General features: G+C 34.5%; 2 protein-coding genes across 5 annotated transcripts in view; both read right to left on the minus strand.

Moving 5' to 3' along the window:
• Positions 1-51,300: 51,300 nt before the first annotated feature.
• On the minus strand, positions 51,301-97,051 carry LOC123555713 (uncharacterized). 3 transcript variants are annotated; one of them, XM_053547365.1, is made up of 2 exons: positions 96,971-97,051; positions 51,301-53,482 (listed from the first exon to the last, which is right to left on the minus strand). In XM_053547365.1, exon 2 carries the CDS (start codon positions 53,471-53,473, stop codon positions 51,386-51,388), a length of 2,088 nt encoding a protein of 695 aa, XP_053403340.1. In that variant the 5' UTR covers positions 53,474-53,482; positions 96,971-97,051; the 3' UTR covers positions 51,301-51,385. The 3 variants fall into 3 exon arrangements, 2 of the variants coding, with proteins under 2 accessions (XP_053403340.1, XP_053403339.1); XM_053547364.1 differs by lacking the exon at positions 96,971-97,051 and adding an exon at positions 73,094-73,211; XR_008371571.1 differs by lacking the exon at positions 51,301-53,482 and adding an exon at positions 85,492-91,229.
• Positions 97,052-135,790: 38,739 nt separating this feature from the next.
• The window catches only part of LOC123555183 (uncharacterized), a 14,576-nt gene continuing 6,187 nt past the window's right edge, over positions 135,791-144,179 (minus strand). The window contains exons 4-8 of one of the 2 annotated variants that reach the window (XM_045345852.2): positions 139,417-139,469; positions 138,996-139,079; positions 138,463-138,526; positions 138,071-138,161; positions 135,791-137,508 (exon numbers count right to left, since the gene is read on the minus strand). In XM_045345852.2, the coding sequence (XP_045201787.1) occupies positions 137,459-137,508; positions 138,071-138,161; positions 138,463-138,526; positions 138,996-139,079; positions 139,417-139,469 (342 nt within the window). In that variant the 3' untranslated portion in view covers positions 135,791-137,458. Of the gene's footprint in view, positions 137,509-138,070; positions 138,162-138,462; positions 138,527-138,995; positions 139,080-139,416; positions 139,470-140,380; positions 140,475-144,179 lie in introns of those variants that run through there. The other variant, XR_008371572.1, reaches the window with a different exon arrangement.

Here is a 144,179-nt window from a genome sequence, read left to right on the forward strand (position 1 = left end):
GGACGATAACTTGAGACATTTAGGTCCAGGATCATTTGTACATAGGTGCAACATGATAAAATACAAGTAAAGTTGGAGTTTGAGGTTAGTATGTCAAAGCAGTGATTTTTTTCTCAAAATTGTGAATGGGTCCGGTACCAGAAAAATTGTGAAAATTAGCGTTGTTTTGCTCAAAATTGTGTATTTTTGCCCCCTTATTGTGAATTTAATAATACTTCGTGAATCAAAATGTTCAATGATTGGATATGAATATATGGATGTAAAAATATGGGTATTTAAAACTTACATTCATATATTTATTCCAAAACAAAATAAATTTTCAAGGGTCAAAATCAGATTTTCAAGAGTCAAGATCAGCTTTTCAGAAGAAGTATAGTCTGCTCCAACCATTTTATGTCCAAAATCAACAAATTGATAATGATATACTGTTTTAAATGTAACTCCACAGACTTTATCTAAAACAAGTCCATTAGTCATAACAGATTTTTTTTTAAGCCATACATATTTTAGTTGTCTTATTTTGTACATTGCCTAAGTGGGTGGGATTTGGTGCATTTGCATGTTTTTATTCACAAAAAAATGCTTCAAAATAAGAGTTGCTTTTGCAAAAGTCATCATATTATTATTAAATGCATATTTTTGTTGGCTTTTTATTTCGATTGTACTAGAAACTCTTGTAAGAAATGATAAAAAAGTCCGAAAATCACGATCGCGAAAACGAGTGACAAATATGAAACAAGAGGACCATGATGGTCCTGAATCGTTCACCTATCCCCACATGACCCAGTGTTGAACTGAGTATGACGTCGTTATTTCTATTATTTGACATAGTGACCTAGTTTTTGAGCACATGTGACCTAGATATCAACAAGATAAAAAATTCTGACCAAATTTTTTCATGAAGATCCATTGAAAAATATGACCTCTAGAGAGGTCACAAGGTTTTTTTATTATTTGACCTAATGACCTAGTTTTAGAAGGCACTTGACCCACTTTTAAACATGACCTAGATATCATCAAGGTGAACATTCTCACCAATTTTCATGAAGATCTCGTGAAAAATATGGCCTCTAGAGAGGTCACAAGGTTTTTCTATTTTTAGACCTACTGACCTAGTTTTTGACCGCACGTGATTCAGTTTCGAACTTGACCTAGATATCATCAAGGTGAACATTCTGACCAATTTTCATGAAGATCCATTGAAAAATATGACCTCTAGAGAGGTCAAAATGTATTTTCTATTATTTGACCTAATGACCTAGTTTTAGAAGGCACATGACCCACTTTTAAACTTGACCTAGATATCATCAAGCTGAACATTCTCAAAAATTTTCATGAAGATCTCATGAAAAATATGGCCTCTAGAGAGGTCACAAGGTTTTTCTATTTTTAGACCTACTGACCTAGTTTTTCACCCCACGTGACCCAGTTTCAAACTTGACCTAGATGTCATCAAGATGAACATTCTGACCAATAATCATAAAGATCTCATGAAAAATATGGCCTCTAGGGAGGTCACAAGGTTTTTCTATTTTTAGATCTACTGACCTAGTTTTTGACCCACGTGATCCAGTTTCGAACTTGACCTAGATATCATCAAGGTGAACATTCTGACCAATATTCATGAAGATCTCATGAAAAAAATGGCCTCTAGAGAGGTCACAAGGTTTCTCTATTTTTAGATCTACTGACCTAGTTTTAAACCCACGTGACCCAGTTTCGAACTGGGCCTAGATATCATCAAGATGAACATTCTGACCAATTTTTATGAAGATCCATTGAGAAATATGGCCTCTAGAGATGTCACAAGGTGTTTCTATTTTTAGATCTACTGACCTAGATTTTAACCCCACGTGACCCAGTTTCAAACTTAACCGTCATATCATCAAGATAAACGTTCTGACCAATTTCCATGAAGATCCATTGAGAAATATGGCCTCTAGACAGGTCACAAGGTTTTTCTATTTTTAGACCTACTGACCTAGTTTTTGACCCCACGTGACCCAGTTTCAAACTTGACCTAGATATCATGAAGATAAGCATTCTCATCAATACTCATGAAGATCTCATGAAAAATATGGCCTCTAGAGAGGTCACAAGGTTTTTCTATTTTTAGATCTACTGACCTAGTTTTTAATCCCACGTGACCCAGTTTCGAACTTTATCTAGACACTGTCAAGGTAAACATTCTGACCAATCTTCATGAAGATCCATTGAGAAATATGGCCTCTAGGGAGGTCACAATGTTTTTCTATTTTTAGACCTACTGACCTAATTTTTCATCCCACGTGACCCAGCTTCAAACTTGACCTAGATATCATTAAGGTAAACATTCTCACCAATATTCATGAAGATCTCATGAAAAATTTGGCCTCTAGAGAGGTCACAAGGTTTTTCTATTTTTAGACCTACGACTTTTTTCACCCTCGTGACCCAGTTTTAAAATTTGACCTAGATATCATAAAAGGTGAACATTCTGACCAATTTTCATGAAGATTCATGAAAAATAGGCCTCTAGAGAGGTCACAAGGTTTTTCTATTTTTAGATCTACTGACCTAGTTTTTGACCGCACGTGACCCAGTTTCGAACTTGACCTAGATATCATCAAGATGAACATTCTGAATAACTTTCATAAAGATCCCATGAAAAATGTGACCTCTAGAGATGTCACAAGCAAAAGTTTACGCATGCACGGACGGACGCACGGACGCACGACGGACGACGGACACCGCGCGATCACAAATGCTCACCTTGTCACTTCGTGACAGGTGAGCTAAAAAAGAAAGCAAACATTTAAAATTCTTGATAAAATACCCGTTTTAAATTGCATCTTTTCACCAGAACTATTCAATACTTAATATCTGATTATTTAAAACATTTATATTTTATTTTGCCCTAGCAAAATACCTCAGCAAAGATTATAAATTTGCTTAACGGCCGACCGGCTTATTTAATCGAATCAAGCACACAAAATAATCACTTTAAATTGGCAACATATATTACACAATACAGCATAAACTGTTACCGCTAATTAACAAGAGGTACAAACACGATAACCTGATGGTGCATTGTTTATCAATCAACTATTACATACTGATGATAACCATGTGTTAGTCGGCGCGTGGCGTGATTGACATCTGTCAGTAGTTAATTAACATACGACGCTCCGCCTACTGCCATACTTCCGCTCGTGTCGACAAACAGTATTGAAGTTCATTGGGATTTTGATTGACAAGGGGCAGAACTTTCGAACTCGTTACGCATCAAAGAGAATTACCGCGACACAAGCAGACGCACAGGGCATATTATGTGCGGGTCAGATACGAGTTTTTCTCGATTTTCGCGGATCAAAACCGGAACCTCCGGTCCACTGAACGCTCTTCTAAAATTTTTCTACTATTTTTAAAGGTTTTCACACCCACTGTGAATGGGTCCAGCGGACCCAATTTGAAAATTGTGAAAGACCGTCTGCAATTGTGAACGGGTCCGATATTCGGTACTATTTATATAAGGAAAAAAATCGCTGCAAAGGTCAAGGTTACAATGACATGAAACAGTTAAATTGTTTCCAGATGATAACTTGAGAACACCTTTGGACTAGGATCATAAAAATTTATAGGGAGATTGGTCATGACCAGCCAAGACCCCTAATGTTTTTTGAGATCAGTAATTAGGTCACAGGTCAAGGTCACAGTGACCCAGAACATTTAAACAGCTTTTAGACAATAACAGTAAGTACAGAAGTGAACCTGTTCAGCTAACCCGTTATCCTAAATGCCTAGTACAGAGTGAACTGCTCTACTGACACATTGTCTTAAATGATTATTATAAAAGACAATCTGCTCAACTGCTACTTTATCCTAAATGATAAGTGCACAGGTCAATCTGTTCAACTGACACATTATCTTAAATGATTAGTACAAAAGTTAATTTGTTCAACTGATACACCTATCGTAAATGACTGGTACAGAAAATTAACCTGCACATCTGACACTTTATCCTAGATGATTAGTACATATCAAAAGAAGCCGAATATGCACAACTAAGGTAGGTACTGATCACCACTGTGATGTCTCGTCATAATCCAGCGAGCAGTTTGACATATGAAAGCAGGACAACATTTTTCTATTTTTAGCACAGATGACCATTTTGTGAAGCCAAACATGCCAGTGATATGCACAACTAGGCTTAGTACTGATCACTCCTGTGAAGTTTCTTCGAAATCCGACCAGCAGTTTGACCTGTGAAAGCCGAACAAGCTTAATGCAGACATTAGGACAGATGGATAAAAAGACAGCGAAAGCAATAATCACAACAATAATAAAACATGAAAGTTTTGTAAATATGTACATATCCACTTCACGCTGCCAAGCATTTTGACTGAAATCAACACCAAATATGTCTTCAAGTGTCTTTGTCACTGGGGTGTTGGCAGATGGGATAAGAATGAATGAACACACAAAAAGTATTCAACAAATACACTGAAAAAGGCTCTGTTTTTTCATATATTATCTAAATTTGATGAAACTACTACATGTACCTGGTATTAGACCTTTCTAACGTAAACGTAAATCGGAAACGGAATACTGAATTCGTAAATGTTATTTGCAAAAAATGGTCTAAGGGAGATACTACTGCATTACTATTGGATGAAATTGTCTCCCCTAGACCACAAATTAGCCTAAAATTTTACGAATTCAGTATTCCATTTCGTAATTACGTTTACGTTAGAAAGGTCTATTAGTACAATCCGTCATATTTTCAATTTTCAGCAAAGTAGGGCAAGAAATTAAGGAAAATTTAACATCACTTTTCTTTCTCGTTAACTGTCCCATTATTTTCTCTTTAGTCCGCTGGTGCCATGTGCCATGTGATTTTGTCTTTGTGACCAGTGCAGACCTAGATCAGTCTACACATCTGTGCACATCCGTGCAGTCTGATCATAGTCTGCACTATTCGCCTTTCAATCAGTATCTTTTTGAAGAGCACCACTCTTAACAGTTAATGGTACTGTCCGAATTGAAAGATGGACAAGTTCATTACAGAAATTTAGCAGCATAAGGGTTAAATATTATACTTACAGTTGTAAGAGGAATTGTTGAGATTTCACCATTCAAAGCTGCGCTGAAAATTAAAAACAAAAACTGAATCATAATTTTTAGACTTCCTTTTTATTATTGTTAAATATTTCTGACAGCATTGACATCCGGACTGCATGATAACAAAAAACGAAAGAAGTGAAATAAATGCTATATTTATTGAACACTTAAAAAGTAAATTACTCACATACTATATGTTATGGAAACACATGAGAATTAATATTTTTACTAACTTCTACACTGAAAATTTAATGAAATGCTTTACTGAAGGTACACTGTCTTAGTTATAAATATCTATGTTTATCCCTTTCCCAGCTAAATTTCTATAATGAACTTGTCCATCTTTCAATTTGGACAGCACCATTAATTGTTAAAAGGGATGTTTACAAAAAAGATGCTAGCTGAATTGCGAACAGTGAAGATCATGATCAGACTGGATGGATGTGCAGGCTGATCATAATCTACACTGGTCGCAAAGGCAGAACCAATCGTTTCCAGCATGGTACGGGTAAACGGTCTTTCTGTTCATATTCCTCCATGATGTATTGGTAAAGACAGGGTGAAAGCTAAATTTGCTAAAGCGGCCCGACCAGGGCATCTTTTTTCTTGATTGGGCATTTTTAAGAAATATAAACTAAAATTCTGATGTTCATTATATGACCAGACATCAAATTTACTAAAAGATCATTTTTAGCCGAGATTTGGAATGCAATGTTTCTGTACTGTATTTATAGGTTATAAAAAAGCCTTTAAAAAGGTAGTAAATTATTTTTAAAGACTGACTGCAGAACTTGTATTTGTCAAAAGCATGATTATCATGTAGTAGTACTACCTTAGAACATCTTTACTGATTAATAGCTTTATATGGAATACGGTGAAATCATTTAATTTCGTGGGCATGAAATTTCGTGGTTTTGGTCAAAACGACAATTTCGTGGGGATATGAATTAGTGAATTTCAACTTTTAAACATAAAATGAATTGGAATTTTACTTGTTTGTTGTAATTTAAGTTCGTGGATTGACTCAACCACGAACATTAACGATTTCACAGTAGTACGGACCTTTTCTATAATGGTCTCTTACATCTTTCCAAATTTATATATCACTTTGATAAACAGGAACAAACTTTCTAACAGCCTTGATAACATTTTTGTGTATGAAGCAGTTATTGCTTACCTTTATAAAGAAATATCAGTATGCCAGACATCTGTCTCAATGCCATGGTTGCACTTGTATGTCTGTAACTGGGGGTCCAGCACTGCCCAGCTCCTGCAAAATAACAACATTGGTATATCAAAATAATAAGGATTTCACCTTCCAATGTCAGCTAACATTTTATCAAACACTTTAAAAACACAGCTAATGTTATACCAGACACCTTAAAATTTCAGCAGATGTTATATCAAACACCTTAACATTTCAGCTAATGCCATATCAGGCACATTAACGTTTCAAGTGATGCTATATTAAGCACCTTAAAGTTTCAGTTAATGCTATATATCAAGCACCTTATCATTTCACCTGATGTTATATCAAACACCTTAACATGTAAGCTAATGCCATATCAGCACCTTATCATTTCACCTGATGTTATTTCAAGCACTTTAACATTTCCGGTAATGCCATATCAAACACATTAAAATTTCAGTGGATGCTACATAAAAGACCTTAAAATTTCAGCGGATGATATATCAAGGTACAAAATGGCAAATCCACAAAATGTTGTGACCACAAAATTAAATTTTTTACTAGTAACTGATGACAGTTAACAAAAACTTAATCTTTACCCTGTTAAAATTCTAAAATAACTGTCATTCAATATGGGCATGGGTGTGCAAATTGATCTTGGTCTGCCACCAAGCTAAAGGTTAAAGACAAATACCATTACAAGCTTCAGATGAGTACTGATTTTTCAACAGTACTAGACTCCAAAATAAAACATAGCAAAATGATTACATGTCAATGCATCAAATAATCGTTACATAACACCATGTCAAAGGGACATATCTCCTTACTTTTATAACTTGCTCCTTTAGCTAAATTCACATCAAAAAATATGGAGAAGTTTTAAATAATATGCAAAAGTATAATAATAGGCTAATAATCTCAAGTTGGTATTTTTACCAAAACCAAAGTTAAAAACCCTCATAGGATGCTGATAATACGTAATTACATACTACCTGATCTTTCCACTGAACTGTAGAAAAATGGTTGCGGCACTAATAGGCAAAGATCAAGTTAGGTCTGGCTTAATAACAGGACATTTGTTTATTTTGGGTTTAACACCGTTTTTCAACAGTATTTCAGTTATGTAATGGCTGGCAGTTAACCTTAGACCACTATTTCTGGATTAAGTCCCAGTGCAAACCCGTTCAACAAAAGTAGCTGCCAACTTCCCACCATAAATCAGAGGTGGGGGATAAAATGATTTCAAACAAAATGTCTTTTATCAAAGCGCAATTAGAACATACGCCCCACCCGGCGATCGAATCCCGAGATCCATAGGTCTGCGCTCTCCCAACTGAGCTAACCGGGAGGGTTTTAATTACATCAGAGCTTACATTTCAGAGAATATCATTATATTTACAGTCCGAAAGTTATTTTTTAAGTATAAGCTTAACTTTCAGAGAATATCATTTACAGTCCGAATGTTATTTTTAAGTATAAGCTTAAATTTCAAAGAATATCATTTACAGTCCGAATGTTATTTTTTAAGTATAAGCTTAAATTTCAGAGAATATCATTTACAGTCCGAATGTTATTTTTTAAAGATAATTTTATGATGTCACAAAAATCTAAGATTTTAATTAAGCTTCAGATCTTATCATATGTGGAACAAAAATAAACACTTATCATGCTGGACACAACTGATTCTGCATTTGCGGCCAGTGTAGATCATGATCAGCCTGCACATCTGTGCAATCTGACCAAGATCTGCAATGTTAGCCATTCAAACAGTATTTTTATGGTAAGCACCCTTTTTGGTACAATGATAATTACAACAGTTAATGGTACTGTCAAAGTTGAAAGATGGACAAGGTCATTAGGGTAAGGGTTAAGTATAATTATAAGTTCTCACAAAAATCGAAAAATTCTTATTAAGCCTCAGATCTTACTGTATATGGAACAACTTTATCCCTTATCATCCCGAACACAATTTATGCTGCCTTTGCGACAAGTGTAGATCATGATCAGTCTGCACATCCATGCAGTCTGATCAAGATCTGCGCTGTTCGACATTCAGTCAGTATCTTTCTGATAATCAACCCCTTTACCCTTGTAACAGTGTGTGGTACTGTCTAAATTGAAAGATGGACAAGTTCTCTATAAAAAATATCAGGGTAAGGTTTCATGTAAATTATACTGTAAAATAATCAATATTTATAAGGGGCTAATTTTCCTGGTCGAGTCAATCCACAAAAATAAATATAGACAAATAAACCTCTATTTCATTTAACGTTAAAAAAAGAGAAATCTACGAATTCTTATCCCCAGTTGATAGCTGTTCTTGCTAAAAACACGGAATTTAGTGGAAACTAATATAAAAGATTTTAAAGTAAATTCTGAACAAATAGACAATATTTTTAAATCAAAAGGTGATTTTTACAATAAATTCTGAAAAAAAAATATAAACAAGATTTTCCAAACAAAAATACAACAAAAATAAAACCGGTTTTATAGTTAATTCTGAAAAAAAGTAAAAAATTTTCTACAATGTAGAATTTGATTAAACTCTGATTTTACAAAACTTCAGAATATCCCTAGAAAATTCAGCAATTAAAAAGATAGCGTCGTCTGCTTGATTTTTCGCTAAATTGCTTTGAAAAATTTGGACCTCATGCAATATTTCTTAATAGGATAATTTTCAAACATTTTCGCGAAAAGAATCTTTTTTACAATCTAGATTTTGATGAAACTTTCCATGGTTGTTAATAAACATATAGACTATAATTTGGCGAAATAAAATGTATAGGTCTATACTACGTTTTCCGGATAAATAACGTTACGCAATCACTTCCGGTTTTTCAAACGTGCAGAACTACCTTAAGATTGTGTGGAATTTATGAATATGACTATCGAATAAAATCTGGAAAGTAGATCCCTCGGAAGCACCGAAAACAAGGCAAACAGTGAAAATTGCAGACTCGGTTTTATTGAGTCTGTTCATGGGCAGTAATGGAAAAAGCAACACTGCCCACGCCCCCTAGCACTGGCTTAAGCAGTATTCAATCTTCAAATCTAAATGAGTTGAAATCAATGATCCCGAAGGACCAGAAAATATAACAACATTGAGATGAAGTCGGGGCGACTTTTTACGGCCGCCACACAGCACCTAACACCCGCTGTTGTGAAGTAAATAAAATCTGGAAAGTAGATCCCTCGGAAGCACCGAAAACAAGGCAAACAGTGAAAATTGCAGACTCGGTTTTATTGAGTCTGCTCATGGGCAGTAATGGAAAAAGCAACACTGCCCACGGCCCCTAGCACCGGCTTAAGCAGTATTCAATCTTCAAATCTAAATGAGTTGAAATCAATGATCCCGAAGGACCAGAAAATATAACAACACTGAGATGAAGTCGGGGCGACTTTTTACGGCCGCCACACAGCACTTAACACCCGCTGTTGTGAAGTAAATAAAATCTGGAAAGTAGATCCCTCGGAAGCACCGAAAACAAGGCAAACAGTGAAATTTGCAGACTCGGTTTTATTGAGTCTGTTCATGGGCAGTAATGGAAAAAGCAACACTGCCCTCGCCCCCCTAGCACCGGCTTAAGCAGTATTCAATCTTCAAACCTAAATGAGTTGAAATCAATGATCCCGAAGGACCAGAAAATATAACAACACTGAGATGAAGTCGGGGCGACTTTTTACGGCCGCCACACAGCACTTAAAACCCGCTGTTGTAAAGTAAATAAAATTTGGAAAGTAGATCCCTCGGAAGCACCGAAAACAAGGCAAACAGTGAAAATTGCAAACTCGGTTTTATTGAGTCTGTTCATGGGCAGTAATGGAAAAAGCAACACTGCCCACGCCCCCTAGCACCGGCTTAAGCAGTATTCAATCTTCAAATCTAAATGAGTTGAAATCAATGATCTCGAAGGACCAGAAAATATAAGAACACTGAGATGAAGTCGGGGCGACTTTTTACGGCCTCCACACAGCACTTAACACCCGCTGTTGTGAAGTAAATAAAATCTGGAAAGTAGATCCCTCGGAAGCACCGAAAACAAGGCAAACAGTGAAAATTGCAGACTCGAACTCCACTCGCACTCCCGCAAGGTATACACGAGGTTCACTTGAGTGATGCTTACCCAAGTTTGAGTCAAGTGTGAGTTTGAGTGACGGCAATGAATATGGCACAAAAGTATTTAATCAATCGCAGGTTTAATCACCATTTAAATTGTACTGTGTATTAAATAATATTGCCTAGGGCTAGGCAATATCCAGTCAGTTTTTTTTTAAGTTGGGACATAAAAATTTATGTTACCCCGTTTCTACAAGTGATTGGGCTTACATGGTTTTGTGATTATTGCATTGTATTTTATTCGTCTGTCTTTTTTTTTCTCGCGAGGATTTAGTTTTTATGACATTTACACTTATTTCATTAATTTTGTTATACTGTAAAAAGTGAGTAAAACTTTTACCCAGCTTTAGAATAAACAGTGATAATAATAATATCTGTCATGTGTTTACTAAAAGGAACTGAGAGAAACTATCAAGGTACCTGCTTTTTTCGTATTTTACATAAGCAATACTAGTATATTATTTGTGCATGAATCACTAGTTGTCATTAACAGCACGAGAGTCATCTAGCATGGGGGGTGGGGGGGGTGGGGGGGTTAGATGGGTTTTGCTGACATGGGTAAAATCGCCGGAAACGCCAGTCCGGTGTGCAAGAAATTATTGAAATGAATGTGTCCATTTATGAATTAAGTTTAAACTTTAATTGGGTTGCTCTACCGAGGGCATAGCGAACACCAAAGAGCTATAAAATATTTTATACTTCTTTGCGTAAAGTAAAATAGTAAAGATCCTGGTCTGCATCGGTCAGTTACGAGTTGAAGACAGTGTTTACAATAAAGATTTTGTTGGGAATTAATTCATATCAACGCCTGAAAGTTGCTATAAATTTATAATAGTTATTTCAAGTATTTTAATTCACGACTGGTGATTTGTGTAGAGGTCATTATTTCAGTGGTGCTGAATAATATATGTAATTTCGGTTTATATAGTTTATTTACATGAGATGTTGTGTGTAAATTTTGCTTTTATATACGTAGATATTAATATGTTCCGGCCCCAGGTTCACTAAACAAGTTTGGTCACAGCTGAGTTTTAAGTTTGAAAAATATATGTCAATCTTACTAGAACTGCAAGGTAAAATTCCAGCTGAGACTGACAATCTGTTTTGAATATTAAAATATAGATATAAATTACATATTACATATAAAGTTTTATTACCAAACTCGCCTTAGACTCAAAGAGTTTTGGAACATGGGACCAGGATTATGTTAAATGCATTTATAAATGTTATTTATTTTATTTTTTGTTGTGTTGTACATCGCACCAACGCAATTATTTGTCCTATGGCGACTGACTAGCTTTGATGGTGGAGGAAGACCCAAAATTCCCCTCCGTACATTATTTCATCATTTGAAGTCAGCGACTTTAACCACTCGGCCACGGAGGACCCTATAAGTGTGAAATAATAGATCTGAATATATATAGATACCGCGCTTTGTGTGGGCTCAACAGAGAATTAACTTATTGTACTGGCCCCTAAAAATCAAAGTTTTCATACTTTATTTTCATTTGTAATGATAAAATATAGGTGCAGGATTTGAACCAGTTCACATTCGGCGAAGTTAGTATTCTCGGGATTTCTCGCCAAATCTCGACTTTTCAAAACGAGACGCAAGTTGCCATGATGGAATATGTGATAATGATAACAAAGCAATAGGATGTTCTTTGCCGAACTAATTCAACACTCTGCGATACATAGAAATTGTAATGTTTACTCACGTGCATGAAGTTATTTATTATAGGACAGAACAAAACAAAATGTTATAGTTTTTTCATAAGCCAAAAATCATGTTATGTAAATATTGGCAATAAAATGTGTTGTTGTTGTTGTTAATAAAAGTTCGTTAAGACGTCAACAAAATAATCATCTTTGGAATATAAGAAAGTAAGAAATATACGCACTAAAAAATAAATTATTCCATCTTTAATCGATTGACTTGACGGTCAATTGTTTCAAGATCTCAAATTTTTTTACAATAAATACACAAGTCCCGCAATATTGGTAAACATCAGAAGTATGATAAAATATGCTAGGCATGATAACATATACTAGTATACAAAATGCTTAATGGAAAACGTGTTCGAGGTCCGCACGACGGAAAATTGAACACCAACACAAGTTACTGATCAGTGAATTTTAGAAGGAATCATGTGATGCTATACATTTATTGAATGGCATGTCAGCCAACAGTCAAAACTATTGTCCGACGTCCAAAGAACAGAGTTCCAATAGTTGTGAGAAATAACATTCAGTATGCCTTCATTATAAATATATGGCAGCAACATTTCCCTTCAGGTATTAGCTTTACATTAGCAAAATATTTTGTTAAAATATACGCAAGTCGATAGCACAAGCTATCAACCAATGATACATAATATCTGATGTTGCGATAAGTTTCCAACTATATTCAACATTTTCTCAGTTTGCAAATACAACGTACAGCCACGTAAATATGAGTGCAACTCGACGAATAAAGATCTAGATCTCATGAAATACCTGATAACGTAACATTATTTTTTCAGCTATTTCAAGTAATAAAAATCGTACTTGGCCTATTTAAACCGTCTTATCTTTCAGACACTTTTTAACTCGGCGTCTTGAAGAACCGGATAGAAAAAAGATATCTCAAATTATGAATTTTGAGAGATTTCTTGTAACGCTGAATATTTAATTTCAAATGCTCCCATGTATATAATTGCCATTTACTAAAATTGACTCTGTGTAATATTTCGTTTATATTTGTATGCTCATATCAATGTCAATGTACATTTCTCATAGGGTCACTGGAAAAAAGTTGAAACGTTATACATCATTCTATGTATACTTTTAGCAATTAATTTTTTGAAAAAGAAATGTCCCACCAGCAAAAAAATGTCAGTGTTTCAAATTGATTGTAGTCAATGACCAAATGAGATATTATATTTCTTAACTTAACGTGCTCGTATATATATTTCAAAAATATGTATATTTTAAACGTGCTAGCCTAAAAAAATGTAAATGCAAGCTTATATGCACCTGAGCATGCATACATCTACATGCACTTGTCATAATGCATGCGCGTATAAATTTACGCGTGCACATCCATATTTGCATGTTATTCACGTATAAACGTACGTATGAATTTACGAGTGCACGTACATTACATACACGTGTAACTATATGTTTACAAGTGTACACGTAAATAATATATAAATAAAATAACACAGGCATGCGTAATTCTGCGTTTACTCGACGTATATATATGTTCGGGTGTACCTTTTTGCGTGCACACCTAAGTATTTCTATTTCTATATGTTTCATTTCTATGTAGAACCTAATAGGTAAGATTATTACATGATCTAAATTTGATTCATCCGACCGAAGTTGTAAGCTCAGTTTCTTTTGTGGCAGGTCGTTCTGATGATATAAAATAATTACTTGGTAGACTAAGGTTTCTTTGCAAAACTTATTAGATCTTTTTACATACCTTGTAGAACTTACATGTATTATACCTAAGCGATAATTAGATATTTACAAATATAACTAGTATGTCAGGATACGAGTTATATGACCCAGGGAAGTGCCTACGCCTTTAGTATCTTGAACAATGAAATGGGTCCTACCGCTAAGGTGACTATGTCTTAGACTAGCTGACAAACGAAATAGAATGTCCTTTGTTAAAACGTTAAGCTAGTGAGACCAAATATCTCATATATAGAATTTTCCTCTGGCTACCTTGCCTAAATGATTCGTGTAACAATGATTCGTAAATGATTTCTATTATGAGCTAGACAATTTCAGGGATCAGGCAAATCACTAAATGTTTCAAACTAATAATCTTCAAATAAGACTGATTAGCTCAAACTCCTATAGGCTGGAGACTCTATACTTGACTGGTCTTTTTGTTGAAGTTCCCGTCAGAGAATGTCTTTGAAGCAACAACATACGAGTCCTATCGCATAGATGCTCGGCCTCTGTCCTCTTAAACTCTATATGATTGCCCTGACTCCTGGATGCTCAGCGCATGCTAGGTAAAAATTGCAGCGTAAGAATTTAATGTCCCAAAAAGAGAAATTGAAAGAAGCGAAAAGTAGTAAATTCAGCGAGTTGTATTTAACTAACTGTAGTTTTCTTATATAAAAGTTAACATCCACTTTTCTTTTTGTTTTTTCTAAAGTAGCGATCTAGTTCTTTATGGGAATATAAGTCTCTGAAAATCTGATATGCTAGAAAATGTCGAAAAACCGTTATGTAGTAAGTGGATTTTATATGAAATAAAGAACAGCTGGACTTAGTGGTGTTCAGCCGATACCCAAGCAGACGTGCTATTTTTAGAACTTGTTTCTGACTGGTCCAAATTTAAACATAATGTTTTACAACGAGCATTCTATACATAGAGCATGACGTCACACATTCCGTCTAACCTCTATACTAGGAACTGATAACTAGCCGATTTTGGATAATTGTACATACACTAAAACATAGTCCCGCGGAGGAGGTGAAATTTTCAGAATTTACTTATTGTTTGCATGTTATTACAAGAAATATGCGTAATTGTGTTTACTTAAACTTTTTTAAACCGTTATCGTTCTCTGACTCGTGTCATAGAATTATTTTTTGACAAAAAGGAAAATCTACTTTCACTTTCCTATACCATAGTATTGCAACGCAATTATGGTATATTAAATATGGATCGGGAAACTTAGATATCATAAGATCAATGTCCTAAACGTCTAAATGATGCACAAATAGAGTGCTTAAGTCATGTCATCAAGAAGGAATATAATTTGCCATACTGTGTGGCCTGATATACCAGCTGGCACCCCATGTCAATGTACATGTATATCATATTCTGTTCAAAGTGTTAATAACCAAACACTTAGTCTAAGTTTACATATTGCAATTCTGATAGTCTAGTCCTTCCCTTGGTGCACCACTGACAGTTAGACCAAAGAGAGAAAAATTTCTCTGCTATTACTAACTGGAAATGCTAAAAAGTACTTCTTGTTTGTAGGAATCATGGACAATGTAATACTGACAGGATTTCAGTTTTCAACATCACTATCACGAGTGAAAAGCAACAACCTTTGTAAATTCCAGTTTTATTTGTACATATATTAAAGTTCATACAGACTATTTTGCAGTCTATTTTTATTAATTAACAGGTCTACTAAACATGAGAAACATATTAAACAAATACACTACAGGTAAACATATAAAATAATAAGCGCAGACAACTTCAATACAATATAATTATTAATGGAAGTATTTGCTGGTCAATAGTAAAAAATAATGAAAATAATAACTAGAATGTTAACAATTTGTGTGTATATATATATATATACAGTCAATAAAAGATGTTTAAAATGTTTCTAGATTCTTTTCAATGTTTTAATTTGATAGTATTTCACACAAAAATTCTATTTCCCAGGCTAGTTGTAAAATATTTGGTTCATTCTTCTCTCAGAAAGTAGGTTTAATTTCCAATATTTGACCAAAAATTCACTCCATCTTTTGTACATCTTCCAACCAAAACTTTTAGTAAATATTATGTCGACCATACAATTTAAAACAAAAGCAATATGTTTAAATCAAGTCCCTTTCTTCTGAAATGGATTTTATTCATAATTTATTTTGATACAAAAATAACAATGTCACTTAGTTTCAAAAGATTCCATTGTTTCTATCACTACAATTTTCTGACAGCTCATGCAGCAGATTGAGAAATATACAAGTAAGGATTATGTATAGTGACCTTTACAAATATGTAATGTAATATACTGTTACTAGTATCTTGGTCTGCAGTATTCATCTAAAGTCAACTTTTACTAAATAAAACAAAAATGTCCTAGTTTGTATTACCTATTGACCTGCAGTTAAAAAACATGGGGCATGCCTGTTTCTCATTTCAAAAAATCTAAATGTTACATTAGTATACCTACCGTTTCATGTATCTAAACTGTAACATTATATCAAAGTTAATAGGATAATTTGCTCAACAACAAAATTTATAACAATAAATTAAAACATCAATCTCATAAGTTTTCCATGGCAAAATGCTTGAAACGCTTTCTAAATGTGCTGTGTTGTGAAAAATATTATAACATCAAATGTACACACATGAAGAATTGAAGATTTATGTGTTAAAATTGACATAATTGGAGGTAATAAGGTGGACAAGTGCCAGGTCAGGATTCGAACCTGAGACCTCCCCATGACATTGTACTTCTATGTCTGGGGTGCTCTAACCAACTGAGCTACCTGTCACCGACTGTCCTCATCGAGAAATAAATTCTGAGATTTTTTAAATTTTGAAGCAAGCTGAGAAATCTTTATTGAATATTATTTTTACTATTCCGATGTCATAATAAACTCGTACTAATTATCAACTGTTTATTAAAATTTGTATAGAAAAAAATCAATTAACAAAACAAGAATACAGTACAAGAAAACAAAGTGTGCATCTGGTAATTAGCCTTTTAGGTCTGGACCATTTCTGACTAGACTGTACATTTAGCCTTACTGGACTACATCGAACTGATACTTTGGAAATAAGTCCTGCAAAACATAAAAAAATGTATGACTGACATTATTTCATTTTATAGTTATACTGAATTTGAAAATAGTGCGTTCAATACTTTTGTACATTCGGTTAATGAAATGATGTACATGTACAGCTCAGTAGGTAGCGCGTAGATCTACGGATCGAGAGTTCCATTCTCGTGCGGGGCTAATGTTCTTTGCGACTATTTGATAAACAATATTTGTGTCTGAAATAATTAGTCCTCCACCTCTGATTCATGAGGGGAAGTTTGCAGTTACTTGTGGAGAACAGGTTTATACTGGTACAGAAATCAGGAACATGCCCGCCGTAACATGACTGAAATACTGTTGAAAAGCGGCTTTAAACCCAAAGCAAACAAACAAAAAACTGTACAGAAATATACATGTACAATTTTGCAGGTAAACAAGCTTAACGATGCCGTTTTTCATGTATGAATCGTTCTGCACAACTGCAGATAACTTAAATTCATCATTTCAAATGATACCAGAATGGATACACTAGAATTAATCATACTCTGGAAACATTCAACTAAAAATACAAAGCATACTTTCACTTCCTTGTTTACGACTCCATGTTGAAAATAGTTCTTACCCATAATGCCCCGAGCGAAAGTACACAGGTCAGTGCGACAGTATGAAAGCGCTACCGTAGTGTACACAATGTTACAACGAGTACTTGCTCTATCAAATATCTGGTTCCCTTTAACTTTTGTATATGACATAATGTGCGAAGTTGGGACCCAGCCATCCACATAATGAACCCAAATCAGCTTCAAATGACCCAAATTCTATTAGAAACAGCAATTCAACAATAATTATAGCAATTAAATATTTTTAGGATTTATATCAATTACACGTTTGCTCAGAGGTAAGCATACTGTTTACTTCCAATATTCAGCATCCACATTTTCTATCGCACGACAGAAAAAAAGTCTGAAACCGGTATCACAGATGAAATGCTTAGTATCATACCAAAAACGTATTAGTTACTTTTTATTTTATTTTTTTTTTATTATTTTATTTTCAGTTATTTTAGAGTAATGCGTATAAGTCAATGCACATTTTCAGCTGAACATATCCACATGATCTACCTTTAGAATGATATGCATGTTATATTAATGAAATCACCTGTACTCTAAATTACTAAAAGATAATGAAACATTTATTACGCCTATACTTTTTAACCAAGTCTTAATTTACTTAACAATAGGCTTTTGAATGCACTGACCTCCAGATCTGGCAAAAATTTATTTTTCTTTCAAATTGAAGTTTGGTCGTATCGTGATCATTAGGATACGAGTTTTTGTTCCTAAAATATCTTAAAAGTTCCAAATCAAGGAAAAAAAAGATGACCGCGTCGGGAATCGAATCCCGGACCACCGCGACAATAAAGACATTTTCCCGTCGTCGTAATCAAAAGCGCTATAGTGGAAGTTGTGAATCATGACTTCAAAATATAGAATTTCATAATCAAGACAGTTTGTCTGAAGTAAAAGCGTTACAAACGCCTATCGAATGTTATGGTGAATAGTAGTAAAATAGCAAATTATCATAATATGTTTGTTTGTTTGTTTTTGGTTTAACGCCGTTTTTCAACAGTATTTCAGTCATGTAACGGCGGGCAGTTAACCTAACCAGTGTTCCTGGATTCTGTACCAGTACAGACCTGTTCTCCGCAAGTAACTGCCAACTTCACCACATGAATCAGTGGTGGAGGACTAATGATTTCAGACACAATGTCGTTAATCAAATAGTCACGGAGAACATACGCCCCGCCCAAGGATCGAACTCTCAACCCCGCGATCCGTAGACCAACGCTCTACCTACTGAGCTAAACGGGCGGGCTTCTCATAATATGTTTCCATAATATATAGTGTCATATAAGTTCTAAAGCCCTCTTAAGAAATATAGCATTTATTTCCAGATATCTGAAAAATCTTTTTTTTGTCGAAGGATCTGGAGGCCAGTCCCTTTAAGGTGGTAAATCTGATTTTAGTCAAGTGATAGATTTGTCCGTTTCTTTAAATTAAATATATTGTTGTGCACTGACAGAGCACCTTTAAAATACCTTATTTCCTTTCTCTGGTTACCCTACAAAGACAGACGTGTAAATCTAATAAACATTCTATATTCATGGAATCATTCAATGATATACTTTACCCGTTGATATCGGAAATTGTTGTTTATCGAAATTCAATGGCAATACAAACTTGTAAACTCATTTATTACTCTCCTTTGCCTACATCGTTAATGCGAATGTTTAAAAGTAATGGGTCAAGAGGTCACATACATTTGTATATTACAACTTGTTTTATTGCTCACATTGTTGTAACGTATTTTCATTAAACTGGTAATCATATTGAAATCCAGAGAAATTTTCCTCTTTTCAGATATTTTCACATTACAGAGGCTGAATTGTAAAATTAAGATAAAATAAATTATACATCTCTGATAAAGATCTAATTCTCTGAAATGAGTCAATTATTTAATTTTAATGATGTTTTGGCTATTTTTGTAAACGATTACTTCATGATTAGTGCAAATATTGTGAAAAATCAATTAACTATGATTGTACTCAATGCAAGTTTCCAATATTACTGAATGCTTTCGTTTGTAAGTGACAGGTTGATCACACAAATCTACGATATTTTATTTTATTTCAACAGTGAGTAAACGAATATTCAAATAATATTTCTTAATTTGAGATTAGTGTTGTTAAATAAGCAGAAATTAATGCTTTGTAATGTTTGCTATTGTGCGATCACAGTCCCAGCTTAAGGTTCATCATCACGGAATTCCAAATATTACTATTTTGTCAATAGAGGGAATAGGTAACAGGGACTAATTTCACATTGTACATTGTTTAAAAACACATGAAGAGAATTTTAAAGGCTAAAGTTATGTTAATAGTTTAAGCTGAAAACTGTCTGTTCAATAACATTATTGGTCCAGGTCGTCAAATACTTCCAATACAAAACAACTGCTTGTCACGATTAAGTGAATCATTTTCATAGGAAATATCTCTGTCACGACAACCTCTAATGTTGGAGCAAATCCCTCGACAAACCAGGCCGCTTATCAGTAATTAGAAATTTAATAAATTAACAGATGACCCCCGTGGTATCCTACAACTTATTGACGATTAGAGAAAGACAATTGAATATGCTTACTTGATGATTTATTGAAAAGAGTCCCATACTTTTATCTACAACCTAATCTCCGACGATGAAATGTTTCTTCTAAAACATACAATAGTCAAAGTAGGCAGTAACCCTACCCTTGCAAAGTTTTTAAATTAAGTAATTCAACATTCTTTTTATTCATTATTGACAGGGACCAGATTTTATACCACCATAACCGATGATCTTTGGCATACATGATATGATGAATTTAAATATAAGCACTTTATAATGTTTAATGAGACAATAATTGCTCGATGATATTATCTGTTTAATCTTTTAGCTTCTTAACAGTCACAATTAGTTTTTTCTTTCAACGTACTGAAACTCTAAACAAAATTATAAGAAACTTTTTACAGGTATTATACTTACAGGGAAACCTGTAATTTACATTTCAAAATCATTAAATATTATGTTAGTCCTCCCAATAAAATAACCGCGTGAATCGGGAAATTAACATTCGGGCCAAATTATGTCATCCGTTGTTTATTGCAACATGTGCATGCATCGGTAGTTTAGTGATAGAATGCTTACCATTTGGACGGCTAGGGTTTGATTACTTTTATCTTTTATATTATCAAAAAGTTTCAAGCGAGCTCTTACGGTGTCCTGCTATTGAAAATATGATTGATATTCAAATAATTTGTCAACTTAGTTCCCAAATTCATTACCAGCATTTTAATGCCCTTTTAAACTGCAGTTATGGGTACGTTATACAATATTTGTTTGTTGTTCTTTTACATGGTGTCATCTGTGTGCAAGTTAGTTTTGTTCTTCACTTGTTTTTATGATAGGTCATTTTATAGTGGCACAGCAACAAATGAAAGTCCCATATACTAATTATGCATCTACTCATAATGAGACATACATGTTCAAGATGCTTATATGCGCGCGTCAGACTGTAACGCTTACACGAGTTTTTATCCGGCAAAATAAGAAATTATACTTTAGTACATGGATTATTGTAAAAGGTTCCTGTTGTTTTACAATCGATGACGAGACAGTTGTAGTTTACATATCATGATAGCACTTTTTCTCGGACAATAGTACGATAACATTGTTTCAATTCCTTCCTTGTGACTACAAAATCGTTTTGAACGATATGATATTTTCGTGAAATATGCATAGTATTTTAAGTGTGACAAACAAACAATGAGTTGTCAATCTTACAAGTAGACAATTCTTAACGTCTTTACTTGCTTGAGGGTGATATTAATTAAGGCGATTAATCAAACTTTTTTATGTCTTGATTAAGGTTCCTGACACAATGCCACTTTCACCGTGTAAACGGTTTTTGCATGTAATCTGGTTTAATCGCTGTCACTTACTAAGTGTCAAATTTAACATTCCTCTCCAAAATTCTTGAAAAAGCTGCACTAAATCAAATCAACAAGCATATTGAAGCTAACAATCTCCTCCCAGCTTACCAAAGTGCCTATAGAAAATATCATGGGGTTGAAACAGCAATGGTCAAAATGTATAATGATCTTTTGGAAATCATAGATGAAAATCAAATAACAATCGTGGTCATGATCGACTTGAGTGCAGCGTTCGATACCATCGATATCCCGATACTAATTCAAATCCTTCAAGATGATTTTGGTATACATAGCACTCCCTTGAAATGGATAGAATCTTATCTCACAAACAGAACAATGAAAGTTTTAGTCGAACAGTCAGCATCTGACACGGAGCCACTAAGGTTTGGTGTCCCGCAGGGTTCTTGTGCCGGACCTGTGATCTTTACTCTGTATATATCGGCTCTTAACCGAGTGGTGCAGAAATATCAAGCTGATCTCTATGGATACGCGGACGACCACAAGATTGCGTTAAAAAATTCAAGCGGGAAATTCTCAAAATAAGACAACTGTTTTTCAACAACTCGACAGTTGTCTAAATGAAATCATAAAATGGATGACAACCTTCAAACTGAAAATGAATCAGTCTAAAACTGAAATTATTATGTATGGAACAAGACAACAGTTAGCGAAATTGAACATCACAAGTGTAAACGTTGGTGGGTGTGAAGTAAAATGCGTCGATCATGTCAGAGACCTAGGTGTAACTTTGACCATCACATTCAGAAAAAGTGTCAGATAGCTCAAGTACAGTTACGAAACCTTAGGGCTATACGGAAACATCTCACACAGAAGTCAACTGAATCATTAGTGCATGGATTGATTCATTCTCACATTGACTTCTGCAACAGTTTATTTACAGAAATTCCAGCCTACCAAATCAATAAACTACAGCGAGTCCAAAATCATGCCGCTAGAGTAGTCAAGAATGCTTCTTATGAAAAACCAAGTACCGAACTTCTGAAAGAATTACACTGGCTTCCAGTTAAGGCTAGAGTCATGTTCAAAGTTTTAGTAATAGTCTTCCGTGACATCAATGGTACAGCTCCAGTATATCTAAGGGAAATGTTTGTACCTACTCGACAACGATACAGACTTCGCTCACAAAGTGACACCAACTTTAACATCCCTAGACGGCGAACAAAACTAGCAGACAGATCTATGGCAGTCGTTGGTCCCAAATGGTGGAACGATCTGCCTAGCTATCTGAAAAACATTCAGTCTGAAGTGTCGGAAAAAGATTCGTTACCTCAAAAATCCAAACATTGTTGGCATAAAGTTTTATTGCAAATTTAGATGACCAGGTTATTAAAAATTGTAGTTACCATTAAAAAGTTCAAAGTTCAACGAAATAAAATGTTATATAGATTGCCTATATAAGTTAAGAAAAAGCTGATTTTAGCGATTCTTAAAATGTAACGTCACTCTTCCAAAATGTGCTATTTTTCAATCATGCGTAATTCAAATATATTTTTCTTAAAAATGTTCATATCAATTTTATATTAACATTTATAAGTTACTGTAATACAAATGTTTATTTATTTATCATCAAGCCTCTAGCTTGTAAGATATGTAACATTGAATTCTACATTACATTTTACGTTACCAAACAAACAAATTATAGTTTATGTCTTCAATTTCTTTTAAACATACTTTATCATTTGAAAAACCAAAAACAAAATTACAATACAGTTCTGTTCTTAACAGTATAGTTTTGCATTTCAGACTGTAGGTTTAACTTAAAACAAATGTATTTATATATCAAACCAAGCTAGAATTCACGTTATCGAACACACAATCTATATCTCTTGTGTTTACATGTATTTACTATTCAATCAAAATATGTTTATCATAGTTTGCATTTAAACTTTAAACACATGCATTTAAAAAAACAATATATGTTACAATTTACGTTACCTAAACTACACATTTTCATGTATTCTGTAATGTGAACACATACTTTATCTTTGAAAAGTAGCAAACTTACAATTATTTTTGTTTAAAAAAGTTTGCATTCAATTTTAAATACATACATTTAACAATCAAACTATGAAACTAGACTTTAATTGACATGGCCCATGATTACATTTTCATGAGAGCACTACGCTCACAAACTTTTTTAAACCATTAATATATATAAATTATGTCAGCTATTTTACCACATTGTAGTGACATACAATGTATACAAACATTGCCCGAAACAGTGCACTAATGATATTACATTTGAAACAGACAATTTACTGTATTTATAAATCTAGTTCATACATGTATTTATGCATACATACATTTTGTTTACTGCTGTATGGTGTAACTGTGATTGTTTTGAATGTGCAGTAGATTCAGTCATCAACATAGACTTCATCCAGCATGTTGTCAATATCGACTGTATCCTTATGTAGATAACCCATGTACATATAGCTTCTATGGAGCCGGTATCCAATAATTGTTATGATTGGAATACTGTGACTTTCTTTAATACTTTCTGTATATATTAATGATAGTTCAAGAAGACATGCAATTATAGGAACCGCTTCAGTATAAAATAAAAGTAACTCTTTTGATGGCAAATATTGGACTTCAAACTTAATGTGTAAATGTCATAACTTTTATGCAAAAACGAGTCCTAATTTGAAATCCATTCATTTGAACCTCAACTGGTTTCTAAGGAACCTAAGGTCGGATAAAATTAAAAATATTGGAATGTATTGTTGCTTAAAGTCCAGCCATTTGTGTGAAGTGCGTGCTGAGGCCCCTTCCTTCCAAAGACTTGTGTACCTCATACTAGCAACCCCATTCAACATCAAGAGCTCGCAAGAGTATTGCCCTTCAGGAGTTGCCTTTTAATCATGTTGGGAACCAACAGTTAATTTATCCTTGTTTTGTCTAGGTCATGAAGGCATACAGGTCTGGTGGTTGCCGCCACTAGAAACCGTGTCATTGTATTTGATACCATATTCTCTACCAAGGTTCCATCTTTCCGCATTTAACGTAAGTGTATGTATGTCTAGTCCTTCTCCGTGACAGCAATTATTGAACAAATATATGCTGAGCGAATCTTGTCCTGCGTCACAAACTGAAGTGTCCTTGTTTGGTGATCTAAGCACTTCGTCTCAGTTTTACTATTCCCTTCAATCAGAGGTTTTTGCACAATCCGAGGGAAAATGGTCGGGTTATGACAGCAACTTCAGTAAGGGCCTTGGTCCTGACACTATGGTTTTATACAATTATGGAAACGTTGACTGTTCAGGGTATTTGGGATGTGTTCAGGTCTCCTGTTCTGATGTATAGACCAGTAGGGGCACGTTGTGCCAGAGACTCAATTGTGGGCCTGGTTGTGACTTGCTCTTACTCAATGAGTGGACGTGTCGATTTGGTTAAGTGGCGGCAAGGTCTATTTATCTCCAATATGAAATTGCAGTCTCTAGAACTGATGGTAGATATATGGTTGTGCAGCCTTCTTTTTAACCATAACATCCTTTGTATTTGGGTTGAAACATGAGTACCTTCCAGATGGGAATTGGTATATCGGGACCAGTCTGGTTTAAACAATAGAGATTCTTGGGTTAGAGGTTTGGGGAAAGGGACTCCGGGTCAAGGATCACGTACTTTGGATCCTCTTTCAGATACGGGTCAGCATAGGCAAAGCCCAGTCTGGCAATAGAATTGGCATGTCTTTGATATTATATTACTGAATGGTGAATTAAATGAAAATTTGCATGATAACGTATTTTTAATCTCCGTACCTTGTTAAAGCCCCAACAGAAACTTGCAAACTTTTGTCTGTGAATGCCATCTACTAGAAGGTTTAAGAAAATCATAGTATTGAAAATTCCCCCTGGGGAGGGGGAGCAGGGTTAATTGTCAGCTCAAGGTCTATACCTTCTCCAAGATTTCACTTCCTGTAACTCAAGGCGCCGTGTAATTTGGTGTTACCAGAATAATGCGTCATCTCCAATTGAGATTTGTCTCGTTCCGAAACTTGGTGCCAAAGAACAATACAATGCGACATTTCAAGTTTAAAGGTGTGTCGTCTTGTAACTTGTCGTTGTTACGAGAATGATGCGATATATTCTATTGAAAGGTGTCTCTTCCTAAATCTTTGTGTTAAACAATAATTTCAAGTTTAAATGTGTCTCGTCGTATACCTTTGTGCTACAACAACAATGCGATATTTCAAGTTTAAATGTGCCTGGTAGTATAACTTGGTAGAATCAACAAAATCACACATAAGTATTATTCTTGCATATATAGAACTCGAGAATTGTGACTCCATCATCAAAGAATATAGGCTTGCTTACTTAATATTCCTAAACTGATCAACGACAAATGTAATATCATTTTAATTAGTCTATCTGGTATCGTTTTTAAAGCAGCATGCATCCAGATCGTTCGACAAGGAAAACAAATTATTTTTAGATACCTTGAAATAAATGCTATATTTCTTAAGAAACTTAATTACTGACAAACTTTATGTTACGGAAACACATGAGATTTTGCAGTTTTTACTACTTTTTTCGTGATTTGGAACTTTGAAATATTTTAGAAATAAAAATTCATATTCTAACGTTCATAATATGATCAAACTTCAATTTGAAAGACATTTTTTAGCTAAATCTGGAGGCATGCTGCTTTTATGAACAACTTGGTACTGTATTATAGATTTACTTATTATAATTGTTGTTATATTTTTTTATTCATTCGAGGTTATAGTTCATAAAGTGAAATTCAGTCAAATGGTTACATGAATTTATTATTCTAACAATGTCTAGTAAAGCTGTATAAGCAAATAAACTGTTTGTTTTGTTTGACATTCTATTTATGTCTGTAAAACTAATAAACAAAGGAATCTCCCCCCACCTTGCCATAATGTTAAGGATGGTTAGTTCCTTCAGTAGAAACATTCCCTTTATGAAAAGTCTGCTCCATGTCTTCCTGATATATGAAGAATTGTGTATCAAGGTTTCGAATATGCAGAAGTTTGGAAAAGGGATATCTAAAGTCATAGATCCTGAACGTTCCGGACACGGAGACTTTTATAGAAATATTAGTTATTTTAAATATATTAAGTTCCACTAGAATAGAAAGAATAGGCAATTCTCAGTCATGCTGCTGAGGAGAGACCGGATGCTCAGCCGCTAGCTATTTAAATAATTGTAACCGATCCGAAACTTTCAAAACGCTGCATCAAATTTTTAAGTAAATTGACCTTGTAAGATTTTCTTGTATTTGAATTTGCATACTTATCTAATCTTTTAAATGAACGCGAATATCAAACTTATTGTTTGCTACATAAAGTGTGACTACTACTCATTAAATTCTAATTAAGATTGTTTTCATTCAGGTACTCGTATACTGATATTCGACTGCCTGAAAGGAATATTAAACTTCAATAAAATTACGATATTGTTAAATGATAAGGATATTGTTCAGGAGTTCCAATGATAAACGTTAAAGTTGATTATTACGTTGCAAAATCAATTCCTACATGACATTAACGTAACTGAAAACGTTGGCATTGATTTCAGATGAGCATATGACTGGAATCTTTCAGCATCTCCGCTCTATTGTTATTACTGTATGGTAATTTATCTTGTGACATAATAATAATGCAACTAAATCTGCTGTTTTGCTGAAAGTCTTTGTCGAAAATAATGAAGAATAAAGATTATTCATGCCAAAAGTACTGATAATGATATTGATAAAAAATAAACACATTGTGATTAAAATAACGATTCAAATTAGCAGTATGCATGGCTTAATTTCTAAAATCTTCTGTTTAGATAGCACGCACCTTAACCTTAGCCAACCATGACGGCTACATACATAATATGATGCATCCACACCGCTCAAAATATATTTCAACACTGTATACTTAGAGGCTCTCACAAGGCTGACATTTCAACGGTCTAGAAATCTGCATCCACTACATTGCTAAGTAGCTATCAATGTTGAGAACCTTTGTCTCTATTACTTTTACTGGTTTTCCTGTAATAGCCACAAACGATGTGATGATGTAAAATTCAATATCACCTGACAATTCCCACATTCTATGTGGTACTTCCCGGACGAGTTACGGAATGCAGTGTATGCATATTCCCAGAAGCCTGAGAATACGGCACCTTCACATAAGCTGACCTTTAATCGAACTTTATAAACACTTTAAAAGATAACAGAACAAAATATATTTCTCGGAAGCACAGAGGATCACAAACACAGCTTCAGAGTCTTTGCAAAGCAGGCTTACAACAAAAGAAGCTGTCATGGAAAACTATACAGACGTGTCACTTCGAAAATCCAACAAGTACACTTTGACTTTTATAAATTTAAAAAAATAGATATAGGGAGAGAATGGATGGAGGAAGGGATTGAAGGGGAAAGAAGAACAAGGATAAATATACTATGAATGTATTAGGGTAATGCTACGTTCTACATTGATTTGATACCGTCCACGATAAACAGAAGCACAAGCACACAAAAGCACTCATATAAGCAGGAAAAAACAACAACCTGGCACCACCTTAGGATTTCCGGCAGTCAAAATTAAGGTGGACACGATTAACTTACTCACATTAAAATAGGAGGGGATGCTAAAACAAGGGAATGAAGATCAGAGGAGTGAGGAGAAAAATGAGGAAAGAAACTCTAATAGCAAACATAACAACATATGCAGCGTAAAATACAAGACAGAGAGGAAACAAGTTGAAAATAGGAGTAAGGCTTTAGAGCAGTTAGTAAGCTATAAAAAAGGAAACTGGGGGTAGGGCATGCTAACCTCGCTTTTACCCTGTTTTCAAAAATAAGACAACACAATATAAAAAGAAGTTTATTTATATGTAACAAAACGCTTTTGATCTCGGAGATCAGTTTTAACTAAAGACCTGAAAGCCATTAAATAACAGTTTACATATCATTTGATAGCGGATTGAGGATCGGGTTTAACTGGATATTTCAAGTGTCGGGTAAAAGGAAGTTTTTATTCATTCAAATACACCATACATTAAATTATAAAATTAGTTGGAATGTGATCATGTTGCAACCGTTTACTATTTTGTATACCCACTGTAATATTGATAAAAACTAGTTTAATAATTCGCGCATTTAGGAGGATAGAAAAAAAACAGGTAGATTATTACATTAATTATTACCTATAATTTACCTTAGCATTATGAATATTTCAAAACATACGTCTTAAACAATATAATAACTGAAAACTAGAATAGAATAATGGAAAAACACAGGTTGCCAAACACACAAAAGTGAAAATATTGTGGGCTCGTTCAATGCAGCCTGTTAATGAACGCTGGTTCTTATGCATGCTACCCATGTTACATGTACGTCCTACAGAAAAGAATTTACCACTATTTATTATTTTAAATTTTATATACAGTAGACAATGTGCAACTTTGTGTTTTGATATATTATAGATATAATGCAGGCGTGTATCTGTCTTTCCGCAGATACGTAGCTGCGTAGTTAAGATATGGCATGCATACACAAATAAATTGGCTCATTTATTTGGTTGCAACAAGAAGTCAAAATCATGCAAAGGAGATTGCTTCGTACGCAATCATTGCATTTTTTTTTTATATTTTATGTGAATTACAGTAAACACCTATTACAGCGAACTCATTTGAACAAACAAATGTGTTCGTTATAGTTTGTGTTTGTTAAAAACATATAACAAACACGTTCCTTTTTTAGACATTATGTACAAACTGATATTTATATGGATATAATGTACATTGAAATTGCCCAGTTGTATAACCATTTATGTTCTTTTTTTTCAAAAGGAAAATTTCTATCATGGAATTATAATATCATGTCAAAAATTGAAATGGTGGTTTAGAAATCCACAAAGAGACATTTTCAAGCCTAAAAGCCTTTGAAATGACATTTTGTATAAAACAGCTGACGTAATTTGTCACGCATAATAATGATTACACTATTTTCAGATATAATAATATAACCAATAAATTTTATATTTGTACTTAAGAATATGCAAATATAAATTATTCCTGGGCCTCAATGTTGAAGAAAATTAAATATAATAGAAATCAAATTATTACACCTAGTTAAATCCTACGCGTATTGCCAATGTCTGATTCCAATACAAGTTATACGATATTAAAGTATTTGGCAAACATTTCACAGTGAGATAAATACTATGTTCCTTCTTTATAGTTGGTTGGTTATTACAGTTATTTCACTGGCCTATTAGGTTGCCAAATTGTCTGTATTCCATTTTAAAATACATTAAACAACATTTTAAATAATTATCAAATGAAGATTTCAGTGTAATTATTGGTTTTAGATGTCGTTGAGATAAATCAACAATCACGCTATGTTATAATAATTTTATGAATCAATATTGCAGGTTCAATGTCTGCCTAATGCTAATGTTGATGCCTGACACTTTCGTACTTTTGCACTTCGTCACTGTAATCTCGCGGTTCGCCATCATGATTTTAAGTTTCTCTATCATGAGCAGGTGATGCGCCAAGCGAGGGATCACGATCGCAAAGCGCGAAATGACGATGGCGGGCGCGGGATCATGATCACGAAGTGTGAGATCGAGAATTTTTGCAATATTTCGCTTCTTTATCTTGATATTGAGCTTCGCCATTGTGATGTCGAGCTTTATGACTCGCACACATGCGCAGGTGATACGTGAAGTGATCTCAGCGCGAAATCACGATGACGAAGCCCGAAACTGCTAAAGTTTCGCGATCGATCTCACTCTTTCCATACCGCTAGAGAAAGAGATGCATGAAGTTTGATGAGCGAGATCGCGATTGCGAATTAATTATAAAGGTGTAAGAAAAAAAAATCAGACTGTTGTTTTAGTTAAAAAAGAAAAGGGAAATACCTATAACAAAGTTGGTATAATGTCGACATCGCTGACCTATGCCGGAATGCCTTCCCTGTGCAAGGTATCAGTTTCAGATTTGGTACATTTGTATCAGTATCATGACTAGTCTAGTATTCAGTTTGGAGTTGGCCAGTTTCTTGCAACAACTATCGTCTATATACTTACAGACATATGTCTTCAATGATATATCCGATCGTAATGATGTTCTGAAAGTGTGTCACGAATAACCGTTGTTTTGATTTAATACTTGGACATATATACTGATGAACAACAAAGGAAACTATCCAGATTGCTACTATATCATGAAATAAAAAAATCTAATTTGAATTGTTTCTTCATTCCAAAACTGCATTTAAAGAACTTCACGTGATAAATCTTTAAAAATCATTCAACCGTGAAGTCAGTAATTCCGCATTAGCCACTTGAAAGGCTATTTCTTCTGTGCGTCAATTGCATTGTAACACCCAATTTGGCGCTTGCGCTGAAATTGATTCAGTCTAGTGGTGCAACCAACAATATTTTTTAAATTTAATGCTGTTTTTCGAGTTAGTCAATTATCATTATTTCCAATGAAATAAAATTTCACAAAAAAAAAATAGTTAATTACATATGAATTTCGTTCAAAACGACTATTGCAGGACTACTGACTCCACGGTTGATCATTATTTTTGTTAGATCAAACACGTGAAGTTCTTCAAGAGTAATGTGTAATGAAAAGCACGAGTGATTTATAAATTTAAGATTTTAATTAAAAAATAACCCAGGTATAAATCTGGATGTTTTCTTTTGCTGTTCAGTCTATAAGTCAAGCATGGATAACCATTTCTCGTGCAATATTACGCACATACTTAGCGAAATAAAATGTTTTGAAGCACATAGAAATAATTAGGTTTTTGTGCAATGTTGTTGCTAAAAATACATGCTAAAATGCACCATTTGCCGTTCTCACATTAATAAATGATCAAAGGGATGATAGCTCGATATCCCTACCTCTGTCACATCTGCGTACTATGAAATATGTCTTAGCTATGCGTATATATAATTGAAACAGGGAACTGACACTTTGCAGCACACCACATAAGCGCAGTTGATAGGGTTTAATAATTCAAATAATAATTGACGGTACCAATGTTCTATGTGGAGAGCCGGGAAACAGTATGTATAATCTCTTCCGTATTTAACCCCCTTTTTAGTTATCTGAACTGCTGTACTCATTTGGATGTCGGCGTTCGTGTCAGCGTCACAAAAAGGTTAAGTTTTGCGTACAGACTCAATAACCATTGTATGTAATAAATTGAAATTCACTAATGTTTTCCTAATCACCAAACATTACATAAGTTAGCTGGTTAACTCTTGTGGAAATAAATTAAATATCCTGACAGGAAAAAAACTATTTATGCTTGACCTTCAATTGAGACCTTGACTTTCAAGCTAAGGTTACGGGTTTTGCGCATGACATGTTGGCTCATCACGAGGAATGTTTGTGCCAAATTGTATAAAAATCCCTTCATAGATTGCAGAGTTATTGATCGGACAGGAAAAAACCCTGTTGACATTTGACCCCGAATGTGTCCTTGAACTTTGATCCAAGGGTCCGGGTTTTGCGCGGGACAAATCATCTTATCATGGGCAACATTTGCGCTACGTGATATCAAAATCCCTTAATGAATGACAGAGTTATGGAACGGACACGAAACAGGCGCTCTTCATGTCATATTCACATTTAACTGTTAAGTGACATTGAGCTGGGGGTCTGAAAGTTGTGCATGTCACAACGTCTTATTTTGAGGTGCACTTGTGCTAATGTTAAAATCCCTTTATGGATGGAAGAGTTAGGGGCCGGACAGGAAAAATGTCCTGTTGACATTTGACCGCCATTTGTGACCTTGACCTTTGAGCTAGGGGTCTTGCGCATGACACGTTGTCTCATCATGGGAAACATTTGTGCCAAGTAATATCAAAATCCCTTCATGGATGACAGAGTTATGGACCGGACACAAAATTGCGGACTGATGGGCGGACGGAAGGACGGACGGAACGGTGGAATAAAAGAATGACGGAAAAGTGCATTCCTATAATCCCAAAAACTGTTTTTTTAACCAGTAGGGGACTAAAAAAGGCAAACATTCTGACCATATTTCACATACCAAGATTAGGTTTAAATGCTGGCCTCTGTAATTTTAAGAATAATATTTGACCCCGTGACATATTTACTCATTTTAGAATGAGAACTAAATTCTATGCAGACAGTCTAACTATGCTTTGTGAATATAAGGCAGAAAGTGTGACATAAAATAACAAAGACTTTCCATTTTCGACCAATGACCTTGTTGTTGACCACATAAAATATATTATTACTATATATGTTGACCACGTTTCATTAAGATCAGGTAATTCATATTGCGTCCGAAGAATGGTGATGATTTTATGCCCCCACTCCTTCAAAGAAAAGTTGTTCTATTATCTTTCTCGCCGTCAGTCTACCATTTTGAGTCTGATTAATAACAAGAGTAAACTTCGTCTAATGACAGTCAAACTTCATAGGATTGTTGAATGAGGTCAATAAATATATGCTGTTGTTTCTGGAGAAGTAGGACAAAAGTCAAGGTATCAGTAACATTGTAATAGAAAACGGCCTCCGTTCAACAACTAAAATTGGACAACAGACGTCAAATTTCAGACGATGATTGTTTGTTGTCAGTAGATAATGCAAAATTGTTTTTGGTGTCAGTATATAAAGGGTTGAGGTGGAAGTGATCTTAATACAGAAAACAGTAGTCGTTTCATGGTATGATGGTGTATTGTCTGTAGATGATGAATATTCCAAAATATAGAAAAAGTGGAAACTTCACAGGTCGTTCAAGGTCAAGATAATAGTGATATTTAGACTGAAGATTGAAAATAGGAGCGCTTTGATAGTCAAGTCTTCATGGACATTTAAAGTATGATTTTATTAAGCAATAAATCACTGCTTTTGATATATATATCTATCTAACTTTAGCTGTTGGCTGCCTTAAATGTAGTAATAATATGCATAAAAACAATACATACGTATTCTGTATAAGAAATATTGTCTCTCATGTTCTTTAGACATTGACTGACGAGCAATTTGCGGTGTGAAAGCCAGTTACCGACTTCGTATATCGCCCTTCCTTAAACAGAAATACCTCGTACAATATATTTTAGTCTGTCATGACTTATGCTTACCGGATAACATACGTGCTCTGCATAAAGTAATTTGGTCTCGGACTGACGAGTAGTCGGGCAATGTGTTAGTCGAATTCCAATTTCGTACATAGGCTTTTCTCACATGATAATGTGTCGTACGATGATTAATTTTCGTTGTTGTATGAGAAAATATGTAGCATGCTTGATGTTTAAAAGATGCTGCATTTTATAGAAATTAATTGATAAATGTCAGTCTTACAACTAGCTAATATTTTGAATAAAATTTAGGCCGGTAAAATTTCCACTTTTAATGCAAATTTAAGCTGGATTTTCCAACTAGATGACGGAATATCCGACTTTCATATGAAATATCGATCGTATTTAGCAAATTGTCTACATGTATTTAAATGCGTCGTTAGCTTCAATACAGATACCGATATTGATTTCTCCTTTAATCAGATAATATTTGAAACTTAAACCTTAACAAAAAGATGCATGGCGAAAAAGATAATATGTATAATATCATTTTTGTACCTCTTTTTCTGAAAACGAACTCTAGTTCATCAGTACTTGAAAAGAATCACAACGACTTTTCGACACTCATTTGATTAAAGTAAGGCAGTAGTCATAGTTGTTTTCTATTTAAAATCCTACCTGACCCTATGGACAGAGGATTAAAGCTATTTGGATATACTTGGATATTTATCCTTGACTTTAAGATATGTTAGACGAGCATGCATCTAACCAAGTTCATTGAAAATCATTCAAGCGGATTTTGAGAAAACCTCGTTCGACGATATTCCTTTTTAGCCATATCTGTATTATGTTTGGCGACTCTAACGTTCAGGGTTTACGAAGGGAGCACTACTTCTGACAGAATTTCGTGAATATTAGGATGTTGTCAACAAATGTTTTAGATTATAATTCCTTATTAAAGCTGATGAAACTCTATGCAGGGCACCTTTTAAATTACGCATACACATACGCTAATCAAAGAACAAGTTTTATATAGCACTAAGGATTCGCGCATATTATTGTCTTATTCTAACAAAAACTTTGCCAAATAAATCTACAATCACGTTTCAGTAAGTGTTTTCAGTTATTATTATAAAAAACAAACAACTGTTTGAATTGACAGTGAAAATTCAAAAGGCATGTATCCTGTCGTACTGACAGTACACTGTATGTTTGTCCCAAAGTTTTGCAAAGACCTCTCTGACGTTATAAATGGGTCCTGTAGGATGGGATACGTTAACTAATGTCTGGTTTGTACAATTCAGTTTTTGTTTGACAGGACATGGTGTTGTAAGTGTATCAGATAAATGTTTCAATCCAGACGTGGCATTGTCATGCAATTATAACTGGGACTTAGACGTTGAGCTGCTGATCCCATTTAAATAAACATGGATATGTGGCGACTCGTGAAACTTGAAATCTATAACCAAAAATTTTATAAAGCAAATAACAATAATTTAAGTAAAATGACAACAATTTCATTCTCTATTTATTGTTTTAGCTCTCTGTTTATTTTGACAAAAAGCACGCTTTTGTTGGTCGGTTAAGGTTGATTTAAGAATTTTATCACCTGCCCGCAACACAATTATCAACGTCTAAAATGATATATACTCCAAGTCATTCAGGAAAAGTAGAAACACTAGAATAGAGATTTATGTCATTCAAAATATACTTTTTGAATAGCGTGGCGTTTTTATATTTATGCAGTATTTCAGGAACCCAATTGCTCTTAAATTATAAATCTTTTCATTCTCCTCAACCTTAGAGTAAGTTTATAAAATATTTGTTTCATCCCTACGTTACATATAAATGACTCTTTTTTATTAATGATGTTAACACTAATGGACCTCTCCTTACATGAAGCGTTTATAAAGCAAATGTGTCAGACTCGGACTTATTCATGCCACAAACTTTGTAAATAGAAAAAGGTGGGTTTGATATGACTAAATTCTCTGTAAAGAAGTACAAGGTTTTTGGTACATGAAATGGATACTATTTTCAAACTGTAGATATCGGACAAAGGAATGCCTATAATTATAAAATTGAGAAGAGCTAGTATAAGAAAGTTATTGTTAGTACTTTTTTGTGAAAATGGTAGCACTATACCTTTGTAAAACTTTTATCAATATCTTTTGTGAAAATTATAGCACTGTACCTTGGAAAAACATTTATCAAGATTCTACAAACGCTTATTAAAATGAATTAAATTTACTTTCTTTATTTTCATATCGCATACTATAAGCTAAATCATAGTTTCTTTACGAAGTAGTGCGTATAAAAAGACTGGGTGGCCAACCAGAGCATGCCTGAATTTCACTAATTGCATTAAATGTATACAGAATTTGCTTGCAATAAGGGCATAGAAATAAATATATTTTCGATTTTCAACTTGACATTTATGAAAACTAATATTTTTAAATATCGAGATAGATAAAACAAACTTTAGAATATATATTTAATTTTAAAATATGGTATGGACGACTTAGAAAGGATAATTTAATAAGTGTTCGTGTGAAACGTACTACTACAATGTAAATACATAGCGGTGGAATATCAATGATCGAAACTCAAGACGAACACAATTATCCTCTTTTTATGCAATTCAAAATGCAGTTTCATTAATTTGTTTCAATGTGTTGCACGATACTGCAAGTTTTGGTTACACTAGTTGTAAATGCAATACTTTATTTGTAAAACTTTTTTCTGATAATGTAAAAAAGACATTTAAAATTTTGTATTACTAACTGCACGTGCTGTTATCTGTATAACAGCCACTCTATATTTGACTTTATTAATTCATTTTCTTATTTTATTATTGTACAAAAATATGACGTAAGTGCCAACAACTGAAAGTGGAAATGACTTTGATTCGGAAATGAGTCCGCTGTAAGTCAAATGTTTGTTAAAGGTCTATAGAAATTAATAATATTCAGCTAATAAAAACACTTTTAGAAATCACTTTTAGATAATAATTGCTAGAGGGCCCCATGGAAGATTAGCTTTGCTAAATGGGTTACCCTCTTTAAATAAAGAATTTACGTACTTACTTACTTACTTACTTACTGCTTATAAATGACATACAATTTACTTTAATATACACGCACTGCCACCAATATCACATCACGTTGTATGATTGGATTTATCGTTCGTTCAGCGCAGTAATTCTTTTCGTATCGAAAAGAAATTAAACAAATTGTAATGACAATAAATATTCATTTTTAAAAGATTAATTTAGATAATCGGCATAATGTATTTAATCCATCTGAGACCTGTACGTATTCATTTCGTGAAATATCATGTTATGCCTCCGTGTTGCTTATCCACACCGATATCTTGTTTAATTTTAATCAATGAGAAAAATGGCATTCATCCAAAGTTTAGATGACATGGCGTTAAATTTTCGACAGTTTTAGTAAAAAGAAAACCATGAATTTCGGAGTACAAAATTGCTACTATGCTGTTCTTGTACAAATCCAGTCATTTCTTTCTTTCTTTGAACAAAACGTTAATACTTTGCGTTGGTTGTATTTACATTGACATTTCTTTTTTTTATTATATTCATAGTACCGCATCCCTATCAACCCACTTCTGAAAATTACGAGTGTCCATGATTCTTTTTATTTAACTCACTTTAGGGTCATTTTATCTCCCCACCAATAATTTCTTTAAAATCAAGTCATTCCTCAATTCTGTATGAAGTAGGGAAAGCAACTTTCTTCAGCCTCTGGACACATAAAAATAATTAATAAATACGACTGCGTCTCTTCAAAGACGATGGTCTTACTTTCGTATTGATATATATTTTACCGTAAAATCCCTTTTAAAATGAGCAACTCATCAATGATAGGATTTCTGTTACCTTTTCATAAATTTATTATTACACGATTCATTACATAAATCGTCGGTCCGTAGTTTTTGTCACGTACTTACATGTCTACAGTTTAAAATTTAATTTTGATGAATCAAAAACGAGCTTCATGATCACAATGTCATGTTAAGAAAGTTAATATCTGATTTCCATGTTAAGAAAGTTAATATCTGATTTCATGTAATAAAACACTTCAGACCTCGGGGAACAGTTGTAATTATTGACCGGCAAGCCATTCAATAATTGCACTTTATTTAAATGCGTCGTTAGCCTGAAAAATATCTGTAGATAGTTCAGGTGTTTACTAAGCAAGAAGTTTTAAATCAAGTTACCTCATACATAAAATAAATTGGCATTTGTTCATGTAACCGGACACCATTTTGTATTCACACCGTAACTAACAACAAAAAGCAGTGGTGTAATCATTGATTAAATCTGATTAAATATTGTGCATTTTACGGAGGATATAAAAATACAGGTAAACATATATATTATTAATTATGTACATTATATCTTATAGCTATAAATGCTTAAAAACATTAATATTAAACATTAAGTTTACTAAAATCTAGAACAGAAAATTGGAAAAACACGCTAAAGTGAAAATGTTTTGGGCTCGTTTTCACTGTACATGTTAATGGACGGTTATTAAAGTGCACTCTGGCTTTAAGTTCCAAAATTTAGAGAAATGGAGTCTATACGTGTCACAAATAAACACGTTTTTCTTCAGATAATCTATAACTAGAACAGACGCCATTTTCTGATTTATAAGTTCAACCAAATTTATTGCAAGTTCAGACCCTCTACATATCCTACAGAAAAGAATTGACCACTATGTAGATAACACTTTAAAAACGATACAGATAATTTGCAATTTTATGCTTATAATATTATATGGACATATCGGAACAACGAACTTGCACTTAAAACACTCAACATTAGCGTAATAGGTAGGGTTTGATGTATCATTTGATGAGCAGCGAGTTCAGTCCTCAGCAGGTACCGTTGTTCGCTGTGAAGAGTACATTGAAAACAATATGTAACATGTAATGAAGTTGATATTTAATCAAATAATAGACGACAATGAGAGAAGAAACACTGACAGAGAACTATACCTCTGTCGAGCCAGTTTTTCAGTTATCTCTCTTTATTATTTTATTATGCTTGTCCAAAGCTGTATAAATTATCTAAGGGATTTTGTTGAAACTTCCAATAATGAAAGGGAACATTATAGCAATTAAAGTTTCCATGAATCATAAGGCTGCCCTGTTTACAGTTAACGGCCACGCGCCACACTTTAGCACACAAAAACACAGGTATTTTATATAGAATTATATATGAAATAGACTCTATTTTGACAGGCGTCACTGTTCATAGTCAGGATTTTTATGCCTTTTCAGTGACAATTTAAGGTTAAAAGGTAGGACTGGAGCAAGTCTTTAACAAGTGTTTTTGGACTCTGTACCAGTAAAGTCTGTTTTCCGCAAGAAACTGTCACCTTCCCTTATTGAAAAAGAGGTGGCGGACGAATTGTATCAGTTACAATGTCTTTTATCAAATCGTCACAGAGAACATACCGTAACCCCCGCTAGAGATTTGAAATCACAACCTCGCGATCTGTTGAGCTGCGCTCTTCCTATTGAGCTACGTGGGTAAACATTAGCATAAAAATATGTTGCTTTTTTATTTTCAAGAGTGTAGGAATTGGAAAGTAATGCTTGTTTTAGTGTCTGTTGGTTTCTCATAATCTCGTAAGCCTAGTACTATTTTCCCTTTCAGAAGGCTGAAGTTTTTATATTACAACAAACACTACTGATCCTTTTTATATTCATTTATGTTGCAAAACAGGTGCAAAACAATTAATGACAGAAGTGCCTGTACCATCGGTCCAAAACTATGGAGTGACTGCCGTTAGCATTACGGAAAAATAGATCACTTGATACATTAAAAATCTTAAGACACTTCAAAGACTTAACCGTATTGTTTTAATTTTTTGATAATCGTGTTATATTGCGATAACAGCAGGTGTTCTTTTTAAATTTATGTGATATTTTACCTGTCAACAATAAAATTTAAAGGTTTGTTAAATTAAACGTTTAATGTCATTCAGATTTAAGTTATTATAAGTTTTCATATTGTATGGCTATTTTCATAGTATGAAGACAGAGCAGAATAAAAACGAAAAAAAAAAAAAAAGAAATCGCATGGAAAGTACCTAGAAACCGAAACAAGAAAATATCGTAGCTTTTTGCATCGTTTGAGCGAGAGCTAATCTTGTTTCTGTCTTCTTGTTGTTAAGTTTAGTTTAATATAAGGTTTCACCATCGTGCCATCGCGTTTTCAGCATCGTACCATCGCGTTTACACCATCGTACCATCGCCTTCCGGTTAGAAATGCGTAGTCCCCTACACTTGTATTTTGTCAAAAATAGATAAATGTATTTCAATGTATACTGTGAGAAGAAATTCACCATTTAGATTATGCTGTTTTGCAAAATGTTTTACAAAATATTCAGTGCTCAGTTCATTAAAACTGTAAAATCTTCAAGGCCACGTCCTTTGTATTTTATGTATGCATAAAAGTAAATAAAAAGCTGGGTGTAATAGTCACATGGTATTATTCAAACTCAGCTTATTCTTGTTAGGACGTAGAAGGTAAAAATGAGATTGTATCAAGCCTGTATTTTACTAACACATATACTGTACCATTGCGCATGACCACCGGAAGGCGATGGTACGATGGTGAAAACGCGATGGTACGATGGTGAAAACGCGATGGTACGATGGTGAAAACGCGATGGTACGATGATGAAAACGCGATGGTACGATGATACGATGGTGAAAACGCGATGGTACGATGATGAAAACGCGATATTACATCGACATTTCACCATCGTACCATCGCACCATCGCGATTTAATCATCGTGCCATCGCGTTTTCACCATCGTACCATCGTTCTTTCATCATCGTGCCATCGCGCCATCGCGTTTTCGTCATCGTACCATCGTGCATCGCGGTTTAGTATTAAATAAAAGGTCACGATTGTCCAAACGGAACACCGTGCCAAACACACAAAAGGAAAATGAAAATGGCTCGTTTGATTGAGCTGGTTCAAATGTATACAGTCACGTTTTATGTAACGAAATTAAGAGGCATCCAAAGATAAGATCGCGGAGTCTTTCCCTTTCACAAAAAAGACACGAATGTCTTAGGATAAGTTTTCTTTAGAACAGACACGTTTTCTGATTGAAAAAAGAAGATTATGTTAATGTACACATTTGTTCAAGGGCGCTAAGATGCTATCACTCAGAAAAGAATTAAAAAATAAATACATTACACTTTACAATGAATGATGATTAACAATTTCATGTTTTTTATATCACTTGAATATAAAGGCATGGAATGTAGAACTGGCAATTTGTAGCACAACACGTTAGCGCAGTAAGTACAGTTAAACACATGAATGATGAAGGTTAGACGGGAAAGAATACTTATAATAACTTCAATACTTTATCTTTATTAGCCCTCTGAGCTGTTCTCCTCTATTATGTCTTTCCTTTTCAGTAGGGATTACACTATATAATAACAGACGCTTTACTGTACTTTTATATTATATGGCTACTTAAGTAGTATTACAAATAAAAAGCAAAAAAGAACGAAAAAACAAAACAAAAAAAAAAACCGTTAAAATAAGTCACAGGGAAATTACCGTGAAATCGAAACAAGAAATGTATTCCATTATCTTCTTTTGACACATTAAAGGAGAACATAGACTGGTTAGTTTCTTAAAATCTTCTTTAAAATCAATTAATTATTGTCGTAGCTTCTCCATCTTTTGAGCGAGAGCCAATCCTGTTTCTGTCTCTTTTGTTGTTGTTAGGTTTAGTTTCATATACGGTTTTGTTTACCCCCCCCCCCCCCGCCCCTCCTCCACACACACACCCCTCAAAGAACTTCATATTCCTTTTGTCTTTTGAGTATATATCTACCAAATAGAAATGGCTTATGTTACAATAAAATATATTTAGCTTATATGGTGTGCTGTTTCACTATTTAAGATGCTGTTTATTGTAAACCGTGTTTATTTAGGTCAACTACGAATTATTTATATAAATGCTTTTGTTTCATCGCTGCGTTGTAAATGGTGAATTTGTTAACACTGATATACAATACCACTTCTTTCCTGAACAATTTTAGTAAAAGGGTCGTAGGCCTTATTAAACATGTTTGCTGTTAAAGCGAAATGGGTAAATGAATAATTAATACTGCGTATCAAACACGTACGTCGGTCTGACATCGAATTTCGTATTGACATATTTTACTGTAAAATCCCTATTAAAATGAACAACTCCCACCAATGTAATAGGATTTCAGTTACATTTCCATACCTTTTTTATTACATTATATACAGTTTGTGTTACTGACCGGTATGCAGTTCAACATTGAAATACATTAGGTTAAAGTCAACGAACATTTAGAAAACAAAAAATAAAACGTTATGAAAATTTATTTCTGTTGTCATGTAATAAAACGGGATTCGGGTAACAGTTTTAACTATAGACCGGCAAGCCATTCAGTAAGGCTATATTCTCTGTATATCATACATAAGTCTGAACAAGGTTTAGGTTTAACTGTGGATAACTGAGTTAGTTTTTGATCCTGTCTGACTTACGCTTAGGATCTGAACACGAGCTATTGACAGCCTCGTTCTGACGACCCTTCCGCTGGCCAATCAAAAGCTAACTTACACTATTCTGCAAGCGTAGAAAAGCCTTTGTTTTTGATATCTACAATTCTTATGTAAATGACAGATGGCCGGCTAGCTCAGTCGAGTCGGTAGAACACTTGCTCTGTAAGCGAGAGGTCCCGGGTTCGAGCCCTGGACTGGACTGGACTGAATTTTTCTTACTCTTTGACATTCGAACAAGTCGTCCGACTGGTTAAAATAAAAAATTTAATAGAAATAATGGAAATACAAAATATACAGAACACGTATGTGAGTAGGTCGTTCTCAGACTTTCGTTTAGAAGATCAAGTACTTAAGTCAGATTGTTTTTGATCTAGCTACTCCATGTATAGAATTACATGTAGTTGGCATGTGTTCATGTTGTAAACTGATACTATTTTGTATAGACACTGTAACTAACAACAAATTGCAATGCTGTTTAAAATTGTTTTTTTTTAATAATTGTTCATTTTACGGAGGATATAAAAGTAACAGGTAAAAAACATATCAATATACCAGGGGCTATCAAATGTTCGCGGACAAGTTTAATATCTTAAGTTTATATCGCACACTCTTTTTAATTTGTTTTGCATTAATATATATATATTTGTTTTGATTTTATGAGAAAAAGTTTGCTGATGTAACTCACTACGTTCGTCTGATATAGTTACTGTGACAACATGAGTAAACGCCAACGTGAAGCAGTTTAAAATATAAAACTATTATTATGTTTCCATGTCAAAGTAATACTAGTATGCATTTCCATAGTGTTACGCGTGAAAATGTCATTTGCACAATTTGGCGTCATTTTAGCGTAATTACATCATTTCATTTCAAAACTTCATGCTCGCATTACGTACTTGCATCGCAAATTGAGCTAACACCAAATAAACGCTAGAGCGAAAAAGGACGCCTGAAGACACGGTAAAAATGCGGTCGAATTTACCGTTGTATGTAAATATCAAATGGAAGCGGCCAGACGGATCTTCCTTTAACACAGCATCCCTGCACATGCGTCAGTCGAAGTGCAGACGACACTGTTAATCCAAATCGAGGCTGAAATTTTTTCAGCTTGCGCCTTATTCACCTGAACTCGCACCATACGAGATCGTTATGTTCCAGAGTCTAAAGAAGGACCTAAAAGACTTGCGATTTGATAGGCTGAAAGACCTGCGATAGCATGCACAAATAATTCTAAATTCAGTTTCTAAGGAGTGGTATCAGGACATTTATCAACAGTGGGAAGGGCGACACCGCCGTTTTGTCGCTTCAGCCGGCGTCTACTTTGAAAAAGAATGACGTTTTTGTTGAATATTATCTTACAGTTATTTTCACATCAATATTGCCTCCAGTCTTGATTTTATGAAGTTTGTCCAGGAACTTTGGGATAGTCCCTCGTATATTTTATAGTTTTAGAAGTTTGTAACATGAAATTTGAACTTTTAGATTATTGAAAACTAGTACAGAGAAGTGAAATCCAACAGGTGGCCCCTGAAGCAAAATAAAAATGTTGCGAGCTCGGCTTGATTGTGTCTGTTAATGGACGGTTGTTCAAATCCATGAAATTCATTTTACAAAACCCATCCAAAAATGTGTATTTTGCTATCAGAAAATTGACCAGTATAACAGATAAAACTCTGCAAAGGATAGAAATAACCTGCAATTGTATGTGTTTTTTTATAATATGGGCATATCAGCTTGACGAACTGGCAATTTGTAGCACACCGTATTAGTGAAGTAGGTAGATTTTAATACATCCATTAATAGGTGGAAAGTTCAGTCCACAGGCGGTGCCAATGTCCCCTAAGAGGTTTAGACGGATAACAATAAGTATAATGTCTTCCGTACTTTATCTCTATTAGCTCTCTGGACTGTTCTGCTCAAGTGGGCGTCGGCGTCGGCGGGACGCATTGGTTACAGTTTTATGTGCATACTTATATTTCAATAACCATTGGATTTTCACGCAGCGTTAACCTGACATAATCTAGTTAGATAAAGTTGAAATTCGTTATAAATCATGGCCCTATTTAAAAAGAATATTGAGCTATTAAATCAAGCTCAGTAACTTCTTTTTTTATTATACTGAAACCCCTTCCAGTCGTTAGCTCTACTGAATGAACAAAGATAGACAACTCCTTATGATTATACCACAAAACGCCAAACATTTAGACATTATGAAAGGTGTATTTTTGCTACCAGATTTATTTACTATGATAAAATTATAAGATAGATTTCTATGGAATATTGTTAATACATCCACCTGTACCAATGCAGTGTGTGCTGGTACATTTGTATAACTAATTACTCAATTATGTGATATAAAATTCAAATACAAACGTATTTTTATCCTGTTTTAATCCCAATTTAGTTTGTGCTTGCATTTCTAGCAAAACAAAGGTATTACATTAATTGTACTGTAACATTTACTCACTTCTAATCAGTCAGAAAATCAAGAAGAAGAGGAAGAAAATAAATGATTTAACAATTGTATCCTTCATTGACGATTCCAGTCCAAGGATATCTAACATTGCCATCAATGATCCAGTACTTAGGATTTTATTGAAATCATGCTGGTATTGGTTATATCATCTGTTCATATTCAGTTAGTTTCAACTTTAGCAGCCACAATTTTGAAGCAGTCTTAATCAAACTTGGTCAAAATGTTTTGACCACAACACCTCTTATAAGTTTGATTGTGGATTAGATCACATCAGCATGTCAAGGTTATGTGCCTTTGATTAAAAAAATTGCGATATTTCACTTTGTTTATACCCTAGCATCTTCATTGACTTTTTCATCACCAAATCCTAGTAATATTTGTGTCTAATGTGTATGGCTTCAAGGTTATGGATTAGTTATCGAGATGGACAAGAGTTATATGCCCTTGATTGATAATTGTTTTCCATATTTTATCTTTTTACACACTATCACCTTCTTCACCAACCGTAATCATATCTATATAGAATATCTTAGATAGGATAGAATATGGGCAAAGATAGGACGTGAGTGACTTTAGTTTTGAACACAATGACACAAGTAGGACCAGAGTTATGGGCCTTTGACTATGCAAAATTCCTATCCCTAACCTATTACTTTAGACACAGTTGTGACTTAATCTTAAGAATTTTTGTCTTAATGATTTGTAGGTCAGATTCAAAACTGGGTCATGTGGGATTAAAAAATAAGTCAATAGAACACTCTAGTGGCAACAGGTGTTACTCTCAATATTTAGGAACTTTTTCAGAATGTTTGCCTAATAGTATGTGACCTCCAGGTCAAGTTTGAATCTTGATTGTTGGTTTAAAAACTATGTCATCCAGTCAAATCAAATGAAAATATCTCGAACACTATAGAGGCCACAGTTTTCATTCGGATCTTGGTCAGAATGATTTATTTCATGATCATAAGGACAAGTTCCAAACTGGGTCTCTGTTTGTGAATACTCTAGAAACTACAATTGTTTATAAAATCTTAGTCAGAATGTTTGTTTTGATGATTTTTAGGACAAGTTTGAAAATGGGTTATGTTGGTTTAAAAACTAGGTCACTAGTTAGATCAAAGGAAAAACTTTTTAACACTTTAGAATCCACAGCTTAAGTTTGAAACTCATTAGAATTGGTCCGAATATTTGTCTTGATGACATCTAGGTCAAATTCGAATCTGGATTTTTTAGGGTTAAAAGCTATGCCAACTAGTCAAATCAAAGGAAAATCTTGTAATTTAGAGGCCACATATATGACCTTCTCCTGATGAAAGTCAGAATGTTAATCTTGATGATCTTTATGCAAAGTTCAGCCCTTCAAACCTGGGTTATGTGGGGCCATTAACTAGGTCACTACGCTAGATTAAAGGAAAATCTTGTAATTACTCTTAACTAGAGACGAAACTTAAGTTTCAAGTATGAAACTCATGAGAATTAGTTACTGTCAGAATGTTTATTATGCCCCACTTCGAAGAAGGAGGGGTATATTGTTTTGCAGATGTCTGTCGGTCGGTCAGTCGGAATGTAGAGCAATCCGTTTCCGGATGATAACTCAAGAATGCTTGGGCCTAGGATCATGCAAGTTGATAGGGAAGTTAGTCATCACCAGAAAATGACCCCTACTGATTTTGAGGTCTGTATGTCAAAGGTCAAGGTCACAATGACCCTGAATAATAAAACGATTTCTGGATGATAACTCAAGAACACTTGGGCCTAGGATCATGAAACTTGATAGAGAGATTGGTAATGACCTGCAGATGACCCCTATTGATTTTGAGGTCAGTATGTCAAAGGTCAAGGTCAAAGTGACCCTGAACAGTAAAACGGTTTCCGGATGATAACTTTAGAATGCTTAGGTCTAGGGACATAAAAGTTGATAGGGAGGTTGGACTTGACCAGCAGATGACCCCTATTGATTTTGAGGTCAGTATGTCAAAGGTCAAGGTCGCAGTGACCAGGAACAGTAAAATGGTTTCCAGGCAATAACTCAAGGTCGCAGTGACTGGGGTCATATGGTTAATATAGACTTGTATAGGGAAAAACCTAGAATCTTCATGTCCATAACTTACATCATTCAAATTTGGACCACATGTATAGTTTTGAGTGGCAAGATGAACCTTGGCATGAGTTGACCTTGATCTTGACCTAGTGACCTCCTTTCACATTTCTGTAGCTACAGCCTTCAAGTTTGGACCACATGCACAGGTTTGTTTACCGAAAAAAAACTTTGACCTTGTTATTGACCTAGTGACCTACTTTCACATGGAATGTAGACCAATCCATTTCTGGATGATAACTCAAGAATGCTTAGGCCTAGGATTATGCAAGTTGATAAGGAAGTTTGTCATCACCAGCAGATGACCCCTATTGATTTTGAGGTCTGTATGTCAAAGGCCAAGGTCACAGTGACCCTGAATAGTAAAACGGTTTCCGGATGATAACTCAAGAACACTTGGGCCTAGGATCATGAACGTTGATAGGGATGTTGGTAATGACCAGCAGATGACCCCTATTGATTTTGAGGTCAGTATGTTAAAGTTCAAAGTGACCCTGAACAGTAAAACGGTTTCCGGATGATAACTTTAGAATGCTTAGGTCTAGGGACATAAAAGTTGATAGGGAGGTTGGACTTGACCAGCAGATGACCCCTATTGATTTTGAGGTCAGTATGTCAAAGGTCAAGGTCGCATTGACCAGGAACAGTAAAATGGTTTCCAGGCAATAACTCAAGAACTCTTGGGCCGAGTATCAAGAAAATTGAAAGTTAGGTTGGCCATGACCAGCAGATGACCCCTATTTATTTTGAGGTCATTAGATCAAAGGTTAAGTTCGTATTGGCCAGGAACGGTTAAACGGTTTCTGATCTTCTTATACAAAACTATAGGGCATTGGGCTTTGATATTTTGTATATGACATCATCTAGTGGTCCTCTACTAAGATTGTTCAAATTATTCCCCTAGGGTCAAATATGGCTCCGCCCTGGAGGTCACATGGTTAACATAGACTTATATAGGGAAAAACTTTGAAAATCTTCTTGTCCAAACCACAAGGATTATGGCTTTGATATTTTGTAATGTAGCATCATTTAGAGGTTCTCTACCAAGTTTGTTCAAGTTATCCCTCTAGCGTCAAATATGGCCCCGCCTCTGGGGTCATATGATTCATATAGACTTGTATAGGGAAAAACCTAGAATCTTCATGTCCATAACTTACATCATTCAAATTTGGACCACATGTATAGTTTTGAGTGGCAAGATGAACCTTGACATGAGTTGACCTTGATCTTGACCTAGTGACCTACTTTCACATTTCTGTAGTTGCAGCCTTCAAATTTGGACCACATGCACAGGTTTGTGAACCGAAAAAAACTTTGACCTTGTTATTGACCTAGTGACCTACTTTCACATTTTTGAAGGTACAGGCTTCAAATTTGGACCACATGCATAGTTTTTTGTTCCAAAATAAAATTTGGCCTTGATTTTGACCTAATGACCTACTTTCACATCTCTCAGCTACAGCCTTCAAATTTGAACCACAAGCATAGTCTTGTGTACTGAAATTTGAACTTTGATCTTGAGATTGACCTAGTGACCTACTTTCATGTGTGTGCATATTTTTGTGTTCTGAATTGAAATTTGACATTGATTTTTACCTGTTACCTACTTCCTCATTTCTCAAGCTACAGCCTTCAAAGTGGGGGTCCCAGTTAGGTGTCTGCGCAAAATGATTTTTGATTTTATTAATATTTTGTGGTAATATACCTACATGTATTAAGTTTCATTAACAAGTGTTACTGTTACCAGTTTTTACTTCTCAAGCTACAGCCTTCAAAGTGGGGGTCCCAGTTAGGTGTCTGCGCAAAATGTTTTTTGATTTTATTAATATTTTGTGGTAATATACCTACATGTATTAAGTTTCATTAACAAGTGTTACTGTTACCAGTTTTTACTTATATTTCTAGATGTTCGCTTTTAAAGTGGGTGGGATAATCTGACATGTGACCAGCCAGGAACACAATTTCTGTTATTCTTTTAAAAATAGTTATAACTTTTTACCTGAAACTTTTATGATAAAATAACTATGCAATGGACATTCACACAACATGTTGCATTTTAAATTGTACTGAATACTTTTTTAATCACAGAGCCACAAAGTGGTCTACTCAAATTTACTGATTTTCAATGGACGAACTTTACCAAAAAGCTAAAACATTTCTCATTAGTTGAGTTGTTAAGGTGTTATTTTCAGCAGATATTGTAAACTAAATAAACATTAAAATGACAGTATATTAGTATACTCTGATTAATATTGGTAGAGTAGTACACTCTAAAACTGGGAAAATGTGGGTGGGGTAAATAATATAAATTGATAAAACCTTGCATGAGTCTTTATCATGATATGAACTTGCGCACCTCCTATTTTTCGTCTGGCTCTGCCCACTATTGTTTTTAGAGTTATTGCCCCTGAAATAGTCAAAAATGCAGATTTTCACATTTTGACACGTCTAGCTCAGAAAGTACCGGTATTTGATATTGATTCATGAAACCTTGCATTAGTCTCAATCATGATATGACCTTGCACACATCCTATTTTTCATCTAGGTCCGCCCCCTATTTTCAGTGTTATGGCCCCTGGAATAGTCAAAAGTGCACATTTTTACCTTGTGACGCACCTAACTCAAAAGTATTTGATATAAATTGATTAAACCTTGACGAATCTTTATCATGATATCGACTTGCACACCTCCTACTTTTTATCTGCCTCCGCTTCCAATTTTCAGAGTTATGACCCCTGAAATAGTCAAAAATGCACATTGTCACATTATGACGCACCTAGCTCAAAAAGTAAATGATATAAATGAATGAAAACTTACATGAGTCTTTATCATGACATTAACTTGTATACCTCTTATTTATTTGCTGGTTCCTTACCTTATGTTTAAAGTTATTGCCCCTGAAATTGTCAAAAAAATGCTCATTTTTCACCTAATTATGTGCCTAACTCAAAAATATTTAATGTAAACTCATGAAACCTTGCTTGAGTCTATATCATAATGTGACCTTTCACACTTGGCATTCTTCTTGAGAATCTTAGCATTTGTTACGTACATTCGTTTCTCGGACATGTGTTTTAGTACAGCAGACTGGTATTTAAGTTTTCATAGTGTCTGTACACATGGCTAAAATATTTTTAAAAGATAGATGGACTATTATTTATGTATTGTGTTATACGTTACGGTTTAATCAACTACACTCCCACCTGTCTTATTTTCTACAGAAACTAAAAAATATAGATATTAATTTCAACTGTTATTACCCATAAAACTGGTAACTAAAATTAAATAATATCACAGTCTGCACTAAGATAAACTAAATTTTATAAAACAACACTCATCCAGTTTTATTGCACATACAACTGGGAACTAAAATTTAAGAACTGCACAGTCTGCACTTAAATGAAACTAAATTTTATAGACCAACACTCCCCACTGTTTTATTGTTAAGAGAAACTAAAAAATATAGATGATAATTTCAACTTTTATTGCCCATACAACTGGGAATTTAAATTAAAGATGAGCACATTCTTCACTCAAAACTAAACAATATAAATAGAATCTTTACTTTATTAAAATATTCCATTATACTTTGTTTGTGTCTTCTCCTTAGTCAGTGATGTCTGTTGTGCTGATTGCATTTTGAATGTGTGACATTAGAGTGCCGAGTGTTTCAGCTGAGTAAAACATGTTAAAGGCACCACTACATTTTCACAAGGAATGTATAATGTCATATATTCTTGTTTTTTTTTTCCAGCACAGGCTGAACCGAAAGATAGTGTCTGTAGTGCTGGCTAAGGATGCATGACACCTTATTTTGCTTTATTTTTGTTTCCTATTTAATTAATACTTTAAAAATATATGAAACTCACTGCCTTAGGACTGCTACTTTAAATATTAATTTCAATACTTTAAATATATGCAGATCGCTGTATGTAAACCCCCATCTTTATAATTTTATAAATTTTGAATATTATATTGAATACTGAATTGACAGAACTGTTAATTCTAAATTAATTACATATTGTAACATTATCGGATTGTGGTGGTATTTGATGCTTTAGAATGGTTGTGCTAAATTATTATATTTACTTCATCGGAACATTCGGAGGCGGTGACTTTGTGTTTACATTATATTTGGAATATTTGAATGGCACTTTTTTTGCATGCCAATTTATTCATTTCATTATTACGACTTGATGTTACAAGATTCATGAATACAGGGTGAGGGTCCCTGTCTATAAGGGCCACGCCAACCTAACAAACAAAAGCACACTTGGCATTCTTCTTGAGAATCTTAGCATTTATTACGTAAATTAAGTTAAAGCCCTTGAAATAGCCAAAATAGTGGATTATTTGTTTGTGATGCTTATAGCTCAAAAAGTATGTGGTATAGAATAATGAATTGTTTTCAAAATATTTTTGAGGCTATACCCCATTAAGACTGCAGATATTTGAATAAGTTTCCTCTTATTTGTGACAAATGTACCAGTGGGGTGGGGGAGGGGGAGGGGCACACCCTGTGTCCTACAAACACATTCTAGTTTATATACGGTCTACTTTATATTGCTGAGCTGACGTTTTTGCTATACAGGCTATGGTCCCGCGAATCTAGATAATATCTGAAAAAGCATAGACGTCAAATGATTGTTTTTTATTCCTTTAATCAAATAAATAAAATAATCCAAGATAATCTAAAATGTTTTGCTTCTATTCCTTTACAAAAACCTGTAAAGCAGATTTACAATATGCCATCTGGCGACATTATGGGTAGATTTCCAGTTCAGTGACCTTCTGTAACAAGTGAATGCGTCCATTAATCTATCCTCAATCTCCATACACTGACCGAGTAGATTCAGTGCTGTTTCTCTGTGATGGAGGTGGGGCTCAGTATCAATTGTATGAATCAGTCTGCCTAAAGCTCTCTGCTGACCAGCGCGATTGTCCAGTCTTCTATATGTCATATACTGTAGGTAGTATAAGTATGGAAGTGAATCAACGACTGCCCAGTCCATCCAGTAGTCATGGTTCTCATCTCTGTTCCGGTGTTCTTCTTCTGTACATCGGAACATTTCATACTTCAGACCATTGGGAACACAATGTTTCTCCTCTCTGGTAAATACAACCTCGAAGGCAACATTTATATTCAGTGTTGTTTTGTAATCATAACACAACAAACAGTTGTCTGAAAATCTTAAGCTGCTAATATTTACACGAAAGTCTTTACAACCACATAACGGTTCAGTAACTCTGGTGTCATACCTTTGTTCCACATCATGAAGAGTCACTGAAGACCTGTGTATATCTCCAGAACAGAATAGGACAGACGCTAGTTTCAGACGCCCGGATGCAACATCAGAGTCTATACCGAACGACAACCATTGTAATGATTCAGCAGAAATACACCAACCACGTGATATGTCAGCAGATGCTAACTTTGTACCTAATGTTGTACATAGTAAAGGTGCTAACATTTCGGCTGCAGCACGTTCAGAACAGCTACCGTTTTCGCGAAATTTCAACGTTCTCCTAATGCTATCTTTCATTTCATCACAATTCCTAATATGAGTATGATTATCTAAACCATTTACTATTTGAAGAAATGATATATGAATGTATTTATACAAGTCATGTTGTAGCCACCTGTATATATTCAGACAAACATCTTTTGGAGACATAAAATAAATACTATTCCTCCTAATGAACGGATTGCATATCGCATAAAGTCGGTCGCCTATATTATCCATTTCTATACCTAAAATTGCGATACATTTACTGTCAATTATATTTCCTATCATGAACACTATATTTTGTCTCGTTTCTAGATTCAATCGCCCATCTAGTAAGTTATTTTCTGGAATGAAATAATGCGGACAATTATTTATGAATACGCATAATTGCAGAAGTCGCAAACTCATTATAATACAAGAAATAAGATTTTCCTCTCTCCATAGTTCCGAGTTTGTTATTTCAACTAAATACATTAAAACAGTTTTACATTGATAGCTTGTCACAATTCCATTTAGAAATGTTTTCATTATCATTTTTAGTACAACGTAACATCTGATCTGTGTAATATTCATGTTGAACATCAGGCAGCGTTCTGCTATAGACGTAGATATTCTCCATTCTAGTCTTTCAGTTTCACTCAAGCAGTGTCCAGTAGGGACAACAAAACATCCACCGTTTACTGAAAAACACTTGAGATTCCTACCAGGCCATTGGTGTGCTGTAGTTCTTGTTACCCATGGTAAAGCTTCGGTTGGCCAGCTCCTACATGGGAGACCAAGCACATAATCACTGTTAAGATCTGCATCTGATGAAGCAGGACCATGTCGTATCTCTCCCGGTTGAAGATCATGGAATGTATTTTTCATCAGAACTCGTCCTTCATCATCATATTCATAGTCATCATCAGGTAAATCTTCCCTTGCTACAGGAATATCCGACCTTAACATCTGAAGTCTACAATAACCTGGTGCTACATTGTCTCGAAGCATCATTAAGTTTATCTTACCTTGCTCCCATTGACACAAGTCTTGTATAATATTCCACCTGTTGGAGTATATTAATGTATCCCGGTCAGAATTCAGTCCTAATGTAGTACTTCCTTCTGTTTGACTACCAAACATAAACATTGTTAAATCACCATTATTGGTGACATAACGTTCCAGTGTATTTAGACTTTCAAATATCAGTCCCGTTCTTCGCCTCATCATAACTGTCCTCTCATTCACTCCTATATCATCCAGGACACGTGACAGGCGGAGGGAAAAATCACGTAACTCGTCTGCTAGTCTATCCATGATTCTGTCCTGCAAATATAACAAAGGGTAAATTTATTCTTTTATAAAAAGAAGAAGGTTTGATCACAAGTATAGTATTAGAAAACATACTTTAACGTAATATGTATACATAATAAAACATTCAATTACAATAAAAAATGTCATATATTTATTATTCTTATACATGCTATAATTATAAGCACCCGTTAAAAAGTAAAAAAGGCGTTTTCTCATTATGAAAAAAATTGCTATCTAGGAATTATTCAGTGTGTTTTATAGCTTGTGAAAAAGAGCAATAATTAACATTATAATCATAAGGAGTTGTCTATCTTTGTTTATTCAGTAGAGCTAACGACTGGAAGGAGATTCAATTTAATACAAAGAGAAGTTACTGAGGTTGACTTAATAGCTCAATATTCTTTTTAAATAGGGTCATGATTTATAAGGAATTTAAACTTAATATAACTATATGTCAGGTTAAAGCTGCGTGAAAATCCAATGGTTATTGAAATATAAGTATGCGCATAAAACTGTAACCAATGCGTCCCGCCGACGCCGACGCCCACTTGAGCAGAACAGTCCAGAGAGCTAATAGAGATACAGTACGGAAGACATTATACTTATTGTTATCCGTCTAAACCTCTTAGGGGACATTGGCACCGCCTGTGGATTGAACTTGCTACCTATTAATGGATGTATTTAACTCTACCTACTTCACTAATACGGTGTGCTACAAAGTGCCAGTTCGTCAAGCTGATATGCCCATATTATATAAAAAAAACACATAAAATTGCAGGTTATTTCTATCCTTTGCAGAGTTTTATCTGTTATACTGGTCAATTTTATGATAGCAAAATACACATTTTTGGTTTTGTAACATGAATTTCATGGATTTGATATGCAGTATTAATTATTCATTACCCATTTCGCTTTAACAACAAACATGTTTAATTAGGCCTACGACCCTTTTACTAAAATTGTTCAGGACCATGTTGATGTAATATGGCGTTTACATCATCGTACCATCGCGTTTTTACCATCGTATCATCGTACCATCGCGTTTTCATCATCGTACCATCGCGTTTTCACCATCGTACCATCGCCTTCCGATGGTCATGCGCAATGGCACAGTATATGTGTCAGTAAAATACAGGCTTGATACAATCTCATTTTTACCTTCTTCATCCTAACAAGAATAAGCTGAGTTTGCATAATACCATGTGACTATTACACCCAGCTTTTTATTTATTTTTATGCATACATAAAATACAAAGGACGTGGCCTTGAAGATTTTACAGTTTTAATTAACTGGCCCCGTGTTCACAAAACATTTTTCGATCTCAGCTGAGTTTGAGTTTCAAATTCTAATATCTGTTTTACTAAAACTTCAAGCTTAAATCCCAAATGAGACTGACCATCAATACCGAATAATCACTTTAAGATACTTATTAACTTAAAATTTTGTGTTAAACTTGCTATTTTGATATAAATGAGAAATTAAGTTCTATTATCAAACTCAGCTGAGACTGAAAATGTTTTGTGAACACGGGGCCAGAGCACTGAATATTTTGTAAAACATTTTGCAAAACAGCATAATCTAAATGGTGAATTTCTTCACACAGTATACATTGAGATACATTTATCTATTGTTGACAAAATACAAGTGTACGGGACTACGCATTTCTAACAGGAAGGCGATGGTACAATGGTGAAAACGCGATGGTACGATGCTGAAAACGCGATGGCACGATGGTGAAACCACGATGGTACGATGACGATAACGCGATGGCACGATGATAAAAACGCGATGGTACGATGGTGAAAACGCGATGGTACGATGACGAAAATGCGATGGCACGATAGTGAAAACGCGATGGTACGATGGTGAAAACGCGATGGTACGATGGTGAAACCACAATGGTACGATGATGAAAACGCGATGGCATGATAGTGCGATGGTGAAAACGCGATGGTACGATGATGAAAACGCGATATTACATAGACATTTCACCATCGTACCATCGCGATTTCATCATCGTGTCATCGCGTTTTCACCATCGTACCATCGTTGTTTCATCATCGTGCCATCGCGCCATCGCGCTTTCGTCATCGTACCATCGTGCATCACGGTTTAGTATTAAATAAAAAGTCACGATTGTCCAAACGGAACACCGCAGTTTGGCAACCTGTGGGTTTCCACTATTCTGTTCTAGTTTTCAGTTTTTATCGTATCGTTCAAAATGTATGTTTTGAAAAATTCATAACTAAAATGTATATTTTACATAATTACTAGTATTACTGCTTCTTATATCCTCCTTAAGCAAGCAAATATTAAACCAACTTAACCAATATTTAGACCTATACCTTTTGTTACTAGTTACAGTGTGTATACAAAATAGTATCAGGTTACAACATGAGCACATTTAACTACTTTTATAATTTTGTATATGGGGTACTTGAATGATTAAAAAGTTCCTTTCAACAGAAACTTAACATATCCAGTTAAACCAGATCCGTGTTCAGATTTACGCCGCTATCAAACAATATACATTTATATAATGGCTTTCAGGTCTATAGTTAAAACTCCTCCCCGAGGTCCAAGGTGTTTTGTTACATGGCATCAAAAATAAACTTTTTAAAACATACATACATTTCGTTGACTTTAACCAATCCTTTGATTTTGAACTTTAGACCGGTCAATAGTACAGACTATTGACCGTCGATTCATTCATATGATGAGTCGTGTAATAACAAAGTAATGAAAATGTAATAGAAAACCTATTATACTGATAATTTGCCCATATTAAAATGGATTTTACAGAAAAAATATGTCAATACGAAAGTAGTGGTCCGACCGACGTACTTCATTAAAACGCAGGAGTATTAATTATTCATTACCATTTTCCTTTAACAGCAAACACGTTTTATTAGGCCTAGGACCCATTTACTAAAATTGTTAGGAAAGAAGTGGTATATCAGTGTAATAAATTACAAAATCATGAATCTATTAACTTATAAGAACCATTTGCATATAACGCAGTGACGAAACACAACTAGTGTAATAAAGCTTTGACGTCGACGTCATTTATAGTATTGGCGACGTCGGTCAAATTGTCTTGTTTATATAGTAAAAGAAAGTCGATTTTTTTTATGTTCCGACAAGAAAGGCTTACATGTGATAAAAAGAATATTACATTTGAGACTTTCCACATTGAATTATTAAACTCGTTAAATAAAATTGATAAAATGCTCGGCAGAGCCTCGCATTTTATCATTTTATTCAACTCGTTTAATAAATTCAATATCAAAAGACACTCATGTAATATCCTCTATTTATACAATTACTCCGAGGTTGTGATAAATGAACAGTTTTGTCAATTACATGTAACAGCAATTGGTTTAACGAAATAACAAAAAGTAGTGAAAACAGCACCCCACAGAAACTAAATATTTCTTGTTACAGAAACAGCTGTATGAAGTGTTTTCAACTTGGAATATATTTAAAAGGGAAATTATATGAAGTTCTTTGTGGGGAGGTAATCAAAACCTTATATTAAACTAAACTTAACAACAAAAAGACAGAAACAAGATTAGCTCTCGCTCAAACGATGCAAAAAGCTACGATATTTTCTTGTTTCGGTTTCTAGGTACTTTCCATGCGACTTATTTCCCTTTTTTTTTTTTTCGTTTTTATTCTGCTCTGTCTTCATACTATGAAAATAGCCATACAATATGAAAACTTATAATAACTTAATTCTGAATGACATTAAACGTTTAATTTAACAAACCTTTAAATTTTATTGTTAACAGGTAAAATATCACATAAATTTAATTAAAAAGAACACCTGCTGTTATCGCAATATAACACGATTATCAAAAAATTAAAACAATACGGTTAAGTCTTTGAAGTGTCTTAAGATTTTTAATGTATCAAGTGATCTATTTTTCCGTAATGCTAACGGCAGTCACTCCATAGTTTTGGACCGATGGTACAGGCACTGTCATTAATTGTTTTGCACCTGTTTTGCAACATAAATGAATATAAAAAGGAACAGTAGTGTTTGTTGTAATATAAAAACTTCAGCCTTCTGAAAGGGAAAATAGTACTAGGCTTACGAGATTATGAGAAACCAACAGACACTAAAACAAGCATTACTTTCCAATTCCTACACTCTTGAAAATAAAAAAGCAACATATTTTTATGCTAATGTTTACCCACGTAGCTCAATAGGAAGAGCGCAGCTCAACAGATCGCGAGGTTGTGATTTCAAATCTCTAGCGGGGGTTACGGTATGTTCTCTGTGACGATTTGATAAAAGACATTGTAACTGATACAATTCGTCCGCCACCTCTTTTTCAATAAGGGAAGGTGACAGTTTCTTGCGGAAAACAGACTTTACTGGTACAGAGTCCAAAAACACTTGTTAAAGACTTGCTCCAGTCCTACCTTTTAACCTTAAATTGTCACTGAAAAGGCATAAAAATCCTGACTATGAACAGTGACGCCTGTCAAAATAGAGTCTATTTCATATATAATTCTATATAAAATACCTGTGTTTTTGTGTGCTAAAGTGTGGCGCGTGGCCGTTAACTGTAAACAGGGCAGCCTTATGATTCATGGAAACTTTAATTGCTATAATGTTCCCTTTCATTATTGGAAGTTTCAACAAAATCCCTTAGATAATTTATACAGCTTTGGACAAGCATAATAAAATAATAAAGAGAGATAACTGAAAAACTGGCTCAACAGAGGTATAGTTCTCTGTCAGTGTTTCTTCTCTCATTGTCGTCTATTATTTGATTAAATATCAACTTCATTACATGTTACATATTGTTTTCAATGTACACTTCACAGCGAACAACGGTACCTGCTGAGGACTGAACTCGCTGCTCATCAAATGATACATCAAACCCTACCTATTACGCTAATGTTGAGTGTTTTAAGTGCAAGTTCGTTGTTCCGATATGTCCATATAATATTATAAGCATAAAATTGCAAATTATCTGTATCGTTTTTAAAGTGTTATCTACATAGTGGTCAATTCTTTTCTGTAGGATATGTAGAGGGTCTGAATTTGCAATAAATTTGGTTGAACTTATATATAACTTATTTTTAATCAGAAAATGGCGTCTGTTCTAGTTATAGATTATCTGAAGATAAACGTGTTTATTTGTGACACGTATAGACTCCACATCTACGAATTTCTCTAAATTTTGGAACCTAAAGCCAGAGTGCACTTTAATAACCGTCCATTAACATATACAGTGAAAACGAGCCCGAAACATTTTCACTTTTGCGTGTTTTTCCAATTTTCTGTTCTAGATTTCAGTAAACTTAAGGTTTAATATTAATGTTTTTAAGCATTCATAGATATAAGATATAATGTACATAATTATTAATATATTTGTTTACCTGTATTTTTTATATCCTCCGTAAAATGCGCAATATTTAATCAGATTTAATCAATGATTAGACCACTGCTTTTTGTTGTTAGTTACGATGTGAATACAAAATGGTGTCCGGTTACAACATGAACAAATGCCAACATATTTAATGTATGAGGTAACTTGATTTAAAACTTCCAGCTTAGTAAACACCTGAACTATCTACAGATATTTTTTAAGGTAACGACGCATTTAAATAAAGTGCAATTATTGAATGGCTTGCCGGTCAATAATTGCAACTGTTCCCCGAGGTCTGAAGTATTTTAATAATATTTTTATTACATGAAATCAAATATTAACTTCCTTAACATAGAAATCAGATATTAACTTTCTTAACATGTGATCATGAAGCTCGTTTTTGATTCATCAAAATTTAATTTTAAACTGTAGACATGTAAGTACATGACAAAAACTACGGCCGACGATTTATGTAATGAATCGTGTAATAATAAATTTATGAAAAGGTAACAGAAATCCTATCATTGATGAGTTGCTCATTTTAAAAGGGATTTTACGGTAAAATATATATCAATACGAAAGTAAGACCATCGTCTTTGAAGAGATGCAGTCGTATTTATTAATTATTTTTATGTGTCCAGAGGCTGAAGACTGTTGCTTTCCCTACTTCATACAGAATTGAGGAATGACTTGATTTTAAAGAAATTATTGGTGGGGAGATAAAATGACCCTAAAGTAAGTTAAATAAAAAGAATCATGGACACTCTTATTTTTCAGAAGTGGGTTGATAGGGATGCGGTACCATAAATATAATAAAAAAAGAAATGTCAATGTAAATACAACCAACGCAAAATATTAACGTTTTGTTCAAAGAAAGAAACAAATGACTGGATTTGTACAAGAACAGTATAGCAGCAATTTTGTACACCGAAATTCATGGTTTTCTTTTTACTTAAACTGTCGAAAATTTAACGCCATGCCATCTAAATTATGGATGAATGCCATTTTTCTCATTGATTAAAATTAAACAAGATAGCAACACGGGGGCATAGTACAGGTCTCAGATGGATTAAATACATCATGTCGATTATCTAAATTAATCTTTAAAAAATGAATATTTATTGTCATTACAATTTGTTTAATTTCTTTTCGATACGAAAAGAATTACTGCGCTGAACGAACGATAGATCCAATCATACAACGTGATGGGATATTGGTGGCAGCGCGTGTATATTAAAGTAAATTTTATGTTATTTATAAGCAGTAAGTAAGTAAGTAAATTCTTTATTTAAAGAGGGTAACCCATTTAGCAAAGCTAATCTTCCATGGGGCCCTCTAGCAATTATTATCTAAAAGTGATTTCTAAATGTGTCTTTATTAGCTGAATATTATTAACTTTTATAGACCTTTAACAAACATATCACTTACAGCGGACTTATTTCCGAATCAAAGTCATTTCCACTTTCAGTCGTTGGCACTTACGTCATAGTTCTGTACAACAATAAAATAAAAAAATGAATTAATAAAGTTAAATTTAGAGTGGCTGTTACACAGATAACAGCACATGCAGTTATTAATACAAAATTCTACATGTCTTTTTTTATATTATCAGAAAAAAAGTTTTACAAATAAAGTATTGCATTTACAACTAGTGTAACCAAGATTTGCAGTATCGTGCAACACATTGAAACAAATTAATGAAACTGCATTTTAAATTGCATAAAAAGAGGATAATTGTGTTCTTCTTGAGTTTCGCTATGTATTTATTAGTGAGTTTCACACGAACAATTATTAATTTATCCTTTCTAAGTCGTCCATACCATATTTTGAAATTAAATATATATTCTAAAGTTTGTTTTATCTATCTCGATATTTAAAAATATAAGTTTTCATAAATGTCAAGTTGAAAATCGAAAATATATTTATTTCTATGCCCTTATTGCAAGCAAATTCAGTATACATTTAATGCAATTAGTGAAATTGAGGCATGCTCTGGTTGACCACCCAATCTTTTTATACGCACTACTTCGTAAAGAAACTATGATTTAGCTTATAGTATGCGATATGAAAATAAAGAAAGTAAATTTAATTCATTTTAATAAGTATTTGTAGAATATTGATAAATGTTTTACCAAGGTATAGTGCTATCATTTTCACAAAAGATATTGATAAATGTTTTACCAAGGTATAGTGCTATCATTTTCACAAAAAAGTACTAACAATAACTTTATTAGCTCTTCTCAATTTTATAATTATAGGCATTCCTTTGTCCGATATCTACAGTTTGAAAATAGTATCCATTTCATGTACCAAAAACCTTGTACTTCTTTACAGAGAATTTAGTCATATCAAACCCACTTTTTCTATTTACAAAGTTTGTGGCTTGAATAAATCCGAGTCTGACACATTTGCTTTATAAACGCTTCATTTAAGAAGAGGTCCATTAGTGTTAACATCATTAATAAAAAAGAATCATTTACATGTAACGTAGGGATGAAACAAATATTTTATAAACTTACTCTAAGGTTGAGGAGAATGAAAAGATTTATAATTTAAGAGCAATTGGGTTCCTGAAATACTGCATAAATATAAAAACGACACGCTATTCAAAAAGTATATATTGAATGACATAAATCTCTATTCTAGTGTTTCTACTTTTCCTGAATGAATTGGAGTATATATCATTTTAGACGTTGATAATTGTGTTGCGGGCAGGTGATAAAATTCTTAAATCAACCTTAACCGACCAACAAAAACGTGAAAAATTGTTTTTCGTCAAAATAAACAGAGAGCTAAAACAATAAATAGAGAATGAAATTGTTGTCATTTTACTTAAATTAGTATTATTTGCTTTATAAAATTTTTGTTATAGATTTCAAGTTTCACGAGTCGCCACATATCCATGTTAATTTGAATTGGATCAGCAGCTCAACGTCTAAGTCCCAGTTATAACTGCATGACAATGCCACGTCTGGATAGAAACATTCATCTGATACACTTACAACACCATGTCCTGTCAAACAAAAACTGAATTGTACAAACCAGACATTAGTTAACGTATCCCATCCTACAGGACCCATTTATAACGTCAGAGAGGTCTTTGCCCAACTGTTGCAAAACTTTGTGACAAACATACATTGTACTGTCAGTAAGACAGGATATTTGCCCTTTTAATTTTCACTGTCAATTCAAACAGTTGTTTGATTTTTTATAATAACAACTGAAAACACATGCTGTAACGTGATTGTAGATTTATTTGGCAAAGTTTTTGTTAGAATAAGACAATAATATGCGCGAATCCTTAGTGCTATATAAAACTTGTTCTTTGATTAGCGTATGTGTATGCGTAATTTAAAAGGTGCCCTGCATAGAGTTTCATCAGCTTTAATAAGGAATTATAATCTAAAACATTTGTTGACAACATCTTAATATTCACGAAATTCTGTCAGAAGTAGTGCTCCCTTCGTAAACCCTGAACGTTAGAGTTGCCGAACATAATACAGATACGGCTAAAAAGGAATATCGTCGAACGAGGTTTTCTCAAAATCCGCTTGAATGATTTTCAATGAACTTGGTTAGATGCATGCTCGTCTAACATATCTTAAAGACAAGGATAAATATCCAAGTATATCCAACTAGTTATAATCCTCTGTCCATAGGGTCAGGTAGGATTTTAAATAGAAAACAACTATGACTACTGCCTTACTTTAATCAAATGAGTGTCGAAAAATCGTTGTGATTCTTTTCAAGTACTGATGAATTAGAGTTCGTTTTCAGAAAAAGAGGTACAAAAATGATATTATACTTATTATCGTTTTCGCCATGCATCTTTTTGTTAAGGTTTAAGTTTCAAATATTATCTGATTAAAGGAGAAATCAATATCGATATCTGTATTGAAGCTAACGACGCATTTAAATACATGTAGACAATTTGCTAAATACGATCGATATTTCATATGAAAGTCGGATATTCCGTCATCTAGTTGGAAAATCCAGCTTAAATTTGCATTATTTTAATTTTACCGGCCTAAATTTTATTCAAAATATTAGCTAGTTGTAAGACTGACATTTATCAATTAATTTCTATAAAATGCAGCATCTTTTAAACATCATGCATGCTACATATTTTCTCATACAACAACGAAAATTAATCATCGTACGACACATTATCATGTGAGAAAAGCCTATGTACGAAATTGGAATTCGACTAACACATTGCCCGACTACTCGTCAGTCCGAGACCAAATTACTTTATGCAGAGCACGTATGTTATCCGGTAAGCATAAGTCATGACAGACTAAAATATATTGTACGAGGTATTTCTGTTTAAGGAAGGGCGATATACGAAGTCGGTAACTGGCTTTCACACCGCCAATTGCTCGTCAGTCAATGTCTAAAGAACATGAGAGACAATATTTCTAATACAGAATACGTATGTATTGTTTTTATGCATATTATTACTACATTTAAGGCAGCCAACAGCTAAAGTTAGATAGATATATATATCAAAAGCAGTGATTTATTGCTTAATAAAATCATACTTTAAATGTCCATGAAGACTTGACTATCAAAGCGCTCCTATTTTCAATCTTCAGTCTAAATATCACTATTATCTTGACCTTGAACGACCTGTGAAGTTTCCACTTTTTCTATTTTTTGGAATATTCATCATCTACAGACAATACACCATCATACCATGAAACGACTACTGTTTTCTGTATTAAGATCACTTCCACCTCAACCCTTTATATACTGACACCAAAAACAATTTTGCATTATCTACTGACAACAAACAATCATCGTCTGAAATTTGACGTCTGTTGTCCAATTTTAGTTGTTGAACGGAGGCCGTTTTCTATTACAATGTTACTGCTACCTTGACTTTTGTCCTACTTCTCCAGAAACAACAGCATATATTTATTGACCTCATTCAACAATCCTATGAAGTTTGACTGTCATTAGACGAAGTTTACTCTTGTTATTAATCAGACTCAAAATGGTAAACTGACGGACAGACGATAGACTGACGGCGAGAAAGATAATAGAACAACTTTTCTTTGAAGGAGTGGGGGCATAAAATCATCACCATTCTTCGGACGCAATATGAATTACCTGATCTTAATGAAACGTGGTCAACATATATAGTATTAATATATTTTATGTGGTCAACAACAAGGTCATTGGTCGAAAATGGAAAGTCTTTGTTATTTTATGTCACACTTTCTGCCTTATATTCACAAAGCATAGTTAGACTGTCTGCATAGAATTTAGTTCTCATTCTAAAATGAGTAAATATGTCACGGGGTCAAATATTATTCTTAAAATTGTAGAGGCCAGCATTTAAACCTAATCTTGGTATGTGAAATATGGTCAGAATGTTTGCCTTTTGTAGTCCCCTACTGGTTAAAAAAACAGTTTTGGTTTACCAGTGAGCTAATTTGCAATCGGTACAAAATCTAGAAATATTTAGATTGTAACATGTTTGAAAAATATTGAATTCCCTATGCTCCATTTTAATCTACAAATTGAACTTATATATATATATATATATATATATATATATATATATATATATATATAAGCCATTTGTGTGAAATCAAATCATCTGTAAAAACTTACGACTGCAACCGTTTAGCATTTTTTTTCGATTATTCTTACAACAGTTTGAACAGCCCCCGGTACATTGTATAAAACTATTGATATTTTCATTATGTATCTCCTAATTTTGTTCATAAACAGTTCACAGCCGTTTGTTAATTACAGTGTGTATACAAAATAGCATCAGGTTACACTATAAAAACATGCCAACTAATTCTTTATATGGAGTAACTTGTTAAAAAAAACTTCCTGTTAGTCAAAACTTGACATATCCGCAGTTAAAACAGAACCTTGTTCAGACTTACGAATGCTTTACAAAGAATATATCAGTCCTGATTGGCTTACCGGTCTATAGTTAAAACTGTTACCTGAATTCCGAAGTGTTTTATTACACGACAACTGAAATAAACTTTTATATTTTTTTTAAAAATGTTCGTTGACTTTAACCTATCAAATCTTAGTGTTGAACTGCAGACCGGGGATTTATATAATGAGTAATGTAATAACAAAGTTGTAGAAATGTAACAGAAATCCTATTATATTGATTAGCTCACATCTTTAGGGATTTTATGGTAAAATATGTCAATACGAAATTTATTCACTGATAAGAGGCACTTACAACGCAGCTATAAAACACGAGCATTTATATAAATCTAATATAAAATATATAATGAAATCAGAGCAACCAACATATTGTCCATATATAGATAAAACAAATATGAAATCAAAATAAGAACAACGCACCATCTTGTCGATTTTTGCGTCCTTTCTGCGCCTAAGTATGCATTTATTGTTTAACCTAGTAATGTCCTTTTTGGGCAGGTTACTTTCAAATTGTGCACTTCACCCCGTTGACCTGTGTTATACGGACCGTCCTATTTTGATAAAAAGGAATTTTGGATATGTTGAACATTTTCAAACTATGATTACAGTTATTTTGAAAAGACGCGTTGATCAAAATTTCTTCATACTTGACGTATTAAAGTATAATTATGCTAAAATTCTCATCATTTTATGCTACTTAATTTCACGAAAAGCACGTGCATTAAAATTACCGTTAACAAATTACCTATCAATAGGTCTGAACTAATCAAATGAAAATTCAGGGTCAAAGGGGTGCGCAAGTTGAAAGCTATTGACCTATAATAATGTATTATGGAAAATCTCGTTGCTGATATGTGCTATACACCAGTGATTGCTTGACAAACGTAAGATATAATAGAAGTCATTATGTATGACTAATCTCATCATACAGGATGATTTTCACCTCTCATGTTTTTTTAACAGATCCTATTATATGTTGAGTTAAACTATAAGTAATTTTTTAAGAATGAACAAAATATCAATAAATGAATAAATTACATAAAACACATCAGTATTCAGATTTATTGTATGTGTATATTTGTGTTCATATTATTTCCATAAAAAATATATATTTTAACCTTCCGCTATAATCATGCATGTTTGTAATGTATATATATGACGATGAACGTTTAATGTTCAAGTCTTACTGTAAATAAACTTCTGTTCTGTTCTGTTCTGTTCTGTATAAATACTTCGAGGTTTACGTAAATAAAGAAGCAGTTTCACGAAATTGCAAACAATTTCTTACTATGTTAACCGCAGTGTTTTCCATTTGGTATATATGGAAGCCATGGAGGGACAATTGATTTCCATACTTCCCACTTCTGATTTCTAACTTTTGCAATTCTCACTTCCATCTTCTTGACTTCCTACTTCCTATTTCTAACTTCCACACTTCTGACTTCCAACTTCCTGACTTTCGATTTCTGACTTCCAACTTCAACACTTCTTACTTCCGACTTCTTGTCTTCTGATTTCTGACTTCCAACTTCCTGACTTCCGACTTTCAACTTCCGCACTTCTGACTTCCAACTTCCTGACTTTTTACTTCAGACTTCCAACTTCACACTTCTTACTTCCGATTCTAAGAAGGGAAAGTTTGAAGTCAAATGTGCGGAAGTTGGAAGTCGGAAGTCGGGAAGCTAGAAGTAAAACGTGTGGAAGCTAGAAGAGGGAAGTGAGAAGTCGGAAGTTGGAAATCAGAAGTCGAAAGACAGGAAATTGGAAGTAAGAAGTGTTGGGTCGAAAGTGCGGGAGTTAGAAGAAATAAGTAAGAAGTCAATAAGTCAGACGTACGAAGTATGGAAGTTTGAAATCAGAAGTCGAAAGTCCAAGGAGGGAAAGTTTGAAGTCAGATGTGCGGAAGTTGGAAGTCGGAAGTCAGGAAGTTGGAAGTCAGAAGTGTGGAAGTCAGAAGTGAGAAGTACGGAAGTTAGAAGTAGGAAGTCAAGAAGTTGGAAGCTAGAAGTGCAAACGTTCGAAGTCAGAAGTGGGAAGTACTGAAATCAATTGTCCCTCCAGGGCTTCCATACAATTAACATACCTTTAATTCTCTTAAGATCATATCGAGAAATATCCCGAAACCTCGAGGCAACCAAAGAAGATCTCGTTAATCAACAAAGGCGCTATTAAATCTTTCAAATTTTTATCAATGAAAGTGTGGAATTCTTTACAAGTTTTAATCTGAAATGCAGCGAATGTGAACTCTTTTAAAAACAGTTACAAAAGCTTTTATTTGATGAATTCTGCACTGCATATACTACTCGCCCCGGCGTCGGCGTGACAATTCTTGGTTAAAGTTTTTCGGCAACCTTTGTTTTTCTGTCATATCTTTGTTACCATTGCTTATATCTTACTGTAACTTCACATAAATATTGTCCAGCATACAAACATACTATATGCAGGGGCTGCACCCATTATACTGAAGGTCAAGGTCACCAAGCAGTTATACTTAGATTATTTTTAAGGTTAAAGTTTTTCGGCAACCTTTGTTTTTCGGTCATATCTTTGTTACTATTGTATATATCTTACTGAAACTTCAGAGAGACATTGTCCAGCATACAAACATAGTATATGCAGGGGCTGCGCCCATTATACTGAAAGTCAAGGTCACTAAGCTGTTATACATAGGTTATTTAAAGGTTAAAGTTTTTCGGCAACCTTTCTTTTTCTGTCATATCTTTGTAAATATTGCTTATATCTTACTGTATCTTCACATGAACATTGTCCAGTATGCAAACAAAGTATATAAAGGGGCTGAGCCCATTTTACCTAAGATCAAGATCACCAAGGTGTTATACTCGGGTTATTTTTAAGGTTAAAGTTTTTCGGCAACCTTTGTTTTTCTTGTCAAATCCATGTTACTTTGCTTATATCTTACTGTAAGTTCACATAAACATTGTCCGGCATACAAACCTAGTATATGCGGGGGCTGCGCCCATTATGCCCAAGGTCAAAGTCACCAAGGAGTTATACTTGGAATTATGTTCATGTTAATTTTTTTCGACATATCTTTGGTACATGTACTTTAAAAAAAATGAATTGAAATTAAAAATAAATGTTTATAAACATCATCTGCATGTGTGGTTACATATCCCATAACCCTAATTGTATTTTTGACAGAATTATGCCCCTTTTGTACTTAAACATTTTTTGGAATCTTTGCTTTCTGGATATATAAGATAAAGACTAAAAACTTAAAATGTATCGTTATCACCGTCATATGCATGTGTGGTAACAATCCCCATAACTCTGATTTGTATTTTTGACCAAATTATGACCCTTTTATACTTACTTTTTTTTAACAAACTTCTTTATCTGGACATAACTATGGTACTGTATAAGATAATGACTTGAAACTCAGAATATATCTTTACCTTCATCATCTGCATGTGTTGTATCAATCCTAATAACTCTAATTTGTGTATTTGATGGAATTATGCCCCTTGGTGTATCTTCCTTTTTTAAAGTAGAGGTCTTGTATTCAGACATATATTCATTGTACTGTCAAATAACCGAATAGCGGAGCGCGCTGTCTTACGGACAGCTCTTGTTATTATTATTATTATTATTATTTTATAATCATTATTGTCATTATTATTATTATCATTTATTTATTATCATTATCATTTTTGTTATTATTATAATCATCATTACTATGCTCAGGTTTACTTCAGGAAGTATACCATAACATTTCAATATGCGCATTCCTGACCGGAAGCTAAAGGTTACAACAAACTAAAGAGATGCTCTTGTTTATTCTACATAAAATTAACATTATATCCAATGGTTGCAGCACACATCAGGACCTATTTTAAATATCTATAACTTACATTTTCTTTAAGAAGATTGTCAATGCTGTATAAAAAGAAAAAGAAAAGTTGGGGGTAGGGGTTGGGGTCATTTTTGAAGAAAAATATTTTTATTCAGATATACAAACTGCAAATTCAGATTAAGAATGAGACCCTGAATTGTAGTATTGGTGTATGATCCAAGTATCCACGACAAATTCTGTCAAGGTTTTATCTCATAATTAACATCCCACCTACATGTAAAGCATATATGTATCGTGTAATGTCAGCAAACAAATGCAAAGGAATAAGAAAAATAGCTCTACAAAGCAATAATAAAAACTGAGTCTATCTGAATCCGCCATTACAATTTTGTATATACAGGATGATGGAAGTACACAAAAATGAAATATTTTTACCAAATAGATTTACAGTATTTACAGTGTTAAGTAATTTACAATCTAAGTATATCATCTAGAAATATACTTCAATGTCAGTTCAACAATTTCCTTAAAGACGCTAATTATTTTGTTTATATTATTGTGTAAAATGTCATTTAAAAATGATGACCACGGATACCCTTGCCGTTTCTGTCAGGATATTAAAATTTCAGCCTGTCTCAAATTCTATTAGACAAGCTGTCTGCAAGAACAGAGTCATTCACATGGATTTCTGAATACTGGCATCGTAATTAGCATTGCGTGCAACCAATACGCTTCTGCTAAATTGTTTTATTGTTGTTTTTTTTAAATAGTTTTAGAGCTAACTTAATGCATGAAGACTTCACTGCAATCAATTCATGGTACATTTTTAAGCCGTGGATCTCCAACGCAATGATCACAGTAATTCATTAAGGAATATATCCAGTCGGTGGTTGCTTGTAGACTTCACTATTATCATTTTAATTATGATACATTTGTGATCCATGATATGCAAAACTGTGAAAATACAAATCAACAGAACAATCTGACAAGGCGCTTTAAAACGCATAAATGTAATATCCCCATTTGATGCTTGTATATCGTAACTTCTGTTCACTTTGCGCTCAGTGTCACGGACATTCTTTATGCGATGTTGCTCATTGCAGTCTGTCATAGCTGGAGCGGTCTTCTGCGCATGCCCTGAACTGATTATCAATCGGAGCGCACGGCAAAAATAGGCAAATTATTATACGACAGCATGCATTTAGTGTATAATATGTATAATATACTGACAAAAGGTTAGGGTTAGTATTTCAATGGTCACAAAATATATACATTAAAGATAATTTTCATTCAAATTGCTTGAATCCGGTATATACCGGGGTCTGTAATTTATACAGGCGTTCCAGGTCTGCAGTGAGTTGCAGTCCTGAAATATCCGAATTTATTCGCATCTGCGTCAAAATGCACTTTTACACTAAATACCAGTCAAATATTTTGTATTCAGCATTCCGGCGAAAACACTTCAAAGTACATGTAAATGGTGGTTTTATTTATTTCTTAGTTTATCCGTCTTTTAAAATGTTTGAAACACCAAAAGAAATGCACGAGATGAAATCATAGTGGTTACTTTTTTATATTACATTCAGCACTGGAATACCATACTTCGATTTTGGAATAAAACCTTCATCAAATAAGAATGATCCCAATTTGCCGCCAAAATTCTATAATCGAAGTACAACAGTGAACCATGTCGAAAGTGCGTTTCCTTGAAAACATCTGACAGAAACAGCGGGTCTGAACAATGAACGCATGCCTCTAAACCTTTCGCAAGAGCAGCCTCAGTTAAACCACCCTTCTTCCATCTTTCCATCCTAAAATATCGTCTGCGTCGACTGTATCTGTTTTATATTATTTTCTGAATGTTTTGAAGCGAAATGAGTTAGAGTTTTATTTGTGTTCTGTCATTTTGAAGCAAGTTTTCCCTCAATATGGTTTGCATTGTGCATTCACGTTGACGTTATAAATTTAATGCACTAAGCGGCACAAAAATGAGCTTTATTCAAGTAACGGTTTCAAGTTCACAGACTGAAGTACATTTTTACCGTAAGAGGCATTATCTCATTTATCCATCATCTGCTTAAGATTCCATGATTTTATTTATTGAAAATATTCAATATAGGTTTAAAAAGCAATAGATATAATACACAATTAGAATTATAATGAAAATCAAAACCTCTAAATAAAGTTATATATCATAACAAAAAAGAAACATATTGATGTTTTAGCCACCCTTCAAAATGTTCTTTTTTGTTAAAAATGTATTTCATTTTTGTCTGGAAAACAGTTTCACCACATTTCGTATCTTGTATCTTCGTTGTTAGCTAGTCACTTGAAATATTGAAAAACAATAAGGCATGTCGTTTACTTAAACATTTCATACTAAAGGTAAAATGAGCCGCGCCATGAGAAAACCAACATAATGGTTTTGCATCCGCGCATTCTGGTCAGGATCCATGCTGTTCGCTAACAGTTTCCCTAATTGCAATAGGCTTTGAAAGCGAACAGCATGCGGATGCGCAGGCTCGTCTGGATCCATGCTGGTCGCAAAGCCACTATGTTGGTTTTCACATGGCGCGGCTCAATGTAAATTTGCAAATCACTCTTTTTTTTTCTATTTTCTTGTCGGGGAATAATTAAAGAAACCTATGTTTGAAAAGAAAGAATTTTGACAGCTCCGTTTTAATTCATAGCGGATAAACTGATAAGATTTTTTCTACACCCCCCCCCCCCCCCCCCCCCCCCCCCAACACTTTACTCACCCTTAAATACGGAGCCAGATACGCGAGTTATGCAAGATTAAACATTTTCATAAAAAATCCAACAACTTATACCATATTCAGTAGTTATAGTACATGTTTAAGTCGACATATTCACATTTTGTGCCAAACTTGGTGTACATGAACATGTTGAAAAATTTCACCGAAACTGTGGGCAAGTAGCTTTAACTGACTGATATATATTACTAGATAATATACTTTGACTGCAAAATACGCAACAATGTACATCATGTGAATAAATTCAAATAAAAAAGATTCTAAAGATTTTTGTGAACTCTGAAGGTCCTGTTTATATCAATGAAAGACATAATGAAATCAGCGTTTGCGCGACGTTTACGCCGTCATTGTGTAGCAACGTCACAAAATTTACATTACCAATACAAATAGAAAGTAAATTTGCAAAAAAATCTGCCGTGAAGACCCCATATTTTTATTTTATTTTATTTTCTTGTTCAGAAATGATTAAAGAAGAATATACAGTTTACATGTATTTAAAAATCAAGAACTTTGACCGTTCCGTTTTATTTTATTTCGGCTAAACGGCCATGAAATACATTGAATATTTTCGCCATTTTTCCCCACCCTTACTACGGATATCTCTTTATCTAAACAGTTTCCAAATGAAATAATTTACAAAACGCAACATGTAAACAATACCATTGAATTTAGCTATATTCCCGAGTTTGGAAAAATGTAATAACATTAATTTTAATTAGATTATTACAGTAAAACGGCGATTTCCCTTAAAAAATACATATGCCGCCAGGTGGCGCTCTTCAAAGGAAATGTGGACTCGGAACGATTTTCTTTTTTCTCCAAATGAAAGACAGGAGATGTTAGTACATACAGACCTTAAATCAGTCTTATATCTCATACTTCGAAATTTTCGTAGGAACCCCGCGAACCACCTTAAATGAAAGTTTACAACAATATTCACGACTATCTAAATGTGCTTGAAAATAAAACCAACCTGAATACAATCTAATGTTTTATGGTTTAATTATGCTGCAATAATATATGAATAAATTATTTAGCCTGAAAGAACAGTTCTGAGCATTTTAGAACAAGTTGCACAAATATTTTTATGACTAATTTGCTTTGAATAATTATCAATGTTAGCGACTTTTATGTTCTTAGATTGAAATAAAATGTAAGACAATTGGTGATAGTTACTTATGTTACTGTGAATATAGTTGGGTACAAGATTACTTATTTTGGCCATTTCCAACACCCTAACCCCCCCCCCCCCCCCCATAACCCACACCCCTCCCCCCTCCCACACCCCCCATGTTCCGTTTTCTTTGATAATTTGGTATTTATATACTAAAAGTATACTGACAATGTTCATTTCTCAGTAGATATTAGTCATATTTTGAATTAAAATAATGTTAACATGGAACAAATACCACCACTTACATATCTAAATTCAAAATTCAGTGGCTCACCATTTTAACAGTATTTAAATATGGTCCATTAAATTAATTATTACAAGCACACTGAGTTTTACATAATACAAGTCGGATGAGGATTACTGCAGCATTTCAAAAATTAAAAAAAAGGAAAATAAACTGAACAGCTCGTTATCATACATAGTTGCCTGAAACGTGAGAAAATTCAACTACTAGATATTTTCAGTTACATTATTATTTACACACATTAGAGAGCAACTTCATGAATACATCATTATAGTATTTTTCCACAAGATTTGTACTAAAACGTACATACCTCCGACGAGCAATACACAATCCTTTTTGTTATAATTTCAAATTGTCTTCTCCTATATAAAATTTCATTCTATGCAACGTTATCAGTAGGAGTACAAACAGATTTTTGAACGAGATATTGATCCAATTATTATTATCTATTGAAAATTCCCCGTGGTGTGATTATATTTGAGACTCGGTATCCAAGTGAAATAAAGCTATAAAAGTTTTATAAGGTCTGGTATAAGAGATTATCAACTAACGTCTACGTTGATTGCTGACACCGGACGTCGGACTAAATTAGGGGTGTTCTCAAATTACTTAAGGTAAATAAATTAGAAAATATCTGTTAACTGTGTTAATAGCTTTTACACAATCAATTTTATTTCCCTGCACAAGTATTTTACAAAACACAGAACAACCTCTCCAGAGCAGCTCTCTCTTAAGCAAAAACCTCCCTATAACAACATCATGAAAATTTCCCTAAGCTGAAATATACTATCAAATTAAACTTTCAAGAACAACAACCTCTACATAACAGTCAATATTTGTATCTCCCAAAGGGTGTTCACTACAGAGGTTGCACTGTAACTATTTTCAAACATTTAAAAGTATTAAACCTATTAGTTTTCTACTGGAAACCGGTCCTCAAATATTCAACTCCAGAATGCTTAATATTTTGTAATACTTTATTTCCCCTATATAGCGTGTTCAACATCTATTGAACTTGTGATTATTATAGAAGCATCAAGACGGAGATACCAGATACAAAAAGTATTTTGTATGCTAAAATTCGCAATTTCAATATCGTACTTCCGCGTTATCATCAATACGAATAGAAGAATGTCCACAACTATCCAAATATGAAGTATCTATGTGGATTTATTAGCGAGATGTGAGCAAAAACAGTGACTTTTTGACCCTAGTGACTCTTAAGTTATCCAGATTTAAAGAACTCAGTAACAGGTACACACTGACCAAATATAAAGTTTCGTTGTGCGGAGATATGAGCAACAACAAATAATTCTGTTTTTCACAGCCATATTTGTCCTACCAGGGGTCATAACTATGGAACCAATGGTGGATCTGGCAGGTTATTTAACTTGACGGAGATCTTATGTTGGCTGTTAAGAAGAAATATAAATGCGGTATCTATAATGTTCTCAATGACATAATCGACCTGTTGGGGGACCAATCTGTGGCCCTAACTCTCGAACTCATGACTAGATCAGACGAATTTTACACAAAATTTAAGAACTATTGCTGATACAAGTTATGTGCATATTTGGAGCAAATCAAACCTTTAATGAAAGTGCAGCAAAAGCTAAAATAGCCATTTTGGCACTATCAGGGACCATAAATCTGGAAACCATTTTGGGTGTGGCCGGTTGATAAACTCGACCGAGATCTTATAGTGGTATAAGTTTTGTGCATGTTTGGTAAATTTAAAAAATAAATAGATAAAACATAAATGCACTCTCTAGCGTGTCAACGAGGAAAAAACAGACTCGTGGTTACAAATTCAGCTTGACCGTCTGGATGAGCTTAAAAGCAGTAATGTTTCGAATGAACATAATGACGATAGTTGGATGACGATGACGCGAAATAACGATAGTGATAACACGATAGTCCGATGGGGAAAACGTGTTAGTATGATGATTGTAATGCGACAATACGATAACGAAAACGCTATATCATGATGGTGGAAACATGACAGTAAATATTATTATCGCGTTTCCGTTTTCGTTGTTTCGCATAATTCATCGTATTATCACGTCTTCGTTATCAAGCCAGCGATCTAATCTACGGATCGTGAGGTCGTGAGTTTGATCCTCGGGCGGGGCTTATTTTCTCCGTGACTATTTCATAAACGACATTGTGTCTGATATCATTAGTCCTCCTCGTCTGACTCATGTGGGGAAGTTGGCAGTTACTTGCGGAGAACAGGTTTGTACTAGTACAGAATCATAGAACACTGGTAAGATTACCCCCCACCCCCCGGTTCATGACTGTTGGAAAACGTTGTTAAACCCAAAACAAACACCTTCGTTATTGTAGTTCCGTGATTTTTCGTTTCATTATCATACCATCATTATCGCAAGACTTTTTATCGATGTTGATTCATATGCCTCCCATTGGAGTAAAAGTATACGGACAGATATGTCATAAAATCTGTTATTTAAGCAGAGTATAAGAACCTTTCACTGGTTGCGGAAAAAGATGGGAATATCAGGAACGAGGGTAACTGTGTAGGCGGTTACTTGGCAGTAACCTCGTTACCGGATATCCCCATCTTTATCCGCTGCCAGTTATTTTTTCTTTTCTTGCACGCTTTATTCTTAAATCTGTAGAAGATATAAAGAAAAACGAAGGTCATTTTTTAGGCGCTATTTTGTTATAATAGCTTATGAATTCACGCATGCATTCATAAAATATAGCACTTAATCGTCTTACAGCCCTGGGTGTAAAATCTGTTTTTCTAGCACCGGAAAAGCAACTGTCAGGCACGCAAGAATGCTAGAGAATCGAAAGTGGAAATTCTTATTTTAAGAGATTAGCAAGCACCTCCAAGAAAAATGGAGTAGCGTATTGTATGTCAAAGGGGGCCTCCGGCAATTTCCCCGAGAGGTTTACGAGACCGTAAGTTCTAAGCAGTTGAGAGACCGGTTTGGAAAACATTTGATCAGGCGGTATACAAAACAACGGTACTCCATTTCAAATAAACATTCCAAATACGTATTTGGGAATTGAAATGTTCACATCTATGGAATCCTATACTGACCAAAGTAGGGTCATGGTTTGACGTTACGACAATGATTTTATGTGTCTATGTATAGAACGTATTGTACTGAAAACATTTTACGTTTATGCATCGCATCTTAACTATACATGATTTGGTCGATTGTGGTGATTTATACATGTCGTGTCGTAAAGTTGCGTAGTACCATAGCACGTTGCAGCTGACAATACAACACGACAATGACCCTACTTAGTTTCAATAGATATCAAGACCACCAAATTTAGTAGTAACATGTAACACACACGTGCATGATCATTATTAAATGTTGTCGGAATCATCCTTGTTTACATTTCTCCCATAAATGCTAATTGGTAACTTTTCCTGAGTCTGAAAGATGTAAGAAAATCAGTAGAAATTAAAAAACAATAAAAAAAATAATTAATTAATAATAAATTTGATGTTTATAATAAGGGTCATTTCTCGTTTGTAATGCAAAAACATTCTGTCATTTCATAGGACTAAAGTAGACGCATTAAAACTGCAGAAAAGACATTTAGTTGAAACAGTAAATGCTTTTGTTCAACCAGACATCCCCGACAGACGCAATTAGGTAATTGCAGATTTATCTGACGACGACAGTAGTATAGGGGCCGGTTTAGGGGCAAACAAACGGGCGCCATCTTGGATGACCTAGTTACTATAAATAGTATCTCATTTGCATATAAGAATTCATAATAAGTGCGCATGTGCGGCGGTCATTTTGAATTCTAAGTTTAAAATGACGTATTTATGAAAATGCTTAGGAATGTCTTGTATACTTATCTAGGGCGTGTTCGCGCACATTGAGGGTCAGCCCTACAGGTCACAATAGCCTAAATAGTTTTCCCTATATATTCTATATAAAACTGACCTTTTTCAAAGAGCTACCAAACGTAGCTAGACCCATTTCAGAGAACAAATCCTTACCTCATTTTAAAGAGTTATAATAAAACTGATATAAAATGAAGAGAAAAGTAGGGGTCATATATCTTTATAAGAGAGATTTCTCTGGTCACATTTACTTACTGAAAACCGACATCAAAATCACACTTCTGTTACCTGGAAGTACTACTCATACTAAAATTGAGCTTGACTTCATCAAATACAACCTGCTCTCCCATTTTCCCTACCAAAATGTCAACAATACATCCACAATGAAATTTAAACAAAATCTAGCCTCAATTTAGATCTCTGTTGCCATGTCAAGTGAAAAATTAGTGTTCAAATACTTGACAGCCATTACGCGACTAGACCAGATGGCTCACACGCTGGTTCCTTTAACAATGTTCATGGAATTTAATAATTAAGTGTATTAGGTTTCGCTTTTGCTAAACTTTTTTTCCCAATTACATGTACAACAACATGTCCCAAGAGCGTTCTTTGTTTCGATATTGACACCTTTGAAAGTTTTATTCGATTGAAAGGGTTTTACGCATTTAGTTACCACTAACAAACAGACCTAATCAAACCAAGGCTGCTGTAATTTTACACTCGGTTCTAATTTATGTTTTATGATATATGTGATACGATAAACATCACTTTGCAACTTGTATGCAAGTTTCAATAATCCTTTCGACTTGCAATGATTGTATTTAGATATGGACGCACGACCTTCGTTTTAATAAGCAGGGCGATCAATCTATAAACAACATCGAACTTCGAGTCATATGTCACGTAAATGCACCATTACCTTGTATCTTTTTCATTTTACCTTTTAACGAGTTTTGCTGAGTGAAGAAACAATCTTTAATCTACACTAGGGAAAGTACAGTAAAATTTCCAGTTTTATCTAAAATGTACTCAGGGATTTCCAACCATCTGCCCGATTGTCCTACTTTCTTATCAATTTGGCAACATTTCTACCATGTGCAAAATTTGACAATGACGTATTGTCGAACAGATATCTATATGGACTTTTTTTACCTTAATCAGATAATTTATATAACTATTTACCATCGTTGAAATGCTAAGTGATTTTATAAAACAAAACAAACAAATTGATGTTATTGAAAAGAACGCATGTTAGAATTATATTCTCTTGTCACTTTAAACATTTAAAGATCTTTAAAAAATCCAGTGCACCTACGATATTCTCCCGATCGATTCAGTAAAGAGGGACAGTTCCTGAGAATTCTAGTATTAGACCTAGCAGTCTCGGTATACAACAGAGCTTCATCACATTTATACTTATCTTACTATAGGCTAACGCACATATTTGATGATAAAAATACATCATTCAAATGATCTATGCAGATGAATAAATTTACATAAAATACTAAATGAAATATCTATAACAAAGTCGATTTCTCCAACCTTTTGATCTAGTAACCACGCTGATAACTCCTACAGCTGAGCGACACAATTTTAAAGTGCATTTTGTATATGTACTTATTGCTATAAAGACCGCATCTTTTAAGGTTTGAACCCAATACCACAAAGTTGATCAACCAACACCTTAATAAAGAGCTCTCTTCAGTTCAACACAGAACTTTTAATTTGACTACTTAGAAAAGAGATTAATGAATGTTCTAATGTACTTAATATTTTACCCGATAGGTCTATAAATATATTCCAATAAGCAATCCAGCTGGCTTACGGAAGGTCGGTGGTTCTACCCAGGTGCCCGCTCGTGATGCAATAATGCACAGAGGGGTACCTGGGGTCTTCCTCCACCATTAAAAAAGCTGGAAAGCCGCCATATGACCTATCATGTGTCGGTGCGACGTTAAATCCAAAAAAAAAATCCAATAAGCGATTTCTTCGAATATTATGATTAAAAGATTGGAAATATTTCACGGGTTTGTAGTTATGGCGTATAACGCTTTATTCACTAAAATCTTCCAAAACGGAAGAAAAATGCAGAACACAAAAGCAATTATAAACATCTGTTCTTAGTTGTAATATACAGAAATAGTATAAACTTTTACATATTCGAAAGGTCTTTTCAAACTCTAAAACCTTTCACTGAATATTTGAGTAAAAGCATTTTTCATAGGTCTCTAAAGGGAATGAAATGTCCTACTTCTTCATGACTTATTAACAGAGCTTACGGATAGGTCCTATATCCTATATAAAAATAAAAAGCACAAAAAATGTATGATTCAATACCAGGACCTTTCTATATTGTAATGTTAAAATCATGTATCTACACTTGTAAAGATATAGATCTAAACAGGTATCAGTTTCGAAACAATACACAGTCCTTCCAAGCGGAAAATATTGCATGAAATAAGTCCCATGGTCAAATAAATATTGTTCTATAGAAAGTCTTTTTTTATTCAATAAGTGTGATTAGTTAATGATATATATCTGCTGAAACTGACGAATAAAAAAGAACTTGAGTGACTCAGTATAAATAACTGTACTTTTATAAACGTTTATTTCAGAACATAGTAAGAAGCGAAACATTCTAAAAAAGTACTAATAACAGAGGCGTTCTTGAACATGTATACATTAATAAAAATTTAAACTTAGGTTGAACGGTATTAGTATGACCTTTAGTGCTCTAAACCTCTTATGCCTTTTACCTCCCTTTTTTAAAGTCTGTGTCTCAGTTTTCAATCAAATCACAATGCGATAAACTGCCTTCAGCTACATGTATGTTTTAATTGCGTACTTTATATCAGTGTCGTCATGGAGGCTCTTGACAATATTTATGTTTTAGCAATTACTAAAAGTTAAACGAAAATACAAATAGAAAGACAAGCACTCTTCAGTTGCTTCAAATTAGGATCAAACTCGAATCTGACACTTTTATTATTTCACGTAATATATGCTCTGAACAGCTTTGTAAATATTACAGTTTGAAAGAGTGACACATGTTCACGTCTAAGATAATAAAGTTACTTTGACTGTCATAACATATTCTAGACACAAAACAATTACAAAAACATGACTTATAAGGGTCGTTTCATAAGAAAACCAGTAATATTGAGAAAAATATATAAAAACACCTTTTTACACATTAAATCTGAAATTTTGGAGTAATTATCTCTACTTTTTCAACTGTTGCCATTGTTTATAAGTAAGTCGCCAAATTCATTTTGAGACGTGACGTTTAGAACATTTGAAAGCTGAATGACGTCGATTTTACTGAAAACTAACTTAAAGGTATGGTTTTGGTTTCATCGCGGGCTTTTTATTTATACATCTTTCTATTGTCATGATGGATGGGTGCTTGGAATTTCTATTGTCATGACTATATTAAAAATATATTCATTTGTAAGATAATGTAGAATTTGATTTTCCTTCGATAGATGAGGAACAATTTTAATTTGCTTCTAGTTTATTATTCAACATAAGAAAAATACAGTATTTTAATCTTCTTTTAAGCAATAATTATAAAATATCACTTATACAAGTTTTATCATGGAACAATTCACATTTAATGAAAGACGGAAGTGTTGAACCACAACATAAGTAAACACAGCTAAATTTTGTTTTATTGCCTTTTTACCATAGAAATCGATTTTGTTTTGTTAATAATAAGAGAAATATCTTTTATTAATGAAATTTCGAGCAATTTTGCATTAAAGCTCAAAAAAGGAAATTAATTCATGTTTGTTCTAGAGATTGTCTTCTTTGGTGACTGACTATTGATCATTGAAAGGATGTTTGAATAAGTACATTTAATATTCATTACTTGATTTGATTTATATGCTATGGCATAAATAGAAATAAGAGTTTGAAATATGTCTTCATGTTTCACAAAACCAATGTTTCATTTTCATTTCAGAAAGAAATCGATCAAATAAAATTTTAAGTGTTAAGTGTGCGATATAAATGGTCTACTTTTATGAAGTTTAAACCGGATGGGTGACATGCATGGTATATTTTCCTTCTTTCTTAAATCCAAATAGTACATTACTCCTTGTATTATGTTTTGCATTTCAGAGCTTTTTTCATTTAAATTTACAGAACTGTTTAAAAGAGCCCGTTAGATTACACCAATGAAGTAGTTAATTTAAGACTCATCCGAGCAATTTTAAATTACGACTAAACCAGAATTCGATACTTTCAGCGGTTTACGTAATATATGTTCAATTTGATATATTCACATGGCTAGGATTTTGTTCTGTTGTCTATTGCATTCTTTTCTTCCAAAGGCTCACACAGCTTTCATCAACAATAACAGTAGTCTGTAAGTGTTGTGTGGCGGCTATAAAACCTCTCCCTGTACTTATACTAAGTGCTTTTTTATTTTCTGATCCTTCATCACGGAAAACTTTCAATTTTATATCAATATAATTCGCTGAAGGGTATATTAGACCTAAAAATGTACACTTACTGCATAATAGTTAATGAAAACATAAAATCAACACGTTTATGTGTATAAATAATACTTTTTATTAACAAAGTACATTATCCACACTGTATGATATACATGTACAGCGCAAGACGGGTATTCCGGTCCCACTTCAGCGTATTTGCCTTCGAGACGGGTCAACCCGTCTTGGGATTTCCCGACATTTTATCCTATAAACAATGCAAATGACGACACATGAATTTATCCCAGAGCAACCAGTCATATTAAAAGACTGTTTTCCATCAGTGTTTGCTGTTCTATTTCTAGAATAATTTACACAGGAAAGTCCATGACCTAAGTGACCTGGTAAATTTCCACATTTCAAGATGGTGGACGGCAATTCAACTGCAGGGCAAAGTTGACAAAATAACTACAATATTCCTTCTGAACGTTGGAGATAAGAAAATTAGGTTCATATGATATTGCATTGTTTTCAAAATATATATTTACAAGCCAAGCATATTCTTCAAAAGATTATAGCCGTTTACGGTGATTCTTCCCTATCTAGCCCCTTTTGTATGACGGGTATACCCGTCTCACATCTACGTCATCGTATTTCAAACTGAAACAAGATTTTTTTCTTTTTTAGCCTCTATATTATTCTGTCATAACTAGCATGATTTCCAGGACAATTTCATGGCAAATACAGTATAAACAAGCTAATTCGATGAATTGGTATCCCCCGCCGAAAGGGTTTGTGGTGAGGAATGGCAAAAAAATATATCCGGCAAAAAGTTAAGGATGTTAATAAGAAGCAAATAATTTCATTAGTCAAAATCAATTTAACAGAAAACAAATGTTTAATTAAAGTGTACATAATAAATGTATGATACTTTGATCCTGACTAAAGAATTTATTTTTAATGGGATATGCTTACTGTAATAAGCTTAGCTTTTAAAATTATATAGGCAGTTAATTGAAATATGAGCTTGAAGTTTAACAGGAACGAAATATTGTCTATGAGTGGTTTGGCACCAGGTGTTGTTGTTTAACATGTACATTTGAACTTAAAAAAACAGATGTCCTTATAAGAACACTGGTAAGATATCTTGAACATGATTGAGGGCAAGGCTTGTGCAGTCACAACTTAACATGTTGAAGGTTTGAACATTAAAAAAAAAAAAAGGAATGGAAATATATATATGTATATATATTTATTTTTTAAGGGTGTAGGGGTGCGGGGGAACAGGGGAGGAAACAAAATTTCACATGTTGATTATAAATATTGATGGAAAATTAAAAATGAAAAACAAGAGGGTCATGATGACCCTGGATCGCTCACCAGAGTAATATGAGCTACATGTTTCTAATGTCAAACTGATGATTTTTAGAAATTTTTTGGAAGATTTTCCGATCTACAATCAAGTAACCCATGGGGCGGGGCCAATTTTACCCCGGGGATCATGATTTGAACAAAGTTTGTAGAAGTCTACTAGGAAATGTTACATATCAAATATCTAAGATCTAGGCCTTCTGGTTTATTTTTAGCAAATTTATGAAGATTTCCCTATGTACAATCAAGTAAACCCTGGGGCTGGGTCAATTTGACCCTGGGGAGGTCAAGATTTAAACCAATTTTGTAGAGGTCCACTAGGCAATGCTACATGTCAAATAACTAAGCTCTAGGCCTTCTGGTTTATTTTTAGAAAATTTTGAAGATTTTTCTAAGTACAATGAAGTAACCCCATGGGGCGGGGTCAATTTGACCCTGGGGGTCAGGATTTGAACAAATTTTGTAGAAGTCTACTAGGCAATGCTACATGTCAAATATCTAAGATCTAGGCCTTCTGGTTTATTTTTAGAATTTTTTTGAAGATTTTCCTATGTAAAATCAAGTGACCCCTGGAGCGGGATCAATTTTGACCCCGGGGTCATGATTTGAACAAATTTTGTAGAGGTCCACTAGGCAATGCTACATGTGAAATATCTAAGCTCTAGGCCTTCTTGTTTATTTTAAGAAATTTTTTAATGATTTTCCTAAGTAAAATCAAGTGACCCCTGGGGCTGGGTCAATTTTGACCCCAGGGGTCATGATTTGAACAAATTTTGTAGAGGTCCACTAGGCAATGCTACATGTGAAATATCTAAGGTCTAGGCCTTCTGGTTTATTTTTAGAAAATTTTGAAGATTTTTCTATGTACAATGAAGTAACCTCATGGGGCGGGGTCATTTTGACACTGGGGGTCATGATTGGAACAAATTTTGTAGAAGTCTATTAGGCAATGCTACATGTCAAATACCTAAGATCTAGGCCTTCTGGTTTATTTTTAGAAAAAATTTGAAGATTTTCCTATGTAAAATCAAGTGACCCCTGAAGCGGGGTCAATTTTGACCCCGGGGGTCATGATTTGAACAATTTTGTAGAGGTCCACTAGGCAATGCCACATGTCAAATATCTAAGCTCTAGGCCTTCTGGTTTATTTCTAGAAATTGTTTGAAGCTTTTCCTATGTAAAATCAAGTGACCCCATGGGGAAGGGTCAATTTTGACCCTGGGGTCATGATTTGAACAATTTTGTAGAGGTCTACTAGGCAATGCTACATGTGAAATATCTAAGCTCTAGGCCTTCTGGTTTATTTTTAGAAAAGTTTTGAGGATTTTCCTATGTAAAATCAAGTGACCCATGGGGCGGGGTCAATTTTGACCCCGGGGTCATGATTTGAACAATTTTAGTAGAGGTCCACTAGGCAATGCTACAAGTCAAATATCTAAGCTCTAGGGTGACCAAGGCAAGGGGGCGACCAGGTGCGCAACTTCACATGTTTATAATAAATGTTCACAGAAAAGAATGAAAGAAATTTAATGAAATTCTGCCAAATGGCAAGTTTGTTATGTACAAATATGTGGATTTTTAGACAATTAAAGGGCAATAACTCTGCAGTTACAAAAGAAATCCATACGAAATTGTGTGTGCACAACCACATTATTGTGCTCTAAATTCTGTTAAAGTTTCATAGTTCAAGGTCAAATATATCAAAAGTTATGATGCAGAAATTGCCATATTTATAATACCCTATATAGTTAACACTAGAAACTTCTAAGGGCCATAACTCTGGTGTTACTTGGGCAATCTGACTGAAACTTGACGGGCCGCAAGAACTAATAGTGGTGAACATGTATATGAAGTTTTAAATAAATATTCCCAACCATTTCCTAGATATGGCTCCGGAAGGACGGACGGACGGACAGACGGACAACGCCAAAACTATATCCCTCCGACTTTCGTCGGGGGATAATAACGTAACGGGTGTCCGGGAGCGAAAGGGTTAACACAGCTTAAATGTGTGCAGCAGCTAAAAGATTTACATTCTCTTGTTTCTGTATGACAAATCTATTATGTTAATGTAAGAATGTAAGAATGTAAGTGCAGTTAATTTATATATATAGCTATGTTAAATACACCTAATAAGGATTTTCTATATTTTAAGTAAATTCTCAAAGATGAAATACTTTAGTAAGCGATAGCCATATGATGCTTCGGATGTGTGTGCGGGCGGGGTTTGACGGGTTTTCACATTTCATTACACCTCATAAACAGACCGAGTCTGCTATCATTTTGCTTGATTGCATTCAATGCTTCCAAAGGGCCGTCTTACAGATGTATTACTTATTCAATTTTTTTCGGTATGTGGATCATTGGATCATTCTTTAAAACATTTAATACTAAACTTAAACTATACGTCATGGAATAAATTTACGCATTTAAGAAATATTTTTACGTGTTTCATTAGCAGTTTGAGTGTAAACACGATCAATGAAATGTTTTAGTGTAACATTTTTTGTCGTCGGACTAAACTTCTGCGGTCTTCGGATAAGCAATAACATTTCAAGAGTAAACACTTAATATCTGTTTTTATAATATTCAAAGACGATAGATGACATGCATAATTTTGTGTTCTTCTTCAGATCAAACTATAAATCAACTGTCTCCTTGGTTTTGAACGTCAATTAAACTTTTCAGGCTAAATAAGTACTGATCAGAAGAGTTGAACACATTCCTGCGTGAGTAATAAATATTTTGTAAGTGCTGTCATAAATTTGATAGTCTATTTGCTTTGTCCACGTGCCTGGAGAGATATCTTTTTATTTTTTCATCATAAATCATTGATTCATATAGTCGCCTTAAAGGTACCTCTGTTTGTTTGCTTTTGATTCTACGCCGCTATTCAATAGTATTTCAATATGTTACCGCGGGTAGTTAACCTAACTAGTGTTCCTCGATTCTCTACTTGTATAAACCTGTTCTCCGCAAGTAAATGCCAATTTCCAACTTGAATCAGAGGTTAAGAACGAATGATTTCAGAGTTGTTTAGCGCAAAAACACTTCATTTTTTTTTTCGTCTTCTACATTCCTGGTACTTGGTGTGATTGTTCTTATTGCAATGCTGCATGCAAGCATGCAAAGGGCATTCTTAATAGTTGAGGTACAATATAAAATAAGTTTTGAATCGTTGTTTTTTTTGTTGTTTATTTTTTGTTTGTTTTTTGTCTAAATTCCAGTCGTAACTCTTACGTAAATGCGTAGTGCAAATATTTTTGTTCTCTCTTTCAAACATTTCTTATACTAGTAAGCGTTTTCAAATGTTAATGAAATATCGCAACATTTTCTTACATGTATACAAAATTCCGTTTTAAATACTTTCAGAAATTCGGACAATCGCACAACGTACTGAATGTATAAATAAAAGAGTTATTGAAAAACTAGAACATGGTTTGTAGTATCTCTGTAAGGTCATCTCGGAAATTTGCTCAATTTACCCCTTTTAAGAGCCACTCGAATTTTAAATGTAAAAATGTGTAAGTCACATCTACTTACGAAACTATGGCTGGATAGGCAGCATACATAGTCTGTAGCGTATGGTCTCTCACAAAGCTATTCAAATTGAATTTCATTGTCATCTTTAAAAGTCCCAAGAGTTAACAATAGAAAAACATTCCATGAACTGCTTGATTGTTGTTTATTGAACTTCAAATTTAATGGGCGCCCTGGTGTTCCCCTCGAATCACTTGCCTCTCTACGACGTTGATTCGAGCCTTAATCATTGCGTTAAATTCCTCATGTAAGGAAGCCATGCAGATGGCTTACGGAAGGTCGTTGGTTTTACCAAGGTGCAATACACGGAGGGGCACTTGGGGACTTTCTCCACCATCATAGCTGGAAAGTTGCAATATGAACTTAAAAGGTGTCGGTGCGACGTTAAACAAACACACACACACACACACACACACACACACACTAAAAACCAAAAAGAAAACAACAACAACATTTCAATAAATAAGTTCAAATGAATTTGCTCGGTCCCATTTAGTGAAAAATATCAGAACCAAATAAAAATAATGAAGGTCTTGAAGATTATTCTAATAGCAACGCATTTCAGGCAGTTACAGCAAAATTCAGAAGAAACCTTTAAATACATTCTGTTCTAATGAACTTCTTAAAAGATGTTAGCCAAGCTTGTTCATATCAGATTGTCAAGGTCTTAATTAGGTGAGTGCATCAGGGCCAAATGGACATTTTAACTTACCTTTTAGCTTGTCTAGAGTAAGTATGCATATTGTATTCATCCTTTTGTTTGTGTATGTGTCTGCGTTCGAAATGTTTTTGTAAGATGATATATTCGATACAACTAGCTTGAATGAATTAAATGATAAGGTTCTTAAGCTTTTTCAGTAACGTATGCAAGCGCTCAAGATTTCCTTAAAAGCCGTCGTGACATATTTAATGAAAACTTTCCTTACTGTGGCTTAATTTTGTCATATTTCACCAAAATTACCAAACACTGCACTGAAATCACACACTTTTACTGTAAAATATTCTCAGCCTCACCCTAATACCTAAATTTAGCAGTAAATATGCATATTTAGAACACTCAAAAGAGTGAAATGGAAATATGTTTACCGTTTTTCTACACTGTCACTGCAGAACTGAACTGACATTGTCCTTTTCCATCATTATATAACTAGACTGGAAATTTAACAGCACTGAGTCTAAATATGAGGAGACTTTTCTGGCAATCACACGCTTGGACCTTGTTGTTATATCATACATATGCTCTAACTGTAATGTTTAACATACCTTTTTTAAAGGACTGTTTACATCAAATAAAAAATGACCACTTAGTGTTACATGTGAAATAGTCCAAAGTGTGATCTTTTTACAGATTTTATGCCATTGATGAAATATGATAGAATGGGTCATATAAGGATGTGTCAGAGAGATTTCTTGCTTAGTTTAACAGCTTATTGTATTGGAAAAGGTTATAGACTGAAATCACTGTGAATGTTCAGGTTTTATTACTATGTATTGAGAAAATGTCTACATACATGTAATTGGTGAACAATAAATTTCATGTGAGCCTTTCAAAGATTGTTGTTGTTGTTTTTCAAAAAATGATATTATATTTCTTATATGTAACATAACATACTGATAATTTCATTTTTGTAAGAAGACATATTATTCTATCTTATATGGTTTTCATATCATTGAAATGCTCTAAACACTGAAAATGAGGGTTCGACATAAATATGTTTATATGCAATAAAGGGTGAGTGAGTGAACTGGGCTTTACAGCAAATCGACATGAAGTCGAGATACAATAAAGAAGATACCTTATTAGTATAATGTTACCTTGATATATTAATAAAGTATTGTTCGAACCAGGCAACCATTTAAATAGAAAGCTGATATTTTGTCTGTTTTCATTTGTTTTTGTTTTTCTAAATGAAATAAATATGAACCATTTTTATGGTAGCAGATGACCAATGCCTCTGGACATTTCACAGGTATTTTTAGAGGTGTTGTTTGATAATGGTTTTTTTTTTTTGTTTTTTGTTTTTTTGTTTTGTTTTTTTTGCATGAGAAAAAAGGAAATACATTTCTGTACTGTCATCCCTTTTTTAAAAAACACACATAGGAAAAGAAAAACTGAAAGTTAGTAGCAGTTGATCTCTGAATTCAGGAAAATGTATTGTTACATAAGGAAAGATATAGTAGCAGTTGATCTCTGAATTCAGAAAAAAATGTATTGTTACATAAGGAAAGAAAATAGTGGCCATAGTAAGCAGGCTTTATAGTAAGGACCTTTATCTAGAGAATGATAAGTGTAACCGTTTATAGCTACCTCACATTAATTTTAATCATTATTTTTAAACCAATCTGACAAAAGTACATCTCCTATTACGCTACGCATAGGATCTGACAACGAGCTATTGATGGCCTCGTTCTGACAACCCTTCCGCTAGCCAATCAAAAGCTAACTTACAACATTCTGCAAGCTTTGGTTTTTGATATTAACATTTTTTTGTCGAAAGATGTCAGATAGCCGGTTAGCTCAGTCGGTAGGGCACTTGCTTTGTAAGCGAGAGGTCTCGGGTTCGAGCCCTGGAATAACTGCAAATTTTTCTTACTCTTTGACATTCGAACAAGTTGTCTGATTGGTTCAAACAAAAATAGATTTGCGAAAATAAAAATAGCAATATTGGAAATCCAAAATATACAGAAGACGAATGTGAATGGGTCGTTTTCAGATCTTCGTTTAGAAGATCAATTACTTTAGTCAGATTGTTTTTAAACCAAACATGATTTGGATCCCAATACTTCTTAAAATGTATCATATTATAACGATATATCAATATACTTATTTTGTTCCTTTTCTTTGTGTTTGGTCTTGTACATTTCATGTATAATTTCTACGGTGGACAATCTTTGCTGAGGTCAGGCTGAGGCTACACAACGTCAAATATTTAAACATTATAATTGGTGTATTTTTGATACTAGATTCATTTACGCTATCAGAATTATAAGACAGATTTCTACAGAATATTGTGTATACATCCAACTGTACCTATACATTGTGTGCTTATACACTTTTATAACTAATAACTAAAACATGTGATATAAAATGAAAATACAAAGATAAATTAGCCAAACATGTATCTAAAAAATCTATTCCCTCTGTTTTGGAGCTTTTTCTCACTCTGTCCCTCTGGTCAGTTCGTAATATATCTGTACTGGAAGTAATTTGGTACCCAGAGCTGCTGCCTTGCTATGTAAAACATCTTTATACAAAGGTGCTACATAAATCTGGTGAAATATGTTATCAAATTAACATCTAACATTGCCATCAATGGTGAAGTATTAATTATTTCGTTGAAATCATGGTGGTATCAGTAATATTGCACAAAATGTAACATATATTTTAAGCTCACGTGAGCGGAATTTTTATGGTGAGCTGTAAGGACCGATGAATGGCTGTCATTCTTCTGTTTACATTTAGTTTGTACACACCTTAGTATCCACAATTTTGAAGCAATCATAATTCAACTTGGTTAAAATGTTTTTGATCACAATACATCGGATGAGTTTGATTGTGGGCTTGGATGAGCTTGTCAAGGTTTATGTGCCCTTGATTGACAAAATGTGCTTGATTTCACTTTGTTTCAACTCTAGCATCTTAATTTCTTCACCAATCAAAACAATGTTTATACAGATTGTGTATGACTTCAAGATCTTGTATAATTTACATTATCAGCGAAATCGGGGCCTGTAGGATAAGAGTTATGTTCCCTTAATGGACAAAATTTGCTACATTGTACCTTGTTTACACACTTACAATGTATGACCTCAATATCTTAGATGGATAAGAGTATGAACAAAATCGGGCTAGTAGGTCAAGAGTTATGAGCCCTTGATATACAAAAATTACATTATTATATTTACGTTGATTATTCTCTACAACCTTCATTTCTTCACAAATCAAAAAAGCTTATTCACATAGTACATGTATTGTCATGCGATCTTTGATGAGTTCAGTTTGAACAAAATCAGACAAGTAGGATCAGACTTTCGGGCCCTTGATTTTGCTAATATCCCTATCCCTAACCTTGCTACTCTAGAAGCCACTGTTGAGGCTCAATTTTTATGAAACTTGATAACAATGTTTCTCTTGATGATCTCTAGGTCAAATTTGAAACTGGGCATGTCTGTTCAATACTAGGTCATTAGGCCAGATCTAAGAAAAAGCACTAAAACACTCTAGAGGCAACAGTTGTGATTCAATCTTCATGAATCTCTGTCAGAGTGTTTGCCTTGATGATCTCTAGGTCAAGTTTGAATCTATATTATATGGGTTTAAAAACTAGGTCAAGCGGTCAAATCAAATGCAAAGAAACTAGGTCACTAAATCAATTCGAAGTAAAATTATATATGTGCAATAGGGGCTACATGTTTGACTGGATATTCGTAGAATTTCTTCAGAATGACTTTCATGATGAAATCTAGGTCAAGTTTTGATCTAGATCACCAAGAGTTAAAAAACTAGACTACCTGTTTAAAATTTAAAATCAACGATAAACCTTGTGTATGTGATAAGGTGTGGATTTGTCATTCATTTGATTGCATAAAACTTGGTAAGAATGGGCTCCAATTTTCTCGAAACTTTGTTAAAATGTTTGTATTTATAAAGTCATGGATAAGACCAAAACTGTGTCATGTGGGGTTAAACACTAGGTCATTCGGTGAAAAGAAAAAAGCTTGATGATACTCAAGATGCCACATTGTTGTCCAATCGTAATGAAAATTGTTAAGAATATTTGTTTCCATGATTCAATAGGTCCAATATGTTTACACTGTGATGGCGTGTTATTCAGATGAGCGTCCTAGAGCCTTCTTGGTCCTCTTGTTAATATTTCTCCTTTTAAAATCTAGACCATGTTTAAAGCGGACCGTCTTGGAGTGTAAACTAGGTCATTGATTTAAATTTTTGTCATCTAAGTCAAAAGGTGAGTGATGCTAGACCTTCCCTTCATGGACCACTTTTTGACAAAAGAGTAGCTTGTTTGTGTACTGTTTTACACTGACACCAAATATCTAAGATTAATACCAGCTTCGTGACACTTGTTTCGGTTCCAGTACTTTTGCAAAGATTTATGCATGTTTAAAGGTCACCTTAATCTCAAAACGAAAATTTAGAGATATGTCTAGTAGATTTTTCATATGTATACTATTTAATATATTCTGACAAGCTGATTTTCTTTTTGCTATACAGGCTATGATTCAGCGCATCTAGATTATATCTGAAAAAAAAAAACAACAGAACTCATACAAGAGATTATTAGTTTATAATCAGTCATTCGAGTAGATTGCAAATTATACAGCTTTGAAAATATTAAATTGATATACGTTGTGTAGGCTTCATTTTGCTTGGTCGCTTTCTATGCTTCCAAACGATCATTATATCTGTGAAAGAATATTCAACAATACAAATCTTAAATGCAAATAAACACGAGATATTCAAACATTTGTTTCTGCTTACATAATAATCCAGTATAATTTAAAACATTATGCTTCTAGATATAATTTTAGAATCCTTTACAAAAAGAAACAATAGAACAGATTTACAACATGCCATCTGTCAACGTTATGGGTCGATTTCCAATTCAGCGACCATATATAACAGGTAAATGAGTCCATTAATCTATCCACAAAAGGACTTCGGACACTATCATATGCTTCTAGCCTACATTTTAAATGCAAATTTCTCATTAAGTATTTGAACAATACCCAAATCGTTTCGAGTCAATGATAAACCAATGTATTAGTTAATTTATTACAGCAGAAACTGATTTGTATCTGTTCCTATCAAGATGTTTTTCTTATTTTATGTGGGCCAGGGTATATTTTCTTGAAAAAATAAAATGTTTAATTTCCGTAAAAATATAATGTCATCACTTTACGGAAGTTTTAAATATATGAATTCCAGTCGAAAAAAGTGATAAAATCTGTTTATTTAAGGAAAAAATTACATTTTAAGATTAAAATCCTATAAATAGATAAAAAAGAGAACGATATTTTTGAAAACAACCTGTACTTGATATCTATACACTGTTCGTAATGTAAAGTTATTGATGCATTACATGTGTGAATAGGTATACATGTATAAGTGACCGGTCAGTTTTATTACAGTGGTTCAGGTAGTTATTTAAGTACATGTACATGTCTGTATAGCTCTGTTTTAAGTGATGGCAGATATTTGTGTGCTGTATAACATTTATACTAAGAAAAGGCAGTAATCTTATCAAGGCCGTAGGGTGCGTTCTTGCTTGGGATAAGTACCAGTGGCACAGATAATATTTGAGCCGCGTCATGAGAAAACCAACATAGTGCAATTGCGACCAGCATGGATCCAGATCAGCCTGCGCATCTGCGCAGTCTAGTCAGGACCCATGCTGTTCACTAACGGTTTGCCTAATTCCAATAGGCTTTGAAAGCGCACAGCATGGATCTTCACCAGACTGCGCAGATGCTCAGGCTGGTCTGGATCCATGCTGGTCGCAAAGCCACTATGTTGTTTTTCTCATGGCACGGCTCATTTCGCTTAAACATGTAATAAAAATGTATCCGAAATGACAGTTCTTTCTGAGGCTTGCCTAAGGAAGCTGGATCGGAAAAAGTTAAATCGGGATAAGTCTGACAACAACCCATATATAGATAATGTTGTCTATTCAGGGCTGAAGTTATGGGCAAAACATATTCGAAATGTGTCATCTGTAGGGCTAAAGTAGAAGCAGGTCTTTGCATAAAAATTCCACCTGAAACTCGGCTGGACCGTTTAGTTCGTTTTTGCATCTAGTCGTATTTGTATATGCCATCTGCATGGAAAGCGACTTGACACATCACTTTCGTGGCATCACACTGTGTGTGAAACCGTCACCGATATGACCTGCCAAGAAGCTAATGTTCTTGACCTATGCATGACAGGCATATCAATGCCAAGCGTTATTTCTGTTGGATAGACTATAGTCAGGATCAGATTAACTGCTGTGCACATATTGCCTCTTTTTTTGCTGTGTTTAGGCCTAGTCCGCCACAAAGAACAATCTTCAATTCAGTTTTCACAGTAGGAAGAACATGAAGTAATGAATGCGTGTGACATTTAGTATGTGTCTAAAAGAAAGAAATATATATGCACAGAAGAAGATGAAGAAATAAAGAAATGAAAAATATATAAAAGATACAAAAAATAATAAAAACAAAATGGAAAACAAATTACATCATCGCTAGTGGCGTGCGTGTTGCGAGGAGGGCATGCAGAAAATTACCTGGTGTGTTGCTAGTATTTTACAGCACACATTTGCCAATCTACTGCAACAAACAACTAGGATAAGCCAATGAAAATTTAACCCAACGAATAATAATGAATTCACAGTATTTGCTTCTCTCACTACTATACATGTATAACATGCCTATATGTGCCCTTTCAAACATTTGTATAGTATTTGAGTCACAAACCGAAGTAAAAATATGTGACTATCAAATTATTAAAAATGAATATAAAAAGTATTGGTTACTTTACATTTGGGAACACCCTGTAGTTATATTTATTGTTTAAAAGTACTGCTCCACCCCTTGCATCAATACAATAGTCACAGATAATGTGTATAATTAATATCTACATATGCTGGCCAAATATGGTGTTGATGCACGGGGGGGGGGGGGAACAATGTTGTTTAAAGCAAAATAGCTTTTATATGTATATAACAGGGTACGTAATTCTATTTAGAGCAAAAACTACCATTTTATGAAACAAATATTGAAAAATTTGACTTTATGAAATAATCTCAAATATGTATTTGATGGTATATGTAATTAAATACTTATTTCTCAGTGGTTTATTTTTCACTCTTGGAGTAGGCAAATTCATATAGAAAGTGTCCGAAGTACTTCCATACACTGACCTAGTATATTCAGGACAGTTTCTCTATGAAAAAGGTGGGGCTCTGTATCAATCATTTTACTCAATCGGCCTAGAGCCAACCCGATTGTCAAGTCTTCTGTATCTCATATTCTGTAGGTATGGAAGGGAATCAACAACTGCCGAGTCAATCCAGTAAAAGCGCTTAGTTCTCGCCCGGCGTTCTTCTTCTGTGCACCTGAGCAGAGCTTTGGGAACACAATGTATCTCCTCTGGGGTTAATATAACCCCAAATGCAACATTTATGTCCAATGTTGTTATGTCAATATAACATAAGAAACAGTTGTCTGAAAATCTAAGGCTGCAAGAACATATAGGAAAACCTATACTTGTGCAATTATTTCGGCTGAGTTCAAGGTTCAAGGTTTATTCGGCAAACTCTGAATAACTCTGCATTCATACCTTTGTTCTACATCATTAAGAATTACTAATGCATTGCCATTATCTCCTGAACAGAATAGGACAGACGCTAGTTTCAGAAGTCCGGATGCAACATCATAGTCAATACCTAATGACAGCCACTGTTATAATTCAGCAGAAAATCGCCGACGACGTGATATTTCAGTGGATGCTAAGATTGTACATAACGTTGTACATAGTAAAGGTGCTAACATCTTGCCTGCAGCACGCTCAGGAAGCTACCGTTTTCACGAAATTTCAACACTTTCCGAATGCCATTTTTCAAATCATCATAATTCATAGTATGAATTTTATTGGTATTTAAAAAGTCTAGATCTTCTGAAAGGATGCATGACATCTCTTATGATATTCATATTGTACGACTCTGTATGCATACAGAAAAATGTCTTTTGATGACATAAAATAATTTCTTCTCTTGTGTAACGGACTTATGCCGCAATAAGCTGCTCACTTATGTTATCCAGCTTTTCTTATCTTGCAACACCTCTTACGCCCCCTAGCACCGGCTTAAGCGGAACTCTTTTACACATATGTTGAATGGACTCCATGATCCCAAAAGACCAGAAAATATAACAAAACTGAATCCAAGTACGGGGAAACGTTTTACAGCCGCCACACAGCACTGAAAACTTCAACTGCATTCTAAATTGATTTGAATCAAAGTTAATGGAGTATGTAAGTATTTTTAGGAGAAGTGTGTCTTAATGATGTTTCAATTATTACTGAGATACAAGTTAATTATTCTTTGGTTCCAAAACACATTTTTGATGTTGAGCAAGGGAAATAATTTACATTTAATTCAAACATTTAATTCAAACAAGAGTTGTCGAGCATTGTTCATTCAATAGAGTCGATGGATAGCGTTTCATTCCAATACCTCTATAAGTTTAATATCTGCTTGCTTATTCAGGTATGTGGGCAAAAAGACCCGATAAATAGAAAATGGCATGGCAATTACGGAATGAATCTCATTGGTGTTAGATGTTGTAATTTTCAATTATACAAAATCATATACCTATAAATCAGAATGAGAAAATATCATTTCCTCTGTGTGTGTGTTGTTTTTTTTCACGTTCACATTTGTTAATCGAATGTCAACCTAAGCAACGTTATCAGCAGAATAATATTTATTTCGAACGTGTTATTGACAAAGAAAGCTAAATGTCAGTGAGTTTAGAGTTTAACCTAACTAGAAGCATTTTAAGACGCACTTATCTATCTGGGTTGCGAATATATGTTAAATCTTGTTAAACGTTTCAAATTCAGGTTCTCCTCAGGACATTTGTCAAGGCAAGAGCGGGCACCTAGACAGAACAATCGATCGTCCGCAAATAAATGGTGTAATGCTCCCTAACATGCCAACGAGAACAAAGCTCAAACACAAAGCGATTCGAGGCAAAACTGTTTCTAACGTAAGACTTAACATATATTTCTAATGTAAGAGGTACATGTCGATGTTTGGATGATTATCAAATATTTATTCATGTGTGTGTCAAAAAGCCTCCATGTGTACTTTTAATAATAACACATTTGAAATTCTCTTAGGACCATATCGAAAAATATCCGTAAATCTCGAGGCAACAAAAGAAAATCAATCAACAAAGACGCTCTTTATGCACTTTAATGAAAACGCATATATGTGCTAGTTACAATGTTCAAAGTGAAACGTGATTTCACGAAACTAACAGCTAGTAAAGTGTCGGTTTTTAAAAAGCACAACCGTGTATTTCTTAACCAAATTTGAATAGCTAAGTTGTGATTTGTAGGTTAAATTTACTATTTTCTTTTCTCATTTTTGCATTGGCACAATTAATACAATGGTACCGTTCCGATTTCACATAATTGGCATACGAGGCCTCTGTTGTAATAGCAAATGTTCTAACATTCGACCTACCTGTGGGCAGCGTCCTGTAATGCAAACTAACTATTGAGGTTTGCTTTAAGTGACGGTATGCTATAACATTTGAAAGTGCGCATGCCCACCGGAAGCTTCAGTAACAATTGTAACCGATCTGATACTTAATGCTTTGAAAATTCCGCAGTAACGAATACATTACCACAGAAACGATACAAAACATTGTTTGCATTAGAATGAAATTATTTACGCCATGAAGTGACGTGCTAGCTCCGAATATGGCACTTTATGTATCAGTCACTTTATGTACCAGCATCTTATGTACCACTTTGGACACCTTACGTACCACATATATGATATATAGTGGATAATCATTTTTGTTTTGATTTGATCAAAATTTTATATTTTAAGGTTATATCATGTGTTTTTATTATTATTATTAAATTTAATTTACCGTGCAATATAAATAGAAAGGTCATTCTGATATATTTTTGTTCGAGCTATTTCTTAATAGCCGTTAGTTGCAGAAATATTTCAATTAGTCTTTTGAATTAGATAATTATCAATGTTTTGCGGCCTTTATGAATATATTTAACTGCAACGTAATACAATGTTTTACAAACTTTAGCCGTAACGAATCAAAGAGCATAGCATTTTAAGACGTTCCATTACGGAAAAAAATCAAATCTTCCTGTCACTATTAACAGAAAGAGAGTAGCATCACTTGGAACGCATCAAACGAAATATTATAGTAGTTATCTACATGATTAGTACTACAATGTACATACCTCCGTTAAGCAGTACACAGTCCTTCTTATTACATTGTATTATTTCAAACTGCCCTTTCCTACCTAAGATTTCAATCCAATCAACGTTATCAGTAGGAGCACAACAAGTTTTTATATCGAGGTATTGATCCTTTTATTATTATCTATTGAAAATTCCCCCGTGGTATGACTTGTACAATTTATGATATGAGTCTTAGTATCCAGGTAAAATATAACTACCAAAGTTTTGTATTACCTGGTACTAGGATAATATGGGATTTACGCTTTTATCTTCGCGCACATAACAGTGCACAGTACGAAATTAAGGCAAATAATTTAAAAGTACCGCGAATACTTAGGTTTTTGATAAAGAAGAGATGTGTTGACATCACGTTTTTATTTCTTAATTCTATGAAATGATTATAGTTTTCAAAACGATGTTTCCATTTTGTTCCCCTTTCCATGATTTTGTCTTGTGAGGTGTGGTTGATCATTTAATTTAATCCTTTTCCGTACGCCTGTCCGTCCAGATTCATGCGTTAATACCACCACGTATCATGCATATCTAAATAAGTACTTCACTTTGTACTTAGCACGAGCTTTTGCAACATGAGTGCAACTGGAGCTTTACTTGTTATCGCATTTAGAAACAGTTAAGACTATTGACTTAAATAAACCACATATATCGAGCACAAGGTGCAAGTGAGTCAGTGACCTTTACTACTCGACTATGGAGACTATTTATAAAATTACTACTGATTTTACCACAACCATTTATGTATATTTAATCAATTAATTAAAAACGTAAGTAATTGATTTCTCTTCCTACAAGTATCAATGTTTAAAATCACTCTTCAAATAATCTTTACGCTGTCGGAACAAAATTTAATTAAGCATTGCACGCCTCAGACGTGCATGTCTATACACATGCATTTCCTTTATGTTTAGATCTGATATAAAGTGCTTTATTTAACTAAATGAAACCGTCGTCATCTAACTTTAATTGATGTCATTACGGATGATAGCTTTATAAATCATTTGCTATAGACTTCAGGTTTCACAAGTCGCCAATAGTACACCAGCATGATGGTAATTACATCTAAATGGAATCAGCAGCTTGGTCTGGTTATCGACGCCACGACAGGATCGAAACATTCGTCTGATATAATGACAACACCATTTCAAGCCCAACACCGTTTGTAGAATAGGATATTACAAGTCCGAAGTGGATTAAGCTACAGGACCCTTTGATATCGTCTGAGAGAGGTCTTTGCTTAACTGTTGCAAAGGTTGGGGGCCAACGTACATTTTACCGGCTGTGCGACATGCTACTTGGCCTGAGACGTTTCACTGTCAATTCTGACAGTGTTTTCTTGTTTAAAATATTAATAGGATAAAACACTCATACTGAATTGTGAATTAATTTGGTCAGTTTCGTTAGAATATGACAATAATATGCGCAAAACCATAGTATCATCATAAACCTGCGTTTTAATAGCTTAAGATTATACATATTTCAGAGAGTATTGTAATATTAATACGTTTTTCTTTAAACGATATCCCCACATTCACGTAATTCTGTCAGAAGCAGTGAACGCTAGATTTGCTGAACATATACATCAAACATTAAACGAGTTCTTCCAGAAAACGCTGGATTGACGTGCATCAAATTTGTTAAGATGCATGCTCGTCTAACCTGTCGTAAAAACATGGATGAATATCCAACAGGGAAAGCCGCAAGTTTATCCAAATCGTTTCGATCTTCTTTCCATAGGGACAGAGAGGTGCTGAAATAAGAAATAATGATGACAACAACCTGCCTTTCTTTTCTTAAGTTTATCAATAAGGTGAGTGCTGGAGACCCTTTTTGATTCTTTTAAAGGAACTGATCAAGCAGATGCTTTTTAAGTAAACGAGGTACAAAAGAATAGCATTATATTTTTTACTTTTATTGTCATTCATGTTTTGTTAAGTTTTATTTTCATACCGTTTTGTTTTGTAATTATTTATCTGACAATGCAAAATTCATTATTTATATTTACATATTTATGTGCATGAAATAGACAGTTTGTCAAATATGATCGATCTTTGATAAGAAGGTAGGACATTCGGTCATCAGGTTTGGAAATCCCCGGGTAAAATGTTAACAAGCGGGAAATTTTGCTGGCCTAAATGACTGACAGGTTTGAAAGTATTTCTAAATCTTAAAAAGATCAAGCCAGGTCATAGAAATTATTCTGTTCACAATAAAGTGCCTGCTCGAGAATCGAGCTTTACGGTACCATAAGTAATCTTTCACACTATGTTGTGGATTTTAAAACATTCGCTGGAAGCTGACACGGCGCACTTGGCGGTTAGGAAGTAGTAATCTACGCAGCGAATATAGAACATTATTCGATTGCTAGAAATTATCTATCACTCAAACATCATGCTTGATTTTATTTTATTTTGTTGGGTTTAACGTCGCACCGACACAATTTTAGGTCATATGGCGACTTTCCAGCTTTAATGGTGGAGTAAGACCCCAGGTGCCACTCCGTGCACTATTTCATCACGAGCGGGCACCTGGGTAGAACCACCGATCATGCTTGATAGATTTTCTTTAAGATGAAATAATAATTATTTCCTTTTAAAATATAACACGTTAGAAAGAAGTCGGAAGTCATTATGCCTGAAGCTAGTAAGAAAATCGGCGAATAAGAAATGACGTCACCGTGACACTGAGATCCAGGGACATTTAGTATGATATTCGCATGATGTCACTCGATGTTAAATTTTGACCAGTGACTAAAATCTCGCGAAAATTCTTTTGAGTAGTGAATAGTTCCTTTGTAATATTTTCTTGATTTCTTTGAGCTGGCTTTAAGGCTTTGCCTTCCCGCTCTTTTACGCTATATCAGACTGTTTTCTTAGTAAAATCTAAGTGGATTTTTAAAATTGGACATCAGAGGTGAAACACAATGTCATCAGTTTAATATATAGAAAGTAATTGTTCAAACTACAGGTATAATTATATAAATGGATATTTAATAACTGATTACTTAATTAATTTAAATTCACCTTGGTGACGAGGTAAACTGCATTTGTTCACTGTTGACTGATGTTTAAAGCAACCCTTCTACTTCATCTTTCCACTACAGTTTCTATTTGCGGTTGGTTGATTTGAAGCAGCGACCTTAACCACTCGGCCATGGAGGCCCCCTCCTTTAAACATATATCCTTTGAACGACCTCTGAAGCATCACGCATCTGTTATGTGTATAAATATATTTCCTCTCTAAATAAAATTGTCGTCATTGTAACCAAATTAATCATTGCTAAAGATTTCAAGTTTCACGAGTTGACTATCTTACGCTGCCATCGTAATTATATCTAAATTGCATCAATACATTGCCCTCAAAGTCCTTGTCCTCAACAGATTACGACGTCGCTGCGTTATTTAATGATTCATCTTATACAATTCCGACAGCCTTTCCGGTAAGCAACACCGTTAGTAGAATAGACTTGCACGTTCGATGTTCAAATACAAAACCTGGAAAACAGCTGTAATATCTTTAAATTTCTTGTCCTAATTTGATGCTTATGTGAACAACTACACTGACGAGATAAAGAAACGCCTCATTCAAACTCGGTATACAATTTTTCGTTAACCGTGATTCAAAATTAGAAAATAACAATTCCATTCGCAAATTAGATGCTTTACAAGAATTTATGGTCAATAAGAAATCATTTCATTGTCGCATTATGCTTAAATCTTGAATTTTAATAGCCCGGTCGGAGAAATTGCATTAGAAAAATCAGTAGCGCGTGTGCCCACCTCTGCTAGCAACCACAGCAGCAAGGCGACGCCTCATAGAGCCGCACCAGTTGCGTAACAGATACCGTGGGATTCTGGCCCACTCCCGGTGCAGCGCTGCTACCAGTTCCCGGACGTTTGCTGGCTGGGGTTGACGTTGGCGTAACCGCCGTCCGAGATAATCCCACGCGTGTTCAATCGGATTGCAGTCCGGTGAACACGCCGGCCAAGGTAAAACATTAATGTTTCTAGCCTGTAGAAAGTCCCTGGTGACGCGTGCAACGTGAGGTCGCGCGTTGTCGTGCTGATAGACTAATCCTTGACGTTGACGGAATAAAGGGACAACTACATGACGTAATATCTGGTCGATGTAACGCCTGGCTGTGAGATTACCTTGGCAAACGATGAGTTGGGACTTAAACCTATGGTTGATTGCTGCCCACACCATTACTCCACCTCCACCGTAACGATTGTGCTCCAAAACGCAATTGTTTGCGTAGCGTTCATGGCGTCGTCTATAGACACGGATACGTCCGTCGGCGTTCCACAAGTTGAAACGCGACTCGTCACGGAACACTACGTTCTGCCAACGCTGGCCGCGATGGTTGCGGGCCAAAATAAGACGTTGGTGACGGTGGCGTAACGTTAGAATTAGACCGCGGTAGGGCCTACGACAGGTAATTCCGCGTTCTCTGAGTCGATTTCTCACTGTATGTCGACTAATTGGACGTCCACGGTTACCTACAACTATACGTGACGTAGATTGCGCCGTCACAAATCTGTCACGTAAATGACGTTGACGTATATAATTATCCTGTCGCACTGACGTTACACGCGGTCTACCTGAACGTGGTCTATCGATAGATGTTCCCGTGTCTCTAACACGTCGAATAAGACGCACAATTGTCGAACGAGAGACGTTAAAACGTCTAGCAACTTGTTCCTGCGTTCGCCCACATTCAAGCATAGCCAAAACCTGAGCCCTCTCTTCAGAATTCAGCCTCGGCATTACGAAAAGTAATGTTTTTTTCAGAGAATAGCTGAAAATATGGTTGTGTGTCGTATTACACATGTACATGTGCACAAATCGTTCAATCAAACCACATGGTTTACATGCACGAACTGCACGAGGAAATCATGACTAGGTACATGAAGTGAACAATTGGCTGAATGAAATCGCGCGAGTTTTTGTTCACTGTGTTTGTCAGTCAGAGTACATGTATATTTACTACATTTCACAACAATTAAAAGCGTTAGGAAAAAAATAACGCCAAATTTCAATGAGGCGTTCCTTTATCTCGTCAGTATATGTTAAAAGTTTCAGAAAAAATAAGTAAGCGTCTCTTAAGCAACGTCACTGCCACTAAAGCGGACCAACGTCATCATGACGCTGTCATATTATACACAAGTCCTACGCTCAAATAAAAACTGTTCAAATGAATTTTTCTGTAGAATTGGTGAAATGGGACTATGAAATTTAATGTACTGCTTCGTATCAAGGAGCTCTTGACTGAACGCTATTGTCACCCGAATTTAAACTGCGAATCGTCAGCACTATTCTCGTGGTATCATTTTAATTAAACGTTCTGTATCTCTAATAACTTCATGTTTTTACAGGACATTATCCCTTAAATCTTATACAGGGCAGTATTTGTCTTTTCTCTTTTTTTATTCAAAACACAAAATGTTTTCTACTATCTCAATTCTGCTCTGATTTTGGAGCGAAGAACACTACAGGATGTCTGCCAAACTTTTTTTTTCATGATGGTTCATTTATAAGTTAGAAATACTAGTGTAACGCCTCCATTCATGTTGAAATTTACCCGGTTTAGGAAAAAATATAAATAAATACAAGTAACAAACAACGTTTCAGTGAATGCAAAACAAAATAAGAGACAAAATTGTGAATAACCAATAGGAAGGTTTGATATCGCCTGAGTTGTTTTTATTTATTTTTTTTTTTGTATTTGTTGCAAAAGCTTGGGGAGAACTTACATTGTATTAACAGTACCACAGGATAAAAATCAATATCGGGCTTCGAATTCGACTTCATTTCTAAAACCAATTGAACGATCTCCACTAATCTCGGTAAGATGCATCTAGCCTGTCTAGAATGAACAAGGATTAATATCCAACAGAAAAACAAGGTTATCCAAATTGGTTTAATCCTCTGTCCCTATGGGCTGGTAGGTTTTGTAATAGAAACCAAACATGGCAGCAGCCTTACTTTTATCAGTTCAAGCAGATTTTGGTTTACGAAAAAGAGGAACAATATGATGATGTTATAATTTTGTTTACTTTTGTTATCATACATGTATTTGTTAAATTTTATAATGTATAATGCCATGCATAGCGTTTTGTACATATTTATCTGATGAAAATAACATTCAGTATCGATATCTGCATTGAAGGTATCTACGCATTAAAATAGACACATTGCTAAGTAAGTAAGATTGACCTTTGATAAGAATATAGGACAATCGGTCACCAAGTTCGGAATCCTAGGTAAATTTTCATTCAGAGTAGAAATTTTCCTGGCCTAAATTTCATACCTTGTACAAATTAGTTTTAAGGCTGGCAGTTATGAATAATTTTTTAAAATCTTTAGAATATTCAGCATGTCAGGTATTTTTCATAGTGACAACGCGTATTAATCATAGGACGAAATTAGTGTCCGGCTTTCACACGGCCAATAACTCGTCACTACATTTGTGAAGAAAATGAGGCAAAACAAGATTTTTTATTTGTTACTTTTCAGAGGTTGATCAAGCATTTACCAAGAAGAGGTTGCAAACTTTCATTTTTAAGTTTATTGACTGTTTACTCTGTCCACCTTGTATTTAATATTAAATTTTCATTGTTACAATACTCTAGTACAACTGTTTTTAGACTGTCAGCCAATGCAAACGCATAAAATCAACAATGTTCACGGAGTTTAAAGATCAATTATATTAAATTTCACTTTTGCAAAACCTTCCTTTTCCCCATAGACATGTCCTAAAAGCGTTATTGTTCGACAGTATACATTTGAATGTTTTATTTGATTGTCCATGACTTAATTGGTGATTTTGGGCAGACGAGTTTCACGCATTTAATTATCGCTCATAAACAGATCTATTCAAACCGAGTCTGCTGTAATTTTGTGCATGGTTCTAATTCATGTTTTATGATATATGTGATAAGATAAACTTCAATCTGCGACTTCTTTGTAGGTTTCAATAATCCTTTCAAATTACAATGATCATACTTAGATATAGACGCACGACCTCCGTTTTGATAAGCAGGGCGATCTAGCTAAAATAACCATTATACTACGAGTCATGTGTCATGTACCCTTACATTTTATCTTTTGCTTTTTTTTTTTACCTAAAAACGGTTTTTGCAGTGTGAAGAAATAATCTTAAATCTACACTGGTGAAAATCCAGTACAATTTCCAACTTGAATTAAAATTTACCCAGGGATTTCCAACAATCTAACCAATTGTCCTAGTTTCTTATCAATTTTGCAACATTTCTACGCATGTACAAAATTTGACAATGGCCTATCTACGCAACAGATATCTATATGAACTTAGTCAGATATTTTATATAACTATGAACCATCATTGAAATACTAAAGTCATTTTATCGGCTATGACATCATAAGACTAAACAATCACATCGATGATATTGAAAAAACGCATGTAATTATTACTCACTTGTTACTTTTTTTTAAAAAATATAAGATCTCCAAAAGAATAAAAGAATCCAGAGGACCTTAGATATTCATTTGATTGATTCAGTAAAGAGAGACATTTCGTGACAATTCCAGTTATAGACCTAGTGTTATCGGTGCACCGCAGAGTTTAATTTCAGGGTCATCTCAATTATGATTATCTTACTACAGGCTAACACACATACTTGACAAGCACAACAAATGGTCTATGCGGATGATTAAATTTACATTAAATACTAAAAGAAATATCTGTAACAAAGTCGATTTCTCAAACCTTTTGACCTTATAACCATGCTTGCAACTCCTATAGTTGAGTGACACAATTTTAAAGTGCATTGTTGTATAGGTACTTACTGCTATTAATAGGACCTCATCCTTTGAGGTTTGAACCCAGTACCACAAAGTTGATCAAACGAAACGTTAATAAAGAGCTCCACAAAATTCAATGCAAACGAGTAAGCGAGCAAGCAAAATAATGAAAAAATAAGACTCGGTTTGATTAATTCCGTTCAAGAGAGGTAATGAAAAGTGCTTTATCCCTTACTTACCATAGCACCAGCTAAAGCGCAATGCTATTAGAGATGTATTGAATGGCCTCCAAATCCTAAAAGGCCAGAAATTGTAACAACTCCGAGACAAAGGAATGAGTGATCTTTTACGGCAGCTACATTCTGACCCTTAACAAAACACAGAACTTTTAGTTTGACTACTTAAAAATACATGAATGTTCTAATGTACTTAATAGTTTACCCGATAGTTTTATTAATCTTTCCTAATAAGTTCTTTTTTCAAATATTTTGATTGGAAAAATTCGGAATATTCATCCCGAGATATAACAGAACCTAGATATGAGAAAAAGATAAAAAAAAAAAAAAAACAACTATGCAACCTTGGAAGATATAACATTGAAACAGACCAAAGAGACATTTACTTATTATTTGTATGAAACCATGTATAAATGTTTTTGAAGAAGATTTTTCACAGATGCCCGCACTTTGAATACACGTAGCAAAGTAACATCAGCAACAAGAAATGTTTAGAGTACAGTTTTTTTTACATCTTAGCATTGTCATTTTGTAGAGTACATTTTCACAATTTTTTCCTATATAAATTCATGTATGAACATCACTATGATGACCAAAAACTTGACTCGTCAAATACTTTGAACAAAAATGTGAAATGTCCATGCCAAGACGGACGGAAGAAGACGGACATTTATGTCTTGCGGTCCACAGATTAAATCAAGTGCAAACCTTTGGACGTTAAAGTCAGAATGACAATTCTTTTGGGTATCATCCATCGAGCATTTCATGAAGAGTTGACATAAGACGATAGACAGAGTTGTTACTCGGTGAGCTTTAAGTATTGCTGAATTCGTGATCATAATTTCGATTTCTACACTCGATTCCAATATTTATCTATCTCTAAAGCCATAGTATATAAACCCTCAACTTCTAGCTCATTTTCACCTTGTAGCGCATCTTAACTTCTATTTCACCTTCAGGACGCAGTATTCTATAAACATTAAACTAATTCCAATGATATGTTACCACTTGATATCTGTGACGAATTTTGTTTATGAAAAGAATTGTCCTTACCTCACGTATTCATAAGAGGTGACAGGGTTTGAATGTTTTGTTTCGCTGTAACTCATGCAGGTATAAAGTTTCGATTCACGTTTTTATTTTGAAATAAATATGATGTGAAACAAAAATATTTATTCCTGTTTGACGCCATATAACTGTGTTTGAGAAAGGACTCAGATTGTGATAGGAGGTCAACTGTATTGGTGCGCCGTAAAAGCCAAATCAATCATCCAATGATATAACGTATCCATCAATTTTGTTTTGTTTTCTCGTTCCGACGACATAGTACCCTGTCATATTCTTTCTTTGGATGTTCCGAAACAATCACATGTAAGTGACGTCTTAAGAGGCATGATCAATTTGTGTATCAGGTGCTATAAAAATGGATTTGAACCTTTGGTGGTAGAGAAGAAGTACACAAAACAAACGTGCGTAACCGCCTTTTTGCCTTCTCATACAAGATGCCCGTCTCATTGCGTCGAACATTGGAACGGCATACTTTGTGTTGAGAACGAGAAAGGAACACGTTATAGTGCAACGATTGGACAAGAGATTGGACAGCAGTAGCAACCGACGTTTTTGTAAGGCTTGCAGTTAAAAAGGATGAATGAAAGCAATAACAACGTAGTAAAGTGCGGCAACACTTTAGCTTTATCGTAAGTTAGAAACATAGACATTTTGCCACTTGAGATGCTTTATGAGATATGAGTTCTGATATTGAAAACTAAATTGAAAAATCGAACATTCCTTTATAAAAGATTATGATGGAAGTATGGAAACTATGCCAGGTGCACACAGTAAACAATATGATAAGTTAAAATTCATTCCCACTATTGGTTACTGAACGATCAGAACAATATATAATAATTGTAAAGTAGAAACAGAAGCATCAAGGGCGCTAAATTCAAATCCATTATCTCCAGGGGTTACTAAAGTTAGGATGCCGAAGATAGGTTGAGTTCAATAGCTTTACTTATTCGCTGTCTAATTAAATAAATACAAACTAAACATCTTATAAAGATGACTGATTTATTTTGTTCTTGATAATCAGAAGAAATTTAAAAAAATAGAACTAGTAAAAGAAGTATTTTCTTATTGAAACCAAAGTAATTGCGAAAGCTATCCAAGATTAAATTTACATGTATAATCACATTTCAAAGGAAACATTTTATAAATATTATTACTTTTTAAATTCTTTCTTCTGTTAAGGGTACAAGCACAGCTTAGACAATTTGTTCTTCTTCAATATGAGTGTAACAATGTTCGTTAATTTGCATCAGTTCTAAATGTAAAGTATCATTGTAGCAATGTGTTTAACGGTTTTACTATATTCGAAATAAGTAGTAAGGTTACATTTGTATCAAAGTGTACTTCAAAGTCGCCAACAGTTGCAAAGATAGACAAAACTAATTATTTGATGTGTGTGAGGAAAATTTAAGTTCCAATTCCAGAATAGTACTTTTTAAATGAGGTCTGTCTTGCTATAGAAGTTCTTATCCAATATTTTAGTTTATCACATGTTTGACGTCGCGGGAGTGTGATAAAGTCATTAAATAAAAATGATAATACACTAGTGTAATAATGCTTTGACGTCGACGTCATTTATAGTGTAGGCGACGTCGGTCAAATTGTCTTGTTTATATAGTAAAAGAAAGTCAATTTTTTGATGTTTCGACAAGAAAGGCTAACATGTGATAAAAAGAATATTTCATTTGTGACTTTCCACATTGAGTTTATTAAACTCGTTTAATAAATTCAATATGAAGACACACTCATGTAATATCCTCTATATATCTATAAACCTGGTCATGTTTTGTCGCTTCAATGTATATAATTAAATTTAAAAAAAATAAGATGATAAACATCACCAACCCGAAAATAATAAGCAGGTAAAATACCTTACACTTTTTCTTTGTTTTTGTATATAGTATATAAGGAACAGACACATATGTACTGGACGTTTTAACAGTATCATTCCTACACACACCAAAAGCCGTTTTACAGACATGTCTAGGTTTACATACTGAAGTTTTCAGTTTCTCATATAAATAGCTAGACGCATTTCTACACATTCTGAATTTCATGTTTAATTCTTTTTCTTCTATTTTTTGTTTTAAGTACAGGGTATTGTACATTGTATTATCAAACCAGTTCATCGCCAATGGTTTAAAATGGCATTTGGTGTAACTGTAGCTTTCGTAGCATCTTTGCATATCCTTGAAAGCTTTTGTCATTTTGTTAAGAAGTTTCACCACTTTTGCATCCTCTTCGTTTGCTTCAACACATACTCTGAATTCCGGAGATCTTCTAATGGCAAGTTTTGGAAAGTAACCTGTGTTTTTGTAAGAGCTTAAACGTTCCATGACAGCTAAAACACAATCTCCTACTTTTTCTTCGTCTTGAGCATCGCAGACAAAATGATGAAATATTATTGCTATTTTAATCATGTACGAAGAATACCCAACAGTTGGATTTCCATCGCGCATTGACTCGCCCTGATTGTGTCCATTGATAAGGTACTTAAGCAGTTTGTATACCTTTAAATGGCGGTTTGACAATCTATCAATCATGAACTGCTTTTCAAATTCAGTGAATGATACCTTTAATTCGGAAATAGTTCCTGGATAAAGTTGCTTTCCGACAGTTAAATAGCTTTCGGTGGCGGTGACGGCATCTGTCAGACTTGCATTGCTGCAAAATATTCTGCCGATATACTTCTTCAAGTTTGAATCAACAAATCTAAAAGCTGGAGTAGTTTGAGTGGTTTGCCAGCCAGTCAAAAATCAAAAATCATGCCCCGTGATCCCGTGAACCCATGATCCTCCGGTCCGAAGAAATATTTATAACATGACATTACGAAAACACGGTTCATTCCTGCAATATAAGAATACTCATTAAAATAGTAGATTTAGTCAGACTGAGTCTCTATATGAAAAGATGTGAAATGTTCTAGATACTAACATCGGCAAAATTGCATCGCACGGATTCCATGATCTAAGTTGACTATTATGATAACAAAACATAATAGGTAAGGGTAGACACAAAGTACATGTGCTTGGCGACTTCTTACAGCGCATAATGTTTGTTGTTGTAAATTCAATTTCTATGTTTACATTGATGTACCGAAACGGAAAAGGTATTAATAATTCTCACACGTATGGAAACTATCCAGCTGGCTAACTTTTTATGCTTTATAGTTTCCACACGTGTGAGAAGTTTACATGCATGCAATGGCTAAGACTGAAATGATTTAACAAGGAAACAACGTAGAATTAGTTATTGTCCTCTTTAAGGCCAGGGCAATTAATTGATTTGTGTCTCTGTAATAAAAACAAAAACAAGTCAGACGGAACTAACATTACATTAAATATAAATACTTATTGCAATTAAAAGTTGTTTAACATTGTTAAAAATATATCTCGTCATGTCATAGGTGAATGTTTAAAATGCTTCTAAAACTTAAATTTAGCTTGGCCCGATGATATGTGCATCCATAGTTCTCATTGAAAAGCACAGTTCAGTTGTTTTTTTGTTTGTTTCTTTTTAAATAAAAAGCTTTTACTTTTTTGTTTGATTTTTGTTTCTGGTATGAGAAAATCCTACAACATGTATAACAAAACATGCAAGACTAAATGCATCTGGAGCCTCGAACAGAAAGTGGAATTTTCACAACAATCAGATCGCAGTTTCACGCAAAAAAATCGTCGTGTTATATATATATATATATATATATATAAGTATTAATACTATCTCTACAGAGAGCACATGCCTCCTAATACCAATATGGAAATCATTACCCACTTGGGATATGACCAATCCGTCATTGTTTAACGTATAGATTGCCATGTTATATAAACACAATAACACTTTTTCTACAGGAAACACACAGCTATTAATAAGAATGCGGAAGTTATCGATCACATGCGATATCATTAGCCCGTCGCTTCACGTAGATTATCGTCATGTTATATACACATACATATACTATTTCTACAGAAAACACATACCTCTAATTAGCAATATGGAAATCGTCAATCACACAAGATTAGAATGTCGGTTCACGTAGAAAATCGTCAGTTATATAAACATATTAATACTATTTCTACAGAAAGCACATACCTCTTTAAAACTATATAGAAATAATCGATCACATGAGATATGATCAGTCCGTCGTTTCGCGTAGAATTCATCAGAGTTTGTTTTGACTCTCTGAAAAGAGGTCTACATTGAAAAAGTGAATCAAATTAAATATATCTAATGTATAACATTTTCTAATCTAATCAACATCATCAGAAGGACAGTGTTTATTTTGAACGAGATATTGGTTAAAGATATGTAAATATCACATCATTGCATTTCAAATTAATATACAGATAAAGCTTTCTATTAGGCTAAGCATAAGTCGTGACTGTTAAACCTAAGCCCAAGACTCAACATAACATCTAACTAACAAAGTTTGTTTATTATGTGTGTGTGCGTGTGTGCGCGTGTGTGTGTGTGTGCGTGTGTGTGCGAGTGTTAACGTCTGCAGAGGCCTGTGGGATTGTTTGTGACCGAGACCGAATGTGTGTTGTCGCTATTCTTGCATAAAAACAAACATTATAAGGCAACTAAATTGATTGTTTTCTTAAATGATGGCTTTACGATTCCGTTACATTTTTAATTACCATTATGATTCTGTTGTTTTTGGAAACCGTAATCATGTTTTAAATATCACAAGGAAATCAACAAGGTTTTTAACCGATTATTTTTATCTGGCATTATTACAAACAAAAGATTACCCATATCAATTAGAAATTTGGTGAACAGAAACACTATTCAAAAAGTAATAAATATTCAATCGAATTATTTTGAGTACGAACGTATGTAGAGTAAGATGAGTACGAACGTAGTAAAAAGCTTTTAAGTGTTTTATCCAAATTCTTCACGAAAATACATAAAAGCATTTCGGTTGATACCTATAAAAACTTTAAAATGGTTCATTAAAAACAAACAATTGTACAAGTTACACGCAGTTACTATACATTCACTGTTATCAACAAATCGAATCGACACAGACTTCTAAAATGGGTGTAAACAAGGGGTGGAGCGAGTACGTACATTTTTGGAGGTAGTGCGTTTTGGTTTGGAAACTGATACAGCAAAACATACTATGGATTTGATTGCATCTTTAATGATACATGAAGAGATTATTATGGAAGCATCAAGACGGAGATGCCAGATACAAAAAGTAGATTTAAAGCAAGTATTCGCAATTTCAATATCGTACTGCGGCGGTATCATCATCGTACTATCGCCTTACGGTGTCTATGCGAATAAAAGAATTTCCACAACTATCCAAATATGAAGTATCTATTTGGGTAAATAAGCAAGATGTGAGCAAAAACAGTGACTTCTTGACCCTAATGACTTTTAAGATATCCAGATTTAAAAAACTCAATAACAAGTACACTCTGACCAAATTTCTGTGTGTGGAGATATGAGCAATAACAAAAATTCTCAATGACATAATCGACCTGTTGGAGGACAAATTTGCGGTCCTTACTCTCGAACTCATGACTAGATCTGACCAATTTTACACAGAATTTAAGAACTATTGCTGATACAAGCTGTGTGCATATTTGGAGCAAATCGAAGCTTAAATGAAAGTATTTTCGTGCAACAAAAGCTAACATAGCCATTTTGGCACTATCAGGGACCATAAATCTGGAACCCATTTTGGGTCTGGTATGTTGATAAACTCGACCAAGATCTTACGGTGGTATAAGTTTTGTTCATGTTTGGTAAATTTAAAAAAAAAAAAAATAGACTCGTGGTTACAAATTCAGCTTAACCGTCTGTGGCAGGTGAGCTAAAAATGCAAGTGAAAATAATGACGATAGTATTAGATAGTAGGATGATGATAACGCGAGATAACGATAATGATAACACGATAGTACGATGGTGATAACGTGTTGGTACGATGATTGTAGTGCGACAGTACGATATCGGAAACGCTATATCATGATGGTGGAAAACGACAGTAAATCGTATTATCGCGTTTCCGTTGTCTGTCGTTGTATCGTACTATCACGTCTTCGTTATCAAGCCTGCGATCTAGTCTACGGATCCTGGGGTCGTGAGTTCGATACGACAATTATCCTAGTTTCAATAAATATCAAGACCACCAAATTTAGTAATAGCATGTAACACACGTGTGTATGGTCATTATAAAATGTTGTCGGAATCATCCTTGTTTACATTTCTCCCAGAAATGTGTAACTTTTCCTGAGTCTGAAAGATGTAAGAAAATCAGTAGAAATTAAAAAACAATAAAACAATAATTAATTAATAATAAATTTGATGTTTATAACAAGAGTCATTTCTCTTTTGTAATGCGAACACATTTTATCATTTCATATGACTAAGGTACACGCCTTAAAACTGCAAGAAAGACGTTTAGTTGAAACAGTAAATGCTTTTGTCCAACCAGACATCCCCGACAGACGCAATAAGATATTTGCAGATTTATCTGACGACGACAATGAGATATAAAATCCTCAACCAGAGCAGCAACAACGACAGCAACATACACCTGTGCCTGCCTCGTCAGCAGAGGGAACAGCCGGCTGCTAGGGAAGTTCATGAACCAAATGAACAACCTGAATCCGTAATGCGGCCTGCTCAACAGAACCGTGGAAGGAAACGCCCCTCTGGCTTCACTCACACATGAAAACCAACTGAAATACAACCTCTTGGTTAAAAAAGGTGCCCAAATTGTTGAGAAACCTGGAAATGAGCAGCTCCAAAGATGACGAGTGAGATTAAATTTCCGTTTACTTGTTAATGGAGTTAAATAAAGGTTATTATTTGACATCATCGTTTCTCTCTCAATGTGATACCTACAGTAGAAATTACATAGTTACAATGTAATAAGGTATTTGAATAACCATGCTACACCCGGCGCTGTTTATCTATATACGAACATTACAGTTTGAGAAATTCCTCTCCGTAAATCCTCTGTCCTTAGTCCGCAGTAAGCGTCGAAGTAAGCTGAAAATCTATACTAAAATAATATGGATTCTTTACAAACATATTCATTTACAGTATAATGTTTATGTAAATAAACTATCGCGAATACGAAGTACATGTTGCGTAAAAATTTACTTATTTGATAAAGGGGCTTATGTTCATACGCCTTTCCTTCAAGACGTTTGTGCTTTCGTATCAAAATGTATTGTGCACAAATAAGCAATTGACTTAAAGTTATCAGACATCATAGAATTGTTACTCAGCATGTGCAACCTAGACATTTTTTGTAATTTCACTTAACAAGACCAGAGTTACAGAGTTGAGTTCATGAAACCATGAAACTGCCAGTACATCAACCCTATGTAATATGAATAGTTAATTTGCCTTGCATCTTTACAAGTAACGTTTGACCATGCAATGACAGGACCTGGAAGCATCAGTGTGATATGGATACACATTAGAAGTTTAAATGTAGATTTTCCGGAAGCACAAGGCTGTTGTTGGCTGTAACGCCACGCCGACACAATCAGGTGTCATATGGCGACTTTCAAGTTTTTAATGTTTTCATGGTGGGTAAAGACGTTAGGTGTCCCTCCAGGCGTTATTTCACCACTGACCTTTCGCATATCAAGTGGATGGATTCTTCACACAAAGAATTCTGTGTCCCAATGGAGGCGTCGAGGTGTAAGTAAGTCAGTGACCTTAACCGTTCAGCAACGGAGGACCCACTCGATGTATAATATTACTATTATTGATTATTGACTTTACTACAGTCAATAATGTATATGTAATCAATAAAAATCGGAAGTAACTTACTTTTCTTAATTTCTTCCTACAAAACGTTAAAACAAGTATTACTCGACTAATATTCAAATAATCTAAAGGCTGTCTGAACCAAAAGGTTTATCGGCCTTTCAAAGCGTCATGCGCCTATCACGTGTATGCTTGTTCACAGGTTTCCTGTATGTTCTGATCTGATACAAAATTGTATGGAGATCGTCGTCATTTCACCAAAATAAAGTTTTACTATAGGTTTCAGGTGTCACGGGTCGTCAATTTTACGCTTCTGTCGTAATGATCAGTTGCCAACCCTCAACATCCTGGTCCTGAATGCATGACGACGCAACTTCTTGATTGAATCATTCACTTGAGCCTTCCCGGTCCGAAACACGGTTTGCAAAGCAGACTGTTACGCGGATTATTAAAAGACACCTGGCAAAGAACGTTGATTCCTTTATTTCTGGTACTTATTTGCTAAACTTTAAAAGTAAAACGGATAAAAATATATCTAATGTGATCAAATATTCTACAAATTTCAACTTAAGCGGCCAAACGTCATAATGACGCTGTCATATCAAACACAAGTAATCTGTACAACTCGTGACAACCATTGGGTCAATATTTTCCGCTATCCTATAAATAATTTTATACACTTTCCTACGAATAAATCAAGACTGCTCAATTGATGATGTAGAATCTGGTAAATAAGCGCATATTCGAATATAAGCGCTTATCACATGTAAGCGCATACGGCCTTACCGTTATTCCGTATGGGATAACAAGCGCATGTCATGCCCTTACCATAATTTTGTTTCGAAAGTAGGCGCATATCCGATTACTGATAAACAAACAACAGATGCAGCCAAAAGACGTCATTAACGGTATTATACCATGATAATTGTTTATCATAAATACAGGTGACAAGTATTCTTACCTGATGAATAGCCGATGGGTGTTAAAAGATTTTAACGTCTATTGTCTGATAAAACGATAATTGTTTACAATAATCATGCTTTTTGAATAGAATTTTTTTTCAGTAAATGAAGGTTAAAGTTTGAATACCAGAAAAGTTGTTTGCGTTGTCATAACAGTTTGTCATTCTTTCGTAAATCTGTGAAAAGAATATGGATAAAATGCTACAATCGTAGTGTTGAACAAATATTAAATGGTCCGAGAGATTGAACATTATTTGCAAATTATGTAGTTCATTATGCTTTCATTATGCATGAATACTGTAGGCCTATGCAATAAAAGGAAGTAGTTTACTGCACACGTTCATTGCCGTGTTTACTTTCGTTTTCTCAACCAAGTTAAGCATTTTCAATATACCTAATATATCAAAAATAGGCGCTCACGGCTTGTCTATCAGCGCATATCAAATATAAGCGCATAGTTTTGGCTTAAGTATAAGCGCGTATCAAAAATAGGCGCATAAAAGTGTCACTAAAATTATTATAAGCGTTTACGCTTATTTACCAGATTTTGCAGCATTTCAATTAAAGTGAGTACCAGTGTTTCAATGTTTCCCGCTATCTTATGCATTTTGTACACTTTCCTACGATTAAATTAAAACTGTTCAATTGATATTTCAGTAGAATGGGTGAATTGATACACCGATACGTATCAAGGAGCTCTTGTGTTCAAAACAGTTTGAACGCTATTGTCTCCTAACGTTTAAAGCTCGAGTCGTAAGCACTAATCTATTGATGACAATTAAAATATCTGTACCTCTAATAACTTGTTGTTTTCTTCAGGGCATTATCCTTAATGATTATGCAGCTTAGCATTTTGTTTCTATTCAAAACACGAAATGTTATCTCATATCTCAATTCAACATTAATTTTCAAGCGTAATACAACACAAAATTTCGGTCAAATACCATTTTTTATAGCGACAACGTATATTAATAATAGGATGAGGTATTTCTGTGTAAGGAAGGTCGATGTACAAAATGAGTATCCGGCTTTCACACTGCCAATTACTCGTCGGTCCATTTGTGAAGAATATGAGGCAAAACAAGGTTTAATATTTGTATCTTTTCAGTGGCGGATCGAGCATTTAACATTAAGAGGGCGAACTTTCAGTTTATTTTTATGCGACATTTAAGAGCATGTTAAACATGACTGGTTTACTATGTCCACCTCATATTGAATATTACGTTTACATTGTTACAATACTCTGGAACGACTGTTGTTAGACTGTCTGCCTATGCAAACGCACAAATACAACAAAACAATGTTCATGGTCTTTAATGATCAAGTGTATTAAGTTTTGCTTTTGCTATTTTTTTCTTAATTACATGTCCAACAACATGTCCCAAGAGCGTTTTTTGTTTCGATATTTACACATTTGAAGGTTTTATTCGATTGGAAGGGGTTTACGCAATTAGTTACCACTCACAAAAAACCTAATCAAACCAAGTCTGCTGTAGTTTTGTACTCGGTTCTAATTTATGTTTTATGATATATGTGATAAGATAAACATCACTCTACAACTTGTATGCACGTTTCAATAATCCTTTCGACTTGCAATGATCGTACTTAGATATGGACACACGACCTTCGTTTTAATAAGCAGGGCGATCAATCTAAAAAAAACCATCTAACTTCGAGTCATATGTCACGTAATTCTACTATTACCTTGTATCTTCCTCATTTTACCTTTTAACGATTTTTGCGGATTGAAGAAACAATCTTAAATCTACACTAGGAAAAGTACAGTAAAATTTCCAGTTTTATCTAAAATGTACCCGGGGATTTCCAATCATCTGACCGATTGTCCTACTTTCTTATCAATATGGCAACATTTCTACCATGTGCAAAATTTGACACTGACGTTTGTCGAACAGATATCTATATGGACTTTGTTACCTGAATCAGATAATTTATATAACTATTTACCATCGTTGAAATGCTAAGTCATTTCATAGTACTAAACAAACAAATTGATGATATTGAAAAGAACACATGTTAGTATTATATTCTCTTGTCATTTTAAACATTTAAAGATCTTTAAAAGAATCCAAGGGACCTACGATATTCTCTTAAAGAGTGACAGTTCGTGAAAATTCTAGTTTTAGACCAGCAGTCTCGGTGTACATCAGAGCTTCATCACAGTTATACTTATCTTACTATAGGCTAACGCACATATTTGATAATAATAACACATCATTCAAATGATCTATGCAGATGATTAAATTTACATTAGATACTAAATGAAATATCCGTAACAAAGTCGATTTCTCCAACCTTTTGATCTAGTAACCACGCTGGTAACTCCTACAGCTGGGCGACACAATATGAATTAGTAATCATGCTTTCGATTTCTACACTCGATTCCTATATTTATCTATCTCAAAAGCCATAGTATCCAAACCCTCAATTTCTAGCTCATTTTCACTTCATAGCGCATCACAACCTCTATCTAATCTTCATGATGCAGTATTCTATAATCATTATACTAAATCTAATGATATAACCTTATAAAATCTGTAACGAATTTTGTTCATGAAAAGAAATGTCCTTCCCTCATATGATCAAAAGAAGGGGCTTATAAGAGTGAATGTTTTGTTTTGCTGTAACTCATGCAGGTATACAGTTTTGTTTTCATACCTCACATTCTTATTTTGCTATAAATAAGATATGAAACAAAACTATTTAATCCTTTTTAACTCCATATAGATCTAACTGTGTTTGTGCGCCGTAAAAGCCAAATCCAACGATATAATTAAGTTATAGAAAAATGGCAACACTGTAGCTTTAACGTAAGTAATATTCCACTTGAGATGCTTTATGAGATACAGGTATAAGGTTTTATATTGAAAACTAAATTGAAAAATCGAACATTCCTTTTCAAAAGATCATGATTGAGTTAGGAAACTATGCCAGGTGAACAAAGTAAACAAAGCGGAACGTTATTATTCAGTTCCACTATTGGTTTCTTAAGAAATAATATATCTCATTTAGTGATTTGTCGCTGAATAAATCATTGTTTGGAGTTCAGATACAAAGGAATTATATCACGAGGGTGCAGCCCGAGTGATATAATAATGCACATATGAACGACAAACAATGGTTTTATTCAAGAGCAAATCACTAAATGATATATATTATTTCGATTCTAACACGTTACCAGCGACTTTAAACTACATACTTGACGGCATTCATTGAATATTTGTCCGTTTTCAATCGGATTCTTTTCCAGCGCGCCACTATGCCTTTTGACGCCATGACGTAATGATTGTGACGTCAGAAAAGTGAATTGTTGTATAATATTGCACTGTTTTCAGCCTTCTTTGTTTGTTAGGAAAATGAATCAGATTGTGTTAGAATTAAGCATCAATGCAATCTAAAGTTACAAAATCGAAGCAGAAGCATAAACAAGGGCGTGAAATTACAATCCATTTTCGCCAGTGGTAACTGAAATATCAGTTTTCATTTAAGGACACCGAAGAGAAGTTGAGCGCAATAGCTTTACTCACTCGCCGTCTAATTAACTAACAAAATAATATACACATTTTAAGAATTATTCTTGATATGTTTAGAAGAAAATTGAAAACAATGGCAGAAGACGTAAAAGAAATATTTTCTTTAAAACCAATTTAATTGCGAAAGCTACCCGATATTAAACTATATGTAGAATCATATTTCAAAGGATTTTTTTTAATACTTTCTTCTGCCAAGTGTACACACTGAACTTAAAGAAGAGTTTCTTTACCAATGTGAGTTTTGCAATGTTATTATGCATCATTTCCAAATGTAAATGTAAATTTTCACTGCAGCAATGTGGTTAACAATTTTACTAGTTTTTAAATAAATAGTAAGTATTAAATAGTAAGGGTAATTTTGTTTCCAAGTTTATTTCAAAGTCACCACGAGTTTCCAAGCCGGACAAAAGCTAGTTATTGGATGTGTGTGAAGATAAGAAAATGTTCCAATTTCAGAAAATTTCTTTATAAATTTGTTCTGTTCTCACGTCTTGCTATGAAAGTACTTATAAATGCAATATATCAATGTACCTGGGCAATTTGTTTTCATTCCCATCCATATAATCAATCAAACCAAAACCCAGATAGAAAACATCAAAACCAAAAGAATTGGCCGGTACAATACCTTGGACTTTTTCTTTTCTTTTGTATCTACTATATAAGGAACAGATATACAGGCACTAGACGTTTTTGCATTATTTACAACAGCAGCCATTTTACAGACATGTCTAGGTGTACATACTGAAGTTTTTCAATTTCTCAAAAAAAAAAGCTAGACACAATTCTAGACATTTTTATTTTCTGTTTATTTCTTCCATTTCTTGTGTTAAGTACCGTTCCATGTACATTGTGTAATCAATCCGGTTCACCGCCAATGATTTAAAATGACATTTGGAATACTTGTAGAGTTTTGTAGCATCTTTGCCTATCCTTGAAAGATTTTGTCATGCTCATAAGAACTTTCAAATTTCGCATCCTCTCATTTTTTCTTCAACACAAAACCTGAATACGGAAGATCTTTAATTGCATGTTTTGGAAAATATCATGTGCTTTCGTAAATGTTCAAGCGTTCCATGACAGCCAAGCAACAATTTCCGAATTTGTCTCCGTTTTGAACATCGCAGTCAATATTTATAGGTTATTAGCTTTGTGTCGGGAAATATGCACGAGTTCTGCAGCGGAAATATTGCGCGACTTTAGATGCGCGATATTCTTCAACTAAAGAACGAGTCCATATTTCCCGATACAAAGATAATAACCTTTTTATTACATACGTATCTATACGTATAAATGTAATGTAAGTATCATGAATTTGTTCAATAGCCTTAACAAGTATGACAATAAAGAACTGCATGTAAATAAAAGAATCAATGCAACGACACACATCATTATAATAGTGTAGGAAACGAAGACCAGTTTGTTTGACCTACCGGTCTATGTCAGTAAATAGTAACTTTTGTTTACCGAAATGTCCGTCGGGGACTGTAATATATTAATCCGAAATTAAATTTGGTCAAAATGGTCGGAGTCTCCAGAAATTCAAGATGGCGTCCAAGATGGCCGCCAAATTTGAGACAATGGTTTAATATATATCTTTCACTGATACCACAGATTAAAAGATAGAAGTACCAATCTTCTTTTCTGTACATAATCACTATATGTCCTTTATTTTGATATATAAACATACTATTTATAGTACCAAGGTCAAGGTCAAATTCAAGGTCAAACTTAATTTTTGGAAACATTCGATTTTGTTCTAGGTATTTTCTTTTTTATGCTAAAGCTGTTTGTCTGGTCCATAACTGTCATTTATTAAGGGATATTAGAATAATTTGACACAACTCTTACTCATATGGAGAAGGTGTGTCGCACTTTGACCGGGGTCTCACAGATCAAGGTCAAGATCACAAAATGATTCATACTTAAACTATTTTGGCATATGTTGCGCAGAAAACTGTAGCATTCTTTAGGCACGCTTCGGGTGCATATGTCACTAATAGTGACAGCTCATGTTTAATCTTAATTCTGCTCAAAAGTAAACTACTTGCTTTCAGAGATGTAGACGGACTTGGGATAAGACTTGAAAGAGAAATCTAAGTATCATGGACAAAGATACCATGGAAGATAAGGAAAACATAGCTACGCCTCTAAAGACTAGATCTAGTAATGAATTATTTGACTAGAAAATGCAATGTTTTATTTGTGGTGAAAAATGTGATAGATAGTAGATAGATAGATAGATAGATAGATTTATTTCGGTAAGGAGTGCACATACATGGACAATTAAAAACAACATGTATAGTAATTACAACATAATAACATAATGCATACATGAAATTAAAAATAGCCATGACAGGCACACCGTCACCAAGGATTACGCAAAAAAGAGAAAACTTATTTCCATTGTGGTCCTTTGTGTTGGTGGCATGACATAGAGAGGCATAACAGAGTTTACAGAATTATGTGACTAGATGGAAATTGAAATATGTGACTAGATGGAAATTACACAGCTATATCAAATAAAGAATTATGTGACTAGATGGAAATTGCACAACTATATCAAAAAGTAAAATGCGAGTTTAAAATGTTCATACATCGAAAGCCATAAGAATAGTTATTAAAACACATTAAAGTAATTATGCTAAACTGTCTAGTAAATAATTCTTTACTAACGTTTTAAAAACAGGTAATTTCTCAGTCTGTGCTATACTAGCAGGCAACTTATTCCAGAATATAGGGAAATACCAGAAAAGAAAAAGGATTTTAACCCAAAACCTTTGACCTTTGGAACAGCAAAAGCACCTTTGTGACTTAACCTTGTCCTATATGAATGAACAGTATCCTGTGGGATAAAACTGTCTCCCATGTAGTCCGGGGCTAACCCATTTTTTATCTTAAAAACATGACACAGGATAATCTGGTCTACACGTTTGTTGACTGGTAACCAGTTGAGAGATTTAAAGTGCTCTGGGCCAATGTGCGACCTAGCATCAAGGTCCAGAACAAACTCATTAACTTATTCTGTGTGGTTTGGAGCTTGGATTTAAGTAACTGAGTCAGACTATGGTACCATATAGAACAGGCGTAATCAAAATGACATTGGATTAGGGCCATGACAAGAAGTTTCTTGGTGTGTTGAGTAAGATAACTTTTCTTCCGATATAGATATTTTAACCTTGCGTTAGCCTTTTTTAATATGGAGCGAGCCATTGAATCGAAAGATAGGGTCTGATCAAGGGATGCACCAAGATATTTGACAGTAGAAGTTGGTTCAATAGTTGTACCATTACATGTAATATCAAGAGTTGGATTTGACCTTATTCTATGTTTAGATCCAAATAAGATTGACTCAGTTTTACCTGAATGAAGTGACAACTTATTATCTACCAACCATTGACTGACAAGATGCAGGTCATCTTTCAAAGATTTTTCTACAGATGACTTACATTGACCTGAAACAAATATACCAGAATCATCTGCATATAACAAAAGCTTGTTTTTAACCACAGCTGACATATCGTTGACGTAAATTAAAAATAAAAGAGGGCCTAGTATGGACCCCTGTGGAACTCCACATGTAATGGGAGCAAAAGCAGAATGAGTACCAGAGACATCCACCAGCTGTTGTCTTCCTGAAAGATATGACTGAAACCATCTTAAAATGTCATCACCAAGTCCCGCTGAACGAAGCTTCATAAGAAGAATGGAATGGTCTACTGTGTCGAAAGCCTTTTGGAGATCTAACAGAATCATACCTACTACATGACCTTTATCCATCTCCATCCTTATATAATCTGTTAAATGAATTAGACATGTGTCTGTTGAGAAACCACTTCTGAACCCAGACTGAAATTTGTACAATAATTTGTTTACCTTGAAGTATGATTCAACTTGGTCGTATACAACCCTTTCATAAATCTTGGATACAATACTCAGAATTGAAACTGGGCGATAGTTACCTACAGAAGTTTTGTCATTCTTCTTAAAAATGGGAACAACCCTGGCTAATTTGAGATCATCTGGTACCACACCTTGAATGAGGGACAAATTTATGACATGAGCAAGAGGTTCAGCAATAATGCAAGCTCCATCTTTTACAAAACGGGAAGGTATATCATCTAAACCTGTAGCTTTATTAGCACCTAGCTGAGTTAAGTATTTCAATACCTGATTTTCAGAAACTAGTGAAAAAGAGTAGTTATCCAAAAGCACACCTAAACTGGCATAAAATTTTGTCACAAAAGATTTACCAAACTTATTAACCCTAGCCGGCAATTTTTCAACAAGTTTTGAGGCAACTGAAGTGGAGAATGTATTGAAAGAGTCAGCAATAGTTTCCTTATCAAAACAAATATTACCATCAATATTCAGACATATGTTGGAGCTTGAAGAAGATAACCCTTTCTTAGAAGGTAAGCCAAGATTTTTAAGGATAGCCCACAGTGATTTGGAATCATTTTTATTTTCTTCAAGACTCTCGGTAAAAAAGCTTTTCTTTGCCGAATCAATCAAATATTGTATTTTGTTACGTAAAGATTTAAAAGTACAATAGTTCTCATCACTTCTGACTTTTCTTTATTGCTTAAAAGCTAAATCTCTCTGGTTTATTGCATCTAATATATCAGCATCCATCCATGGCTCTGTTCTTTGTTTGATACGCAGTTGCTTAACTGGTGCAATATTGTTAACAACGGACATAAAAATGTTCTTAAACTGTTCCCAAGCTTCAGATGCATTGTCACAAGTAATAATACTCTTCCAATCCACAGCTAACAAGTTTGCTTGAAAATCTTCACTACTATAGTTTTTCATGGAACGTGTTGTAATGTTATTATGCGATTCGATGAACACTTTTGAAACCTTTCGCGTACAAAATATCATGTTGTGATCACTAAAACTGGTTTCTATGACTCCAGATTGAGAAATATTTTTCGGGTCTGACACTAATATCAAATCTATCATAGAAGATGTTAAATTACTTATCCTTGTACAATTAGTTATCAGCTGTGTGAAATTAAACATATCAATAAAAGAACTAAAAGCTGAAAGTAGAGAACACGATTTTGAAGACTTACAGACGTCAGTATTAAAATCTCCCAATAAAATTGTTTCTCTAACTAATGTATTCCACAGATCATTCCCCCATAAAAGTTCAAAGTATTGTGCAGGCCTTGCTTCCTCAGGATGTATTACAGACGATACTCCATCAAGTGTAAATCGGTTGTTGAAACGTGTTGTGAAATCTTCTTGTACCCACTCGTTATCAAATCCATCGAACTCGTCGTCCCCCAAATCTTCCTCGAAATCGTCCAAAAAAAAATCGTAACCAAGGATCGTCATTCATTTGGCGATTATCTACGATTTCTTGCACATTTTGTCCCAAAATATTATCATCAACGTCATCTCCATCGAATTCAATATCACTCCCATCGCTAATCTCACTCGATCCGTCCGACATACTTATTTTCTCGCTAAATTTCGCTTTCTAAATTCAAATTTTCTTTCAATTCCGTGTTATATTTTTTTTTGCGCAACCTTTTTGCACATATCCGGTTATGCTTCAGGAAAACAGAAATTGATGACGTTTTACGCATTTTTTTCGGAAAAGAACGCAATGTAATCGAAAGTGAAAGTACAGGCAACAATACACTTTTTAGCGTATCCCGAATATAACGGTAAAATACGCCAAAAGGCGTATTCCGTATGAAATGAGTTAAGAATTTCGAGGCCTGGTGTGACGACAATAACAAAGAAATGCATCAAGATGTATCTGCAACGTTGGCAAAGCTTCGAAGGGAAAGCAGTAAGACAAACAGAACATGAGATGGCGGAATTATATAACACTCTATCCAGTCATGCCATACCCTTGATTGAAGAATTCCGGACAGACAGCAGAAATAATTCACCAACGTTCAAGCTTTGGGACGACTATTTGACAAAAGTCTCCATGCCTTTGAAACTGTTCGTTTCATCGACATGGTCTCCAAACTGGACAACACAGCAATATTCCAAATTGCAGCTCATGCCTTTGCTCTTTGCAGCAAACCGGAACACGTACGCTAAATACATGACTGTTCAGCTACTGCAGATGAATAGGTTACCTTCAGAGATTGAGGAGGGTTTCTTGATGGAATGTTTACCGCAAAGCTGTCAGGTGGAAAATTCAGCAACGTGTGGATGAACTACACATTAGAAGTAACCCAAAACAAAGAACTGAAAGGGACTGGTGGCATAATAGGTCTTACATTAAGGAAAAATGCCTTAGCAAGATGGATTTTGTCACGGCCGTTGGCATCCAAGTATTCGTCTACTTTCCACAAAGGCATTTGTTTTACAAAGGGAGACCAACCTGATCTTAAGCATCACAGTGACACGAAGTCTAAACGACAGCTTTATGACAAGTTAGTGGATAAGCTTGTAAATATTTTTGATGCTAACTTCATAGACCCATTTGATGTCACGAAAACTCCAAATAAACTGGTAAACTGTGCCACGGGAGTTCATGCAACAGAAGAAATAGAGAGGTCATTGACAGAATGCTTAGATAAAGGAGCTAAAATGTTTGAAACATTTGTTTCAGAGAGACTTGTAAGAAAAGTAGATGGTTCAGATCCGCCCGAGAAAAGCTTCTTCACTCCAATGCCATGTAGCAACATAAAAACCATGTCTGGAATGAAAAAGAAACCTGTACCTAAGACAACATCAGAAATGATAAGTGGAGAGGTAATGTTTTAACGATTGTTGGCTATAAACTCTTACAAGAAAATTCCATCTGAACGGGTATTTTCTTTTGAGAACACAATGGTTCCATTGAGTATGTTTACAGACCAAGGAAAGATGCATAAATGTAAAAAGTCTGACTTTATGTTGAAACTTGAAGATCTTCTTCCAGATAACGTAACAGCGATTGGAAATGCTGACGTAGTCATATTTGACGGCATGGCAGTAATGCAAATACTGCAAGTTTAGAGTCCCCACAACACGTTTATGGACATGGCTGCATCATTTCTTAAATACATTTTAATGAGAGCGCGTGCGATTCCAGGTGTTAAGTCTATTCATGTAGTTTTCGACAAGTACAAAGACCTAAGCCCAAAATCAGAGACCCGAAAAGAGGATGGTGATTTTGCTCCGACTAACAAACATATAAACAGTGAACTGCGAGTTCCTAAGGACTGGAAGCAATTTCTGTGTAACGGCCAATTAAAGAACGCTTGGCAGAGTACTGTACATGGTATATGAAAGAAAAGGCTTGCTGTCATCTGAATGCACAGGAAACATTGATCGTTAATGGTGGTTATGGTGAAATATGTCTGAAAGTTAGTACAGACGATTGTATAGAAATACATGCCTTGAAGTCAAACCAAGAAGAAGCCGACACGCTAATGATATTGCACGCCAAATATGCGGCGGACACAGGTTCTTCTTTGGTAATAGTACAGTCTCCAGATACAGATGTGCTGGTATTATTGTTGCACCATCACGAGTCGATTGGTGCAAAATACTTGTACATGTCAACAGGTCGAGTCACTACACATACAAACCTTCGGCGATATATTCAGTTCACGATTTAGTACAGAAGCTGTCCGGTGCAGTAATAAAGATTATCCTGACTGTATATTGTTTGACTGGCTGTGACACTACTAGTAGTTTAAACATATGATGCAATACCCCGGCAAATACCAACAGTTGCATGATGTAGGAGAAAGCACAAGTCTCTCAACAATACAGAAGACGGCCTGCATAAAGTTTGTTGTTAACTTGTACGGCGGACGTGATACCCAGTCAATGAATGAAGTTAGATGCAAAATAGCAATGCAGTCGAAACACCCCAGAAATTTATCGCTACAGAAGACAGTTTCTATTTGCATTGCTTACGATGCGTGTTGCGGCTCTGGATTTGGCGACATGCCACAACAGCTGTTCATGATCTTCCACCATTAACAAACTTTGGGTATGAAATCTATGAAGATGGTTCTTCTATACGTCCTGCACGGATGATACAGTCACCAGCAGCACCAGAACTGCTTAATGGCCTAACATGCGAGTGCTCCAGCTGCAACGAGACTTGCAGTTGTTTCGCAAATCAACAGCCTTGTACAATGGCTTGTTCTTGCACGGCAAACCTTAAAACTGAAGAATTAATGTGCACTAACATTTACACGCTATACGCGGTGTTCCGCAATGAGGACCTTAGCTCAGATGAAGACTAGGTATACAACATGCACTACTATTAGTACTAATATTTTCTGTGTTGGCAATATATGTATGTTCACAGTTTCATGATAATGTTATGTAATCAACTACAGTACGTTTAGGATGATGTGGCAGTCACGCAATATTTACTTGTTTTATTGTTAAATGTCGGGTAATAAAACATTTTGTATATCAATTGTATAACATATTAAGGTCATACAATGTATATCCAGGCAGTCTATAACCTAAATTTAGCATAAAAATGTTGTCAAAAAGAGAAGATAATGAATGACGTGACTGCCACATTATCCTAAATGACCTATACAATGAGTATCGTTAAAAACTTTTGAAATGTTGCAAAATTAACACTTGAAATGTTGCAAATCTGAAAAATATAAATACAGAATTAGTTAATGATGTACATTCCTGTCTATCGTTTAGTTAGATTTTACCCAACGATAGAAAATCTAGTGTGTGATATTTTGTTTCTAATTTCAACGCCACCTTTATATGTACTTGAGTTGTATACACGTATCAATTATTTTACTCATCAGCATATACCGGGTGAAATTTGTTATTGAAAAGACAGTATGCTATTTTCGGGCCGATAATCAACATTTCATGTCACTTGAAAAATGTACAGTATGGCGGGTGCAAGTTGTCTTGTTTAGAAAACGCTGTGAATCTAATTACAGCGTATAAGCGCCATTATATATGTATGTTAAACACAAAAATTGAGCTCTAGTTGCATTTTATATCCATGCATTTAATGTATAACTATAATAAAGGAACGAAGTAACTGTGCAAGCAGAAATATACACAAATAGCGACTTTAATTTTATTCTACTGGTTAAATTAGCATATGTTATGAGGCCACACACCAGTACAGAAATTTTGTATTAATATGTTAATTGTTTGAATAAAAATGTATTCACCAAATGTTTACAGATCAGTCATATTTAGACAAATGACTAATTGTTTACAATTATTTTTTTCCGCTATTGTATGTTCTTAACAAATATTGTCGCTAATGTACAGATATACTTTCTTCAAGTTTGAATCAACAAATCTAAAAGCTGGAGTAAGATCAACACCAATATCCCTTTTATAATTTTCTTCATATAACTAAATGACAGTTTTATTGCAGGTCAGTGATGTTGAACTTCGAAGTCATATTCAATTTTTTTGTCTGGAAATTTGGCATCGGTGTAAATTAATTTCCTTTCTCCTACTAAAAGTCTGATATTGAGACCCATTCATTCTTCACAATTCTTTCTAAGTCTCTTAAAACTTGCTGTACAATCAATTGAGATTCTTCAGTGAATTCAAATGTACATATCACAAATACGAAATCAAATTCATCCATTCCTTTCACCATCCTTCTTAAAGACTCCCTACCTTCAAAATATCAGATCTGGAGTATTTACTGATGGTACTAGTGTCGTCAAACTTTCCACTGCAATAATGTTTATTAATATATAGAGGATATTTGTTTGTTTCAGTGAAATATCAATTTTATTTCACAAGTTAGCATCAGAAGCTGATATTTAAGTCGTGAACAAGTTTTTTCGATTCCGTATCTAATAAAGCTAACTTCTTTTTCGGGTATATTGAATAGACAGTTTATTTACATATTCATCTCGCAAATTCTTTTCTACATTGTCTAAATTGTCATCATAACTATTGTATAATTCCTCATACCCAAAGATATTTTTACTAAAAAGCGACATGATTCTTAAAAAAACATTGTGCATCTTTATGAACAAAAGCTTAGAGTATAATCTTATACTAATACTGTAAATAATACATTCTGCGTTCTGCTGCTCAAGTTAAACACTTTGATTGAAAGAAGTGACTCCGATGAGATATGCATGGATGTGCAGACTGATCATGATCTAAACTTGTCGCGAAGGCAGCATAAATTGTGTTCGGGATGATAAAGGATAAAGTTGTTCCATATACAGTAAGATATGGGGCTTAATTAGAATTTTTCGATTTTTCTGCGAACGTGTAATTATACTAAACCCTTACCCTAATGACGTTGTCCATCTTTCAATTTTGACAGTATCATTAACTTCATTAACTGTTATAGTTATTATTGTACCAAAAGGTGTGCTTACCAAAATAAATGCTGTTTGAATGGCAAACATTTCGGACTTTCCTTTTGGCTATCCCTCTACCGTATACAATTATGGCTAGCGGTGAAAGGGTTCGGTTGTGTACCACTAAATTGAAATCTTCATACTATACTAAACTATGAGGCTTAGTTAATCCCCCGCCACGACAGGCTACGGGGGAGGGAAAGCAATGTTCTCTGTCCATCTGTCCGTACAATCTGTAACACTTTGATACTGATGATATAAAACAAATTCATGTGGCATTTTACCGTTTCTATCCATGGCATGTGAAATATCAAACAAAGCCATATTGCGTTTTACTATGTCTATCTGCGGCCTGTAAAATACTTCGATATTGATGATATCCTATAAATTCATTCTCTATATATCGCCTGTAATACGCTTCAATATTGTGATATGCATCTCTATTAATGATATAAAAGAAGTCGTATTGTCGTCTTTCTATACGGTAATTCATGGCCTGTAGTTTACTGACACAACGAGCACAGCCATAGAACATATCACTGTGTCTATTCATTTCACGGTAATATACATCCTAAGTGACGATATAAGGCAAAGAGATATGTTATTTCACTGTGGATATCCATTGGCCTGTCATAACGCTTATATATTGGTGAAATCAAATAAAGTAAAGTGTATATTCACTGTGGCTATCCTTGGCCCGTTGTATAAGAATATATTGGACAAATAGAACAAAGTAAAGTGCCCTTTCACTGCGGCTATCCCTGGTCTGTTGTATAATGATATATTGGACAAATCGAACAATGTAAAGCGCATTTCACTGTGGCTATCCCTGGTCTGTATATACTTAATATTGGACAAATCGAACAAAGTAAAGTGCCCTTTCACTGTGGGCTATCCATGGCCTGTCATACGCTTATATATTAGTGAAATCAAATAAAGTAAAGTGTTTATTTCACTGTGGCTATCCTTGGCCCGTTGTATAAGAAATATATTGGACAAATCGAACAAAGTAAAGTGCCCTTTCACTGTGGCTATCCCTGGTCTGTTGTAAAATGAAATATTGGACAAATCGAACAATGTAAGCGTCATTTCACTGTGGCTATCCCTGGTCTGTAATATACTTAAATATTGGACAAATCGAACAAAGTAAAGTGCCCTTTCACTGTGGCTATCCATGGCCTGTCATACGCTTATATATTGGGGAAATCAAACAAAGTAAAGTGTTATTTCACTGTGGCTATCCTTGGCCCGTTGTATAAGAATATATTGGACAAATAGAACAAAGTAAAGTTCCCTTTCACTGTGGCTATCCCTGGTCTGTTGTATAATGATACACTGGACAAATCGAACAATGTAAAGCGTCATTTCACTGTGGCTATCCCTGGTCTGTAATATACTTAAATATTGGACAAATCGCACAAAGTAAAGTGCCCTTTCACTGTGGCTATCCATGGCCTGTCATACGCTTATATATTGGGGAAATCAAATAAAGTAAAGTGTTATTTCACTGTGGCTATCCTTGGCCCGTTGTATAAGAATATATTGGACAAATCGAACAAAGTAAAGTGCCCTTTCACTGTGGCTATCCCTGGTCTGTTGTATAATGATAATTGGACAAATCGAACAATGTAAAGCATCATTTCACTGTGGCTATCCCTGGTCTGTAATATACTTAAATATTGGACAAATCGTACAAAGTAAAGTGCCCTTTCACTGTGGCTATCCATGGCCTGTCATACGCTTATATATTGGGAAATCAAACAAAGTAAAGTGTTATTTCACTGTGGCTATCCTTGGCCCGTTGTATAAGAATATACTGGACAAATAGAACAAAGTAAAGTGCCCTTTCACTGTGGCTATCCCTGGTCTGTTGTATAATGATATATTGGACAAATCGAACAATGTAAAGCGTCATTTCACTGTGGCTATCCCTGGTCTGTAATATACTTAAATACTGGGCAAATCGCACAAAGTAAAGTGCCCTTTCACTGTGGCTATCCATGGCCTATCATACGCTTATATATTGGTGAAATCAAACAAAGTAAAGTGTTATTTCACTGTGCTATCCTTGGCCCGTTGTATAAGAATATATTGGACAAATAGAACAAAGTAAAGTGCCCTTTCACTGTGGCTATCCCTGGTCTGTTGTATAATGATATATTGGACAAATCGAACAATTTACAGCTTCATTTCACTGTGGCTATCCCTGGTCTGTAATATACTTAAATATTGGGCAAATCGCACAAAGTAAAGTGCCCTTTCACTGTGGCTATCCATGGCCTGTCATACGCTTATATATTGGCGAAATCAAACAAAGTAAAGTGTTATTCACTGTGGCTATCCTTGGCCCGTTGTATAAGAATATATTGGACAAATAGAACAAAGTAAAGTGCCCTTTCACTGTGGCTATCCCTGGTCTGTTGTATAATGATATTCTGGACAAATCGAACAATGTAAAGCGTCATTTCACTGTGGCTATCCCTGGTCTGTAATATACTTAAATATTGGACAAATCGAACAAAGTAAAGTGCCCTTTCACTGTGGCTATCCATGGCCTGTCATACGCTTATGTATTCTTGAATCAAACAAAGTAAAGTGTTATTTCACTGTGGCTATCCTTGGCCCGTTGTATAAGAATATATTGGACAAATAGAACAAAGTAAAGTGCCCTTTCACTGTGGCTATCCCTGGTCTGTTGTATAATGATATATTGGACAAATCGAACAATGTAAAGCGTCATTTCACTGTGGCTATCCCTGGTCTGTAATATACTTAAATATTGGACAAATCGAACAAAGTAAAGTGCCCTTTCACTGTGGCTATCCATGGCCTGTCATACGCTTATATATTGGTGAAATCAAACAAAGTAAAGTGTTATTTCACTGTGGCTATCCTTGGCCCGTTGTATAAGAATATATTGGACAAATAGAACAAAGTAAAGTGCCCTTTCACTGTGGCTATCCCTGGTCTGTTGTATAATGATATATTGGACAAATCGAACAATGTAAAGCGTCATTTCACTGTGGCTATCCCTGGTCTGTAATATACTTAAATACTGGGCAAATCGCACAAAGTAAAGTGCCCTTTCACTGTGGCTATCCATGGCCTATCATACGCTTATATATTGGTGAAATCAAACAAAGTAAAGTGTTTATTTCACTGTGGCTATCCTTGGCCCGTTGTATAAGAATATATTGGACAAATAGAACAAAGTAAAGTGCCCTTTCACTGCGGCTACCCTGGTCTGTTGTATAATGATATACTGGACAAATCGAACAATGTAAAGCGTCATTTCACTGTGGCTATCCCTGGTCTGTAATATACTAAATATTGGACAAATCGAACAAAGTAAAGTGCCCTTTCACTGTGGCTATCCATGCCCTGTCATACGCTTATATATTGGGGAAATCAAACAAAGTAAAGTGTTATTTCACTGTGGCTATCCTTGCCCGTTGTATAAGAATATATTGGACAAATAGAACAAAGTAAAGTGCCCTTTCACTGTGGCTATCCCTGGTCTGTTGTATAATGATAACTGGACAAATCGAACAATGTAAAGCGTCATTTCACTGTGGCTATCCCTGGTCTGTAATATACTTAAATATTGGACAAATCGAACAAAGTAAAGTGCCCTTTCACTGTGGCTATCCATGGCCTGTCATACGCTTATGTATTCTTGAAATCAAACAAAGTAAAGTGTTATTTCACTGTGGCTATCCTTGGCCCGTTGTATAAGAATATATTGGACAAATAGAACAAAGTAAAGTGCCCTTTCACTGCGGCTATCCCTGCCTGTTGTATAATGATATATTGGACAAATCGAACAATGTAAAGCGTCATTTCACTGTGGCTATCCCTGGTCTGTAATATACTTAAATATTGGACAAATCGAACAAAGTAAAGTGCCCTTTCACTGTGGCTATCCATGCCCTGTCATACGCTTATATATTGGGGAAATCAAACAAAGTAAAGTGTTATTTCACTGTGGCTATCCTTGGCCCGTTGTATAAGAATATATTGGACAAATAGAACAAAGTAAAGTGCCCTTTCACTGTGGCTATCCCTGGTCTGTGTAAAATGATATATTGGACAAATCGAACAATGTAAAGCGTCATTTCACTGTGGCTATCCCTGGTCTGTAATATACTTAAATATTGGACAAATCGAACAAAGTAAAGTGCCCTTTCACTGTGGCTATCCATGGCCTATCATACGCTTATATATGGGGAAATCAAACAAAGTAAAGTGTTATTTCACTGTGGCTATCCTTGGCCCGTTGTATAAGAATATATTGGACAAATAGAACAAAGTAAAGTTCCCTTTCACTGTGGCTATCCCTGGTCTGTTGTATAATGATATACTGGACAAATCGAACAATGTAAAGCGTCATTTCACTGTGGCTATCCCTGGTCTGTAATATACTTAAATATTGGACAAATCGCACAAAGTGAAGTGCCCTTTCACTGTGGCTATCCATGGCCTGTCATACGCTTATGTATTCTTGAAATCAAACAAAGTAAAGTGTTATTTCACTGTGGCTATCCTTGGCCCGTTGTATAAGAATATTGGACAAATAGAACAAAGTAAAGTGCCCTTTCACTGCGGCTATCCCTGGTCTGTTTATAATGATATATTGGACAAATCGAACAATGTAAAGCGTCATTTCACTGTGGCTATCCCTGGTCTGTAATATACTTAAATATTGGACAAATCGCACAAAGTAAAGTGCCCTTTCACTGTGGCTATCCATGGCCTGTCATACGCTTATATATTAGTGAAATCAAACAAAGTAAAGTGTTATTTCACTGTGGCTATCCTTGGCCCGTTGTATAAGAATATATTGGACAAATAGAACAAAGTAAAGTGCCCCTTCACTGTGGCTATCCCTGGTCTGTTGTATAATGATATACTGGACAAATCGAACAATGTAAAGCGTCATTTCACTGTGGCTATCCCTGGTCTGTAATATACTTAAATATTGGACAAATCGAACAAAGTAAAGTGCCCTTTCACTGTGGCTATCCATGCCTGTCATACGCTTATGTATTCTTGAAATCAAACAAAGTAAAGTGTTATTTCACTGTGGCTATCCTTGGCCCGTTGTATAAGAATATATTGGACAAATAGAACAAAGTAAAGTGCCCTTTCACTGCGGCTATCCCTGGTCTGTTGTATAATGATATATTGGACAAATTGAACAATGTAAAGCGTCATTTCACTGTGGCTATCCCTGGTCTGTAATATACTTAAATATTGGACAAATCGAACAAAGTAAAGTGCCCTTTCACTGTGGCTATCCATGCCCTGTCATACGCTTATATATTGGGGAAATCAAACAAAGTAAAGTGTTATTTCACTGTGGCTATCCTTGGCCCGTTGTATAAGAATATATTGGACAAATAGAACAAAGTAAAGTGCCCTTTCACTGCGGCTATCCCTGGTCTGTTGTATAATGATATACTGGACAAATCGAACAATGTAAAGCGTCATTTCACTGTGGCTATCCCTGGTCTGTAATATACTTAAATATTGGACAAATCGAACAAAGTAAAGTGCCCTTTCACTGTGGCTATCCATGGCCTGTCAAACGCTTATATATTAGTGAAATCAAACAAAGTAAAGTGTTATTTCACTGTGGCTATCCCTGGTCTGTAATATACTTAAATATTGGACAAATCGAACAAAGTAAAGTGCCCTTTCACTGTGGCTATCCCTGGTCTGTTGTAAAATGATATATTGGACAAATCGAACAAAGTAAAGTGCCCTTTCACTGTGGCTCTCCATGGCCTGTCATACGCTTATATATTAGTTAAATCAAATAAAGTAAAGTGTTATTTCACTGTGGCTATCCCTGGTCTGTTGTATAAAGATATATTGGACAAATCGAACAATGTAAAGCGTCATTTCACTGTGGCTATCCCTGGTCTGTTGTAAAATGATATATTGGACAAATCGCACAAAGTAAAGTGCCCTTTCACTGTGGCTCTCCATGGCCTGTCATACGCTTATATATTGGTGAAATCAAACAAAGTAAAGTGTTATTTCACTGTGGCTATCCTTGGCCCGTTGTATAAGAATATATTGGACATACAGAACAAAGTAAAGCGTCATTTCACTGTGGCTATCCCTGGTCCGTTCTTCACTTATATATCGGTCATAACTAGTAAATTGAAGTTATATAGTTCACTGCAGCTATCAGTGGCCTGTAGTATATTTCCTTATTGGACAGATCGAACGAATTAAATGTTATTTAACTGTGTCCATCCTTGATTCCTAATATACTTCTATAATGAACAAATCGAAAAAAAACAAAAGTGTTAGTACCCTGCAGCCGGTAATTTACTCATATCTTCGACAGAGAGAACAAAGTAAAATGTTAGTTTACTGTGGCTATCCTTGGCTTGTGATGTACTAACATACTGGTCTGATTGGATACTGTCATATGTCAGTTTAATGGCTCAAACTACAAGGAAATATGTATTGTCAAACCATGTCTATCTGGTAAGAAATGACAGTTTCAAGTGCCGCACCCACAAGGTAGAATCTGACAATATTTGACTTTTATATGATATAAAATTAATAAATCCACTGGCTCAAACCTCAAGGAAATGTATTAACCAAAACAAATCTATATGATAGTAAATGACGGGTTCTGGCGCAAGCCACAAGGAATAATATAAATGAATATTCAAGATCAATGGCGGAAAGCCCAGTGTAGAATTCGACACAATTCCACACTAATATGAAATAAAATCATTAGTTCAACTTGCTCAAACTTCGAGGAAATGTAAAAGTAATAGCATATTTATATCATAATTAATAGTTTCCACTGGCTCAAACTTCGGGACATTTTCTTAACTGCTTTTTTAAAATCGATTCGTATTATATTTAAAATGGCATAACTTTTCCTTATCTTTAAGATGTATGGACATTGATATGTTCTTTGATGAAAGTGAATGAATATCGAAGAAAGCTGTTGAAGTGTTCGTTTTTTCAAATTTATTTGTCAATAGTAAAGGCAATTAATAATCGAACTGACATGCATGTATATTCAAAGGACATACACCTTTTAACAATTGACAGATAAGTCTAAAACATGTTTGTACATTTACATATCATGTTTAAATACAGTATAAAAGTTTAATTTTATTCTATAGGATAGGATATCGGTTTAAAGTAAGCTTCCAAATCTTACATCTGCAGGCATTTGCAAAAATATGTTTACAAATAACCCATATGCAAACTGGACTGCCTTACTATACAAACCATATAAAAATTTCAGATATTATATTGGCAACAAAAATGCTGTTAATTGGGAATTCCCAAAATAACTAGAGCTATCACTAAAGGTGATGAATGTACCCCCCGCATGCACTGACACAGTACATTGCAATTTGACGCACACAAGATTGCATACCGGTAATTATGTGGACTGTATATATATATAGACTGTATGTATACAGTATAGTAACAAAAAACAAAGTCCCATAACTATGCAGAATATTTATCTAAAAGAATGTAACATGCACCATGCACAACTAGGGTTCAGGTACTGATCACTTGTGTGAAGTTTCATTAAATTGTGTGCAAGGGTTTGGTAGATTAGGCATGCACAAGATTGCATATGCAGACTGTATGTACATAGTATGTTAACAAGATACAAAGTCCCATAACTCTGCAATTTTTGTCACTGAAAGAACCTAACATGCCCCGTGCACAACTACTGTTGTTACTGATCACTTGTGTGAAGTTTCATTAAATTGTGTCAAGGAGATGAGGAGAGATGGTGCGCACAACATTGTGTCTATATATATAGTATAGTAACAAAAAAAAAAAAGTCCCATAACTCTGCAAATTTTTTTCTAAAAGAAGCTAACATGCCCATGCACAACTACGTTGGTACTGATCACTTGTGTGAAGTTTCGTTAAACTGTGTCAAGGGGATGAGGAGAGATGGTGCGCACAAGATTGTGTCTATGTATATAGTATAGTAACAAAAAAAACAAAGTCCCATAACTCTGCAAATTTTTTTTCTAAAAGAACCTAACATGCCCCATGCACAACTACTGTTGGTACTGATCACTTGTGTGAAGTTTCATTAAATTGTGTCAAGGGGATGAGGAGAGATGGTGCGCACAAGATTGTGTCTATGTATATAGTATAGTAACAAAAAACAAAGTCCCATAACTCTGCAAATTTTTTTTCTAAAAGAACCTAACATGCCCCATGCACAACTACTGTTGGTACTGATCACTTGTGTGAAGTGTCATTAAATTCTGTCAAGGGGATAAGGAGAGATGGTGCGCACAAGATTGCGTCTACGGACAGACGGACAGACAGACAGACAGACAACCTGAAACCAGTATACCCCCCCTTACAACTTTGCTGTCGGGGGGTACAATAAGAGTTAATCAGAAATGACTGCAATACATATAAAAAACTTTATAATAATATCAGCCGTGCAGAAAAGTTACAATCATATCCAATTCTAAACATTTATTTGAATATGAATTTAATCCAAGGAACACCCATGCAAATTGTCACGACAGTCCATGCAGTAGTTAAATGGTGCACTTGAAATGAGGGAATATAATTCTGCAATAACTTATTTCCAATCAACACACTTGCATGATCACGCACAATCATGAAGAACATATGGTGTAACATCTTTCAACTGCATGGTCACGTGAAATAAATCTTTCAACATATTAGACAATGTAGAGCAATTGTTACAGCAGGAAAATAAAAGTCCTGGGTACTTGACTTTAACGACCTCTAGTCGTATGAATTCAGATCAATATAGTGTCACAAATAACTTGTAATGGAGCAGATCATGCATTAATTCCTCTTGTGTAATTGGATGTACTTTTCTCTGTCGTTCATGATATCTGAATATAAATAAAAATGCACATTTCTTATATCTGAATAAAAATAAACATGCACATTTCTCACATAATCAGAATCACATAGAATATGTATATTCATAGAGATACATTTTTTCAAATTGATCACATTAATTGAATACGATAAACAGTGTGTACTAAAAGGGAATTGAAGTAAAAGATAAAAAAAATTTTTTTTTAATGTTTTCAGGTTTTACTTAGAAACTGACTGCACTTCAGGAAAGACATATATGTTTGATTTTGCTTATTTTTTGGATTTCTTTTTGTTTCTGGATTTAAAACCATTTCCACACAAGTATTTCAGTTATGTATCAGCAGAAACCAGTGTTTTTAGATTCTGTACCAGTACAAACCTTTTCTCCGCAAGTAACTTCCAAGTTACCCACAAGAATTATCAGAGGTTGAGGAAGAATGATTTCAGACACAATGTATTTTTTCAATAGAGCATATGCCCAAGCCGGGAATCGAAGTCACGACCCTGCTCTCCATGTTAAGCAAAGTGGGAGGACTACATTTCTGCATGAGTTTTATAAATGTGTTTACTTACAATTCAACAGAAGTGAATTGGATTTATTTGTAGTTTTCCCCTCTGTTTTCCGCAGCTCCACGTCCACATTTTCATATTCGTCACCTATGGCCTAACAATGGAACAAAACTTTAATATACAATCCAATGTTCATTTTTTAAAAATTTTTTTGGTCACTAATAACTGAACTTAACGCAATTTTTAAATTATATGGTAGTGCATTCCAAAATTATCATAATGTGCTCCATGTTAATATATGGTAACTTGTTCTAGAAAATGCAAATCTCCTAATGCTAAATACACAAAGAGGTGGAGGTATGTAAATGATTTATCTATCAAAATATTGAAATATTTATTGTAATTGTCTTATAAAATACAAATATGTCTTTGTTCAAGTCTAATAGACCTCTCACCTCCTGCATTATTGTTATCATTGCCTCCTTCACCATCACTTTATAAATATAGTTCTCCGATTGACTGAAACAAAGTAATGTTACATTTCTGTATATATTCATAAAAGAATATAACCTGAAAAGTAGATCCACAGAAAGCACAAAGAACAAGGTAAACTGTGAAAATAGAAGACTTTATTTGATTGATTTTGTTCATGAGCAGTAATGAAAATTGCAATACTGCCAACACCCCCTATCACCCACTTAAGCGGTATTCAATCTTGAAATCTAAATGAGTTGAAATCAATGATCCCAAATGACCAGAAAATACAGCAACACTGAAATGAAGTTGGGGTGACTTTTTATGGCCACAACACAGCACTTAACACCCGCTGTTATGAAGTAAATGTAATAGGAAAAGTATATCTTTCTTTTTCTCATAAAATGCTGTAAAGTAATAAATTGTCACTTCAAGAAGTCTTTAAATAACACACTGAAATAAAGGTATTGCTGCGTTTTAATTAATAGTAATATTAAATAATAAATCTGCTTACCCTGTTTCCTCTTCGAAAAAAGATTTCAAATCCTCATTTGCAACAGACGGTATCACATAATGCACTGAATAGATTGAACTGGAACTGGAAAAAAGAAAAAAAAAAACAATTTATCATTTCTCCGTGGCTGGCCATGTAAATCACACACACACGCACACACACACACACACACACACACACACACATATATATATATAAATAATATTAAACATTATACTGACTGAAATTATTATTATAATCTAGAAACCTTTGACTGATTAACATACTGCTAAAATTCACTTCATACAAGATGAGTATTTAAAACACTGCAACATTTCTGGTGTAAAACAATGGGCATGACTAACCTCTATACCAAGAACTAACTAACAATGGCAAGGAAAGAGGGCATAAAAATACTTTGAAACACTAATAGTTCACTTACTCTTTCAACTTTTGGAATCTTTTTCTTAAATTCACCTTTATCATACAAATGGCCTGTAAAAGAATTTTGCAGTAAAGTGAAACATGAGAGATACACCAAATTATTTAACCAATCATTACTTAAAATGAATACAAAATAACAACAGCTGTCAAAGGAGACAGGGGAGTGGTGGTCTAGTGGATAAGGTGTTGGCCGCTCAATCCTTGGGTCATGGGTTCGAGCCCCACTGGTGTCACGTCCATGACTTCTCATATGACACCAGTACTGGTTTTTCCAGGAAGCGGATAGTTGTTAATATTAAATAAAACAAATTAGTAAAAACTAAAGGAGACAGCGTGCTCAACTTTTTCGAAGCTGGATAGTGAAATTGGGCATATTTGATAAAGCTGTAGCTGTCACTAGAGTGTTTATTGATTCTCATTTGTGGGTGAAGCTATTGTACAATAGCCCAAGTCTGTACAAAAAATATTAAGTAATAAGAGAGGTAAAGATAATTTATGTATTTATTTGGGTTTTACGGCGCACCAACACAGTATAGGTTATATAGGGCCAAACAGGACTATAAAATTTGGTTCCACATCTCATTTACATTGAAATAAAATTTGCATACCTGGAAGCGCAGAGTTACTGCAAAACCAAGTGATAAGACCCTATTATTCGCCTCTTACGATCCTGCAAGGGTAAGGCAGGGAAAGATAAAGTGTATCAAAACACTATACAAGTCAACGGTGTGGCTGATGATGTTGATCAACTATTTAAAGTTTGAATCGATCCATTCAGTAATAATAGAGACAGAATGAAAGTGCAATAAAAACTTTAACCTGAAATTTCCCCCAAGTTCATATGTATAAAATAAGAGGATAAAATTAGGATCTATTTATTATGGCCTTCCTTCTACACAATGGAAGGACATTTTCAACCGAATTAGTGACACTCCATTCTCTTTAAGAATTAGTTATCCTACCTGTGGACTGAACAAAGCTTCCCCAAATCCTTGTGAATGTGGTAAGCCTCTCTGTTTTGTGAACATTATGTGTCGCTTCATCCAAGGCATGTAGCTGAAATCAAATTACATCCAAGTCTGTTTAGGATGCAAGACATGTGTTAAATATTTGTTTGAAATTCGTTGATTATGATAATACTTCCATTAGAAAAAGTCTATATACATGTAAGATTGCGTTCATCACTATATAAACATATCAAACCAGATATGACCCTAAAATACAAAGCAATTCTTGAAGCCGAACAATCCCATCCTGGACAAAAACCCTCCAACATGTAATTCAGAAATTTGACAAATTAGAGTAGTCACAACTTCTTTTTATGACCACCATGATACCCAACTACAGAACTATCTGCACCTCCCTCCCTCCCCCCTCCCTATAAAGGTTGAAAACTATATTTTTCCTGTTATTCCTACAGGTGTATAAACAGTTACGAAAAATTCATTGCATGATCTTTTAACCACTTATTCCAAAATCAGCAGGTTACAATTGGCCTTGAGATGTTTTTTCATCCATTCACTAATTGTAATATGGAACTAGAATTCTTAATTTGAGATATACATTACCAGTGAAGACATTTTCAACTGCAGATATTGAAGACTCATCAAAATCAGTCATGAAAAACGCTGGTTGAAATTCTGGCAAATTGCTGCCGATGATCTGGAGAGCTTCAGATATTGATGCAATAGTCTCATCTTCTGTCAGGAATGTACCAACAACTTGGTAATCCACGTTGGTTTTTACAGCCAAAAAAAACAATGGCAAGTCATAAAGAGTAGTTTTGTATGTCGCATCTAGGAAAACTGTACTCCCGTAACGTTGTAACAACCGCTTCTGCTCTGCGGATTGATATATGAACAGAAATCTGGAGCCATACTGAAAGGAATTAAGTTAAAAACTTTTTTTAATGTACTAATTTCATAAATTATAATATGACAGGTACTAGGAGAACTGAGTGAATAATTTTGTGTACAAATCTGATAACATCTCTTGTTAGGAAACAGCATTGTTTCTGTGTACAAAACTGAAGCATTATGAAGCTTTTAAATTGTGTTTTAATATCTTGTTTCCTTCAAACATATCCTGAAAAGTGCTTGACCATTAAATGAATGAACCAAACAAGGATTACATATTCTATTATTAATAATAGCCAATTTCAGGTCGTCATTCATCAATGAACGCACACTCAATATTATTAAAAAGAAAAAGAAAAGAAAGCCTAAATGATGTGAGGAACACGTAATTACTGCTTCTTCTTAGCATCAGCTGCCTGGAAAAAATATAACACAAAAATAACAGTCTAGAAAGGTGAAACCACCAAGAAGCCTAGTGGGGGTATTTAAGGGGTGCCTTTTCTCATATTAGAGGGTTTCTGGATTTTATTAAAATGCAGGCATGAAATGGTGGCCTCTGCTTCCAGTTATTGGTGGCTGTACAACCCTTATTTTTGGGTGGTAAGGGTATCTTGATGGGAGGGGTTAGGGCGCTGTCACCCTGGAAAATTTGAAATACAGGTATGAAATTTTGTTTGTTTGTTTTACATTTAACGCAATTTTTCAACACTATTTCAGACAGGTAACAGCGGGCAGTTAACCTAACCAGTGTTCCTGGATTCTGTACCAGTACAAACCTGTTCTCCACAAGTAACTGCCAACTTCCCCACATGAATCAGAGGTGGAGGACTAGTTTTTGCAGACACAATGTTGTCTATCAAATTGACAACGCTCTATCTACTGAACTAAGCGGTGTGCAAGTGTGCTTAAAATCAAATGTAAAATGTCAATTCCATCATATTCACTAAGAAAAAATTAAAAAATGTTCATGCTTTCAGAGGTAAATTAGGACTTGTAATTACATAACCTATAATTGGATCTGACAGATTAATCAAGGAAATCAAGAGTCATTGTTGCTAAAGATATTTTTGCATGTTTGTATCAAATCATACCATATACAAAGTCTCTATATTGCTGCAAAAGTCAAAATAGCAAATTTTGGCCCTCAAAGGCGCAGTGGGGCACTAACTCTGAAACCAGTAACGGGATCTGCAGAAATGCATAAAAATAGTAACAGAAACTTATGAAACAAGAGCTCGTCGAACACGAAATGCCCCCCTTGATGCATTCAGTAATTGCACAAGGAACAGAAATTATATTTTAACTGTAAACAAAAGTTCTACCATTCTGGTTTAATCTGACCTTGACCTTTAACCTATTAACCTAACAAGAGATTACAGAGTGATCTTGGCGCCATCCACTGAGCCATTTTTGAATGTTCCAAATTTCAAGACTAGCTCAAGGTCAAAATCAAGGTCAAATTTCATTTTGGTACAAAACAATGTGTATGTGGTCCAAATTTGAAAGCTGTGGCTTGAGAAAAGTGAAAGCAGGTCACTAGATCAATTTCAAGGTCAAAGTTCATTTCAGTAGACAGAACTATGCATGTGCTTCAAATTTGGAGGCTGTAGCTTGAGAAATGTGAAAGTAGGTTATAGGTAAAAACCAATGTCAAATTTCAATTCAGAACACAAAAATATGCATGCGGTCCAAATTTGAAGCCTGTAGCTTGAGAAATGTGAAACTAGGTCACTAGGTCCATCTCAAGATCAAAGTTCATTTCGGTACACAAAACTATGCATGTGGTTCAAATTTGAAAGCTGTAGCTTGAGAAATGTGAAAGTAGGTCATTAGGTCAAAATCAAGGTCAAATTTTATTTCGGAACACAAAACTATGCAAGTGGTCCAAATTTGAAGCCTGTACCTTCAGATATGTGAAAGTAGGTCACTAGGTCAATCTCAAGATCAAAGTTCATTTCAGTACACAAAACTATGCTTGTGGTTCAAATTTGAAGGCTGCAGCTTGAGAAATGTGAAAGTAGGTCACTAAGTCAAAATCAAGGTCAAATTTTTTTTTTTTGAACAAAAAACTGTGCATGTGGTCCAAATTTGAAGCCTGTACCTTCAAAAATGTGAAAGTAGGTCACTAGGTCAATAACAAGGTCAGTTTTTTTCGGTACACAAACCTATGCATGTGGTCCAAATTTGAAGGCTGTAGCTACAGAAATGTGAAAGTAGGTCACTAGGTCAAGATCAAGGTCAACTCATGTCAAGGTTCATCTTGCCATTCAAAACTATACATGTGGTCCAAATTTGAATGATGTAAGTTATGGACATGAAGATTCTAAGTCTTTCCCTATATAAGTCTATATGAACCATATGACCCCTGGGGCGGGGCCATATTTGACCCTAGAGGGATAATTTGAACAAACTTGGTAGAGAACCACTAAATGATGCTACATGACAAAATATCAAAGCCATAGTCTTTGTGGTTTGGATAAGAAGACTTTCAACGTTTTTCCCTATATAAGTCTATGTAAACCATGTGACCCCCAGGGCGGGGCCATATTTGACCCTTGGGGAATAATTTGAACAATCTTAGTAGAGGACCACTAGATGATGTCATATACAAAATATCAAAGCCCTAGACCCTGTGGTTTTGGACAAGAGGTTTTTCAAAGTTTTTTCCTATATAAGTCTATATAAACCATGTGACCCCCGGGGTGGGGCCATATTTGACCCCAGGGAAATAATTTGAATAATCTTAGTAGAGGACCACTAGATTTTGCTACATACCAAATATCAAAGCCCTAGGCCCTATGGTTTTTGACAAGAAGATCAGAAACCGTTTAACTGTTCCTGGCCAATGTGACCTTGACCTTTGACCTAATGACCTCAAAATCAATACGGGTCATCAGCTGGTCAT

This window comes from Mercenaria mercenaria, chromosome 7 (genome assembly GCF_021730395.1).
Source record: "Mercenaria mercenaria strain notata chromosome 7, MADL_Memer_1, whole genome shotgun sequence".
In the NCBI taxonomy this organism is placed as follows: domain Eukaryota; kingdom Metazoa; phylum Mollusca; class Bivalvia; order Venerida; family Veneridae; genus Mercenaria; species Mercenaria mercenaria.

What these genes read in the sequence shown, in the direction of transcription:
- LOC123555713 (XM_053547365.1), bottom strand. Translation starts at nt 53,473, where the DNA reads ATGGATAGACTAGCAGACGAGTTACGTGATTTTTCCCTCCGCCTGTCA.